The following is a 144,179-nucleotide window of genomic DNA, read 5'->3' as shown; positions in this document are numbered from 1 at the left end:
CTCTTGATGGAGGCCAATTTAACCAGCAGCAAAGTCTTCCCAAGAGAGCATGGAAGGAGGCCGAGGAGGATTAAACCTTCTGGCCCCCCTAAGGAACCTGATGACCAGGTCATGCTTCCCAACCGACCAGCCTCCTATGGGGTCGTGATATGCAGAAATTGCAGCAGCATACGCTTTTAGGGTAAAGGGAGACCAACCCTTGCTGCAGGAAGGAAAGCACGGCTCTGATCGAACACTTTCGGGGGTTTTCTCGGTGAGAAGAACACCACTCGACGAACAGGTTTGACTTCATAAGCGTGTCTCATAGACGGTGCTCTCGCCGAACTGATGGTGTCACCTAGAACCTCTACGTCCTGTCCAGGGACCAGACATGGAGTTTCCAGAGGTCTGGATGCGGGTGCCATAGGGTGCCATAGGGTGCCCTGACTCATGCCGAGTGTTCCCTTGGTCAGGGATTAAAACAACTGGCAGTGAGAGGTTTCTGGAGAGGCAAACAGGTCTACCTTTTTACTCTTTTGATTGCTGGCTTGCTTGGAGGAGGCCTGGACGGGCTGGGCGCCCTGCCAGCAACCGGCTTCTTTATGCTGCTTTAATGGAGGCTGCCCCGAGAAACCAATCATCCAACCTCGATGGCTCAGGACACAGTGGTGGATTCCACTCGAGCCCGACCCTCTCGGCAGCCTGGGCAAGCATAGCCATCATCTCTGTGTCTGACTCGGACAATGCTACCATTTCTAAAGGAGGCAACACAGCCGAATCATCATCCCCAGATAGAGTAAGTTCACCCTCCGATGCAGCGACTGACATCTGGTCGCCGGGGGGAGCGCCGAAGGATATGGCTCGTACACATCTTTGAGATGGTCCATCGAATTCCACAGGCAGCTCCACTGGCTGTGGAGTGCAAGAGGGGTCCTAGGGGGTTGGTTCCCCGAAGGAGAAGCCCTCACCGTGATCCTCAGGTCACCCATGCTACTGCCCGAAGTAATCCTCTGAAGGGGATTAGATCGAGGCAGAGGCATGGGGACAGCCTGCAGTGTGCACTCGCTCTTGTTGAAGGCGCCCTCTTACCAGCTGTGATAACAGCTTTTCAGCACTCTCAAACAGTGTACCATTACCAGCTGTGAGAACAGCCTTTTTTTCTTATGCTCACTGACGGCAAAAATAAACACAAATAAACACATACCAGAGGCTTGACCACCACTGCAGTGCCAAAACACCAACACCAAAACAAAAAAGAAAGCTTCTTCCTAAAGAACTTGACTCTATAGACAACACTAGCCGCATTTCCATTACAGATTTGTGCAAAACTTTTGCAATATTTTCTAAATGTCGATAAAAACTATTGGACACTTTTCAGGACTTTATATACACCGGTGGACACTTTCACATTGGTACTTGCAGCACGCTAGGATTCTTATGGACTGTTTTATGGTATGGTGCAAACGAACTCCACACTTTTAACAGCCTAAGTTTTTCTAGTTTTATTGTGTTGTTTTAGTTCCTTGTGAATATTGTAAATACACTTTATTTATTCACTTTACAACTGTTGTCATCTCATCTTTTTAAACACTCATAACCTCTCACACTGTATAATCTGACACCATTTTAACTGATGTAAACTTAACCAGTAGGGCTGAACGTTACAACCGACTGAAAGGGAACTGGCTATTTTAACATGCTACGGAAACACTGAAGCTCGAGTCGCCATTGGCTAGTACATTTTTTATTTTACTCTCCAGACTTTTTACATGGAATGCAAGAACAATGCGAATGAAAAAAATTCTACTTAACTAAAGTATAAATATAAAATTTGATTTTCAAACACTATTAAAGACAATTAACAGTCTTGTCTCACCAAGACGGACAATTTGACATAATTTTGTGAGAAATTGTCCGTTCAAGCGCAAGACGTGAAAGAGCTCAATTCCGTATTCGAAAGATAACTTGCGCACATCTGACAGAAAGCTGTGTCTGATAGGACGTGTGTCTTCTTGCTAAAAACGTGCAAATGATAAACTTTCATGAAAATGCGGCACTGGCCCGATTGGGACAGTGACAGTTCTGTCAACTCTTGTCCATCGGGAAGTCCTGTCTAGCGCGTTAATTCTCTTTACGTGTCATGTGTAAAAGCTGCTATCTTTCTCTCACTGTAAGTGCGTGTGAGAGAAAGCGACAGAGGGCGCTCTCAGCCAAGCAACGTTGTGTAAAGCTCAGTAGGCAATGAAATTATATCTGCGCTAAACTTATTTTTTGCCTCTAACTCAATCACAGGTGACTGAAATCGTACAATTTACTAGCCATTGGCTAATTAAAACCATTTTTTAGTTGCCTAGCATGAAATGTGCACGCATATGCGAGTGATTTGCTTTCATTGTAGAGGGTTGATGCATTTCACATAATAATACAAAAGAAACAATAGACTATAAAATAACATTTGCTGTTACACTTTATTTTTAAGGTGAGGTAGTTACATTTTACTTACTCAAATAAGTACTGACTAATATTAATTAACTGCACGTACTTGCTATAGGGTTAGGGTTTGGTTTAAGGTTGTTACTGGTAATTATGCATAATTAACTGTTATTACTATAGTAAGCACATGTAGTAATGTGTAACTATGTCATATTAAAATAAAGTGTTACCAAATTCGCTACCCGGGAGCTCTTGTTGCGAGTACTGTTTGCAAACCGATGGAATTTGTGGGTACCGATTTCAAAAACTGAAGGTATAGACCATTAAACAAATCTGAAATCAGGGATTATGAACTCATGGGTACGGTATATTAATCCATAATACAGTTTCTTAAACCGAGGGAACAATTTAAGGATTCGTGACTAACATTACATAAACTGAGGGAACGAATTGCAAATCCTTCCCCCTTCGTCGCTACCTGATTGGCTAATTCTAACCCCACCCCTAATACTAACCCTTCGGGGGTCAGAATTCAGCACAACACCGGGCTCCATATTAGGGAGACAAATTGAGAGTTCGTAAATAAACTTTTGTTGAAAGATGAAGCAGCACTTGTATTTGATCTGACAGCAGTTCCATAAGTAAACAATTTAATAATGCTTTACTGTAAATCATGGTTTTATATGGATAATATTTTCAAAACACTTAGTCATGCAGTGAGGGGTGTTGAGGGCCGGATTTAACTCATATTGTGACATAGGCAAAATAAACATTGGGCCCACCCTATACCCAACACAGACAAATGCTCCACTTCTCAAATACATAAAACATTAGCTTTTGTAGGATAGAATTTCTTGAGAAAAGAAAATGCTGTACTTATTCAACCAATTAGTTCTTTATTTACCCTCCAAACTGCGTGCGGCATTCACGATAGAGGCGTGGTTTCTGCTGCTTCCACTGGTTTCTGGCGCTTCCTGTTCCTCCCTGGTCTCTAATTCTTGCCTGCCCTCTTTCTTCCAACACTTCGCCTGTTCCTCCTCCTCCTTCTAAGCCACCTCCTTCCACATTACGGCACTAGACCACATCTTCTCGGCTCCTCTTTCATTGTAATGGACTTTTATTATGCTTCTCTTTGTTCCCGCAACAATTAGTTACTATAGCTATTCATTTGATCAATTACATCTGTTTTTCCTTTATTTTGTTATCTGTAGATGTTAGAGAATGTGCAACAAATGAATGAAATCACTCAGGAATGCAAAGGGTCATCCAAGCTCAAAAAATAGTACTTTTCCCATATCCTGTGGGTAAACATGTGAACACATCTTTTTTAAATTCAGCTAAATATCTCAAACAAAATGCTCGAATGTCTTTTAAAGTTTTTAAGCCATGAGCTTCACTTCACTTCACTTCACTTTTTTTTTTTTTCTTCTCTCGAATCCAGCGTTTAGTTGCTCGTTTGAAGTGCTGCAATATTCATCAGCACATCTGTAGCACTGCGCTCATTGCTGCAGTCCTGGGAACTTTAAGTAAACACGGCTTCTGTTTCCTGGCACATACCAGGCTCCTGGAAAATTTGTAGATGTCAGATAAACCTAAACCAGATTTACACTTTTGCCTTTGTGAAAGTGTTTCCACTTTAGTGTGCCATAGGCATCCAACATTGCGTGACGTCTGAGGCTGAGACTAAGTTTTGTATCCTTTTTTATTATTTTTAACGTAAGAGAGGATGCAGCCAATTGTAACTTTAATCAGGGCTGTAACCACCATAGACATTGAGGGGGACAAGTCCTCTCAATAATTAGATATTACAAATGAGGCAAAAGAAACAATTAACTGTCACTCTCTCTTTTGTATTATACATGCATGTGCATTAGAATTCATTAAGTCAGGGCTCCAGACTAACATTTGAGAGCAGTAGCACCAGTGCCACTAAGTTCTACAGGTGGCATTACCTGATTTGGTAGTGCTGGGGGGTGGGTGGATTTTTAATCATAAAGTTAATTTAATCATAAAATTATTATTGTTTTTCATTAATAAGTGCAGTTACTAACAATATTACTTGTTTATTTCTTGAAAATGCTCATTTGACAGTAAAGCACAGAGCTTGAGATGCAGATAAAATTAACTTTTATTAACTACAGTAAAATGTAAAAACCTTTTATAGGGAATTTTTTTTAATTTTATTTTATTTTTTTTTGTCATCACATTAAAAATAACATTTAAATTAATATTAATAATAAAAGTAATATTTAGAGGTTTCTCTAGAGATGTTTGTTTGGGTCTAAGTCCAGGCTCTAACTGGGTCACTTGAGGACATGCACAGATCTCGATCTGGCCACTCTTCTGCTGCATTCACGCCACCACATATTTACCAGAATCTTGAGATGACAACACGTGACATTATATTTGGAGCTGTTCACGTCCTTGGACTGGGAATTATGCGTTTCTATGGCACCACTATCAATGCCTAAACGAATATACAGCGATCAGGTGGTACAGCGGCCACATGGTACATGTGGGAGCTTTCAGAAATCTCCCAGTTTACAAGCTGTAATTACGAGCTCTACGAGGATGTGAGCGCTTTTTACAAGTTAGAATCTCGTAATTACAGGAATTGAACGGCGTGAACACGCCTTTCTATAAAGCTCAGCTTGATTGAGTGTTGCAGTGATGGTTGTCCTTGTAAGTTTCTCCCATCTCCGCTCATGATATTTGAAGCTCAACTAGAGTCACCATTAGGTTGTTGGTCAACTTTTACCAAAGCCTATCTTTCCAGATCCTTAGATCTGTGCCTCTGTCACATCTTGTTTTGGTTTTGTTCATGTTTCATGTCTCATTGCTATGTTTATGTTTTGCCATGTGTTTCCCTTGTTTGTTATGTGATCCTGCCATGTGCTCCCTAGTCCCATGTCCTATGTTGTCATTGGTTCATTGGGTTGATTGTGCACAGGTGTTCCTTGTTTGTGATTAGTCCTTGTGCATTTAAGCCCTCACGACCTTATATAGAAGTTTGTCTTTCCAAGTCATGTCCAATCAATTTGTCTTAATTTAATTTCAATCAAGGTGTAAAAACATCTCAAAGAGGATCCAGAGAAATTGCAGTGTCCCTTAGTTAAATTTCAAGTGTCATAGAAAAAGTTCTTACACTATTTAAGTATTTGATTTATTTATTTTTTTTTTTTTTAATGCATTGTCAGTGCTATCTCAAATTTGGGTCATCTCAATTTGAAGGATCCTTGGAAGGCAGCCTTTTGTTTCGTATCCTTCATTCGACTCATTTTGAAGGATGCTTCAAGTGTATCCTTTGCGTCCTTCAAGTACCCACAATCCTTTGAACGTATTTCAATTCATGAAAAAGACAGGAAACTAGTTTTTGTTTAACTTTATCAGAAACGTTTGATACTTGTAAAAATGCATTGTTACTGATAAGTAATAAATTATTAATTTAATATTTATATGCTATTATTTTTAATGTTGTCTCCATATGTTCCCTCCAAATTTATTGGCCGTTTGCATTCATTTATTCATTCCACCATTGTGAATGTGAAAAGCTCTTACTGCTCTTACTCTTACTGTACTCAAAAAGAAATACTGCAGAAATATTGCAGCCGGAAATATAAATCAGTGTAGGTAAAACCCTGCCTGGCACGGAGGACACATCTCGCCGAGCATCACCATTTAGTGCAAGTCTAGTGCTAGTTCTTTTATTTATAAAGCACTTTTATTTATTTCAAACACCTGAGGCAACAGGCCATCCAAAAATACGTTCACTGGGTCGGTGCAAGAGGTGCGCCTTAAAGTAACTGAGGACCGCACTATAGAGACACATTCCCATTGACTGCATGCTTTCCAGTCATTCACGAAAGTCAACATTCAGTAAAAAAAAAAAAAAAAAAAAAGATAATAATAAAATGATAGAATATTCTGCTACATTTATGTGTAGCTCACATATTGTAGCTTAAATGAGCCACAAATGAGTGAATAAAAGAATAAAATCCTTTCATTCAAAATATGTTACCAGTTTGAACAACACCCCAATTTACCCCATTTCCATCCCTGATAATTTGCAACTATCACAGTTGTTTTATAATACGTGAACATTATACTTGAGACTGGTGTGACAGAATCACTTAACTGACCCTGTGAACGTATTTTTGGATGGCCTATCCAGTTGCCTCAGGGGTTTGAATTATCTTTCGTAGTGCAACATGAACTGACTTGTTAGGGCCACTCCTGCATTGCCTGTGGGAACCATACAGTAATTCCATCATATCTACATGGATGTGTTTTACCTATAGTTTATGAAGGCTGGGAATTGAAAGAGAGATCAAAACCTTGGTGTTGGAATGCAAACCTTGTAAAAGTTGGAAAACTGGGCTGTTGGCTCCATAATGATTTCTATTCTTTGGTGGTTGTACTGTTTAAAATACTGTTAAAATACAATTCATATAATTGTATTTTAAATACTCTAAACTTGCCCCCCCCATGGGCACAATAAAAGCTGGTGCCAAAGTAAACTCTCTTGTGCTGTTTTTGGCCATTGTGGTGTCAAATAGAACTCACATAGTTTACCATTATTTTACAATATACCTGCCCCAAATTGTTGTTAATGTAGGCCTATATACTAACTTTACCTTAGGCTGGAAGATTGTGTATAGGCATTTTTCAGTAATATGTTTGTATAAGCCTATGCTTAATACAGAGAAATATAATATACATCGACATATTTTTTAAACCACTAAACTTCAAATTCATCAATGCCACTTTGTTCATTCTTGAATGTTTGCTTGTATGGTGTTTAGATTCACTGACTGCTGCTTTGAACTTACCTGTGAATTGTCCTAACACATTATTTTTATTTTTAAATATTTATGTTTTCTACTTTGTTGTTTATATGATTTAGACCTACAATTAAATAGTTTAATATGATATGTTTTAATAATAAACAGTGTTCTAGTCTGAAATATTTAGAATTTTTGTTGAAATTCTGCTTGGGGAACTCATCCAGCTAGCAGCAGCCCTGGGCCCTGGGCCCTAATAAGTATGTACGTGTTGACTAGTATCTACGGAGCCCCACACATGACATGCAAGAAAAAAAATTAAATCGTGCGCACGATTTACTATTTCGTTCCCTAGATTTATTAAATTGTGTGCATAATTTACTATTTCCTTCCCTCGATTTATAAATCATGCGCATGATTTATAAATTGAGGGAAGGAAATAGTAAATCGTGCGCACGTTTTAGTAAATTGAGGGAATGAATTAGTAAATTGTGCGCGCAATTTAGCCTATTATTTTTTTCCTGCATGTCATGTCCGGGGCTCCGTACATATCAGACTATCACATATCAAAGCCATTGTGTCAAGCTGAATATTTTCTTGATCAGCAGGTGTCCTGTCAGCCAAAGGTCAAAGGTCAGCATATGTTTTTTGTCACATGATGTACTGTCTGATAACCAGTATTGGGGAAAGTTACTTTTAAAAGTATTTGATTACAATATTGCATTACTCCCTAACAAAGTAACTAATTGCATTACTCGGTTACTTTTTATGTAAAGTAATGTATTATTTTTCCTTTGAGTTGCTTTTTCTCACCGGGGCAATAGCAAGCTAGCAATAGCAAGCTAGCTTTGAAAGCATATTCACTAGAGTGTCTCCAAAACCACGCCTCCTCCAAAACACATGACAGTACAGCAGGGAGCAAAAAAAAAAATGCCACAAGATACGACGTTAAACGACCTCATGTCTCAAAGCACATTACATTAAAATAATAATGAATATAAACAACTTAAAGAGTTGCTTGAAGTTACTTGAATGTTATTCTTCTTAATGAAAAACACGGTGCTGTGGTGGGAAAGGCTGAACACCGGTAACAACATCAACACGACTATCGCGGCAAGCCTAGCGAGAACCAATGAGGTTCATTCTCGCATGTTATGCAGCACCTTTGGGCTTCCACAAGAACCAATGTGGTTTGTTCTTGCGCGTCAAGCAGGTACGGTTGAGCTTCTGTTTATGTTTGCTGATCAATGTTTATAAGTGAATAAAAGCCTAAATTCAATCTGTTCATCATATAAAGCGACAGTCTCTTTAGAAAATTTGGTCTAAACCACTTGACACATATGGATTAGTTTTATGATCTCATTATGAACTCAATGGAGGGACAGAAATCTGTCAGATTTCATTTAAAATATCTTCATTTGTGTTTGGAACGACACGAGGGTGAGTAATTGATGACCATTATTCATTTTGCATTATCAGTATTGCAATATGAAAGACGATGAGCAAATTTTTTTATGCATATAATAATTTACAGTACATAGGTCATATGGAGTAAAATGCAGTCATATGATACAAAAACCTAGGTGATAATTCCCAATCATATCTTATCTCTGTCCACGCTTGTGTAATCGTAATGAGACATAAATGGCAATGAGACTGTGTAAGGAGCATCAGGAGGAGAAAACATGGCCTACAGAGCACACAATATGGAAAACAGCCACCACACTGTTGTGTTTGGCTTCCAGGACACAAATGCTAGTTTAACATTTAGACACAAACAGTGAATACCATTCCTTCTAGAGAAAGCAGAAGAGCTGATGGCTTTCCAGACAGTACTGCAGACTCCCTATTGAGGAAGAGGAATGAATGCACTCCATTATCTCACTGTGTCTTGGTGAATTTGTGTGATTTTGGAAATCACTAAATACATGTGTGCATGCCTGGACCTGGATTTTGAACACTCCTTAATTCATGAACGTTTTATGGTTATGCAGTTAAGACAACACAAAGTTAGTGTATTTCACTGCTGTGGATGGTTTGTTGAGGAAATATGTTGCAGTACGGAATGTTATTGGTGATAAAAATTTACAAAAGAATATGAGCAAACAACAACAATAATTGTTATTATTTTATTCATTTTATTAGATCTTTTTATACTCCTACTTGATTTTAGTTTTTCTGTTGCCTAACAGTAAGGTGTTTATCAAGAAGAATGTGTGAGAGATACTGCATGTTTATTTCACAGTTTATAGAGAGGGCTAAATTATTTAGTTGCTCAAAGTATTGTTTAGTCTTTTCTGTACAATAGCAAAAAGAGTCTAAGATCAGATAAAACTTTTCTGTGGAGGTTCAGTTTTTTAGGGCCCAGAATCAGTTTAAAAGATCCCAGAAGCCATTTCATTCACTTGCCTATATTAGGGCTGTGTTACAGTAGATGTGCTTATTTGCAGTGCACCATTACTTTCCGGGTTAAGTGTCTGGAATAGCAAAGGAGTTTGTGCCAACAGATGTTTTAAATTATTTTTATATCTTAGTTATTGTTCTCTCTGTAAATATCCATTCATTGGCTCAATGAGCATAAGTGAATTCTATAATTAATATAATGGGTGCAAAAATAAAATGTTTTTGGTTTTTGATACATTGTTGTATAGGAAATCAAGCAATGGACATTAAGGTAACTTTGCAAGGTAAATAGAAGTAATTTATATTACTTCTAAAATGTAAAAATGGTTGCACAACAAAAAAAGTATTTAACTATTACAGCTACTGGAATATCTACTACAGTATCACATTAATGGTAATAAGATCAATACATTTATGCCTTCTACATGCACTTTCACTCATTTTCTTAATGGCATAAGCAAAACAAATGGTATTTTATTTTTTTGTCATTTATATTTTATATTCCATGTTTTTACTATGTCCATGTGTGTGCTGTCTGTACTACAACAGAAGAAATTCACAGATCCATTGTGGAGAAACAGAAAGTGTTAACAACATCAAGAGCCCCACCATGCAAGTGTACATCTCTCTGGTCACTTAACTGAAGGTTCTGTGAGCGTGTTTTGACTAACATTGACACCAGGTCTAAAACCCTCTTCAGGATGAGAGAGCAACTCCCTATTCCCACACTGAAGAGACTGATATGGACCCTTCTCAAAATACCTGCCTCCCCATATCTGAACATGACAACAGAGTCAAGTGGACTACAGCTCTTCTACCACATGTTCTCACTAGAACCCAGAGAACTTGAAGCAGGAACTTTTTGATTCCTTGTAAACCGAAGAAGAAAAAAAAGGCTGAAGAAGAGGAGGAGACGGAAGAGGAGGAGGAGGGAGAGGTGTGGGACCTCGTGTATGTCAAGTGGAATTCAAGTCCAGGGTGCTGAGCAGGCAGAGTAGAGGGGCACTGGCTCCTTGACGGAACCAACCAGACTCAGCAGACACCAAGCAAGACAGGCACGTAAGACAAACCTTCTCCAAATATGTCCTTCGTGGTTGTCTTTGTCTATATCTGTCTGTTTTTCTTTTTCTTCACGTCTCCACTGATGGTCATTATTCTACTGTCATCTAATGTTATTTAATGAAAGAAATTTTAAATAAACTGTAATTTAATGCATTATTACTGTACCTTTCATAACTCTAATATGGTAAATATAATTATAACAATATAAAATATAAATTATATAATTTTTTTTTTTTTTTGAAATTTGATCATTTGGCTGGTTTGTAAGGTAAATGCTTGCATGAGCATGTCTTGACTGTTAGAGTGCATGTACAGAAATAACCAACCAATACTGGAATAGGGTTTTCACACTGGCCTTCCCTTGCTTTACTAGGAATGTATACTCTGATTATGCTGATATTCTATAAACTTACATAAATTTCCTCACAGACTGAAACACTCAAGGATTGTTAGGTTTTGCTGTTGGATGCAGATAGCTGTCTGATATGCAATTAGAAGCAACAAGTGCATAAAGTAATTTTTATATCGGTTTTGATTTTTCTCTTAAATTTCTCATCATTTGTCAATACTGTACATGGTTTAGGATGGATGAGGCAAGCCATATGCCAAACCAGCATTTGAGAGCTTCTTAAATAATAGTTCAATAGTGCAGTAGTCCTCAAGCCACTGGTTTGATAGGCACCAGCATGTGTCAGTAGAGATTTGTCATATGATCCCTTGGTGAGGAGCCCTGACTCCATTAAATGGTGGACCCCCCCATCCCCCCACCCCCCCTCTCTCACTTGTTCTTTTACTTGCTTACTCTTTCCCTTCATAGTACTGCCACCCCACCACAGTGTTAGCACTGACACAGTTTGCACAGATAACCACTTTAGCCAAGGGGTTTTATGACCTCTTGCAATGTTTGTTCACCTAAAAAAGCTCTCCGTAAGTCAGGGTGCTTCAGACTTAGCTGACTGTTAGAAAGCTCAATGTCAGCATTAGAAAATTGTTTTTTTACAAAGTCGTGAAGATAGATTGCCTGGATTTATAGTGTAAGTGTTTGCTTATTTTCTCTGGTACAACTTGAGGCATTCCCTCATACTTTTTTCTTATTTAAAGTTGTATTAATGCAGTCAGAATTGTTTTGATGAAAATGTGTCTGATTAATTTTAATTACTGAATTATTTATTTTTTAATAATAATAATAATAAAAATGGTTAGACCTAAAGTTTAAATGAGTTTCAACTAACCCAGCTAACAATGTTCTACTGAGGCTTGTGTGATATAGAGAGCTAATAGACAATAAAAGACCTCACTTTAAATGTTCTACCTAAAAGGGCATGATACAATATTGAAATTGCTTAATAATACATTAAATTATTAATACTTTTAAATAATAGTTGGTGCCTAAACACAGATATTAACCATGGTAATTACATATGAGATGACCTATGCAAATTTCAAGGTGCACTATGGCCATGTACACACTGTAAAATTTCAGGAGTGACAACTGCATTTAACCCTCATGTGCTGTTCGATTTCTGGGTACAACCTTGCTGGTGCGGGTCAAATTGACCCTAATTGGATTCAATACTATGGAAAAACACATACAATCAGGTTGAAATAATTAACTTTCAATGTCAATACTTATCACACATTACAAAGAATAAATTTCTGAATTTATGATTTATAAAAATGTTTTTAACCACTATTTTTAAGACTGCCCCTCCCCCCAGCTGTGGGACATTTGCGATTACACATTTATAACTATAATATCTTAGTCTAAACCTAAAGTAATCTTGACAAACCACATAACATTTTAAAGCTTTCAGACTCTAGTTTTCATATTTGGTGACTGATTTTCAAAAGAAGTGACAGAGCAATAGAGAAATAGCGATAGATTCTCCATTTGTGATGCGGTGCCAAACTATAACACTCCCTGGTTCATTCCTTGTTTTTTTTTTTTGTTTTTTTTGGGAGGTTTTTAGAGGTTGAATTCAAATCAGATATTAACATTACTGCCCAAACTACTTCTGAATAGGATGTTTACTTCATAAATATTATGAAAATTATGGAAATATATGGTTCAGCTCACTCAAACCATATATGGAATTCAAAGAGACCTTTTATGGTCACCAGTGGAGCCTGGATGTCATCTAATGGAAAAGTTTGGTGCTACGTATGGAAGCCCGTTTCCGCCACTAAATAAAAAAAATAAAAACAGTAATTGCGACTTTTTATCTCAGAATTCAGACTTTTTTTCTCACAATTGCGAGTTATAAAGTCAGAATTGCTTGATATAAACTCGCAATTGCGTAATATAAAGTCAGAATTCTGAGATATAAACTCGCAATTGTGATATAAAGTCACAATTCTGACTTTTTTTCAAGTTTATATCTCACAATTGCGTGAAACTTTTTTTTCTCAAAAAGTCAGAACTCTGAGATAAAAAGACGCAATTACTATTTTTTTTTTTTTTTTTTGATTTAGTGGCGAAAACGGGCTTCCATAGCTACGCCCAAAAAATCTTACTGAAAGTTTTTTTTTTTGAGATATCAACCTAAAATTTGGCACAGAACTTGTTCAGATATTTAGCTTTGATTTTCTTGAAATTTTAGAGTTCAACATGTTTTGTAAAATATATATTTTATATAAAATTTAAAAAATATATATTTCTGAGATAAAAAGTCACAATTACTGCTTTTATTTTTTTATTTAGTGGCGGAAACGTGCTTCCATAGCTACGCCCCAAAAAATCTTACTGAAAACTCTTTTTTTGAGATTTCAACTTCAGATATTTAGCTTTGATTTTCTTGAAATTTTAGAGTTCAACATGTTTTATAAAATATATATTTTATATAAAATTTAAAAAAATTATATTTTTATATTTTAAAGTTTCATAAACTTAAACTTCTATAACTTTTTTAAACTTTACTTTTGCAACTTTTTTTTTACTTCTACAATAATCTGTGAAGTGTTTCCTTAAAAAAACTTAAGTCTGTGCTCTGAAGTATTCAAGAGCAACTTTTTTTTAACAATTGAAGTCGGAAAAATCATTTTTATGTTTATGCTCAAAAAGTGGGACAGACAGTTAACAGGTAAAAACTTTTTATTTTCACAAACTTTGAAGTGACACACTTCCAACCTGCGCTCGGCACTTCAGGACTTGAGCTGAAGAACTCTGACATACAACAAAGAAATTGGGAGAAACCAGGCTCAGTCGCTGATTATGATTCAGGCAGCTTTCATAAGTCCGATTGGGATCGTGACAGTCAAAGTATTTATTCCAGTTCCATCTAGTTGAGGATCGTATTCATCACGCCGGTATGGGACGGTTTGTTGAGGATCTGTGCCAGTGACTGTCGTGTCGATGAGGCCTTCACAGGGGATGGTCTAGTTGACACAATCTCTGCTGATGTTGCACAAACAGGAGAGGCGGAGACTTCTGGTGGCACATATATTGTTTTATTGCTGAAACACTGTAAAAACACATAAACAGCAAGGAATTAGTTATCTTTCAGCTGTGTTTCAGTGACTGGCAGTGTGACTTCTTCATATATAAATGAAGCTCTCTTTCAATAAACTCACTTTGCACAATCTTCTGGCAATACATCAAAAGAAAATGAGAATATAATGCTGTATACTGTCTGTAACGCATTAACATTTTCATTACATCAATAAACATACACAAACGGTGTATAAGCACTTTGTTTCCTTTTCAGTAGGCTATATTTATCTCTGTGTGCTCTGTTGTAAACTCTCTGTATCAGCAATTTAGTTGTCCCTAACCCATGACAGAATTACAGAACACAACCGTAATAATAAACAAATATCAATCAACTCTCTTTTATAACAACATTGAGCGCACTGCAATTATATTCTCTGACAACATTAAGCACTCTATTATGTCGTAATGCCTCGCACGGCCTCTACCAGCGCAGCGGAGTCGGCCGCTTCCCAGCCGCGATTGCTCAATCTCTCGCGCGGGCGCCGCCAGCCGCACCTCAACCGCTGGTGCGGCGATGCGGCTACATTTATCGATTTAATATACAAGTTCATCAAACTAACACATAGAACTAACGTATAAACATTTTATAAACACAAACTGTGATGCCACATCACTCATCTTACCTGTAAAAACACATAAACAGCAAGGAATTAGCTATCTTTCAACTGTATTTCAGTGACTGGCAGTGTGACTTCTTCATATATAAATGAAGCTCCCTGTCCTGCGGCTCACGATCACCCTCTAGCGTCACCCGCCAGCGTCTACAGGTCTAAGTGATGTTCAAGTTGGCATCATTGCACAGTACTATATACAAATACATATACATATATTTAACACAAGAACCATCATATTTAACAAATGATAACTAATAATATTAATGATAAACAATACATACATGACTACTTGAGTATATATCACTACACTAACACTTTAGAGCTGCGTTGTCGTTGTGTCTAGGCGCACGTCCTCGATCTCACCTGGATCCGGCCCGGATCCGGCTGACTACGGTAAACCTCGGGATAAACAGAGAGACTAATATTAGCATAGATGCCATTCTTCTTCTGATGTAACGAGTACATCTGGTGTTATAGGAGGTGTTCCCGGTTTCGGCTGACCTAATTTATGCAGCGTAACAATCCTTTAACGGATTTGAAAACATCAATTGATAATGTGTTATGTGTATGCCAGGGTAAAGAGATGTCTTTTTAGTCTAGATTTAAACTGACAGAGTGTGTCTGCTTCCTGAACAATGCTAGGAAGATTGTTCCAGAGTTTAGGTGCCCAATAGGAGAAGGATCTACCACCTGCGGTTGATTTGGATATTCTAGGTATTATCAGCTGGCCTGAATTCTGAGATTGCAATAGACATGAAGGACTATAATGTGTTTAGAGCTCACTCAGGTACTGGGGAGCTAAACCATTTAGTGCTTTGTAAGTAATTAGCAAGATTTTAAAATCTATACGATGTTTAACAGGGAGCCAATGCAGTGTTGACAGAACCGGGCTAATATGGTCATACTTCCTGGTTCTAGTAAGAACTCTAGCTGCTGCATTTTGTACGAGCTGTAGTTTGTTTATCAAATGAGCAGGGCAACCACTCAGTAGAGCATTACAGTAATCTAGCTTTGAGGTCATGAACGCATGAACTAACTGTTCCACATTTGTCATTGAGAGCATATGTTGTAGTTTAGATATATTTTTAAGATGGAAGAATGCAGTTTTACAAATGCTAGAAATGTGGCTTTCAAATGAAAGATTGGTATCAAAGAGCACACCCAGGTTCCTAACTGACGACGAAGACTTAACAGAGCAGCCATCAAGTGTTAGACAGTATTCTAGGTTATTACGTGCAGAGGTTTTTGGTCCAATAATTAGAATCTCTGTTTTTTCTGAATTTAGTAGTAGGAAATTACTGGTCATCCAATTTTTTATATAAGCTATGCATTCCGTTAATTTTAATGAGTGTAAAATACAGTAGAGAATCCCCTAAATTATTGTTTTGTGTGTTAGAGTTGAACTCATTCTCGAAATTGCTATGATTGACACTGTGGTAACCATAGCAATGTTCTAGCATCTCGCATGTTTGGCATCCATTATTTTTGACCAAAGCAATATTAAAGTGACCAACTACTTGATATGCTCGATGGTTTTAACTAAACCACTGTCAACTGAGTCATCTTGTTTTGTTTGAAGGTTGCTTCACAGTGCATGTTCTTGAAGTGTTGCCATGTCCACTTTAAGTGGCGCTTATTAAGCTTCTTTGGGCTTTGTTGATTGGGCATGGCTCATATGGATATCCAGTTTATAGAGTTAATAAAGTAGGCAAGTGCAGGTCACAATATTTTGATATTTGTATCTAAGTTTAGGGCTTGATCTTATTTGTTGTTGTTTTTTTCTAGCAATATCTGGCAACATAATGAGTCAAGAAGTGCCTTGTTTTATCTGATTTCTTGCACCATCCATACAGAAAAGAGACACAACTCTGATACACATTTAAATACATCATTAACAACTAGTTGTTCAGTTTGGTTCTGTACACACTGCAAATAATTTTTGTAAATGCGGTTGTCACTACCTGAATTTTTCGGGAGTTAATTTGGTTGTAGAATGTGGTTGTCACTCCCGTAAATTACTGAACTCTGTGTGTACAGAACAGGAACTACTAAAAGGTTCCTGTGTTTGTGGCCACAAAAGGTGTGTGTTTGTGACCTACGAGACCATGCTGCATCATGTTGTCCCAAATGCATTAATGTACGAATTTCTAAATAATTCCTGTATTGTGCTGTGTATTTCCCTTTTTCATAATTTTCCTGCTATTTTTTTATTTCCTTGTCCTGAATTTTCTTTCACAGGACTAAGACGGAGTGAGGTACGGTCAGTGAAACAGCTGAAAAAACCCAGCTCTACAAATAAACATAACGCTTTGCTTTTCACTGCTGAAAACAAGGGTGTGTTGATGTTCAAGAAGTGTCCAGAAAGGGTCAGAAGGTTCACGCTGGTTAGCTACGCTGGTACAGCTTCTAGATGACAGATTTCAGGATGAGAATGAGATTGTACACTACAAAGTAAGTCAGGACTTCAGATTGCCACGCCCTTCAAAAATTGCTCAGAACTAAGGTTCTGTTTTGAGCTACATCTGAATTTTTAAGCACAGGCTGAGTATAACTTGGAAACAATGGAGCATCTTCCACAGACAAAAGGCAAGGGAGTCTTAATGTTTGCCAAGAGGCGTCAAAGGATGGATGAGCTTTCTGTGGAACAAGAGGAAATGAAAAGAAAAGGCATACCAGTGGATGCAATTGTGGAACCAGTAGGTGAAATTGTAAAGCATCCTCCACAAGAAGAAAGTACACAAGCCCCACAAGATGTCTATGAAAGACAACAACAGCAGTATCAAGAGCAGCCAGTTCAGCAACAGATGTTGCTACAGTCAGCAAATGGTATGAATGGTCTGGATCCATACCAAGGTTTGGCTGTTCCCAGACCCCTTGTTCCCAACAGAACTGCTAAGCCCTTCCTTGGTGGTCATAATCAAGGCAAAAAAACTTTTTCACCAGTCAGAGGTGTCTCAAGCCCAACACCTAAGAAACCTGAAAACATATTCAAAGTTACTGTTCCGGTAAACACCACCCCACAGGTTTGGTCCCCCACATCAGACATCATTGCTTCACGTGATGAACGTATTGCTATACCTGCAATTAAAACAGGGATTCTGCCAGAAACTAAAAGGAGAGGAGCAAGCAAGACAGACTTGAAAGAAATGCCCCTGCTTCAAAAGAAAGGAGATCAGAAGTCCTTAACAGAGTCATTTCCAGAAGAGGACTTTCTCAGTCTTGGTGCTGAAGCATGCAATTTCATGCAAGCTCCAACAATCAAGCAGAAAAACCCTCCACCTGTCCTACCCAAACCTGTTATCAACCCAGCTCGCCCTCCCTGGGCTGCAGAGGGCCATGCCATCTCTAGGAGTCCCCTTGCAGCATCAAGCTCAGTTCCAGTTATGGGGCATGCCCAGGTGCAGGCAATACCCCAACCAAACCCACCAAAGCTACAGCCTGCAGGAAGAGCCCGGCCCTTATTGTCAACTCAGCCAATATCACAGCAGGCATCACCTGCTTGGGTTCCATCCCACTCACCAGATCTGCATCAATCAGCCTGGACTCCACAACCACATCAGGCCCAACATAAATCAGATTCACTCCATGCTGGTCCTTCCCAGTCTAAAACATCATGGATTAGGTCACAAAAGGACGGTAACTCTGTTGCTTCCTGTCCACCCCAACACCTGGGCACATACGTTCATACATCTAAGGCTCCATCAGCTTCTCCTAAAGGGTATTCATCAGATGCAGGTGCTTCTGAGGGGCTGAACCTTAAAGGAAAAGGAGCTGAACTGTTTGCTCGGAGACAGTCCCGTATGGAAAAATTTGTGGTGGACGATGAGACTGTGCGAGCCAACAAGGCCAGATCCTCATCGCCAACACTTTCAATGCCAAGCACTTGGAAATACTCTTCTAATGTCCGTGCCCCACCTCCAGTGTCCTACAATCCTATTTTGTCCCCCTTTTATCCCCTTGCAGCAGTTAAACAACCCCCTCCTGCAACTAGTCCAAAGATAAAGCCTAAAACAAACAAAGAGAAGATGAATCCACCACCCAAACATCTCAATGTTCTGGACGTCATGAAACATCAGCCTTACCAACTGAATTCCTCGCTTTTTACCTACAATTCCACTCTAGAGGCTAAGGAAACAGTTTCCCCTAAAGAGTCTAAGCAAACTTCTAATCAAACCCCTACCAGTTTTCAGACCCAGTCCGTCACTCATGAGGCATCTACAACATTCTCTCCATCCCCAAATAGTTTTTCCAAAAGTACACAGCCAGTTCTAAAGCCATCTAAAGCCACTGGAGAGGTAAATGTTCCATACCCATTTGTCCGTCAGTCTACATCAAATGAGGCAACCATTGTTCCACAACAATTAGATGGGAAACAGCGATCCATGTATGATGGCTCCAGAAACACCTCCAATGCTCCTAGTAGGACTGGGGGCAATGTTTTTGTAGGGTCTTCTTTACCCATGAATAATGAATATGCTTCACGATGTTCATTACCAGTGGCTCCAAGACCAAAGTTTTCAGCCAAAAAGTCAAACACTGGCAAGCAATGGAAACCAGTAATTTTGCAACGTTAGGTCATGACATGCTTTTTATATTATATTTTAATGTTTCTTGAGATTCACTTTTAATGTTAGTAAAGTGTTTTGCACAAAAAAGTATAGTATGCAAAACATTTTTTTTTTTGTTGGCAGATTCAAAAAATTCTGTTTTTGCAGTTAGGAGAAATTTTTGTGGTCCTCATGTCATGACCCTTTTAATGATGCTTCCTAGATCAATACGCAAGATAGGAATTTCATACATTATAGAACAGTTCTACAATTTATAGCATAAATTGATTTGATTAGTTTCACAATTTTATTGTGATATGTTTCAATTACAATTTCAGTTACAATTTATTTTTATCTGTCTTTTGTAGATAAACATTTTCTATTTCTTGTGTAAAGCAACACATCACATTCACCACATTATGCCAAGTGGGCCTGGGTTATGAAAAAGGAATGTAAACTTCTCATATTTGTGGCCAGGCAAAGCACCAATGAAATAATCAGTGTTAAAAGCATTAGATTCTACATTTTGGCTACAGTATCCTAGATCTCCCCTTGGACTGAGTTTCCTTTGCAATTCTGTCAGAACCCTAATTCATTCTCATTATGTATTTTGTAAATTAATTATTTGTAATGTATTGTATTTAGACACTGTTCAAGTGCAGAAAACAAAGGATGGGTGTACAGAATACTTTTAGCATATTTATTTGTACTAATTCAACTATCATTCTGAACTATGTTACTTCTGTTCTTGTTTCTTCTTTCCCTTGCACGTCTTGATCCTTCCCTTTAATAAATATTTCCATCAGCTCTGTCTCAGCTTTCTGTGCTCTCTATTTCCCCCCCTATATTTCCATATTACTCATGTTCCTCTACCTGCTTTCTTTCTGGTCCTTCAAAGACCAGTCCTTAAATGGAACATCTTCAGTGTAATAAAAATGCACCTTGGGTCAATAAGTACTAAAATTAGTCAACAAATACTAAATTTTAAAAGCACAAAAAACTTTAAACAACATTAAACAACCTTAAATTATGTGATTTTGCATTGGCTTACCATTATTTGAACAGTGTCAACAGGTGTAGTCTTTATTCTGTCAGATTAATTCTGTTCTTCACAAACAGTTGAAATACTATGGGTAGCTTGCAGTGGCTTAGAGACTGTGGTTTTCTTGAAGGGATAGTTCACCCAAAAATGAAAATTTTGTCATCATTTACTCACCCTAATGTTGTTCCAAACCTGTATGAGTTTCTTTCTTCTGTTGAACACAAAAGAAGATATTTTAAAGAATGTTGGTAACCAGATGGTTGACGGTAACCATTGACTTCCATTGTATTTTTTTTTTTTTACTATGGAAGTCAATGACAACCGTTAAATGTTTGATTACCAACAATCTTTAAAATATCTTCTGTTGTGTTCAACAGAAGACATAATCTCGTACAGATTTGGAACAACTTGAGAGTGAGTAAGTGATGAAAACATTTTTGGGTGAACTATCCCTTTAACGCTGCACATAGCTCATTTTAAAAATAGCTGTCGCTCCACCATGTTTGCAACACACAAACCCTAGTAAGACCATTTCTGCTTAGCAATTTGATAGGTCTTAAACCTCTTAACTAGTCAAGTGCCTTTAACCAGAGGTAAGTGCTGAAATATCCCCACCCCCAACTCAATCATCATGTTCTAATGACGACACTAGAGTACAGCAGTTTTGTCTGACAGAGGCAATGTCAGAATTTCTGAGATAATTTGGAGAGTATGTTCAGAGCATACTGTATGACTTGCAGAATTTTCTTTCTCCCATCTTCCTAAACTGAGAGAGTATAAACTTGTAGTTACAGTAAATAGTTATGTAAAATCAAAAATATTTCAGGGTGACTGAATAATAGAAAAAGGAAGAAAAAAAAAATCACAATCACAATATTAGTAATATATACAGTGCTCAGCGTAAATGAGTACACCCCCTTTGAAATGTAACATTTTAAACAATATCTCAATGAATACAAAAACAATTTCCAAAATGTTAACAAGACTAAGTTTAATATAACATCTGTTTAACTTATAACATGAAAGTAAGGCTAATAATATAACTAATGTAATGCAAAAATGAGTACACCCCACAACAAAAACTACTACATCTAGTACTTTGTATTATTATAAAAAGTATTATATGTATTGTATTATATGATTAATGTGTTAAATGTGATTAATTTTAATTTTTAAAATATTTTTAATTATATATAATTAAATTATATACATATTTTAATTATTATATGTCTTTATTAACTAATATTCATATTTGATAATATTTAAAAAATCTTCCTCTTTTCAAAAGTGCAGCCACTCTGAAAAATGTTGTGACAGTATCTAATTATAAAGCATGATGACCACTTATAACCACAGAATTAATCCTGTGGCAACCAAGCCCTGTAGGCAAACAACCCTGACCTCCCCTAACCCAAAATGAGCCCAATGTCTCTAAAGAGCATTTACAGATGGAGTCCAGATGAGGGCAGTCTAAAAGCATGTAATAATTTATTTTTTTGTTTTGTTGTAAAATGTCTTGTGAGAAATCCATAAGTGACAATAGATTCTTCATGTTACAAACTAAATATGTGATGATTTGATAAGGTTCATGAGTCAACTACTGTGACAACTTAAGTATACTGAATTGTTTTACTAGTACTGATAAGTGAATGTCCATCTTTTTTTCACTGTAGGGATTCAGCAGGAGCCGTTCCTTGTCTTTTCCTCAGAGACTGTCCTCTGTGTCTCCCGCTTACCCTGTGTCCACCTCAGGTGTCCATCCAACACGCGAATCACTGAATAGGCAATATTCTTGGGTGGAGCATCCCAAAAAAACACTCTCTTCTATGGAGGCAGTTGCTCAAAGGCCTTTTGTTCTCGATGAGGTCAAAAAGTCTGCTGCTCATAGAAAATCACTACCAGAAACACCAGCAGAATGGAAGCAAAGAGTGTCCTACGAGTTAGTTGATGGCCCACATGAGATGGCGCCTGTAATAGCGGTTACATCCCCTACTAGCAGCTTTTCTTCGGTGCCAAAAGAACCAATTGTATATGGGCCTCCTTTCCGTACCTCACAACTGGTGACCAGCAACAGGTACAGCAGGGGTAGTTCGCTGCCAAGTAATCTCACACTTCACACAAACTATCCACAATCGTATAGAGTCAGTTGGAAACTGTAATCAAAATAGTTTTGTGATTGATCAAATTAAATCATAGAATGGTTATTACAAAAAGGGGCTTTATGAGTTGATATTTGAATTGATTCATTTTGTAATTACAGGAGTTTTAGGAAATTGTTATTCGGTAAAGACAGTTGTTAAGAGGAAAAATATGAAATTTGTTCTTTTGTTCACTACTACACTCTGTATAATATTGGTGTGCAATTACCTTTGAATTACAAATGAAATCGTTTTTGTTGCTGTTGGCAGTGGGCAGAGAAATAAGTGGACAAAACCAAATTTTGTTTTTGTTTTATAATAGTAAGAATCATCATCATCAATACAGGACACAGGTTTTAGTGACTTGCAAAACCTAAATTAAGCAGGATTGTGTGCAGTGAGAACAAATTCATTGTTAGCAGGCAATGTGTGGACCTTACTCAGAGTAAAATCTGATTTGGGTGGGTGTGGAATGAAACTCACAGTAGTGAGAAATATGTTGTCAGTTTAAAGTATGTTGTAGGCCTAGCATTCTAGCAAGTTTCATTTTTTTAATCTAATAGGGTAAGCAATTTCAGAGTGGCTAAATAGCAAGTTAGCTTTGAAAGCATGAGATCCCACCCTCCTTTCTGAACACTCTCCAAAGCCACACCTCCTCTAAAAGTCATGAATGCATAGAGCAGTTTCTGCAAAGAATCACGAGACAAGAGACGGCGTTAAATTAAAGCACATAACTTTACAATAATAATGAATGTAACAACATACAGAGCTCTAAAGTTGTACCACCTGACTGCTGCAGAATTATTTCGGCTTTGATAGTGTTGACATAGAAACGCATAAATTCTAGTCTGAGGACGTGAACATCTCCGGGCAGAACATCAAGGGTTGCCATCTCGTAATTACAGTTACGACATGGCGAGAAAGCAGCATAAGCTCATTGTTTTGGTTAAGAAGGAACTGTAAAATGTGGCTGCTGTTTGTTCACAGCGCCCGGTTACTGTCTGTGTAAAACTCTGCATAGCCTTACGGAATGCGCTCATGATGTGTGATCCTACGCGAAAAGGGTTAGCGGAGGTATGGAAATACACTGCTCAAAAAAAATGGAAGGGAACACTTTTTAATCAGAGAATAGCATCAAGTCAGTTAAACTCCTGGGATATTGATCTGGTCAGTTAAGTAGCAGAGGGGGTTGTTAATCAGTTTCAGCTGCTTTGGTGTTAATGAAATTAACAACAGGTGCACTAGATGGGCAACAATGAGACGACCCCCAAAACAGGAATGGTTTTACAGGTGGAGGCCACTGACATCTTTTTCCCTACTCATCTTTTCTGACTGTTTTTCACTAGCTATGGTCAGTGTCACTACTGGTAGCATGAAGCGAAACCTGGACCCTACAGAGGTTGTACAGGCAGGCCAACTCCTCCAGGATGGCACATCAATACGTGCCATTGCCAGAAGTTTTGCTGTGTCTCCCAGCACAGTCTCAAGAGCATGGAGGAGATTCCAGGAGACAGGCAGTTACTCTAGGAGAGCTGTACAGGGCCGTAGAAGGTCCTTATCACAGAGTATTGTGATGATATTTTTCCCCATTGAGATCTGATAAGTTTTTAAAGTGTTCCTTTAATTTTTTTGAGCAGTGTATATGTTGACAGGCAGGTAGGACATTGTATCATTTCATTCGAACCAAATGCAATGATAGGACGAACATTTCTTTGTCCTGAGACTTCCACAGAGGATATATGTGTTTTAATATTTAGACCACTTCTATTATTCATTGCTATCAGGATGTGAAGAGAGTTTGAACCAGTTTAACAAAAACTGTTTATAAAACAAATTGCCTAAACTACCTTTAATATTATTAAATAACCGAAGTAATTTTAAATTATCTTGTGGCGTATCTTAACTGCTGGACTGGATTATTTGTTAAAAAGCACTCATTACATCATGTACATTACATCTTTTACACTATGAATGAGCACAAAAGGAGTGAAAGTCACTTTTTTTCAGTGGAGTTAATATTATGTTAGATTACTTTAATTTGTACTTAAAGAGGAAATTCTTTTCCACAGTATGTGTGTATGTGTTTTCTGTGAAATATATATCAGATTTTGGCTCGACTTCTGTCTTGTACAATTAATCTATTTAGTTGTGACAAATGCCGTTAGTATGCAACAAAGATTAATCTGAATTACTGAATTATTTAGATCTCACATTGCAAACACAAGTTCATGACAAGCCTTCAAAACAACATTTTAAAATGTTTAAATAAAAGAGTATTCAGACTTTGTTGAAAATTGTGGAAGTGTGGTGATTTCACTGTTATTCTTAACAGTCTTTGATTACTGTATGTCTTTATCTCTGATAGTGAGGCCAGCAGGGGGTGCTCACCCTGTGATCTGTGTGGGTCCTAACACGCTATATAAATGTAACAAATTATAATTATTATTATATATAGTTGAACACGTGTTGAATATTTATAATTATATTTCTGGCTGATTTAGTAAAATAAAAATTTACATAGATGTGAAAGCATGCCAAGCTGCATTGCTGTTTATGGTGTTCACAGACAAAGCTATGAACATCTTAATATGTCAGTTGTAAAAATCAAAACATTTCAAGACATTTAAAGGGTTAGTTCAAAAATGAAAAAAATGTCATCAGTTACTCACTCTCATGTCATTCCAAACCCATAAGACTTTCATTCATCTTCGAAACACAAATGAACATGTTTTAAATGAAATCTCTATGCTGCGTCCCAATTCACCTGTACTATACCCTAAAACTATACTGTTTTTGTGAAGAAAAAGTACATACTTTTGAGTGTGTAGCAGAAGAGTAGGCAAGCTTTGGCACTTATACTTCATCATAATAATCTTTAACGCATGCTCTGTCGCTTAGTTACATGCATCCTGTCACCATTTAAATTGCCCTGTCATCATCTTGTCATCATCATCATCTTGTCACAGTTAAAATCCTCCAACTTCAATTTAATTTAATTTACTACCATTTAGGAGAGAAATATAGTAGCAGGTTGATCTGACAGTATATAATGCATAATAATGCATTTAAAAGTTAATGACCGAATGTATCTTTATAAAAGTTCACAATGCTGTTGCAGATTAAATATAATGTGGATAACACTAAATAAATACATTTTCGTCAGGTTAGATGTTGATTATTAATCACTCAAACCCCTTTATCTAAATTGCTCTACTGCTATGTAATGGGCCCAAGTCTCTGTCCTGGAACCCCGAAGCCACTTCAGCATTCAACCAACTGAAGACAGCCTTCTGTACAGCTCCTATCCTGACTCATCCAGATCCAGAACTCCCCTTCATCGTCGAGGTCGACACCTCCATCACCGGGTAGGAGCTGTACTCTCCCAGCGGCAGGGTGAGCCTCCCAAACTCCATCCATGATGGAGGATAACTATGATATTGGGAATCGAGAACTGCTGGCTATCAAAACTGGCCTTAGAAGAATGGCGTCACTGGCTGAAGGGATCCAAACACCCCTTTGAGGTCATCACTGATCACAGAAATCTTGAATACCTTTGTGAAGCCAAAAGACTTAACACCCGTAAAGCACGCTGGACTCTCTTCTTCACTCGATTCAATTTCACTGTTACATACCGACCTGGTGACAAGAACCAGAGAGCTGATGCCCTTTCACGTCTTCATCGTCTGAAATTGTCTCCACACCTACAGAACCCATACTCCCTCCAGCCATAATTGTCAGTCCTATACAGTGGTCCAGCGATGAACAAATAGCCGAAGCCACGCAGTCTGAGCCAGCTCCGCTGGGAGGTCCTGAGAGGCAGACCGATGTTCCCACTCGTCTTTGTCTGTCCCTCATGGACTGAGTTCACACATTTCTGGGATCTGGACACCCAGGCAGCCAGCAGACCCTCTCGCTAAACACCAACCGTTACTGGTGGCCCGATATTGCCCAGGAGCTCAGTCTGCGCTATTTCAAAAGTCCCACGTCATCTTCCTGAGGGTAAACTGTTGCCACTCCCAGTTCTCAGTCAACCATGGTTGACTTCCTTATTGATTTGCCACCTTCCAACTCACACACAGGCATCCTCGTCATCGATGGAGAGCGAGAGGGTCTCGGACTTAGCTCACATCCACCTATAGAGGGCAGTTCATAGACAAAAGAGTCAGGCCAACACTAGAAGAACAGCGACACCCCAATACCATCCTGGGCAGAAGGTCTGGCTTTCAACCAGGGACATCCATCTACCACCATCCAGAGGCAGATCAACAATGTCACCTACAGGCTAAACCTTCCTCCTTACTCCTCATTACACCTTCTTTCCATGTGTCACTCCTCAAGCCCTTCACTAACCCTCTGATTCCTTCTTCCTCAGGGTCTGGTGCTGATGACATACTTTCTCCTCCTCCAGTGGAACCTGCGGATGAAAACATCTATAAAGTCAACACCATCCTGGACTCCTGACGATGGGGCGGCCTATTCGAATACCTCGTTGACTGGGAGGGGTTCGGGCCGGAGGAAAGATCCTGGATCGCTCGTGACGATATCCTGGACCCAGCACTGCTAGAGGAATTCCATTCCAATCATCCCAATCGCCCCACACCCAGAGCCAGAGGCCCTCCCCGTCGTCATCCGTCACGGTCATTAAGAGCTGCTCCAAATCACCTGACTACTGATCAGCACCACCTGCACTCAATCACCATCACAGTCACTATTTAAACCCATGCGCCTCAGTTCTACCTTGTCTTGTCTCATCATTCTACACCAGGGGTTCCCAAACACGTTCCTGGAGCCTCCCCAACACTGCACATTTTGCATGTCTCCTTTGTCTGACACACCCATTTCAGGTCTTGGAGTCTCAACTAATGAGCTGATGATCTGAATCAGTGTTTGATTGTTGTGTTTGATTAAGGAGACATGGAAAACATGTTTGGGAACCCTGTTCTACACTGAACGCTTACCCGACTACCTACCTGTGGATACTTACCTGTTACAATCCAGTTTCGAACTGTCCAGTCTTCAGTCCTTCTTCCGTCTTCAGCATCAGAGCATCTCCCAGCCATCCAGTTCACCAGTCTTCTCTACACACCATCTGCAAAAGATAAGAACTGTCACTTCACTGCCAGTATCACTATATTGATCTACCACCCAGTTACTCACCTTGTTCTTCCCTGGTGTTTCAATAAACTCTGTTTCGTTATTACCTGTGTTTGCATTCTTCTTTTCTGTGACAGATAATTTTATCAATAAGTTGCTATAATCCACATTAAATGTATTAAAAAATATATATTAAAATATATAGAAATGCTGCTACAAAATGGCCCATTCCATGTTTTGGCGATGATCTATTGGATTTGACCTTTATTTGAATTTCAAACACATGACAATAAAATATATAAACTTTGATGCACTTCTGTTATTTGTGAAGCGGTTTTCTGAAACTTATGTATGGCATAATTAGCTTAATTTGGCTGTTGGAATAATGTAAGTACAATATTTTAAATGGGTCACATATAGGCCTACACATCTTTAATGGTTTTCTGAAAAATATAGGCCTAGGGCTAGGCCTGCACATTTTGGGATATTGCACAAGATGTGAACAAAATCTCTTCAAAATACACTCTCTTCAGGTGGATCATTGAATAATGGACAAAAAGAAATGCACATAAACTGTGATGAAAACATATTTACAGAAAAAACTCCTAGTGAATCTATTAGGAATGTAAGATGTGCATTAAAAAAAGTATGTGACTAATTCATTCATATCTGGATTAATCTGGATTAAAGCATCACATCTGAAACGTTGCTCTGATCATTCTGAAATTTCGTATTCTAAAATTCCAAAGCCAGATTGTACAATCGAATCAAAATTGCAAAGAACAAAACTGTTGAAGAGTCATCTTTTTGACACGCATTTTAACTAGCGCAAAACAGAAGATAATTTGCATCTAGTGCGTTAAATATCTACCGTTTATTTAGCATGTCAACCGTTTCCATTCAGGATTTCTCATGTGCATTTTCAAAAAGCGCATCAAAAGAATTGAATGGAAACCCAACTGAGATCATGTTCCATTACCTCTCCCTACCCTGGATCCATTGCCCCTTTTGGAGCAGAGAGCTATCTCAGGCCTGACTATGTGTTATGCAATAAGGCAAGAGCAGGATTGTCATACTGTCCATGCTTCTGTATGGAAAGAGAAATAGTGGGGTCTATTTACTGGAAGGCCCGCCTTAAATGACAATCAAGAAAATCCCAGCCTCTGCAGCTAAGAATTACACAGACTAAAGCCCCATCACCTTTTACACACATATATACAAAGTAATCACCCACAGACATTTGTACACTTTATTCTCGAGTATACAATTCTCCCTCCCCCTTCCGTACCATCTTACAGCATTGTGAGAGGTTTGAGTGCTGAACACAGCTAAAATTAGCCTATTGATGTAAGCTGGCGTTCCACTAACACCCGCACACACCCCCACCCCAGTGCAAGTCAAGAACAGTGCGAGACAAAGACAAATCAGGCCGGATCGATCTATCTAAAAGTAAACTCTACATTTGTACAGGTAGAACTCAAGACAAACACAGCTCTAACAGGTAAGAAGAAGTTGGCCTTCCTTGAGAGAGTGTGTGCTGTGTGGACATAATGATAACCGACATGTGTTATAACAATATTGGGGGTTGTATTGTGTTTTGTGGACAGTTCTGACCCTTAAACTATGATAGCAAAACATAGATACAAAGAGATGTATTTTAGAAATATCTTAAATGGGTTGATGATGTATAAATGTGCACATAATAATGGAATGATGGCTAAAACAGAATTAAATTTTTAAATTTATTGCCACAGAAATACAAAGCATGCAAACAGACTAATTTTATTGTATAACCTTGAAAAAAAGCAAACTGTTTAATTAGGAATAACTTTCACAGATCAATTTAAGCAATACTAGCAATGTTACAAAAAAAGAGAAATCAGAGAACAATCGTTTTAAAGTTTTTGATGAGAGCAGCAAGTAAAGGGTGAAATGGCAAGGCCGTGTGAACTGTGCCAAAAAAGTTTCTATTGGCTTTGCTCAGCCTCAGTAACCCAATCTACACCCTGGACACAATGTTCTGTCACCAGCTCATGCATAACCATTGATTTATATCACTTTATGACATATGCTATCTTGTTCTGTTTAAAGATTTGGCTTGTGGTCGGATAAGTTTCACCTTTATGCTTTCATGACCGTTATGGAAGGACATTTACAGTGGCTTTGAACGCCTAAATATGGAATTTAATGCAATTAAAGGATTTGCTTTGGTTACTATAATAGTCTTAATTATTAAAATTTTATTTTCTGTTTTCTATTAAAATTGTCAGGGTGAAAAACTCCATAGCAGTCCTCAACAGATTTACACAGATGTCCTACAGTAAATTTGAACTTTATATAAATGGATTTTTTAGTTAAATTACAATGAGAGTGCCAACATATTTTGAATATCCAGAGTGGCAACATATCATGAATTTTAGCAATAAAAATGTACAACATTGTAGTTTCAATAGTAGATTAATTCATCCTATTTATAAAGCTTATAGTCTTTATATCCTTATTTATAACCTTCTTTTTTTCAGAGAGGTTCTCTCAAGACTTTTATCGCATTATCCTATAAATGGATTTTAGATAGTTCTACTTCAAGTATCTGTGTCCTTTATGTATTGCAGCACTACTGGGATTCTCATTTAAACCAACATGTCACAGTTCAGCACTCTTTCAGTGCGTGAGAGGAAGATGCAGGCAGCTGCCCTTTGCCATGAGGTCCATGGTGGTGCCAATGGTATAACCTTCTGTCAAAACCTGCTCTCAGATCAGCACTGAATGATTGCAGAGCACAGCACAAAACGTAGCTGCCCATCACAGAGAGAAACGGCAACATTTAGAATGTGGTTCAGGGCCACAGCCTCATTCTAGCCATAAATAATCTTGTGTGGATGTTCTGCTGCCTGCCAGTGGATTCACTCTGTCATTGTCATGGGCTATTTCTGCAGAGGCTAAAGTTGGAAGGATGGGGCAGGACAGCTGTGTTGGAGCTGAAATGAGCACAGAATAAAGATCATGGAGAACAAGAGAGCTTCTCCTGTTTAAACAACTTTTTAGATTATGTGCCATTTTAAATGCTTTAAGTTACATTAGACATTCCCATGTTGAAAATCATTCAATAAAAATGAATGATGCACAAAATGAATGCTTTCTATTTTAAATGTCAAGTTATGTTTGGAATCATCTTTGTAATGTGTAACATCAACAGTTTAGGTGAAAAGCTCCTGCAGCAATAGCACATGGACTTGCAACTTTTATAATTTCCCTTTAATAAAACATTCATAACCATCACGTTTTACCTGTTTATCATGAATTTAACAGTTTCTATTAAATTTCAATGTTTTTCCCATGTGACCTGTCATAGAATGTGTCTCTAACACAGACATCTAAACTCACACTAAAACCTTTTTGTATTTTTGGTTTTGTTATATCATGATATATGATATGCTATTTGAATACATGATGTATACATGCAGTATTTATTCAAATAAGAATCAAATGAAGCATCTATAAAGGTTCACTTCATAATAACTTTAATTTCATTATTGAGTCATTAACAGACATTACATTACATCTTCAGATAATGTCCATATAAAATTGTAATCATGTCATGAGCCATGTATGTTCATATTTATACATACATACATACATACATACATACATAACTATATATATTATGGGTGTAACGGTACATAGACATGACGGTTCAGTACGTACTTCGGTTTTAAAGTCACGGTTTGGTACGGGTTCGGTTTTTTAAACAAATGTGCCTCTGTGTTTAAATTAATTCAATTATAATTACATTTTCTTAAGGATAAAAATCGTAGCTAATGCTGTAAACTATATAGGTAGCCCTTACTATAATATTAAAGGTTACAATTGACAACAGAGCCAAAATTATTAAATTCAGTTGCTATTTATTTTTAGATTTATTAATCAACACTCAAATAATAATAATAATAATAATAATAATAATAATAATAATAATAATAATAAAACATGTAAATTGCACATAAGGCAGGTTTTGCATTAACTTCTAAATCTAATTAAGTTAATTTTCTACTCCAATTCAATTTGAAATATAATCATTTACATAGTTACTGTCAACTGGTTTTCATGACAAATTTATTTAAACATACATTAAATAATCAAGAAATTACCAACAGGTTAAGTAGGCTAAATATAATGAATAGGCTAATATAGTGCATATTTGAAATGCTTCTCTCCAGAGGTTATTTCTCTATTATAAACTACCGTAACATGCTGTCGACATTAAATGCCTGAGGTAAATGTAATGCTACGTGTAATGCTATTATTCTCAATGTAATGCTATTATTCTCAAGCTGTTTTGTCTGATGTCTTTCCACAGTTGAAACACATGTAAACATACTGATCAATCGCCTCTTTGTCTTCTTCTGCATTTTTTACTGATAGCATACAATGTTGCATTACCACGCGCGCCCCCTTCTGTATCTGAATTGTATTCGTTGTGTGACTTCATGCACCAAACCGTGACATTCGTATTTGGTTTGAGACGAATACATGTACCGTTACACTCCTAATATATATATATATATATATATATATATATATATATATACACACACACACACACACACATAAGTTGTTATTATAAAGCGTTATCCAATTTGGATTATCCATTATTCATTTAGGCTCTGTTGAATTATTTTGTCATAACAAAATGGTGTGATATTAATGCAGGTTTTACTATGGACCTGGGGAAGAAACTTTCAACTCCAAAAGACATCATGCTGGAGGAACTTTCTCTCTTGTCAAACCGAGGATCACGCCTTTTTAAGATGCGACAGCGGAGATCAGATAAATACACATTTGAAAGCATTCAGAATGAAGCCAACACCATTTTAAGTGTAAGTAGCATCTACACAAATACACTGGCTTGAGCCTACATGCATAATGAAGTCTATTTGCTTTTATTGTGCATAAATCATTACAACAGTTCAAAGTTAAGGATACAAATCAGTGTTATACCTAACCTACTCCTGATGTGATAAAAATGGCTCAGATATCTAATTTGATGTTTAATTCATCACTTGATCACTGACACTGAGCCTAAGACTAGGCTGTTATATAATTGTTGAACTACTGTATGTGTGGTTACTTTGTTAGTTGGTAAAGCAAGCATGTGCTCTCAGCTGAATGAATGGCAGCCACACATGGAAGATAGCAAATGCCACGTGCCCCGTGTCCTTCCAAATGTTCCTTCTTAAGGGTCAGCACTGCCAGGCGTCCCTGACAACCTACTTCATTTATCACTGTTCAAGTGTGTGTGTGTGTGTGTGTGTGTGTGTGTGTGTGTTCATGTTCACCACTGTGTGCCAAAATGCATTTATACATAAATTAAATCTGTACACTATAAGTATACATAACTTATATATACATTTATATATAATGTAATGTATGCAAATGCAAAAGCCACAGTATCTCTTAATTGCTACCAAATGAAGTGAATTATTTTAAAGTGAATAGTTGTTATAAGTGAATTGTTTTAAAAAATCTATTTTTTAAAGTCCATGTGAACCGGAAGTTGCAAACAAATTTTCACCAGTGTTGTGACATATTTCCAAGTAAAACGGAATATTGAATAGAGGGCAGGGTTTTACTTTAGCGCTTCGCCTCTCCATCTCTCGCTCATAACAGACTAACGGTTGGAGGGGAGTGGTTTAAGCGTTTTCAACCCAAGCCGTCAAACTGACGTCATCAGAGAAGGGACTCCATTCCAGATCCGAAGTAACTTTTCAGATTTTGATTAAAGATTACCACGATTACCACATTTTTTTTTTCTGTGTATTACCTTTCTATGTATACACAAATTAATTGTTTACCACAAGACTAGTAATATGCACTAACAAAGTAAATAGGGTCAATTTTGATTTCATGATGACTTTAAGAAAAGAGTGTCAGTGCTGTGACACAATGGTAGTGATTGAGCTCTTGATGTAATGATTCTGTGGTAATCTAGGCTGTGACATGTTGTGATCCTAACTATTTTACTTGAAAATAGTGGTGTTGACATTTTTAAAATCCTCCATGGAATTCTTGGGTCTAAATGTGTCTTTTGTTTAATTTTTTTTTTTTTTTTAACATAGAATGTTAAATAGTGCACTTTTGGGAAATGTACACAGACATTTTAATCTGTGTCAAATGTGGTTTCACAGTGCAATTTTAACCGTGGAACAAAGTCACTTTCATGCCACTTTATCTACAATGTGAAATTATTAGAAAATAAAAAACATCCTGATATAAAATTGTTTAGTCTTTTTGTCTTGCTACATGCACAATGTCCAAATTGAAATTGGCATTTTGTTTCAGAATGAAAATCAAGCAAATGCAGAAAACTCAGAAAATAAAGAAGTTGCATCAAAAACACCACCAAACACACCAGATCCCAGAAACCCAGCAAACCCGGAGGACATTGCACCAGGTATGTAAAATTCACCAATGTTTATTATGCACAGTTAAATCATACAATAGATAACTTCGTAACAAAAATGAGAATTGTGTTTTAGAACAAATTTTATTTCAAAACTATTTCATTTGAACAATGAAAATGGTTTATGTGAATTATTAATGGGTGTCATAATGGCAGATGAGTCAGGAGGATTGCAGTACTCTTGCTTGTTATCCACCCTCACATGCTTGTAAGATGCTTACAAAGCCTTGTATCATCTAGAGTAGGTGCAATGGAATCAGAGAGAGTGAAATGAAAATATGATAGCGACAGCACACGACACCCCCAACTTACTTTCTATTTTTAGTTAGTGAATCACTCTGACATTAAAAGGGTGAAAAGGGGTGTGTGTGTGTGTGTGTCGATTTCACTGTCTGAATGTTCAATAAATGGATGCTGCATTTGCTTTAACATAAACTTGAAGGTTGTATTGTGCTACTAAATCCAAGACAAAACTGGATTTTTAAGTTTGTTAGGTTTATTGAAGTGCAGTATGGTTCAGTTAATTCTGTTTGAGTCCAGTTTTAATCTCACTGATTCAGTTTAGTTCCATTTCTTTCATCTCCATTTAGGTCAGTCATTTTCAATTTATATGGTGTTACATAAGATATTCTTTATAGAGTGCTACGCTATATCCAGAACTTCACCAGATCAAATGATAACATGCAATCAAAGTCTAAACAGCAGAAAATGTTTTGCAGGATATGGCGGTCCCTTGACAAACATTCCTCCAGAGAGGTTCAATGCCACAGCTATGCCAAAATCCTACCACTCCCCCTGGGAAGAAGCCATCATCAATGACCCCACGCTGGCCGAAACACTTAAAGTTCACATGCCAGTGCCTGAGCCTAAACCAGAGCTGCCTGACTACAAAAGCTTTAATAGGTATTGTATTTTTTTTCTTAATGCCATCATGCAAATACTGTTTCCAACAAAAATTCTTTTTAATTTTAGAAAATACAAATGCAGTTTTTTTCAGGATATGTTGGTTTATTTTAAAGTTATCATATTTATTATTAAATATAGTTTAATGACAGTTAACATTGTTATATTTAATGTATGACACACTGTTAAAAATGGTACAGTTATTCAAGTGTATATGTTCAGTTCTGTAATATAGTATCTGTAGTACACAGCACCATCCTGAGGAGAAGAACAGGAGGTGCAGTCTCAATATCCATATATCCAATAATTCATATCTGAAAAATTTATTCATGCCCTAAAATTTGATGAAAATTTGAAATCTGAATTTATGCTGGATTATTATTATTATTATTATTATTATTTTTTACAATCAATATACAGGATATATAGGGATATATGTACCTATCCCTGATCAGTTTGATTTCATATTTATCATCATAAAATAAAAATATTTCACAAAATAAAAATGAACAAAAATGTTATATTTAGTTTCATTTTAATGCATATATATATATATATATATATATATATATATATATATATATATATATATATGTGTGTGTGTGTGTATATATATATATATAACTCTGTTTTCTCAGAGTGGCTACACCATTTGGTGGTTTTGAAAAAGCTCCACGAGGGATCACCTTCAAGCTTCCAGAGTTGGACTTGAATGCTCCTCGATACCCTGAGCTCCAGGATCCCACAGCTAAGCGGCCCACTTTCAACAGGACTGCCCAAGGATGGATCTCCGACGGCATGCCTCTCATTTTACCCACTGTCTCTCTGGAGCCTTTCGAGATCCCTGAGTCTGACGATCTGTAACACTGATTGAATCCTTCTTGTGTCCCAACCCCAATGAGCTTCATTGTGGTATAAGGTGTTCGTAGATGTCATCCATAGCTTCTGATTGCAGGCCAGATTTGTGTTTTATTTCTTTTCTTTGTATGTTTAAGTGACTTTTGGACAACTGGTGCCTCAAAACTGAAGATTCAAAAGGGTATTTAACACAACAACTCTATGAGGCAGCATTAATAATAATCATCGGGATGAATCATTTCTGTTGGGTTAAAATCCACATAGCATTGCAACTGTTATTATACTATGTTTAGCTATATCACTGATCATTACAACTTTATGTTATATATAATTATCTGTAACCACAAACTCTGAATAATACAGTGTTGATTACCTTCAAAAAACAGAAATTAATTTTGATTTATGGATGAATGCACAATGATTTTTTTGTCCATGTAAAAATTGCAAAACAAGCATACAGTAAGTAAAAGTATATACATGTGGTGTTTGTGCAATGAGTTAATTTATTGATACATCCAGGATGTTATAGTGATTTTCACTAACATTATGCATGGTTATACTGTGAAACATCATCAGTTTTCTAAGGTTGCAACCATCTTTATCAGTAATATATTTAGTACAGCATCACAATTTTGAGGTTATAATTTTTTTATGTTGTGATTAAATATTTTGCACTCTAGGTTACAGAAAATCCCATAAAGCTTTTAAAAATCATTCATTTAAATTCTGAAATTAAATTGCAATGTGTGAAACAGCCATGTAAATATAATGTGTTGAATTCCTGAAATCTTGTACTATGAAATCTTGTACTATATATATATATATATATATATATATATATATATATATATACTATTAATATAAATTTCTGAAAAATTATTCACAGTGCTAGAACATTTGCTTGTATTGTAGCTCCAAACTGTACAAATAAATTGCATATTTATTTCACATTTCTGTCATCATTTTAATATAACATGGTCAAAAAGAATAATAATAATAATACTAATAATAATAATTTTCTGCATGGTGTTTTTACCCATACAGTCTATCAGCATACTAAATCATCATCATCCAAAACAGTCTCTGGAAGAATCTGTCTCACTTACCCTGAGACATAGCACACAGACATATCCTCTGACACTGGCTATATTTAAAGGAGTCATAAGTAGCCTTGAATTTGACACTCCCTGTGCTACAGTTACAGTAAACACAAAGACTTCCAGACAGTCAGCAAATGCTTCCTTCAAGCTCTTTAATAAAATGTGCATTGAAAAACATTAGCTATTTTACACTAGAATACTTAAAGACCATTAAATAATCTATAGCATTACTGAAATATACCCTAAGAACCCTAAATAACAACAGAAACTGATTTATTTTCCCAGGTGTTCAAAACCTGATTTCTGCATTATTTTGTTAGTTTTAAAACTAATTACCTTTTAAATGGTAGATCCATCTGTAGACTTGCAGTTAAGGCATTTTCTCTTAGTTGATATCATTAGTGCACAAGCTAATTGCAGTGACTGACACTTTTTTAAGGTGGATGGAATATTCCTGTGATCTGTTAAGGAAGTTCTTGCCTGCAGCCTGGTTCCACCTCATTATTCACACAACAATGACCAACAAATGCTAATTATAGTCAGCAAAATATGTACTCAGACTCATATAAGATGAAGCAATATATTAACTGTAAGTGTACTGTCTTTCAAAACACAGAAAGGACAAGACAAACATTACCTGTGTATATTACGATCATTGTTCAGTGGGAGATAAAAAAAATCAACATCAAAATCTTGTCTGACACACACACACACACACACACACACACACACGCGCACGCACGCACGCACACACAGGTTTATTTTGCTATCAAAATGTGAGGACATTCCATAGGCGTAATGGTTTTTCTACTGTACAAACTGTACAGTAGCCCCTACACTGCCCCTACTCCTAAACCTACCCATCACAGAAAGCATTCTGCATTTTTACATTTTTAAAACATTGTTTAGTATGTTTTTAAAGCTGTTTTAAATATGAGGACTCATATTTCATGTTTACATTGTAATAACAGTGTAATACCCATGTCATTATACAAATTTGTGTCCTCATAAATCACAATAACACACACACACACACACACACACACACACACACTCACATACACATATTATATGTATACTATATATATAGGCCAACATATTTCATCACCTTTGAGTCATATGATTTTGCACGTAGGCTATTATTTTGCCCCAGTTTCGGGTAGAATTGGTTTAGCCTATTGATGCATAAGTTTTTGTTAATATCTCTGAGGTCATCCATGTCATACTGTTTTAAATCCTGGGGTAGGCTATCGTATCTGTTTTAGTCACAAATTTCGTGCGACAGTAATATGATAACAATTATGATACATATTTTTTTTTTTTTCTTTAAAATGTTGTTTGTGATGCACCAAACACTGTATTGACCAGTACTGCAAAACAATCTAAATGTCACATCGGGTGTCTTGCTTGGTCTCGTGAGAATATGAATCCACGCCCTCCAAACACGCGGGTTATTCCTGCGGAATGACAGTAAATAGTGTAGCGGTATATGTGGGGCGGAGTCAGCGCGTCTAACTCCACATCCATCAGAATAATCTCCAGCTCAGGACCTGAACGGATAAACCCTCATGTTGATGAGTGTGGAGGAGCAGGAATGCATGAACATGGACACAGCGATGCGGTGTTATTGTATTTAGGCCTGGAAGAGGATCTTTGACCATATGGATTTACTGCGCTTTATGACATGCTGAGCAATGAAGGATTCCGACAGCAAGTAACTTGAGCTGGACGCGCACAATGAACTCAGCTCCTTATGCATATGTGGATAAACACGCTTCTAATAGCAGGATTTGAATACCAATATACTGGACACGTGTAAGTGAGCTGTGCTTCTTTATTAACGACTGTGTCTCAAAACCTAGTTAGCTGCCTACATGGACAGCATTTTGGGGCATCATAGGCGCGTTCTAATGCCCCAAAATGCTGCATAGAGCAGGTCACCTGATGCGCATGCGCAGTAACAGGTGTAACGGCATGCTGAGCGCATTTCTGCTTTTGTTTATCATCTCATGTTATGCAAATACTTTTACAAGACAACATACTAATGAATTCTGTTTCATAACTACCTAAAGGGAGAAAGCACTGTTTTAAATGGCCGTATAGGCTGACACAAAGTGAATGACATTCTGAAGTGTTTTAATGCGCTTTTAATGACAAATGAGCTCATATAGACACGATCTTTGTGTTAACATTTTTCTGACAGTTTTTTCACTGTGTCGTTTAAAATATAAACATAAAAATAACAGAGTAGTTATTGTTCTATGCACTATTGTTTCATGATGAAGAATAGCTGCAAATCAATTTAATAAAACTGAGCTTTGCTACAGTATTTACCGGTCAACTCCAGAGTATTATATACTCTAGAGTAAATATTCAAGTTCTTGTGATAACCACAAATTCTTCAGAAAACCCTTCATTGTTTGTTGCAATCGTAATACTGTAAGAAATTATGTGTTCTTAGTATGAACTATGTAGAGGCAGGAATTCAGCAACAGTGCTGCAGTTGCCTACAGCCCATCATCTTCATGCAGTAGCCATGGCAATGGTCCAGCATTTACAGTAATATACTGCGACACTGCGGCAACAAGTTCTACATTCATCCTGACCCTAGCCACAGAGGCTTTGGGTAGAGGATTGCCCCTTAGCACTGAAAAACAGTCATATTTCCTTACACAGTCATCATTCTCGGACATCATGACACAGTCAAACTTTTCCTTATAGCCACCTGAAAAGGCTGGATGCAAATGCTGCCATTGATTACTGCAGTTCAAAGTAATATAATAAACAGTAATCACTTTAATAATAACAAATATAATATGAATGTCTTTACATGTGTAAAGAAATGTGTAAAGAAATGTCTTTACTAACATTTTTGGGAAAAATGTATTGTGTCAAGACTTAAAGGGTTAGTTCACCCAAAAATGAAAATTCTTTCATTAATTACTCACCCTCATGTCGTTCCACACCCGTAAGACCTTCGTTCATCTTCGGAACACAAATTAAGATATTTTTGATGAAATCCAAGAGCTCTCTGACTCCTCAATAGACAACAATTTAACCACCACTTTCAAGTTCCGGAAAGGTACTAAAGACATCATTAAAATAGTCGACGTGACTGCAGTGGTTCAACCTTAATTTTACTGCAGTGGTTCAACCTTAATTTTATGAAGTGACGATATTTTTTTCATCAAAAATATCTTAACTTGTGTTCCGAAGATGAACGGAGGTCTTACGGGTGTGGAACGACATGAGGGTGAGTAATTAATGACAGAATTTTAATTTTTGGGTGAACTAAATGTCAAGCATCTGTCATTCATGTTTAGTGAGTTTGAGAGGTGTCGAAGTAGTGCCTCATAGCCTAATGTCTAAAAATGTAGTACTGCAAATGAGAGTTAATTACAAAAAACACAAGAACAAAGAAAAAGTAGCTTGATTTTTTTTTATAGAACATTTTAATTGCATATTAGAAAAAGTATCATATCTTAATGCAAAATCATATCATTGCCATGTGATTTTGTGTGGCAAATACAGCACAGAAGAATTAGTACATTTTGCTTTGAATGTGTTAAGCAGCATTTGTATATGAAAGGAAAGACTTGCTTTTACAACAGTTTGTATGTATTGCTCATTTAACACATTTTTTAGATTTGTTTTAATGGAACTATACATTAAAATGTAACACCATTATTTAAACTGAAACAGGTTAGTGGGAGTGGTTTGATTTTTCAGTCAGTATTTCTCAACACAGTGAAAGAAGAATGCTAAAGCAGGATGAAGAAGTCTACATTGTGCAGTTTTCAGAAAGATAGATATTTAAATTTTTTGAATCATGAATGCAGTAAAGATGAATGTGTTATGGTTTATTAAATAACCTATAGCAATTTCTTTCTTTTTTTTAATGGATAAAAGTCAACCATGCAAAATAACCAAGCCCTTTCAAGTCCAGTAATGGATCAGTTTAATTATAAACAGATGTCAAGTCTATATCATGTACTTTTTTAAAGTAGCTGCTTACAGCTACATTTTAGTTTTGTTCTTGGCAGCCTATCTTGTTTTCGGCAGTACTCTTTTATTGGTTGCTTACCAAAGACCATTAGAGTAGCTATTTTGATATTTTATCTTGCCATTGTCATTGTGCCTCTCAACACTGAAGTGAATACCAGAGATAATGTCTAATAAAATGTTTGGACTTGGCCTGGATATTCTTTCTAAGCTCAACCAGTAAAAAGTTAAGCAGTCAGGAACTATTTTAGGCCCTAAGATCATAGGGTATACCAAACAAATCTCATGCGAAAAATGTTACTGTTTTATGTTTTGGTGACTTTGTATGATTTGATACATAAAGATCACCATAACCCCATCCCTAAACCCGTCAGTGGGCCATAAGCAGGTTGTAGGAATTCCCCACAAATTCGCCCAAATATAAAATGACCATGAGAGCATGTTGTGTAAACTTTCAAGAATTTAGAAGACTTTGTTGTGGCATAGAGTTTTTTAAAAGAACAAACCATCCTGTCATGAAATGCAGTTGATAACTGCTGAGTATGATCTGAAACCAAATATGTGGCTTCTAATTGTAATAACACCAGAGTTCAGTAAAATGACTATACTGTAGTAATCTGAAGTAGCTTTCTATTTAACAACATTTTTTTTCCCCTATTACTTACCTCCTGTACCCCCAACCCTTCTTTGTGTCTCTTCCTCTCTGTAGGTCTTCCTTTGTTAGCCAGTGTTCTTCTTCAGTGCCTGTCCTGAGGAGCCTTTATGAATGACCCCCTTCAGTGACCTCCATTGACTTTGCTGGAAATGCTGAGGAGAGTAATGGATTTGTTCTTCTATCTGCATCCATCCTCTTATTGCCAGTGTGCCTGGATGCAGATGACTCCTCACATACAGAGGAGACAGAGTGTGATCATTGTCATAGTAACTGCTGGACTGATAAAGCAACGTGCTGCAACTTGTGGCTAAAAGTCACATTATCACATTAATTGAAGAGCTACTGTTTTGAATGATTCCTTATATCCCAATGGTGTGCTGTCAAATCCTGCACATCGGAAAAAAAAAATCCAGTGCAGTATATTTTGCTATTTTTGTAGGGCACTGTGAAGTTGGCCTTCTCTGTCAGGTACAGGGACTGCGGTACTAATGTTGCCTAAAACAAATGCATCAACCTCAAGTTGCTTCAATAATTGACTCTGGTTGCTTGCTGGAGAGGGCCAGGCTCCAACCTCATGGCATGGGTCAAACTTTTTAAAAAGCCTGGAGGCAACATGGCTGGTACAGGTACCTTGAGTGGAACAGGGCTGGGCAAGTCCTACCAGCCGGGCAGTATGATCTCTCTCGCTTTGACCAAAGGTCTTCTTAATGAGCCAGGCCAGAACAGCTGCTTCCTTAACAGTGCTGTGCAGGTGAGTGAAGTGGTTTTAAAAGCATGTGCAGGTGTGTGATTTAACGAATAGTTAAAGGGTTAGTTCACCCAAAAATGAAAATTCTTTAGTCATTAATTACTCACCCTCATGTTGTTCCACATCTGTAAGACCTTCGTTCATGTTCGGAACACTAAAATATTAAAATAGTCAACGTGACTGCAGTGGTTCAACCTTAATTTTATGAAGTGATGAGAATACTTTTTATGCACAAAAACAAAACAAAAATAACAAATTTATTCAGCAATATGTTCTTTTCTGTGTCATTCTCATACGTTGTTTACGTCCAGCACTTCCAGGTTCTACGTCAGAATGCCGGCTCAGACGCTGTTCACGTGAGCAGCACGACACATACCGGCCGATAATGACTTGCCGTTCTGACATAGAACCTGAAAGCGCTGGACGTAAACAGCGTATGAGAATACTTTTTATGCGCAAAAACAAAACAAAAATAATTACTTTATTCAACAATTTCTTCTCTTCCCTGTCATTCTCTGGCTTAGTATTGGCCGGCGCTGTTCATGTGAGCACCATGACGCATGCATGTGATGCTGATGCAGGAGCCAGCTAATACAAAGTCGGCGTTCTGAACACGGAGGCTCTGCAATGTGTCTTTAACATAAACTGCGTAGGAGAACGATGGTAGAGAGGAAATTGTTGAAAAAAGTCGTTATTTTTGTTTTGTTTTTGAGCACAAAAAGTTGCTTCATAACGTTAAGGTTAAACCACTAATAGTTAATAGTCACGCTGACTATTTTAACAATGTCTTTACTACTTTTCTGGACCTTGAATGTGGTAATTTTGTTGCTTTCTATGGGAGATAAAATAAACGTCTCAGATTTCATCAAAATATGGACGAAGGTCTTACAGGTTTGGAATGACATGAGGGTGAGTACTTAATGACAAATTTTTTTTGGGTGAACTAACCCTTTAATCAACCAGGTCCAGAAAAATCCACCACAATCCCCCTTTTCAAGGATACTATAAAGAAGATGGATGTATGGAAAACAATCAGTCATACACTTGGAATAAATGCTGAGAGGTATTAACAGAGATGAGATCATTATGCCAGGCTAGCAAACAAAACATAAAATTACCTCAGGTATCCAGCGCTAGTTTTGACAACATTGTCTGGCTTCATTTGAAGTTGCAGTGGAAAAAGACTAGGTGTTGTTTTAATTCCACTATATTGACTACGTCAGCTAAATTCACTGTTAGATTAGATCGATTACACTAGCTAGATTCACTTGAAACAGCATGCTGAGGACATCTGCTGGTTAAACCATGTACATGCAACAAGAACAGCTAAAACATGTTCAATGACATGTTGTACACACTTTGAAACCACCGCGTGCAAGCTTAGAATAAACAGACCGTTATTGTTAGTTGGTGTGGAAGCAAATATAGCTATCGTTATAGTTATCTTTATAGTTATCATTCTTGGTGTGAACGGACCTTAAGGGCGCAAAAAGATTGAACAGTACACTGACAGGCTGATTATAAAGAAACTAAAGACCAATTTTTCTTACAGGTTCTTTGGCAGCTTGACATCTTCAGGAGGAGTCTACGACACCTATCTGGCCATTTCTGCTTGGGCGATGCCTGTATTTTCTGCGCTTTAAAGGTGCGCATGTGAAGGCTCAAATGTCTTAAATTCTAGTGAGCTTCTAGACAACATTGAAAAACAATATGAAACATGAAAATTGTCTCAACTTGTGATTGGCAAATTTATGGTACCTTTTAAAGTCGGCATTGCAATGTAAAATTGCGATAGTCTTTTCTTCCCAATTGTGATATACACCGATGAGCCAAAACATTATGACCACCTGCCTAATATGCTGTTGGTCCTCCGCATGCTGGCAAAACAGTGCTGACCCGCCAAGGCATGGACTCTACAAGACTGCTGAAGGTGTCCTGTGGTATCTGTCATCAAGATGTTTGCAGCCGATCCTTCAAGTTCTGTAGGTTATGAGGTGGAGCCGGCGTGGATCAAACTTGTTAGTCCAGCACATCCCATAGATGCTCAATTTGATTGAGATCTGGGGAATTTGGAGGTCAGAGCAACCCCTTGAACTCTTCATCACGTTGCTCAAACCATTCATGATGTTTTTCTTAACAAAGTTTACCTATCCAATCAGCGTGAGAGGAGGCCTATATATATATATATATATATACATAAACGACTCACCTATGTTCCTCGACAGTTTTCTGCATCCCTCCACCACCTCGTCTCCTCACTCTCGCATGGTTACTATCCTAACAGGGAAACGGGGGGAGCACTCTGGGTTCTGGGCATCGGCTTGTCATTGTCCCACAATGCACTCTGGTGCCATCACTTCCTTAGGTCCATGTGATGTAAATGAAAAGGCCTTTTTCCACTGCTCCAAGGTCCAGTTCCGACACTAGTGTGCCCATTGTAGTTGGACAGGGGTCTTCATATGCACTCTGATTGGTAACAATAACCATCATTAAAATTTTGTGTGACTTGTGCCACAGTAGACCTTCTGTTGGCTCAGACCAAACGGGATAGCCTTTGTTGCCCTCGTGCATCACTGAGCCTTGGGCACCAACACCCTGTCTCCTTGTCCCTCCTCGAACCATTGTTGGTAAATACTTGCCACTTTTAACTGGGAGCAATCCACAAGCCTTGCCGTTTCAGATATACTTTGACTCAGTCATCAATTTGGCCCTTGTCAAAGTCACTCAGATCTTTACTCCTGCCCATTTCTCCTGCATTCAACACGTTGATTACGAGAACTGATTGTTTGTTAATCTACCCAGACCATAATATATGACCTTGTTAGGAGATGACCAACGATATTCACTTAATCTGTGACTGGTTATAATGATTTGGCGCATCAGTGTATATCAGAGTGACTTGTAGTGCGGGACTTGATCTTGTCCATCGGGAATTGATTGGATTGTTGAATCGTTGGATTGTTAGATTGTTGTTCTTTGCTAATTGCTGCAGTTGTTTCATGTCAGTGACAGGTTGCTGGATTATAGCCCAGTCCTTGTGCTGGTGCACACATCATCAGAGAAGAGATGTTGCTGTGAGGGGGAGGGGGAGTTAATGTTTTTAAAAAAAAAAAATAAAAAATAAGGATGTACACAGATAAATGATTTATGAGTATTCCATAAAAACAGTTTGTCAATTTTGATTCCATGGTGACTTAAAGATCTAATTTTGACCAAAATTTATGAATAAGGATATCTGAGACGACCAAAGTTAACATGACACACACATTCATAATCAGATTTGTATATCTTACAACAACCTTTCGATACTCTTTCTCAATGAAGAATATTGCATTTCTGAATTGTGTGTACTGCATTGCTGAGTTTGTATGTGAGGTTTATTGGGCTGTTTCTTTTTACAGAGCATCTTCTGTCAGTTCCAGCAGAGTCGAGAGCGGGCTCTGCCGTCAGACACCCTGCGTCACGCTCTGGCCGAGACCTTTAAAGATGAGCAGCGCTTCCAGCTGGGCCTCATGGATGATGCAGCAGAGTGTTTTGTATGTCTGACTTCAGAGAGAAAAATTAGTAGAATTTCAATTAAGTTGTGATAAAATCTGTTTATACCTCTGTTTCCACTTCGAAGTGGAACTCTACACTGCGTCATGGAGTTGATGCTATGGGATCATGAGCCAGTGTCTGAAGCATGTGTGCTACACGCCAATCTTGATTGGCTACCGCCATCAGGTGACATCACAGGTGCAACAGCAGGGTATATAAGGGAGCCTAGAGAGGACGTCATCAGCTTCTTTGTCTTCAGAAAGCCGTTTGTTTGCAAGCCGGGTGTGTGAAATTTCTGTTTTCTGTTTGTGGCTAGGAGTATAAAAAATGTCTAGAAAGTAATTCTGTGTGTGTTGCTGTGCCAAAGATACATAACACCCAGTGATCTTCCTGAGTTGTGTGTTATGTGTCTTGGAGTGGAGCATGCTTGATCAGCCCTCGAGCAGTCTGGTTGTCCTCACTGTGACCAGTGAGCAAGCTCCGCTTCTGCCTGGCACTTTTCAAGGGGGATGGGAGCCTGGCGTCTGCACCCTGTGGATCAAGTCCCATGGCTGCTGAGGTAGCCGGACGATTGTGAGGAATATGTGGTGGCGGGCCAGGCAGGCGGAGCCCCGCATAGCATGTCGGTGCTGCAGGAAGAAGGTTGTTTGAGTTTTACAGCTGATGTCTATTTTCTTAGGACACCCAATTCTGGGTAGAGTGCATCCCCAGGGGTTAGGCAGCGGAGTTCTTTGGCATGAAGAACATTGCTATGCTCTTAGGTAGAGAATACAGTTGAGAGAACACAGTTCTTTCCTGAGGCCTCTCCTGGTCCTGTGAACAGGACCTATTTCTTGGTTATGGGTGCGCTGTGTGGCAATGCTTTAGTTGCAGCTTAGCTTACTGGGCAGTTCATAAGCATGGTGAGCAGGCATTTGTTCAGTATGGTGTAGTGGGTATTTCATTCCCATAGCGTCAGCTCAATGACGCACTGTAGAGTTTCACTTTGAAAGGGAATGTCTCAGGTCTCATGGTTCCCTGAGAAGGGGAAAGAGACAGTGCTTCACGTTGCCATACTTCCAGCCTGTACGACTTCCTTCAGACAATTGAAGTTGATGACGTCCTCTTTAGGCGCCCTTATATACCCTGCTGGCGCACCTGTGACAGCACCTGAACGCCATAGCCAATCAAGATTAGTGTGTATTACACATGCTTCGGACACCGGCTCACAAGGAGCGTTCCCATACCTGTGGTGCAAGAGGGACTATTCAAATTTTGCAAATTTTTACAAAGATATTAGGCCTGGTTTCCAAGGTCAATAAGCATTTTATACAAATTAGAGTTGTATGGCAGTGCTTAAAGAAGTATGCATGTCTGGGAAGTTAAAGTGGAAAGATTAAAGAGGTTTTTATCTCTTAAGATATAAACATCTCATTTGATCTGGGTCACAAAATATGTTCACTTCTGAGTCGTGACCATCGCAAACTGTCATGTTTACAGTGGTCTAAGCCAGTTTTTATGAGCTCTGCGGTGTCTTGTCTTAATGTTTGGGTTACACTTTATTCTAAGGTGACATTGTTACAGTGTAATTACACAAAGTACTGAGTAATATTAATTAACCATTGTGCTGTGTTGAAAACCCTGTAACACCTTTTGTGTTCCTGGTCAGCATTACTGGCCTTTTAAAAATTGCTTGTAAATTGCTTGTTATGCTATATTATCACCAGATGTTGGATTCAATCTTTTTGTCAACTTGTTTTCTTTCAATTAGCATTATTGGTGGATAAATTTCTCAATATTCAACAAAATTGCACTGTTTTTCACACTAGTGTGTGCTTTAATATTTAACCCAGAAGTTTGTGTTTTGAAATGCTTTTATTTTGTACAAAATGGAACAAAGTCACACTTTTGGTGTTCCCGGTCAAAATGACTGTCCTACAAAAAATAGCTAATAAATCTCTTGTTTTGCTATATTATCCCCAAATATTGGATTTTATATTTTTGTCAACCTGTTTTCTTTCATTTAGGACAGGTTTTTAATTTATTTTTTAAACTAATTAAAACTAATTAATTTAAACTTTCAACCTCATTGATCTGAGGATAAAGTTCTTCTCTGTGAAAAAGAAAGCCTGTAATACTCAAAATAGCTTGTTTGTGTACATATACATACTGTAAGATTAAAGTTTGGCATTGGTTTAGGGTTAGCATAATTATGCATAATTTACAGTTATCCCTATAGTAAGTATAACATGTGTAACTACATCATCCCTTAATAAAATGTTACCAATGTTTGCATTGTATATTAAAAGTTGCACAACAACCCAATTAAAGGGATATTAAAGGGATAGATCACCCACTAGGCTTTTTTTTTCAGACTCATAATGGCACTCCTGTCCCCTTGTGTGCTGAAATATCTTGATAAACTAAATGGAAAATATGGCAAATGGTCTAATTAGTATGTATATATATGGTCCTTATATTTATTTTTATTTTTATTACCATTTTATTACCATTTTTATTAATGTTGTATGTGTATTAAATGCATTGTCCACTTGCTTACTGTATGAGCGATCAAATATAATGGTTCACTTTTTTTTTTTTTTGTGCTGTGAATAATTTTAATCCATTTGGTGCCATTAATGTGCTTTATTTTAAGTTGCTGTTTTGTGTTGTTTGACCTTCTTTGTGGTAGGTTGCTGTCACTAATAATAACGACGACTGTTAAAAATAACATGAAGAAGTATTAGCCTAGAACTAAGAATAACTGATTCGTCACTGATCTTTTTTTTTTTTTTCTTTTTTTTTTTTTTTTTTTTTGCATCTGTTTTATAAACTTTGGGAGACAGGAGAACATTCTAGAAAGGATACACCTGCACCTCGTTTCTGACTCATCCACAGAAATTTGTACTTCCAAATCATGCATCACCCACCAGAAGTTTGCCATGACTCTTTATGAGCAGGTACTATGATGTTGTTTTCCCTTTTTTCTTAATTACTCAGTTACAGCTTAAAAATAACAGTTGTCTCAGTGTTTTCTGTTAGTCTTTGAATCATAAAGTTTTTGTTAACATTTTTTACATTTTTGTTTAAAAACTGCACTCCACCCTCACGGAAGTTTCTTTCCCTCTGTAGTTTGTTTGTCGTAGTTGTGGAGCATCATCAGACCCACTCCCTTTCACTGAGCTTGTGCACTATGTGTCCTCCACAGCCCTCTGGTGAGTAAAATACTCTACTGCCATTGATTCCTCTCCTGGAGAGCAAATCTTCTGCAATCAAATCACAATATTTTATTTTTTATTTTTTATTAATAGTGTCAGTGTGAGGATCCAGTTGACCCATTATAACCATCATACATGCATTCTTTGAGAGGGACAAAAGGTTAAATTCTGACAGATAGAAATAGCTTCACAAAAAATTCTGACTGATAGCTAAGAGCTTCACATAAAAGAGCACTGTTTGCATCGAAGGATTACAGTTTAATTTAAACTAAGTGGAATAGAGCAAGGTCTGCACTGCAGTACACTATTTCATTGTCTACTAGCGAGAGTGGTTCTGTGTCAGAAATGATCCTCTTGGTACTTTTGCTCTTTTGTCAGTCAACAAGTGGAGCGAATCTTGGAGAAGACAGACAGACTGCGCTCAGACATGTTTGGTGAACTGCTGCAGGCAGCCAACACCATTGGAGATCACCGCAACTGCCCTGTATGCAAACTTTTGTTTCCTTTTTAACTAGTTGCATGCACACTAGATGCTACCACATTTGTGTCCAACTCTTATTTTTAAAAGTGTATTTTTGTTGCTCTCTGTTAAGTGTGTTAATGCATCATAGTACATTTAATTCCAGCATAGTAAAGTCGTAAAGCCTGTAAAGATGTCATTACATATCACATATAATATTATTTTAATCAAATTGGCTCATGCACAATTTTGCATGAAAACACTCTTTCTTTGATTTTTTTTTTATTAATAAATTACTTATTGGTGGCAGATCTAATAACATTGAACCTTGCTTTGGTAAGTTTGAATGTTGTTTTGAAGAGTGAAAGCAAACCAAAGAAAGTAGAATATGACATCTTTATGGACATTGTATTAATACATTGTCAATTCCATCAGTGTATTAGAAATTACCTGGAGCTTTAGTTGCATCACGTGTAGTGCTAATAAATAACATGCCAAGCTTAGTCACTGTTAACGTCTTGTCTCTACAGGCAATACATGTTAAATCTGCAAAATCCTTCTCAGAGTGCTTCAGAGGAGAAAAGAGAAAAATAAATTAAGAAGAGAAAAATAAATTAAAAATACATCTGGACATTAATCTATCCTAATTGCTCTTTAAAAAATATATATTATTTATTATGTTATAGCCTAATCTTTTTCATCTTACAGACTTTATCATCTGATTTTCAAAGAAATAGTTCCCAAATAATTAACATTTTGTCATCATTAACTCCCCCTCACCAAACCTGTATTACTTACTATCTTTCTTGAAACATAAAGGACACATTTTTAAAGAATCTGTATTTTCCATGCAGTTATAATGAATGGGGACTGGAATATTTTTAAGCTTTTAAAGGACACAAAAGGACCATAAACATATCATAATGCATTTTGTTTTCCACAGAAGAGAGAAAGTCATAGGGGTTGTAACAATATAAATATGGGTAAATAGTGACAGAATTTTTCTTTTTAGGTGAGCCAACTCGTTTAAAGGGGCTACAGGGTATATGTGAGAATTTTAATGTATTAGTCGCATTTTATTGCCAGTGTGTGAACGGCTTTAAAAAATGTGACCTTTCCCGACTTCCTAGGTTGTCTAAGCTTTTAATTATCTTTAAATTAGCTAAATGCAGAATGGCTTGCTTCCCACAAATGAAAAGTTGGGTAACACTTTAGAATACTGTTCCATCATTAATTAATGACACAGGAACAAATGAGAAACGCAATATTAACATTCTAGTAACTACAGTACTATTAACTAACAAGAAACTCTGATTAGCAAATTAGTAAGTATTTGCGCTCAGTAGAATGCGTCGCTCACTATTAGCAAATCAATAACTACTATTTTTTTCATACCTCTCAGAGGACTACTAATAACTACTATATACGGGCTTATGAATCTGTATATAGTAATTCTTAGTAGTCTTCCAGGAGGTAAAAAAAAAAAATTGTAGTTATTGATTAGCTAATAGTGAACTACAGCATTCAACTGAGTGCTATTACTTACTAATTTGTTAATCAGTTTCTTGTTAGTTAGTAGTTACTAGAATGTTAGTAGTGCGTTACTCATTTGTTCCCGTGTACTTATTAATTAATGACGGAACAGTATTCTAAAGTTTTACCAAAAGTTATTATCTAAAGAGGAATGATCAGATGTTATTTTTCAACAAGATAATGCTCTTGCCCAAATTGCAGACAGCCAAGAAGTATCTTAAGAACTAGTCCATCAGGCTCATGTTTTGGCCTGGTCAGAGTCCAGATTTAAACCTTAGTAAATATTTGGTCTCACATTAAACACATCAAACTGGTAGACATTTTTCAACTACTCATGAACTGTTTGAAGCCATTAACATTGAGTGGAACAACACTGACTCTTCTTCCTGTAAAAAGCTGTCTGCAAGTTTACCCACACAGCTTAAACATTTAAAGAAAACAAGGGGGAAGACTATTCCATGCTAAGTTACTTTATCCACAGTATTTGGGCAATTCTTGCTAATTTCCTGACCAGCCATTTGTGATTTAAATGGTTAAAACTATTAAATGACCACTAAATATTTTGCCATTTTTGGCTTGGCCCCTTTTTTTTGCCGAGGAGTGTATAGTCTCAAATATATTTTATAATCAAACTGTCATAACAGTGTAATTTTACCTTATCTATTGAGATGATTCCAGCGCACAGCACATATTTACATATTCATCTAAATGTTGCTCTCAGCAACGTGGATGCCTTTGGGGTGTTCATTAAAAATATATTGCTGCAAAGGCATTTTTAACTTCTTTTTATTTCTAACAAAAAACAAAAAAGAAATTTGCCATGAGTATACATGAGTATACATAGTATATATACAGTAGGGCCTTGAATCGTCTCCTGTACGTTATTGTGTGCATGAGCAATAAGTTTAAGTTTACTTAACAACCACTGGTGTCACCAATAACAAATGTTTCTGAATTCTACATATAGCCCCTTTAGGAAATGTTTATGTTACCATTTACAGCTTGCCATAAACAGAGATAATGTGTTGCCATGTTATTGATTCATAAATGTCCAAAACACTTTAGTTTTGTAAATTTTTTTCTTTTTAAAAATTCAGTAGCTGCATACTGTTTGTAACAATTAAATAGGACCATATACTTTTACAGGGATTGGCATTAACACTCACCAACCCGCCAAATGCGGGTGGATTTCAGCAGTGGCGTGTCGCAGTTGAATTTTATATATAATATAATAAATATAATACATTTTTCAATTGTAGTCTTTTAAAAAGGGATCTGAAACAATAAACTAAGTGCAATGTAGTGTTGTCAAAAATATTGATTGTTTGATACATATTGATACTGAAATATCTGAAACACTTCCAGTACTCATTTTCCACAGAATAGATACATGATACCAGCTGCTCTCTCAACTCTCTGAAAGCGAGTTGACACACAACCCCTTATGTACTTGTTTCATTTGCTCCGGATAAATATTGTTGATGTTACAGTGTTTGAATTTCGACATGGGATTGCGCGTATTGCGCGTAATTTTACTTATTCTTAACTACCTGGTCGACATTTGTGCTTGCCCCCAAGGTGCGTGCAAAGTTCTTTTTCACTGCTTATTGCGCTTAAACTGTCAAATACACAAAATAATATCAAAATGCCAGTCTTGGCAAGTATTCACATAAACACAGTCAGTTATGTTTTAAATGAACGTAAACAGTTAGGAAAGAAAATGCATGTGTAACAGTATAATGGATCTGTGCGTCAGGTCTTAGGGTGTACTCACACTAGGCACGGTTGCCTTAAACCGAGCCCAAGCGCGATTGTCCCACCTCCCCATTCCCCGCTGGTCTGCACTCACATTGCACTTAATGTTCCGGGCCGGAGCACGCTTACGTCATATACGATGCAACTTTTTATATGGAAGAAAACAGGAAGAAAAGCACTTTTGCTAAGATACTACCTAATAGATTTGTCATTTATGCCGCGCAGCGATTTTCACTTGCACGTATCAGAGGATTATTACAAAGGCAGCTGACATTAATGGAGAAATTTGAAGCTTTACTCACAAACTACAATTCCTGTTCATCAATAAGGTGAGAAACAGACCCGTTATAAACCCAAATACACTCAAATGAATTACATTAATTGAAAAATGTACTATCAAAGTAGTAATAAAGATGTTTGCCGTCGTATGTGATGACAGTAGTGCACACAAAAGTAGTAGCTGTTCCGTGCTCTGGCACGGTTAGCGCTCACACTGCATGCACACCGTGCTTGAGCCCAACTGAACTGTGCTCTGGCCCACCTCTTCCAAGCAGGCCAGGGACGGCTAAACGAACCGGCACAGTTCCACCTAGTGTGAGTACACCCTTAAAGTGACAGCAGCCTAATATACCTGCTGCCAAATTATGAGATAATATTAAAAATATCTATATGGCATTTTTTCCCCATGGTATCAAAATAGTTCATGTCAATCCCTGTATAGCTTTACTTGGATAGTATGTCTTTTAGATGAAACAGACTATACCTGTTTCTTACTACGTAAGAGTCTCATTCTAATTTACAACTTTTTTCATAATTCTGCCCCCATTACTTACAGTAGTCACTACAGTAGTTACTTTATCACTGTTATGAGGTAGTTCCGAAATGACAGAGAGGAGGACCCAAATGCAGTGACAATTTTATTAAAACAAAACAACAAAAGTAAATCCAGGCAACAAACAGGAGATTCCAACAGTGAGATAAACAGAACACATAACATCCATTAAGGACAACACCAGACAAAGAACATGAGAAACACTTGGGTATATATAAACAAGGGGTGATTGGCAAACAAGACACACCTGGGAACAATCAGAGAACTAATCAACAAGAAAAACTACAAAGGACTACAAAACATGGCATAAAACAGGAAATAACAAAGAACTCCACACAATCTCAGGAGAGCACAAGAGAGGAATCGTGACAATTAAGAGAAAGAAAATATATTCCATTCTTTGTTATCAACAACATGAAGTACATTAAACATACATCACATTATGTCAGGGTTTCTGCATGGGGTTTGTGAGTTTAATGGAAAGCTTAGAATTAAATAAATAAAAAAAAGTAAACTTAAAATACATAATATTAAAATAATAAAAAATGTGTTTGAAAGATAAAAGCAAGGCGTAGCAATACATGGTTAAATTACTTACTGAGTGATAATTAAAATAATAATGTGTTTATCAGGACTTTATTCGATATGCAATGTTGCAATGTTGAGAAAAAGTGAAATGATTTCTGTAAATCCAGTGGTCAAATGCTGTGTGGCCTCTCCATTATCTATGTAATTATAACCAATGGACTGGTGGCTGGTCTTTGTGTGCAATTCCACAAAACTGGAAGACTTTTTGAATGTTTATAAGTTGTAGGTTTTTTTTAGAAAGGAAATTTTAAAAGATTAAAAATAAGATTTAGGGAGAATAAATAAATTATGAATGATTTACTGCCATTGTGTGAATAATATGTAATCATGTAATCAATAAAAAAATTAACTGTTGTCTGATTACAATTATTTTAAAACATAATATAATCTAATTACATTTATTTTTTTAAATCTGATTACGTAATCCAGATTATATAGTATGCAATCTGTTACTGCAAATAAAACAGTATTATTATTACATACTGCATCAGCATCCCTTCGTTTGGCATTTCAACATTTTGTGTAATTTGATCTGTACTCTTGTGCATTGCAGAGTAACTGTGGGCAGAGTATCAAAATCCGACGTGTGCTGATGAACTGCCCAGAGATCGTCACCATTGGCTTTGTGTGGGACGCTGAACAGTCTGACCTCACTGAAGATGTCATCCGCTCTTTGGGCCCAAACCTCAATCTTTCGGGGGTGAGGGTCAAATCTCTCTGCATGACTATAGCTGAGTGATGAATTGTCTGTTTATTATTATTCAAAGTCAGTTTGTATTATTCTGCACCTATTCAATATGATCATGTTGTGTAATTATATTATACTGCAGTGCATGTGCATGAGTCTCAAAATTTTTAATACTTTGTTAAATAATATATATATATATATATATATATATATTCAAGTTAGATTTTTGGCCTCACTGCATGTATAAATTTAAATGACACATGGCTGCTATGTATGTGATACTATAGTCAGCCATCTTTTGCCATACTCCCCTCTGTTAGACCTCAGTTTCCTCTTCAGCAGTCATATGAGTACTGCAGGCCAATATCACGTAATTTCTAGGTCACTACACCAGAGGAGACATCATGAACCTTGGCACAATATGACAAAACCATCTAGTTTGAACCCCAAGAGCTAGAGGCAGTTTACCCTTTTATTTTGATTTTGAGACATCAAAGTCTATAGATGGAACTAATATTGCAGTTCTGCAGTAGACTGTATGTGTCACATTGTGAAGCACAATGCTTCAAAAATATCTCCAGTCTTTCATTTTCCTCACTCTGAGAGTTTTAAATGTCAGTTTGACTGTTCTCTCTGTTTACTCTTCAGCTGTTTTATAGAGTCACTGATGAAAATGCCAAGAAAAGAGATCTCCACCTGGTGGGAATGATCTGTTACTCTAGTCGACATTACCTAGCATTCGCTTTTCACAGCAAGTCTTCCAAATGGATCTTTTTTGATGATGCAACCGTGAAAGAGGTATTTAACAAAACACACATTTTTGAACATACAGTATGAGTGAAATAGTTACTGTATTTATTATTTGACACTTACCTCCTAAAAAGTGTTGGATGTGGGTTGTTAAATGAAACATTGTTGGTTTAAACACCACAAGGGTTGATCCATGAGATTCCACCACTGTTTTCTTGATCATTGCACTTAATCTCAGCTTGTTGCAGAGAGACCTTGCATCTTGCAGCTTTACTGTCAGTAACTTTGGTTGAAAGTCTTTGCTAAATGACTGCTTACCACTGCATAAGCTATATACTGTATATTGTAAAATCTAAAAATATCTCAAAGGCTACAAATTATCCAACAGATTATTCCAGACTAATATTTCCAACAAATATCTGATGCATGTTCAGATTTATATCACACTTTGTCTTCTGAAATCATACGGTTATTGGCACAGTTATTATTTTTAATTGTGTGAACAGACTTTTTTTGGAGTGGAACGACTCTTTTCTCCCTCATACTAAACATCTGAACCTCATACCGTTTTGCATATTTAGTGGAGTAATGGCACCTGAGACTGAATTCCTAAAGCACTGCAATTTACTCTTTGCAGATCAGGCACAATGCCATTAGATAACCACGTGAAACAGCACATTTTTATGTCAGTTATTTAAATATATAAGGACTAAAAAAAATACATAATTCATTCACATGTAGATGGACCCCTGCACATGGGGAAAACAAGATATTGTGGCAAATTAAAACACAAGTTATTAATTCATACTCTTGTTTTAGTTAATGGTGGCCATGATGTCCATTTCATCAAACATCTCTTTAGGATATAGTATAGGGTCGACCATACATGGTTTTGATATTGTATTAAGTTATGTAGCTTTTTCTTGGTATAAAAGTGGAGTCAGATGTGGACATTTGTTATAAATCTATTTTTAGTTGAAGTAATTGTAATTACTGGGATGATAATGAGGTGCAGACTAAATAAGCTAAGCTTAGTGTGCAGAGCTTAGTAAAGAGTTAGAACAAACACAGTCTTTACGTGATGTGATTTGTGTGCTGTGTCAAGGCAGCTAGCAGATGGTCGCTTAAGCCTGTCTGCTTCCTGGCCTGAGCCCCAGTGAGTCAGATACTCATACTATTATAAGGTTAGTTCACCCCAAAATGAAAATTCTGTCATTAATTACTCACTCTCATGTCGTTCCAAACCAGTAAGACTTTTGTTCATCTTCGGAACACAAATGAAGATCTTTTTAATGAAATCAGAGAGCTTTCTCTCTCTCCATTGACAGCCTATGCAACTACCATGAGAGCACCATGATACATGCATGTTGTGTCGACGTGAGAGTAGATGTTGTTGGGTGAAAGTGGTAAATTATGTTTTGTTTTGTTTTTTTTGTTTTTTTTGCACAAACACTTCATAAACTTTCATCACTTCATAAAATTGAGGTTAAAGGAACACTCCACTTTTTTTGAAAATAGGCACATTTTCCAACTCCCCTAGAATTAAACAGTTGAGTTTTACCGTTTTCGAATCCATTCAGCTGATCTCCGGGTCTGGCGGTACCACTTTTAGCATAGCTTAGCATAGTTCTTTGAATCTGATTAGACCGTTAGCATCTCGCTCAAAAATGCCATATCGGCTTAGAAAATCGCAACTTTTCATTTTCCGTTGGTATTAGTACACGATGTAACTACAGAAGAGTCAAGAGTCAAACTCTTTGGTCATTTTTGAGCGAGATGCTAACAGTCTAATCAGACTCAATGAACTATGCTAAGCTATGCTAAAAGTGGTACCGCCAGACCCGGAGATCGGCTAAATGGATTTGAAAACGGTAAAACTATTACGGTTAACTCTGGGGGTGTTGGAAAATCAGCCTATTTTCAAAAAAAGTGGAGTGTTCCTTTAAACGACTGGAGTCACTTGGATTAATGATGTCTTTACTACCTTTCTGGGGCTTGAAAGTGGTAGTTGCAAAGGCTGTCAATGGAGGGACAGAAAGCTCTCAGATTTCATTAAAAAGATCTTCATTTGTGTTCCAAAGATGAACGAAAGTCTTACGCGTTTGGAACGACATGAGGGTGAGTAATTATAGGTCTACATCAAAAACTAGTACAAGTACAGTATCTCTGAATACTGTTTTACTGTATTCTCTTGACACCTTGCACATATTCACCACCTTTTTGAATAGGACCAGAGCAGATTACAGTTATCTTTGCTAGCACACACACCTCTTTAAAATTACTTTTTGGATTCCCCAACTAATAAAGCCAGATGTTATTAGTGCCAGCATGAATAATAATAGCAAGCACTTTTAAATATGTCTTTGAATGAAGATTGTCTGGCTCCCAGTTTGCATTGCACTATGGTTGCAGATGCATCTTCTAAAACTAGTGAAAAGCAACATCATCACACTCTGTGCTCGAAGTGGGGGAAAAAATGTGCTGGTACTCCTGAGGGTTGAAATCACAGTCCGGGGAGGTCAAAGTACTGACGAGATGTGAGAAGTGCCGATACGCAAGAAAAAGTGAGGGTACGGTACAGATTAAAGTATAGAAATGCCAGTACTGCATACCGGTGTGTACAGCCCACTTCGAACACTGGGTACAACAGCTTGTCACTGGGGCAGTACTGTTAAAGGGGCATCTTACCTAAGTTCATAGTAGTACCTTAAGGGTATATATTACTACTCTAAGTACTAAAATGCAATTTTTAGGGGTTGATAAGGTACGAAGTTGTCCTTTTAGGGGTTCTGCCCCAGTGACAAGCTGTTGTACCCCTGAAGGTACAGTTTTTGCACATTTTTTTCTAAATGTGGTGAGCTCTCTGATAGTTGAACCTCTTGTTGTTTACTGATATATTCTTGTATCCAATATCTTGTATCTAGATTGGCTCCAAGTGGAAAGATGTGGCATCTAAATGTATCCGAGGTCACTTCCAGCCACTCCTCTTGTTCTATGCCAACCCGGATGGTACCGCAGTGTCTAATGAGGACGCCCCCAGACAGACCACCATGTGGTCCCGTTATAACTCCCCCCTCAATGGGAAAGGGACAGGTAAGGCTGCTCATCTTGTTCAAGAGTGTTTAAACTGAGGAGGTGATCCAAAAAAAAACAACAAAGGCCAATGATCTTAAAATCCCTTGAATAAATTGCTGTTTTTTTTAACACTAATCCTTGAAAATATACCTTATAATATTTATTATTATGTTTTTGGCTGTGTGGCTTGGGGTGTAATAATTTTAAAAATGTTATATTTTGACTATTAAAATTTTAATCTGTTGGACCCAACATCAAGTTGATTCCAAAGCTAATAAAATAAATCAATCAGTCAAGTCATTTTTCTTCAAATCACTACAAAAGTATTTTTTATTATTATGAATGATCTTTTGTATGGAAATTAGGTACAGACCACTTTTCGATGAGTGCTGAGAGTTATGTAAATTGTGTTTTTTTCCATTACAATATTCTATTTGTAACTCTGATTTTGAGCACAAATCCCAATTTTGCGGCAAGCATTTGCCGGGTGGATAAGTTGATTTCTGCTCTGGTTTCTGAACTCTACCAAGGACAGGGATTATCACCCACGCGCACTTTCTCTCTCTGCCTTTCACTTTATCGTTCTCTCTCTTTCTGTCTCTCCTAATCCTTTCCCTCTGGCCTCTGCATTGCACAGTTATTCTTGTGTCCCCTCTACCGAATTTTCCCTCCATTCTCTCTTCTATTCTTGCTTTCCTCTGACTGATGTGCTAAATGGAAATTCTCCCCAGACTGTCATACTCACAGAGCTCTATTGGAATGGGAAAGCATTCTTATTTTCCCATAAAAAACTGTAAGTAGTGTTTGTCTTTTTTTATTTTCCCTGTAAGTTTCATTGATTTTATTCTATTTGTGTCAATAGCTGACTACAGAAGGGTTTTGCAACCCTTTAGTTTAGTATGTGCAGTTTTATGCACAGTGGGATGCAGCACAGAGTGGTGTTGCGCATGGGTAACTATTGCAGTTGTGCAGCAAATTTGTCCACTCAATAACTTCCCTCCTCTGCTGGACCTTTGTGTGTATGTTTGGTAGTTGCTCAGTCTTTTGTAGACTGTGAAAGGTCTTAATGTGTTTCCTGGATTTGTTCCTCTGGTGCTTTTGGAAGGATGTTTAATGTGGGATCTGTGCCAGCTTGTTCCTGTAGTCTCTGCTGAGCTCTGTACTTTAGACTGAGTTGGCAACACTTCTGCTGAGCAGAACACAGATGCTCTCTCGGTAGTGATAGACTGCTGCAGTGCCGTGATTTCATCAAAGTTGCTAACTGTTCGTTTACTTCAAATAATGGGCTTAAAATCAACATTACCTAAGTTTGGCTTCGGTTGTTAGTGAATAGGAGAACATCAGTCAAATTAGTCATTAAATGTTTTGTATGTTGATATAGTTAACAAAGACTTAGGCAGTACTAATAATAAACTCTAACAGCACTCTATTTTTCATCTGATGTCAAATTCTGTTACTGGTTTAAAATAATTTGTAAAGAACTGCCAGAGACATGGTGTAGTGGTTAGTGCACATGTACCTAGTGCACATGTTGGTGCTCCTGATCCCATTCCACCTTTTCACTCTTTTCTATCATTTCCTATCCTCACTGTCCCTATTAATAAAACTGGCCAAGAAAAAAGCCAAACATTACAAGAACATTTAAAAAAAAAAAAAAAAAAAAAACGTTTATTATCATTGTATTATTATAGTAATCATTGATGTGTACTCACAGTCAGTTCATGTTCCGATCAGTTCATATTAGTCTTTGTGATTAAAGCTGGCATGAACCAGAAATTGCGATAGTCTTTTCTTCCCTGTTGTGATGTATATCCGAGTGAAACGGCTTCTTTGAACAAGAAAAAAACTGATTTTGTCCATCTAGAGTTTAATGAATGATTGGATCATTGTGGTTTTCTATTGCTGTGATCTCATGTGAGTGACAGGTTGTCCCGCTCTCGTGCCAGTAAACACGTCATAAGAGAAGAGAAGAGATGTTGCTGCAGAAGGGAGGGGAAGTTATTTTAACTAAAATTATGAGGGCATATGAGTTTTTTCAGTTTTAAGTCTCTCTCTTGAAGTTAGATTATATTATGATTAATGTAGATTAAAATCCAATACATTCTCTATTGTTTACTTACTTATGTGTACTTACAGTGTACTTACCTAAGAAAATACTGGGTAATGTAATGTAACTACAGATTAGGTTTAGGGGTAGGTTCAGGGTTGTTATCTAGTCATTGCCCATTGTTATTGTAATTACTGTAATAAGTATATCATATGTACATGGGGAACAGGACTGTAAAATAAAGACCTACCCCTATTTGTTTAATTTATTATACAGTATTTATGTGTGTACAGTTGCAGATCCACATTGCTCTTCATCTATGGGGAATGCAGTAATCCATGAGCTTGTTTTTTCCCTATTGAAACATCTAGGGCGTCTCACTGCGTGTCCTATATAAGCACATAATAAGCAAATTTGTCCTCCCTCTCTCCCAGCAGAAGTTTGCAGACACAGCAGAGATGTAATATAGTTTAGCAGGCCGTCTCTACCCAAAGCTGTTTGATGAGTTACAGATTGCATTGGCTTATTTGATTACTTAACTTTCTCTGGATGAGATACAGAATTAATTTGTAAAGGTCTTTCTCTGCAAATAAACCATGAAAATGGGTCAGTCTACAGCAAGATATTATTAAACTGTAGTGCATTATACTAATCACATTATAGTTTTGTTACTTGCAAATATTGTATTTATGAAAAAGATTACACCGGCCAACAGTCAAGTCCAGTCATCATTTACTCACCCTTGTGTTGTTCCAAACTCACATTTCTTTCTTATCTGACTTGTCTTTCGTCTGTGGAGCACGAAAGGATAAGTTTACCAGAATGTTCTCAATGCTCTTTTAAAAAATTATGTTTGGTTTCAAACATACACTATAGCTTTTTCTGTCTATATAAGTCCTTTTTACTCTTTTTGGCTTTCATTGTATGGAAAAGAGTAGTTTGAATTTTCTGCCAAATTTCTCCTTTTGTATCCCATAGAAGAGAAGGGTTAGATCTACATGAGCATAATGAGTAAATGATGACATTTTTAAACTATTTAAAACTGATGATGCTGCAAAATATCAGTGTTATTTTACTATTATTTATATAATATTATAGTATTTAATAACATTCTGAATTCTCTTTTGTTGTTATAGAAGTTTTAAATTTAATTTTAATTTTGTTATGTGCTTTTTCATCCAATATTTATATTTTATTGTATTTCATCTTTATTTCAGTTACAGGAAATGATTTAAAGTTTATTTTTACTTAATAAAAACAAAACGGCAAATTATTGCCATGTAAACACTAAATATTAATGCAATTTTAGAAGTTCTTATACAGTTTATATTATTGTATTAAAAATGTTGTGTTTTCAGTGTTTTGAAACACACTGAACTAAAATTTCAATGTAATTCCTCTACTTAAGAAACAAAATTTTTGCAGTGGCAGAGTTTTTTAATTATGTAATTATGCAGTTGAAAAATAGTCTAATTGAATGTAGGCTTACCCCTGTGATTTCGCTGTCTCTCTTTCTCTGTTACAGACACTCAGCTGTCAAGCTCTAAGAAACTAGACAGTGTGAGAGATGTGAGTGCTGGTTCGCAACGAACAAATCAGGGATCCCAAAAAACACCAATGCAGTCTTCAACCAATCGTTGTAAGTTGTACAGTATTTTATGCTTCCATGCAGTTGTTAAAGGGTTACTCCACCCAAAATTGAAAATCCCCTCATCATTTACTCACCATCATGCTGTCCCAGTTGTATATGACTTTCCTTCTTCAGATGAACACAAGCAAAGACTTGTAGAAAAATAATCCATCTCTGTCAGTCCATATACCACAAGTGGATGAGTCCCTCAAAGTTGATGCTTCAAAAACCACACAAAACGACCTCGACAGTAATCCAGCGGTAATTCTCACTTCTCGCGTGAGCTTCACAACACGGTTATATCAGGCTTTACAACATGCTGATGTAGTGCTTCACAACACTATCGTGAACTCACGTATGACAGCTGGAAGCAATTTCTTATATTTAAAAAAAGATTATAATATTAGTATTTTCCTTTCACACACCTGTTGTTTCACTTCAGAAGACATTGATTATTCAACTGGGGTAGTAAGGATTACCATTGCATTCACTTTGTTTTCATTTGTGTTCATTTAACGAAAATCATATAAAGTATATCTGTAATGACATGAGGGTGAGTAAATGATTAGAGAATTTTCGTTTGGGGTGGAATATCCCTTTAACAAAAGAAAGAAACATAGTTTGAAGGAATTGCATTATACATTTAATTTTCTGACAATTTTCTGCTCTTTAGAGTTTTGATACAATTTCTCCCTTTCCAATGTCCCAGTTAAAGTGCTTCCAGAAAGTCCCAGCAGGTTCCGAGAGTCTTCCAGAGATTTTTCTCACCGAGGAGGACAGAGGAGAGAGAGTGAAAGAAGCTACCGAAGATCAGACTCTCTCCAGCACAAAGGTATGTTAATGAAAGATACATATTTATGAATGAAATATTAGCATTATTGAAAACAAATTCTCATCCTGTGGACAGTAGCCTTTGTAGAGCCCATTATATTTTTCTCTATAATAAATCCAACAAAATAATGCAGTTCTAATAATAATTCACACAGAATAAGTGTCAAACAACAACTCTTTTTTTTTTTTCTACTAATGTGCTCATAAAATATTTACACTTTAATCATGTTATAGTGTTAGTGTAGACCATACTTCACTCATCCATTTTTACCTTGCAGTTTTTGAATTTTGTAGATCATGGAGATTTGTGTGTTGCGCATGTAATACGGTTTCCACTGGTAATATGCATCAATCACCCACAAGCCAAAAAAGAATTGCTAAACCTTTTCATGAGCACTAGAGCCCTTTTAGCATAAGCCGATTTTAGACTTTTATTCTGCTACTGTAGTCCTGTCTTTTTTGCTACTTCATGTATATATATATATATAATGGTGTTGATCAATCAGACATTTTGACACTATCAGCTTTTAATATTATCAATGGATTTTAAATAGTTTTAGTATTCACTATTGAGTCCACAGTACTATCAAATAAATAAATAAATGCATCAGTCATTTGAATTTACAATGAATTAACTAAAATGGTGAATCAATGTCATGATTTTTTTTCCCCCCTCTTAGTGAATCTTATTACTTATAAAATTTTTGTTGGCTCACGAGCCAGCATATACAGTCACTGTTTATTTAGTTGAGATAGCAGCTTACAGATATTTTTCTGGGAGTTTGAAAACGTGAAAGAAGCCATGTGCTCATTGTGATTCAACATTTCTATTTTCAGCTGGGGGCGCTTGCTCTGACAGACGGAGCTTCTAAGGGCAACTTTTACACAGGAAAAAGTTTAATACTGGCTAACCTCCAAAATAACCACAAACCATCTGTCCTATTAAACAAGATGCAGAAAGCATATATCTGTTAAAAGAGGCTTAATATTCATGTTAAAATCAGTGTAACCTTATGAATGACTGAGTCTTACTAGCCTGTACAGTTGTTTTTGGTAACACTTTACAATAAGATTCCATTTGATAACATTAGTTAACATGAATTAACAATTCAAAATACTTCAAATGTTAATTTCAACATTATTAAAATCAAAAGTTGTGTCTGTTAATATTATTTAGTGTACCTGAGCTAACATGAACTAACAATGAATGAACTAACACTTTATTAAGTGACATTAAAAAAGATAATACTATAGCAAATGTATTGCTTACTGTTAATTATAGTGAGTGCAATAACTAATGTTATCTAATGGGACCTTATTTGTAAAGTGTTACCTTTTTTCAGTTAAGTTAAAGCAAAATAATAATACATTTTTTTATCTCTCATACTTATACATATAGATAACACTTTAGAGCTTTCATTAACTAAACTACTAAATATATTACTACATTACATAGTACATAGTGAATTATCTAACATCATTCATGTGCATTTACATAATTAGAAACAGCATGAAACTATAATTTATATCTACTGTTCCCCCAAACACCATTTAGACATTTAAACATTTCAGAATGTATTTACTTTAGATAACAAAATATCAAACAAAGTGACATGCTTAAAAAAATTATGTTGATTTTTTTTTCCAGAAGTGACTGTTCTGAGCCATTTATATCTATTTAAAAATGAACTGGTGTCAAGGTGATTTGGTGGACCATGTCTTGATTTTGAAGAATCTATCAGTTGTTTTAAAATGTGACATGTAACACTTTTTTGTCAGATGCTTGGCTTGAAAATTGTATTTCCCTTTCAAGGGAACTCGCGCTGCGTAGTCGCTATGGGAACGCCTCTGCGTGATGTTGTCATGAAGCACGTATGAAATCTGTCCAATCAGGAGACGGAACGTCATAGGCGGGTGACGTCACTGACCAGGAACTATAAAGCCAGCCCGAAAACACTCTCATTCAGCTTCTGTGTCTTCAGCAAGCGCTACGTGTATCTTGTCTGTCTTATTTATTGTTGTCTGTCTACCATCATTCATTACAAAGAATTGGTATTATGGCGAGCGAACAGCAATTTAGAAAGTGTGTTCATCCCTGCCCTCGTTTTATTACGGGTGGGGATACACACGATCTTTGTGTTGTTTGTTTGGGAGCGCATCATGCCCAGGCAGCTCTCAAGGAGAGCGGCTCAGTTCGCGCGCCCCAGGGCTCGGGCCCCGCTTCTGCTGAGGCAGGACGGCGTCTCATGTCCTGGGGTTCGCAAATGGATGTAGCAGCGGGGTTAGAGACGGGCCCTGCCTTATCTCTGCCTTCACCTGCTGCATCCGGTGTGTCGATTCGGAGGCAGGAAGCACGCGTTGCGGTTTCTTCCGCTCCAGTCGACACAGTCACGTTAATGGCGTCTAGTTCTGAGGAGCTGGACGCTGTTAGCGTGACAACGGGAGAGACTGAAGACTCGCCACTTCACTCTCCCGCGAGCGAGGAGCTCATGGAGGTGCTTACTCGCGCTGTTGCCAGGCTTAATATCGATTGGCCAGCCGAGAAGCAAGAGCAGAGAACTGGAAGTAAACTTGATGAACGCTTCCTACCATCAAGGTCTGCTCTACCTCCACGTCGGGCGCTACCATTTTTTCCCGATCTCCACACTGAGGTGTCGAGATCGTGGAAGAGACCGGTGTCATCCCGTGTTTACTCTCCTCAAACCTCCACATACAGTAACGTGATGGGTATGAGAAAACACGGGTATGGGGCGATGCCGAGAGCGGAAGAGACGCTCGCGAGCCATCTCTCTCCACAGGCGGCATCGTCCCTCAAAGCCCCGACGTTGCCCACTAAGCCGCTAAAGACTACATCAGCATTAGTGGGCAAAGCGTACTCGGCAGCAGGTCAGGCTGCGGCATGCTTACACACTATGGCCATCATTCAAGCATACCAAGCTGACCTGCTGAAAGACTTGGGCGATAGTGAGGAAGTGGGGGCTGATTTCATCCATGAGTTGCGTCAGTCAGCAGATTTAGCGCTCCGTGCCACCAAGGAGACGGCCAAGTCAATCGGCCACTCTATGGCAGCCCTGGTGGCTACAGAGCGCCATCTCTGGCTAAATTTGTTTGACATTAAAGATCGCGACAAGACGTTTCTCTTGGATGCCCCACTGAATACGTCTGGCCTCTTTGGTGACGCTATCACATCTGTCACCGAGAGGTTTCAGGTGGCGAGGAAGCAGGCTGCTGCTATGCAGCAGTTTCTTCCTTGTCGTGCCCAAGTCCCTTCGGCTGCTGGGCGGGAGCAGCCGAAGCCGAGTACGAGCTCCTCGCAACATCACAGACAACAGCAGAAGCAGAGTGTTGCTACCCGTACTCCCCCTCCGAGGAGCTGGGAGTCGGGGCAACGCTCGCAGCCGAAGTCCTACAAGGGCAAGACAGATCTGAGGGCTGTCATTGTGGCTAAGAGGGCTTCGGCAAAGAAATCCTGACGCCAGCAGCGTCAGGATCCTGAGGGTGGTCCCCTCCGGAGTCAAACAGTGTTCACCTCTCTCAACGGTGCCTGTTTGTCTTCGGTGCCCTCAGGGGGGAGCTCTGCCAACCCCGCTATCATACCGGGGCGCAGTAGCTCCTCGCGGGTCACCCAAGGGTGGCGCGCTTTCTCTGCAGTCAGTTCAGTTGTTCCCTGCCGGGGTTCCGCTTCAGGGCACTGTGCTGGCTGCCCATATTCCACCAGAGGCCAGCCTCGAGAGGCTGGTTCCCTTAGTAGATTTTTTGTCAGAGTGGAAAAATCTGTCAAAAGTATCTCAGTGGGTCCTGCACACGATAGAGAAGGGGTATGTGATTCAGTTCAGAACACGCCCACCCCGATTCAACGGGGTCCTGCCTACTATGGTGGGCCCCGAGCAGGCTCTGGTAATGGCACAAGAAGTACAGACTCTCTTGCAAAAGGAGGCTATAGAAAGGGTTCCTCCTCCCAGCAGGGAGTCAGGGTTTTACAGCCGCTATTTCATTGTGCCAAAGAAAGACGGGGGATTGCGTCCAATTTTAGATCTACGGCAGTTGAATCGAACAGTAGCAAAGCTCAAGTTCAAAATGCTGACAGTCAAACACATCGTGTCACAAATCAGGTCCGAGGACTGGTTTGTCACGATAGATCTAAAAGACGCATACTTCCATGTATCAATCCTCCCGCAACACAGGAAGTTCCTAAGGTTTGCTTTCGGGGGCGAAGCATTCCAATATCGGGTTCTTCCCTTCGGCCTAGCATTGTCACCTCGCACCTTCACCAAGTGTGTAGACGCGGCTCTGACGCCCTTGCGTATGCAGGGCATCCGCATCTTAAACTACATAGACGATTGGTTGATTCTGGCTCAATCAGAGCAGATGGCGGTCCAACATCGAGATGTTGTTCTCGCTCACATGAGAAGGTTGGGGTTGAGATTAAACGCAAAGAAAAGTGTGCTTTCTCCTGCGCAGAGGACCACTTATCTAGGCGTGGTGTGGGATTCGGTGATTATGCGCGCCCGTCTATCTCCGGCTCGCATAACATCGATTCTCTCGACTGTCTCAGACATAAAGCTAGGCCAGTCACTCACTGTCAAACAGTTCCAGAGATTGTTAGGTCTTATGGCAGCAGCGTCCAACGTGATACCTTTTGGCCTGCTGAACATAAGACCATTGCAGTGGTGGCTCAAAATCAAGGGGTTCTCATCGAGGGGGAATCTTTTTCGTATGAATCATATGGAAGCAACCTTGGTTTCTGTCCCAGGGACCTGTGCTGGGGGCTCTCAGTCGTCGCGTCACGCTAACGACAGATGCGTCCCTCACGGGCTGGGGGGCGATCATGAGTGGTCGCTCGACTCAAGGTCTTTGGCAGGACCATCATCTTTCGTGGCACATAAATTGCCTGGAGATGCTGGTGGTATTTCTAGCTCTGAAATATTTCCTTCCAGACCTCAGGGACCATCATGTGTTAGTACGATCAGACAACACTTCGGTGGTCTCTTACTTGAATCATCAGGGGGGTCTGAGATCACGCCCTTTGTACAAGCTGGCGAATCAGATCCTCCTGTGGTCCCAAGGGAAACTGCTCTCCCTCAGAGCAGTATATATCCCGGGGTACCTGAATGTGGGAGCAGACATCCTGTCGAGGCAGGGGCCGAGGCCCGGGGAATGGAGACTTCACCCAGAGATAGTGAAGCTTTTATGGGAGAACTACGGCGAAGCCCAAGTGGATCTGTTTGCGTCTCGAGAGACGACTCACTGTCCACTGTGGTTCTCAATGTCAAACCCAGCACCTCTTGGGCTGGATGCTTTGGTACAGCCATGGCCGAGGCTGCCGCTGTACGCCTTTCCCCCGATTGCGCTGCTCCCGGGAGTTCTGGAGAGAGTGCGCCGGGACGGGGCCCGTCTGTTATTAGTAGCCCCGTTTTGGCCGGCTCGAGTATGGTTCTCGGACCTGGTATCCCTTCTCGACGGGTCTCCGATGGAGATTCCGATCAGGAGGGACCTTCTCTCTCAGGCGGGCGGTCTGATTTTGCACCCCCGTCCGGAGCTATGGAAGCTGTGGGCATGGCCTCTGAGGGGGCACAGCTCAGAGGTTCCGGTCTCTCAACCGAGGTTGTAGAGACCATTCTCCAATCCAGAGCTCCCTCCACGAGGAAACTCTACTCTTTGAAGTGGAGATTATTCACTTCTTGGTGTGAAAATCACCAGTGGGATCCTGTTAACTGCCCGGTTAGCGCAGTACTGGATTTCCTACAGGATAGATTTTCTTTAGGGTTATCCCCCTCCACACTGAAGGTGTACGTGGCGGCCTTAGCTGCTTACCACGCTCCTTTGAGTGGGGTATCTTTGGGGAGACACCCACTTATCACTCGTTTCCTCCGTGGCACTTTGAGGTTGAGACCCGCAGTTCGCACGAGAGTACCGGCTTGGGATTTGGCCATTGTGTTGCAAGGCCTTTCTATGGCCCCCTTCGAACCCATTGAGGAGGTGCCAGAAAAATTCCTTACGCTCAAAACAGTGTTTCTGCTTTCTATTACGTCTCTCAAGAGAATTGGAGACATTCAGGCCCTGTCGGTGTCTCCATCGTGCCTTGAATTTGCGCCTGGTAATGTTAAGGCTTTCCTTCATCCCAGACCGGGATACATACCTAAGGTTCTCACTAATCCTGTGAGACCTATTGTGCTGCAGGCCTTCTGTCCTCCTCCTTTTACGTCCTCGGACCAGGAAAAGCTAAATCTGCTGTGCCTGGTGAGGGCGCTGGATGCTTATGTCCACAGAGCTGCCATGTGGAGAAAAGCTGATCAGCTATTTGTATGTTTTGGAGCACCTAGGAAGGGTCTCCCTGCATCCAAGCAGAGAATGAGCAAGTGGGTGGTCGAGGCCATCTCACTTGCTTATGAGTCAGTTGGACAGCCTTCACCCTTGGCCGTCCGGGCTCATTCAACCAGGAGTATGGCTGCCTCTAAGGCTTTAATCTCAGGGGTTTCCCTAAATGATATTTGTGATGCGGCAGGCTGGTCCTCACCGCATACATTTGTGAGGTTTTATGAATTAGACCTTGGCTCCACTCCGGGGGCGCAGGTGTTACTGTGAGTTGAGCGCTGAGGCCTTACACGAACGGTCACTTGCTCGTATGGCGACTTTGGGATTTCGTTCCCATAGCGACTACGCAGCGCGAGTTCCCTTGAAAGGGAACGTCTCGGTTATGTATATAACCTTAGTTCCCTGAATAGGGAACGACGACATGCTGCGTTGCCCTGCCATACTCCCGTCATGCCCGTAAGCGACTTGCTTCAGTATTTTAGAAGCTGAATGAGAGTGTTTTCGGGCTGGCTTTATAGTTCCTGGTCAGTGACGTCACCTGCCTATGACGTTCCGTCTCCTGATTGGACAGATTTCATACGTGCTTCATGACGACATCACGCAGAGGCATTCCCATAGCGACTACGCAGCGTCTCGTTCCCTATTCAGGGAACTAAGGTTATATACATAACCGAGACGATTTGCAGTCATTCTTTAAATTATATTATATGTTATTTAAGACATTCATTCATTTTAAGTAGATAGGTATCCAAATATATTTTTGACCACTGTTTATTTATATTCATAATTTGATTTTTTTTAGATATGACATATCCTCGATCATCTTCTCCCCCTGAAAATGGCCCGAGGTTTCATTCTGATCAGAGACAGAGAACTCTCTCTTCACGAGTCTCTCGACCTGAGCATTCATCAGTACATCCTCGTGTATCACCCCAGGAGTCACGCTCAAACCAGGGAATGGCCACTGGCACCAGTCGTCACATTGAATCATCATCCCTCTGCCATCGTGGGTCCACAAATGTCCCAGAGCGTGGCAAGTCCAAGCCCTCATGGAGACCAGTGCGAGAGGTCCTGAATGTAGACAGTGTGCTGAGCGAACTAGAACAACGTCAGCAGCAGCAGCAGCAGCAGCGTGGGAGCCCTCGATGTGTCCGTCGATTTGACCATGAGAGAGGGCTGATGAAGGAGAAACAAAAAGGTCTGATGACTATTTACGAAGATGACTCACGATTGGAGACTGAAAGTCAAAGCTCCCAGGAGTCTCAGCGACAGATGATGGTGACCAGACCTAAAGGTGGAGCAAATATAGCACAGCGGAGTGATAATTGGATGATCCAGAGGACAGAGTCAGGATATGAGAGCAGTGATAGGTTGAGTAGTGGTTCCACCAATCCTGACTCACCAGGTGTTGAGAACTTCACAGGCAAAGAGCTCAGACTCAGTCAAGAAGCACAGCACCTCAGGTAGGAGAAATTATGTAAAGATAGGTGTAATGTTTTTCTTTTGTATTCCTTGGTCTTAATGCAGTGGTGTATTTTCCCAGGGATCAAGGCCATAATAATCAAGGTGACTCAAAAATGGAGGCAGTGCGTTCTCCGCTGTATCACAGTGAGTATTACTCATACATCATGGCGTCAAGTCACTTTTCACAAAAATGTTAAGCAGCAAAAACATTGATAATAATAATAATAATAATAATAAAAATAATAAATGTTTCTTGAGCAGCAAATCAGCATATTAAAATGAATAAATTGCATTTTTATATTTATTAAAATAGAAAACACAAGTTTCTTCTATTTTGTGCACATAATAGTGAATGTACTTTCATTTTGTCAATAACAGAATACACCTTTCGTGGACAAAATGCACTCAGCATGTCATGAAATCCATTCTGTTCACTAAATGTTTATGTACATTACATTTCATGAATCAGCATTCAGCACATCACAAAAAGCTCATTCTGTGGAGTACATATTGTTTTTTTTTAACCCCCTTTCATGGACTAAAGATATATTTCATTCACAGAATGAGCATTTCAGGTCACATTTGGCATCCCATAAAGTAGCATGTGCTCAAAAGGAAGTTTTAGTTTAAGCTACAAATGAAACCAAGCTCCATCAAACCCCAAAAGATACACAGGCATTTGGAGTCCAAAAGACTGACTCATCTACAGTTTTGTCATGTTTTTGTATACTTTGCGATTTTACGCAACTGTAATTCTCTCTAATTCCATGGTAGCACATGGTAGCATGCCAAAAACCGAGAAAATCCCTCTCTCTCCTTCTTCTACTGAGCAAAAAGAGACAGAAGCAGCTTAAAATTTCAAACACTTCATCCCACTAAAGAGTGTTGTATTACGTTGGAAAACAGGGATGAAGGAGGAAGAGAGAGAGATAAAAATGAATTCTTGTTGGGCTTGTGTGGCAGTCACAGAATCAGCCCTTTGATATCTCTGACTTTCAAATCTGCATGTACTATTTCTGAATCTTGGTTTCCCAGAAAGCCACTTCTTAGTAAAGAAAAAAACATCAGAAGCTAATGTGCCAGTAGGACAGCACACAATCAGTAAGATAGAGAAATACAGGAGTACAGTGAAAGTGAAAATAGAAAAGCATCATCAGTTGTAAAATGTATTCTATAAGCTTGCTAATGCCTAAATCTTAGACTTAGAGCACGTGTTGTATCCTGTGGCTTTTATCCTCACATGGAACTCAGCAGGTTGGCAGGAAAGAGATGAATAGTCTGTCTATTTATAAATAAGTGAGTAGGATGTGTCCTAGTGAGTGTGTCTGTGCCCACTGCGATACAGCTAGGGGGATTTTGGCAGTTCTGTTCCTTTGCTGCTACACACCCATGGCAGAGATGCAAAAATCCACCTTTTAGGCTTTAATGTCTGTTGTTTTATGTCTCAAAAAATAAATTATTTATTTGCATTTTGTTCCCTCAGGTAAACATTTGGTTAAAATTCAGGGAAAGAACTCAGAACATCTCATGAAAGGCAGCCCAAGTTCAAGGTATTTGCAGGTTTTGTCTTTACACTGCAAATATGTTACAATATATAGTTTACATTTATAACAGCATTTCATGGTGATATTTAGATCATAGTTTGATCACAAGAATATTAAGAAAAATATATAAACCTTCAAAGAAATGTTAAATACAAGTTAAAAATCCAGTCGATTATCAACTTGTTTTTATGCATACAAATAACTCATTGACAGTTCTGCACGTCAATAACATGCCTCTAATTTTTTGTCCTTCCAAAAACACATTAAAAATGCAATTCATATTATGACTTTAATATGCCTTATGTTTTTCATTTATGAATTAAAATGAATTTTTTAAAGGGAATAAAGTAAAAATGTGAGGGTGATGTAACTGTACTGATATACTAATAAAGAAAAGAGCCTCATTAAAAGAACATACTGTAGTTACTCACACAAGTTATACCACATGACATTTGTGATATTTGAATCATTAAATTTCAAACCATAAATCAACATCAACACAAGAGGACATTTCTAAAAACGTATTATTCTTACATATTTGTTTTAAAATACATTTTTACAAGACTTATCCTTTTCTTCATCATGGACACTTTGACTCCTTTACAATCAAAGTCTATAGAGCAAGTGCATAATGGTCCATTTCTGTAGTTTTTTTGTTGTTAGTTCGTTTTTGTTAGTTTAAATGAGACAATACAGTATGTTAAGAAAATATCTGAAATATGTAAATATGGTGAAATAAGGTGACATCTAAATAAGAGAGTTCATGTTTCACAGAAGGAAGCTTAGATACTCATCCTGTGGTGCCAGGAAAGGGGGCAACACAGAGAAAGACCCATCGGCCGGTGACCTTCAAGCAGAGCAACAGGAAGTTTCCATGCGTTGGCACCACAGCCCAGAAAGCCCCCTTCTGCGCCGCCTGGGCAAGATCAGCAGTTCAGAGTGTAACAGTTCTGATGAACTCACTAACCCTCTTTCAGAGCAGGAAGACAGTGCTTATCGTTCTAGCACCAGTGAAGTCGCTCCACACGAATCACCGGGTCCTAATCGCACCATTTACCCTTTGCAGCCGAGGGAAGAGTCAGTAATAGCTCCATCAATGCCAACTCACTCCAAACACGCACAGCGACCGATTGAGATAAAGACTCCATCCTTCCGTCCCAGAATTTTACAGGAGCCATCACAGACAGCATCCAGAGCATCCGGTCGTGGTATTTCATCATTGCACACCACCGCAGTACACAAAAGAATGGAAATCAACGGCACATGCCCAAGCTCATCAGATGTGAGCTCAAAATCATGTTCTGACCAGGAAAGAGGGGAGCAGGTGTCCAGCGAGCCTGAGGAAATATCTTGTGGGTGGGATAAGCCATCTGCTTCAGTGTCTCCAGGATCAGGAGTAGCGCTGACCACTTATTTCTCTGTGGATAATTGTATGACAGACACCTACAGACTAAAGTATCACCACCAGAGGCCGTTGGTCCTCTCCATGCCTGAGCCAAGAGGAGCTGTTAAGGATGGGAGAGACACGGGACACTCAAGCCGCATAGAGAACCAATCTGAGCGTGCCAAAACTAAGCCTGACTCTGGTATTTTAAAGCTCAGCTGAGCTATTCATTCATTCATTGATATATTGTCATATTGACACTACCGTTCCAAAGTTTGGGGTTGATGTTTTTGATCACCAAGGCTAATTTATTTCACCAAAAAACGGTAAACACAGTGAAACTGTGAAATAATATTTCAATTTTAAATAACTGTTTTCTATTTTTATTATTATTTTTTAATTGAATGTAATTTATTCCTGTGATGGAAAATTCAAAGCTGAATATTCAGCATCAATACTCCAGTCTTCAGTGTAACATGATCCTTCAGAAATTATTCTAATATGCTGATTTGGTGCTCAAGTATTATTATTAATTTTGTTCAATAATTGTGCTGCTTAATATTTTTGTGGAAACTGTGATGCAATCTTTCGTAACATTATACATGTCTTTACTGTTACTTTTGATCAATTTAAAGCATCCTTTCTGAAAAGAATATTTCTTAAAAAATTGTACTGATCCCAAACGTTTGAATGGTAGTTTATGTATTTAGTAACTTACTTACTGCTGTTAGTAGCTTAACTAAACTAAATTGTCCTTTTCAGGCAATAGCATCAATAAGCCCACTGCTAAATGGCACCCTGTGACTTCAAAAGGGCTTGATGAACATGGATATTTGTGAAAGTTATGGTAAGTTCTCACTAAACCTTGAGATATTGTTGTAAATTTAAAAGTTTAAAAAGTACAATTCTTTAAGTAATAATATTGCACATTGCACAGATATCTTTTCAACTTAGAAGTTTAAAAAGTACAAGACTCCGATGTTTAATGACAAAATAAACGTATAAAATTCACACACTACATGGATGAGTACATAGTGCATAAGTACATAGTGTATAAGTGCTTAGTGTATAGTGCTCCATTTGGGACACAGCTAATGCTTTGATAGCATTAACATAACATAGCAATTGCTAAATGAGTACAGCATTTCACACACCTAGTCTCAAACAAAGCTCATGATCCAGTTATTAAAAGAAACAAGTTCATAAAACTATAACACTTCAGATTACTTGAAATGTGTCAGTTTTGTAAACTCAAGAGAAAAGTTCTAAATATGCATAAAAGTTAATTTGATTTAACTAATTTGTTTAAGTTTACCCTACACAAACCAATGAATTATTTTGAGCATTAGGGTTTACAGTTTAAAATAAAAACTGTATCTACAGTACCAGTCAGACATTTTGACACACCTGGCTGAATGTAAGTTTCTCATGATCTAAAAGCTCTTTTTATCTAAAGTACCTGGAAATCTTGACAATCGGGCTCAAAAATGTTTACACACATAAGCTACTGCGATAAATGAGAGGGATAACTACAACATTCATAATTTTACTGTTTTAAACTTACAGCTCTGAAGTTACTGTAAGCAACACAACAAACAACAATGTAGATATCAGCCATTTATAATGTAAATAACACACAGCAGAGAATTGTGCTGACAAAGACCATAAAGGAGCATTATCTAATGAAACTGTCTTCAAGCTTCAGGCAAACCCAATGTTTAGCTGAACCAAGCAAACTAAGACTGTTACCTGGCAGATGGTGTATGCGATGCCCTATTATTTTGATAAAGAACCTGAAAGGAGATAGGCTAGTGGTGAGAATATAATAAAGATACTGGCAGATAAATTTGTTACCTTGATGAGCTTGATTAATGGTATAATTTGTTCTAAATGAACCTTTAATAAAGAAAATGCAACCTTTAACAATAAGCAAACACAATCAGCACTACTATTTTATAAAAATCTAATTTATAAAGCTAATTCAACGTATTAATAAATACTATAATACTGTATAAATAATATCAAAATAAAAAAATATATTCTGTTGCGTATTTGACTATTACTATTACTACTACTGTATAGCCTAGTTGCAATATTAAATAATAATAATAATAAAAATAATAAAACAATAATACATTTAGTACTTAGTACTTTATGTATTTAAAAACAATGCAATAATAATAAGTATTCTTTCTTATCAGGTCCTGGTGACCCAGTGAGATGTAATGCAAGAGAATTGCCAAAGAAGTTGAAAAATATGGATTGTTTTTGCACTTGTAATTACAATGTATTTGAAACTGAAGAAAGCATAAGAAAAGATTTTTCCTTTTGTACCCTCTTCCTGTAAATTTTGAAGTTCCAGTATCTTATAAGAGCCATCCACAGGAGGGCAGTATGCACTTTGGATTGAATCAGTATTTGCTTGTGAACAAAAATGACAATTTTATGCTGAATATCAAATTTATTGATTATCTTTTACTGAATTGTGACAAGTAATACAGAATATATATGCACACTACTGTTTAAAAGTTTTAGATCGGTAAGATTTTCAAAACAGTTGTGTACAATTTTTTTTTTTAGGATACTTTGATGAATAGTAAGCTTTTGTAACATTATACATTATCTTTGACAAGGTTGGGGTCAGTAAAAAAATTTTGGAAAGAAATTACAGAAATGAATACTTTTATTCAACAAGGATGCATTAGGTTGATCAAAAGTGACAGTAAAGATATTTATAATGTTACAAAAGATTTCTATTTCAGATAAATGCTGTTCTTCTGAACTTTCTATTCATCAAAGAATCCTGAAAAACAAATTGAAAAGAAAACTGTTTTCAACATTGATGATGATAATAAATTGTTTTATTATAATACATTTATAAATAGATTTATTTTAAATTGTAAAAATATTACTGTTTTGCTGTATTTTGGATCGAATAAATGCAGCTTTGGTGAGCAGAAGAGACTTCTTTTAAAAACATGAAAAAATCTTACCAATCTAAAACTTTTAAAATTGTAGCGTGTATATATAAAATAAGTCTTAAAGACTGAGTCTTAAAGACAAAGATAGCGATTGTGTCCTTGACTTTAATTTCATTGCAAATGGACCTTTGTACATACTCCCTAGAGGTTGTTTGTGGAGTGCCTTCCTGCGATTTTTTTCATGCAAAATATTGACATGATTGAAAATAAATGAATTATGTAAAATGATATCCACTATATATTTTTGGAGATGTCTATGCAGTTATTTTTATTCTTTGTTTAATAAACTTCAAATGTTCAATCACTGATACAATTTTATGCGTCTTTGTATGATTATTTTTACATCTGAAAATAATCTAAATGTTTTCCTTTTCAAACAATGTAACACATTGTAATGTATTGGTGTATTTCTATTTAAAATCATTTCATCCAACATGATTCACAACACATGCAGCATAAAGGATGTAAAAATGGCTTTATTACCATAAATATCAGAACTCATAGTGCAAATGACACATGATTTACATACACGCTTTGTAAACTTTAGGGCTGCCAATTGTTAAAACCCCTATTATCAGGTGGAATATCAATGCTTGCAACACTTAGTTTCATATCGTCCCACTAAATGTTGGAATGCTGATGACATTTTAACCTCTCTTGAAAATTCTCTTGGCCTCAACACCTTCATAGCAATAACTCTGTAAGCAAAAAATCAAAAGGTGAGACAACACAAATTATACACAAATTTTGATCTGAGGATATGTCATAATCCATAAGGAACAACAGCTCACCTGTACAAGTTCATCACCGATAATCTTCCTGGTTGTTACTAGTGTCTTTCCGTTGTCCTTGCGTGTGAAAGTCCCTTTGAGCATGTCACCCTCCATGACCCAGGATCCCTGCAATCAAAATGTCAAAGGTCAGACTCATTTTGAACCCGGCAGTGACATTCTCTCATCTACCTGTTACTGATTGTTTGTTCAGGAGGCTTGAATAAAGGGTGTTATGATAGTTACGCATTCTTCTCTGCTACTCTAGCATGAACTTTGTAGTTTCCACTCCCATAAGAAGCACACTGATTCAGCAAATAACCAGCTGGCAACATTCAGTAAATGTTGTACATGTGATGCAGATTTAGAACAAAAAAGTGAATGTATAACATCACAATTGCATGAGTCATCATTCTGCACTGCTCAACACACATCTGAATCTTTGCCCTTGATCACTATGGGTTAATGGTTCTTCATGGAACCATAAATGCCAATACAGAGCCTTTATTTTTAAGGATGTAAAGACTGAAAATGCCTATAAAATTTGAGATCAGTCTGCTTACTGTGAGCTCAGTGCCGTCTGCCATAGAATAGTTAAAGGTGACACCCAGAGTAAACTCAATGTCCAGTGTGCGGAAAGTGCTGACTTCTTTCACATGGAACTTATCTCCAGTCTGCTCCAGGGTGATCTTCAGGTTGTCATGAGAAGCTAGTTTCCTTTTCACCATGTTGATTCCTGTTGAAGATATGCAGTACATGTACAAACACCTTATAAGTAATGACTCATTGAATCACTCAACATCTTTTGAAAGAGAACGCTGTAAACGATTTCTGTTGTTTTCACAGTATTATACTATGTTCTCAACAGTTCCCTACTGTAGAATCTGAGTACAGCATATTACTGTAGATTTTGTCGTTTTCACAGCTTGTTACTGTATTCTTAACAGTTTCCAACTGTATAAGCTGTGTAGCCTACAGTATGTTACTGTAGATTTTCAATGCATTCTGGGAAAATATTAGCCTATATTAAATGACCACGAAAAACAACCACACACCTCCTCACACATGACAGATTCATCATGAAGATGAAAGCCCACAAGAGGTAGGTTAACTTTTCTTCTTTTTTTTTCACTTTATATGTTTTATTCTGATGTTATCTGCAACATATAAAGCTACGTTTTAGTTAATATGTTTCCATAAAAATACGTGAGCAAGCGTTCATTTTCTGGCCTTTTCCTCCTGTAGCGTGGTGAAGATGAAAGGACGGAGTACGTGAAATTGGTGGGTGGGTATACTTTAAAACACATGTAATTGCCTTATTTGTTTTATACAAATGTTATTTGCAAAGTATAAATACGTTTGAGTTTATAAATGTCCGTAAGAACATAGAAGCGGGTGCTCATTTCCCTGTTAAGCTGCACTAACTAGAATTTTCCTCCTGCAGCAGCGCCGGCGCTGACAGAGACCGGCTGAACCAACGTAAGACAGGCGGGAAGAGTCGTTGTGAAGACGAAAAGCATACGTGAAATTGATAGGTCAACTTTAAAACACATGTAATCGCCTTTTTTGTTTTGTACCAATGTTGTTTGCAACTTCAAGGTATAAATACGTTTGGTGCTGGCGCTCATTTCCCGGTTAAGCCGTGCTGACAGCATTTTCTTCCTGCAGCAGCGCTGGCAGACGGGCTGAACCATCGTGAGACAGGCGGGAAGAGTCGTCGCAATAAAGAAGACCCTTTTTCTTTATAGCATGTGGTTTTAAGATTTAAGATGATATGTATTCGCTGGTTATTGTTGTATACTGCTACTAATTAAGTACTTTAACTCTTCAAACTTTTATTTGTATATTTCCAACATTTATTTTCCACTGGCACAAATGTGTTAATGTGATTTTAGTGGTATGACTTTAACTGTATTTTGTTAATTGATGAAATTAATATGCTGGTAAATCTGTATTGAAGTTCAGCTATGAAATGTAAAAGATGAAACTAAATAAAGTTGATGTGAAGCAATAACTTGTGCTATTGAATAGGCTATATAACAGTAAAATTAAAATAAATAAATAATAATAATAAAAAATAACTGTAAAAATAACTACAGTAGTTTCAATCATACTGTAAAATAAAGTACAGCATTATACTTAATGCTGTACTTTATTTTACAGTATGATTAAAACTACTGTAGCTATTTTTTACAGTAATTTTACTGTGGTATGAAATACAGCAACTACTGGATAATTGTTGCCAGTAAGTTACTGTTAATTTGACAACAAACATTTTACAGTGAAGATTTCAGAGCTTGATCCTGAAACCAACAATAATCAGGCTATGCTTAATTTGTCTATGTCCACTCACCCATTTCTTCCATGAACTTCTCGTAGTTCTCATTGCGGTCAACTTTCCAGGTCCCGTTGAAGGCCATGATGACAGACTGCTGTGATCCTGACGGTGGCCTAACTTTACCCCGCGTCTGTCTTTTATACCAGTGTGAGTGAGAGCACGCTGCCTTATCTGAGTATTATCTTCATGCTGATGTGGCTGAGTAAAGCTCACAGAGAATAAATTTCACCCTCCCTCCAGGCTATATGTTACACATCCCAGCATACCTCACTTCTTCATTGATTGTGCAAAAGAGTGGAGGCTTCAAGTCATTCCATGAGAACAAGCACTCACTTGTATTGGATGGTCAAATATTCATATAACATTAGTGTCTCTGTTGTTTTCACACAAAGTCTTGCTTTTGTTTGAAATGTTTGCTGTTTAAACTGTAGGGTGTGTCTGTTCACTAGTTATGGGTTATGTGGCAAGAACTACTGTGGAACTCTGAATGGTGTATTTAAGAAATGAATTTTAGCTAGCATAATTTGACATCTGTTGTATCTTTTAAATTGAAAACTGTGAAAGGCGAAACTCTTCTGATGGGTTATTGATAAATTACTTTGCAATTCTGCTATGTATGACATGACTTAGTTCATTAAGAGTTATACGCTTGTATTGCTTACAATGGCTTAAATACTAACAAAAAAGCCATCACTGTGAGAAAAGCTGTGGCATATTCACTTATAATGAAAATATAAACCAATAAGTAACCATGGACTGTAAAATATAATATTAAAGCAACATGTAGTTTGGAAGTTTAATCTGGACAAGATAAAGAGATATCAAGACCTGAGACATGATAATCTCTGATAATGGTTTATTTTATCATTCCCTCAGTCCTAATCTCTCAACAGTGCAATAAAATAAGACCTTTGAAGACCTTTTGCATAGTTCCATTGCAAGACCTTTGGTATCGTCCCATTGAAAGCAAACACAAGAAAAGATCTAAACTCAAAAATAATTCATGATATTTATGGTGTTCAAAAAGTTCATAACGGCACCTTTACTGCAGCTCAAACCATAATGTTGAACCATAGAGGATTCAAGTGAACATACAGGATAAATAAAACCATATACAGTTGTGGTTACAAGTTTACATACACCTTGCAGAATCTGCAAAATAGTGATCTTATTTTGTTAAAATTATAAATATGACTTTAATAAGAAGCCTCTTATATGCTTTCCAAGGCAGGAAACAGCATTTATTTGAAATAGATATTTTTGTAACATTAGAATTGTAATATACATGTATTTACTGTCTGAGCTTTTAAATGGTAGTTTATATGCACAATTTATTTATTTTTCTGTATAATATGTGATTTTATAAATGCTGTATGCTCCATTGAAGCCTCTGTGGTTCATATGCTGTAGGTTGTTAATCTGCATTTCCCCTGCACAATTATTCTACTATAAAACATGAAAGGTTGTTTATCAATCAGGATTGTAAAGTCATGCTTGGTTGCTGTAATCAAATAATCTTGCAATTTGCATTTGCACTTTATCACAAGGTTATCAACAATCTTCCCACTAACTCTTAGTTCAGACACAATTCAAAACAATCTGTTTCTATGATGTTTTAATCTTTTTTTGACAATCAGTTGTCTTACTGCACTTGGCATGTTGATGCATTTTACTACAGAGTAGTAACTGCTAGCACAGTTTATGTGCAGAAGATAATGATTAACTACACAATCTATAATCTACAAATAAGAGTTGTTTTCTCTATGGAAGTGGAAGTATTGAAAATATTGGGGTCATAGAGCTTCAGAAAGATTTCAAGGTAAACTAGAAATTGCAAAAGTGGCATTTCGTATTAGTTTTCAGAGCTTAGCATTCTTTTTCAAAGTAGTTACATGTTTGTACCACAAGAAGGAGACATTTGCACTAATATTAACAGACTAAAGCGACAAGCCTATTGCTTTAGTATATGTTAATGACTCACTGTAAAAAGTTAATATTGGTATCAGGTGATGATGATAATACATTAATCTGCTCATATTGTAGTAGAGGTTTTGCAGTCAAAATTATGATCTATAGTAAGCTTTTTTTATTTATTTATTTATTTATTTTTTCATATTCTCATGAAATAAACTTTTTGTATAATTTAATCAATCTGTACACTCCTGACATTTATATTTTTGTTAATGGTTCTATTCGTACCACACCACTTATAAAGATACCGAGTCTGAGGGTCTGTGATTTTATAAAAAAAACAAACAAACAAACAAACAAACAAACAAAAAACAATAGTGTATGATTTTTGACTGTTTATTTTTTTTTTAGACAGACTTATTTTTAGGGGCATTAGAAGGTAGGACTTTTAACGACTACTGAATATTTTAGCAGTACAATGCTATTTTATTTTATCATGCAACACAAACAAACAAATAAGACTATGCAAATCTTTTAAATAATATTTTAATACAAGACTTAAATATATGCTGCAAGTAGAGGTGTACATAAAAGCATTGTGACATGGGCAGGTTTCCTTTAAAGAAATCTATCTGTGAGATTCAATGAATACAAACTCTCACACCAAGTCTATCCACTTTTTAAATAGTAAATATTCACTTTGAATTTGATTAGAATCTATTCATTCACACAATAACTACTCATAGTGAAACAATAACAGTAGTGTAAGTATATTCTAAATTGCAATCATAAAATGGCTTGTCTAAATGTACGTTTGTCAAATGCAGTGTGTAATTATGATTCTAATGTGCAGGAATTTTTATTATTTACAGCATGCACATTATGCTCAGAAAAATAAAAAATAAATTTAGACATGTGAATATGGTTAAACTGAGTATTTCCAATATAATACACTGATACAGTAACAAAACTTTGCTGTGATACTGAACATCTACAAGTTATTTCTTAATTAACGTGTGCAATTTAAAAAACAGTTTGTTTTAAGTATTTCTATGTTGTAGTGCTCTTAACTTTAAAAATCAACACACAGACATATAGCTAGGACTTAATTTACTCAGTGATGAAATAAAATATTCTAAATAATGTCACATCCTCTACTACAAATAAAAATTATGAAAACAAACACTTGATGAGCACGTTTGAATGTTGCATAGCGCATTTGTACTATTTTCCAGTTGTATTTGTTCAGATGTTCTGTTTCTGTATTAAATCAGTTCAATAGCACTCAAAGTAGTATCATTAATATCAAATGGACAGTAGTTTCCATGTAAAATGTGTTCACCCTCTGCTCTATAATACCCTTTTCCCCCTTTTTTTCATTATCTGTGAATCAGAGATAATTGGCACTTGAAATGCAGGGGTCACTGAAGAACATTCTTAATTTGGCCTCTGAGAGGGGAAGAATAAAATGATCTTGATGAAGAAAGCAAAGTACATTATGTTCTTTTTCATAGATTTCAGAATGAACACAACATTAGCTGAGAACATGATAAAAATTGCATCGTTGCGGCCCCACAGTGTGTCTGTTAGGTCTTGCGTGAGAGAAACCACACTTTCATTGGCTCTTTTTTTCCTTTCATGGTTACAGGTCCTCTGTACTCCAAATGAAACTGAGGATCAGCATTTTCCACTGACTGCAAACACCTGAGACAAAACAATACAATAACAACATTCACTTTATTTGTGTATATAATATAATATAATATAATATAATTAACCTCATTTCGGTTGTCAAAAAATAATAATAAAATGTTAAAATTAACAAAACAAACTACATTAAATTTAAATTAAACAAAATTATTTTTAATAAGTCAGAAACTACTCTTTAACATTACAGATTACCACTTTTTACAATGTGTTTAATAACCTTCTAAGTATATTTATTGTACAGTGCCTATTTCATAAAAAAACAGATTTTTATCATTCAGGTTTGACATGGTTTTCTCACCTGTATGTGTATTCAGACACATTTATTTTTCCTTTCTCTCCTGTGGTCTCTGTACGACTTGTCAGGTTGACCGTGTTTCCAAACAAGCAGTAACGGGGCATTCTTTGCCCTATCACCCCTGTGACCACCTCTCCTGTGTGGATTCCAATGGTGATCTGCTCCAAAACATAACAGTTAGATGGTAAATATGTAAAGCTTGAAAATATGTAAACACATTCACACATAACACATTAATAATCACATTGTCTTAAACAATTCTGACATATTTATACAGGAGAAATCATTCTTTTTTTCCAGCAAATGCATAGAACATTCCTTCTCTGAGCAAGACATGCTCTGCCATGTGTACGTGCCAGAGCAGAGATAACTGTTCAGAATAAAGTTAATGTGGGTGTATTTTTAAACACTGAAAAGAAGAATGATCTGACGGTGTCCCCCTTTGCCAGACTGTGCTTACTTTTGTGTGTGTGTGTGTGTGTGTCTTTGTGTGAAAGTGTCTGTCACATCGATCTAATATAGCTTTCTCTCTCATTTAGATGATCTTAGGGTTTCAGCGGCACATCTTCAATAGTCACGCATATAATAACAAATCTGTGTCTTCCGGTTAAGCAAAAGACCCCACCAAAACTTTTTTTTACTACTACACGTCTAAAACCAGTTGGTGTGGAGGCAGAATAGGCGGTTTTTGAATAGTGTGCTCTTTGCTGTGGCCCCACATTCCAGAAGCTAGTTACTGTCAGGCCCTAGCTAGACTCTCCCAAGCCCGCTGAACGGACGTTCAAGCGTAGGGTTGATTATGGGTGGCTTTTTCGATGAAAGGCCCCCATTCCCTTAGAGCTGAGCACAGATATCGTTTCTGTCGTGACTAAGTCTCTACGGTAGGCCTTCACCCTGTAGCATTCTCAGGGTCATGCGGATTGTACTCCCTTGTTAATACAAGGTGTTATCTGAGTGCTTCGCTTATAGCTCTGTTTTTTATCTGCCCTTCACCACTGTGGCTCAGGTCGAGTGGTATTCTGACCTTCAATTCGGGCTGGTCATTTAGTACGCTCCTTTTTAGCCCGAGCATTGCCACGAGCTGATGCCCGTGTTCGTCTGGAGTAGTAGTTGGCATATGTTTATACTCCCCATGCTTAAAAGGTAAAAGGTGCTTTTACTGAGTACACTGCTTGATGGCGATGTGATAGGTCTTAGGCTTAGGCGCTGTTTAAACAGTCTATGTCTGCTACTAGACTCGTTTTAAGGTAGTTGGCTTTAACAGGCCTCCCTTCAGTGTGAGTCCCCACCATGTTGGGCTCTTAGCAGCCAGCACATGCGTTGTCAGGTAGCTGGCCTTAGCAGGCATCCCTGTGAGCAGCCCCCAGTAAATGGGTTCCTGGTAGCTATTATATTTTTATCAGATAGTAGGCCTTAGCAGGCCTCTCTGTGGTGAGCCCCCATCAGTGTGGATGTTGTAGCAACAAGACACGCTCTGGGTAGCTGGCCTTAGCAGCCCTCCCTGTGAGCGAGTCCCTAGAACTCTGGGTTTGTGACAGCTAGCAGAGGTTTGCTGTCAGGTAGCAGGCCTTGGTGGGCTTCCCTGTGGGCAAACCCCCAATGTTTTGGGGGCTCTTAGCAGCTAGCAATGACTTGCTATTGGATAAGTAGGCCCTAGCAGGCCTCTTTGTGTGCAAGTTCCCAGTAGTGTGGTACTTTTTAGCCCCATCTTGCTTTAACTTGGTAGCCAGAAGATTTGCTCGGGTTGTTGGCCTTAGCAGGCCTCCCTGTGGGCAAATCCCCAGTATTTGGGTACTTGGCAGCTAGCAATAGCTTGCTATCAGTTGGATGGCCTTAGCAGGCCTCTCTGAAGGCGAGCCCCAGCAGTGTGGGTACTGTATTTAGCCATGTAGTACTGGCTGCCAGGCAGCTGGCCCCAGCGGGCTACCTTGGAGGCTAGTCCCCAGCAGTAATGGGTTTTCTGGTACGTGCGCATAGACTTGTTTCAGATAGTAGGCCTCTGCAGGCCTCTCTGAGGGCGAGCCCCAGTGTTGCAGCCTTGGACAGCTAGCTAGACTTGCTATCAGGTAGCTGGCCTCAGCAGGCCTCCCTAAATATTAGCAGGCCTCCCTGTGGGCGAGCCCCAGTGTTGTAGGCCCTAGAAAGCTAGCTACCAGGTAGTTGGGCTTAACATGCCTCCCTGAGAGCCAGCCCCTAATAAGTGGGTGCACAGCGGTTAGCAATGCTACTTCAACCAGCGAACATTTGATATTGAGGTGTTCGGTGTTCTGGTACTTCTCTACCAGTTAAGATTCGATACCAGGTAGTTGGCCACTGTAGGCCTCCCTGATGCAAGTCCCCAGCAATTGCGTATGACCAATACGTTCTTGTCCTGCAGCACCTGTCCAAACCGGTGCAGAGCCAGCAGTACTGAGGCAGTTGATATGCCACTGCAGTCAAGGAGCCAAAGGCTGCGTGCCCGTTGAATTCAGCGCCCCAGCCCATTCTGGAGACATCTGTTGTGACAGCAACATACCTGGACACTTGTTCTAAGGGCACTCCAGCCCATAGAAAGGCAAGGGCCAACCACGGGCTGAAAGTGCGGTGACAAATCCGTGTGCTGGTCACCTGATGTGTGCCCCAGCGCCATGCCCATCTCGGGACTCGACCGTGCAGCCAGTGCTGAAGTGGTCTCATATGCACCAATTTGAGTGGTGTGACCGCGGCTATAGATGCCATATGCCCCATGAGCCTCTGAAATTGTTTCAGTGGAACTGCTGTCCTGCTCCTGAATGAATTCAGGCAGTTCTGCACTGACTGGGCACGCTCGTTCGTGAGACGTGCCGTCATGTTGACAGAATCAAACGGCACTGTAAGAATTTGCGGCAAGCGCAGCCAAGAACTTATATGCCTTGGATGGGAGGTGCAGGCGATTCCATCCGGTGGCGGCACTTTGTGGGCATAAATGCACTACAATTGCATACTCCCCTAGAGGAATGTCCACGTAACCCTTGGCTGCTCCACTATCAAGGGTAGTGAAGGTTGAGGAAGCAGCAAAGTGGCTTCTGGCAGTAAAAGTTCCTTCCACGACATTGTGACCTCATGGACCTGCAGACTCATCAGGAAACTCCACAGCCTGCAATATATGTGAGGAGCGGGAGGTCCATGAGGACTGGCCCAGCGGGAGAGCTCCCACTATAGTCCTCAGATCACCCTGTGTTTTAACAGAAGTGGTCCTCTGTTGTGCAGAGAGACCAGAACAGGGAATAGCAGAGGGGACTCGATGGTCATGTTCCCGTAGTGAGAACGAGTCATCAACAAATGCTGCCTCAGCGTGCTTAGGGCCCAGACGTGAGGCAGTGATCGTGGCTGTCAGATGGGGCCAGGAAATGACCACATCCTGAAACACACGGGTGGAATGCCATCTTAAAAAAAGACACAGAGTCACCCGTGGTTGCTCTTTTATGGAAACTGCTCTTTTAACTGTGGCCAGGGGTGCGATTTCTGCACTTATCTGTGCACGTTTGCTCTTTGGCAAATGCACCCCTGAATGTGATGTATATCCAATGTAGAACACTCCCACTCTAAGCAAAGGCAGATCGAAAGAGCACTCTGAAACAACTGCTTGGCCCCGAAGCAAAAACCTTAAATGAGTGAGTTGCCGGCAAGCTTATATACCCGTATGTCCGGGGGAGTGATCATGTAAATCTCACTCGCCAACCTTCATTGGCCTGTTTTCTTACTACCTGAAGGAGACTGGGCTCCCAAATGAGACCCCATAATGTCAGTTCATTTGACATAACATTGAATGTGACTGACTGAAAGGAAACTCAGACAAAGCAGAACAGGAAACGAAACATAAAGATTAGAACATAAGATTAGAACATAATCCTGACATTAATAGTCTATATTATATTATATAGAATTTTTTATATTAAAGTGCCCTATTATGGCATTTGAAAGGTTCCTGTTTTTGTTTTGGAAGTCCCCAACAACAGGTTTAAAAGCATGCAAGGTCAAAAAACACTTTAATTGCCTTAAAATATGCATTTAATTTTACCTTATTTGCTCAACAACTCCCAAGCGATTCGCTCAACGATTCATTTTGCCAAACCCCTTGTTTGCGAGACGCTAATCTGCAGTGATTGGTCAGATGACTTCTGCTGGTTAACACGGAGTACAGTATATAGTGCTTGCATCACTTACATTATATTATAATAATGATGGTGCTCCGCTCTGTTCTAAAAATAAAGACTCAGAGAGGAATTAAGTTGTTTTGTGTTTATGTTAGCAAACCTAGCCCACAACTCGGTGGTAAACACCCAAACAGTCATGGTATATGCGTCAGCCCAATGCAGAAAATATTGATAAAGCACTGCAGTTATACACCAACATATTGCTCTATTCTTTATCATAACTCCAAGTAATAACAACGAAAAACATTTGACACATTTCTAGACAATTGCGAGCGAACACATATTGCTGTTAGCTGGTTAGCCGGAGACCTACAAGCTGTGCAAGATGCTCATCGCATATTTGTCTAGGAGATTTTTTTTTTTTTTTTTACTTAGAGGACATATAGACTTGTGCTGTTTCAGTTGGATTGCACATCAGAACAGGTGAGTCTTTTTGTTTGGGGGCAGTTTTATATCTTGGCTCCTTAAAAACTTAACTAATTTAAATTATTTTCTCTGTGAGAATTATAATTAAATTCTTTCCTACAAAACAGTCATTCTGTCAAATGTGGAAACAATTATTAATCGTATTTACAGGTTGTGATTCGGAGGAGGAAAAGAGCTGGTCCAAATAAACTGGGTACTGACCCATCTTTCAATAACAACCGGCCTGCGAATCCCTCGTTGAACGCATTTAGGTTGAAGAAGCAGTAGTCAGTAAAATGACGGGAACACACAGCACAAGGTTCGGGTTTCAAGTTTTCCCTGGCGTCTACGCGCGCAATATGCTAATGTTTATTTGTGACGTCACAACGAAACGGCTTAAGATTCGTTTTACAAACGACTCGTTTAATTGATTCTTACTCGTTTAATTGATTCTTAACTGACTCTTACTTTTGAGAGAAAATAACTTAATATACGGTACACTTTCAGATTTAAAACTTTGCAGGATGTTTTCATTCACTTAGAGCTATGTTACACACTACATGAAAGGTAATTTTCAAAAATCCATAATAGGGGCACTTTAAACAGTACACAGTATCTCATGTGAATTCTCAGCACCTTCAGCATGCCAACTTCTGCATTCTTGATAAAACATGCCTCCAGTATCTGAAAGTAGGCCTGTGGTGATATTCTTCATGTACGTTGTACATTGGAACTATTCTGTATATATCCATTCCTCTAACAAGCGTTCAAATAGTACTGATAAAAGTAAAGTAGCAATGAAACAAAACTGCACCACACACTCTAGTTTGTGTGATATTGCTGTATAATGTTCTTCATTACATCTCATTATACTTGAACTGGTATTCAGTCTTAGGCAAAGATAAGATTTGAGAAAACAATAATTTTGTGTCTGCATAGTTCAGCTATTCTGGCAGAGAATGCAGTGATATGTTACCGTGTTGATTAGATGTTCTGGAACAAAAGACCTTAAAAAAACCTCATGTGCAATGCAAAAATGTTATTTTTGTTTAAACTTGTAACTGGGTCAAAAAAGTATTCTGAGAGATAACCTGCACAGGATCCTCGTCCACTTTCACCTGTCCAGCGATCTCCATCATGTCCAGGGCCAGGTGACAGATGGATTTTGCATGGTGGGTGCAAGGTTCTGGAAGACCACTCACAGTCATGTACTTATCACCAACAGTCTCCACCTTTCAGAGAACAGAAATATTTTTAAGAAAGTGATGGATTCAAATCAGAAACCACTATAAATAGCTGATGTGCCTGTGGATTGATGAACCTCAAAGGACTTTCCATGAGGTACACTTGGATATTTCTTTAGCCTAATAGTTCTTTAGCCCAATTTTATATTTAAGTAATTTAACAGTTAACAGTTTATAGGCATTTGAGAAATTTGAGCAAGACAAAATACCCAAAAAATACAAAATCTAAAATTGGCACTTTTAATGAGACTTTATCTTGTAATAATTCATTTTCATTTAGCAACATCTTACCAATTGAAGTTCAGAATGCCATTAATTAATTAAATGTGACTAGTGGTGCTGGACTGGATGGAATTGAAAATAGGTTTCTTAAATCATCTTCTCATATTCTTATGTATCCTCTTGCTGATTTATTTAACTTTTCTTTGTCTACACATGAGTTGCCAGTTATCTGGAAATGTGCACGTATTACTCCACTTCCCACAAGGGAGGTGATGTACTTGATCTTAATAATTATATATCTATTATATGTTCTATATCTAATGTTTTTGAAAAATTAAGTTATAAACAACTTTTAAATTATTTATGTATTAATAATATTTGATCACTATCTCAGTCTGGCCTCAGGTCTAATCATTCTACAACTACTGCATTACTTACGTTTACTAATGATGTGTTTTCAGCTATAGATAATGGTAAACTCACAGATGCAATGTTTCTTGATTTAACTAAAGCTTTTGATTTAGTGTTCATTATCTGCTTTTAGATAAACTTCATGCTATTGGTATTACTGAAAATGCAGTTTTGTGGTTTAATTCATATCAGCATAATTGAAAACAATGTGTTGTCCTAAATGGGAATAAATCTGATTTTTGATTCAACAAAGAGGTGTGCCTCAAGGCTCAATACTGGGACTTCACTTCTTTTTTCCATTTATGTAAATAATCTACCATCAATTTTCAAAAACTGTCAGGTTCAAATTTATGCTAATGATACTGTCATATATGTATCTGATTCTGATTCTCTACATATTCAACTATCAGCTTTTATGTTTAAAACCCCAATAGACTGGAATGATTTAGATTATTAGGTCCATTACATAATTTCGAATGTTTAAACAATCTTTGTCATCTTATTTTAAGGTGGACCGTGCATGCTATCATTGAAGCTGATGCAGTTGTTTATATTTTTTACAATTGTTTATATATATTTTTGTTTATACTTGATGTTTATTTGTAATTGTATTCACTGATCAGTATATTTTGTTGAATATTTATTATTGACCATTCTGGTGATGTAATATTTTCATTATTGTTTGTGTTTTGTTGTTTGTTTGCTGATGTATTGATAACTGTATTTTTTTTTGTTTTATTTTTGTTATTACATTGTGATTGTTTGTTATTACGTTGACGTTGTTATGTTGTATGTTAGGACCCCCTTGAAAATGAGATGACACATCTCAAGGGGTTAATCTTAATAAATAAATTCATTCAACACTAACCAACTTGATGCAATAATATTTGTACAGCACACAGATATTTACTTAACATTCTTAATCAACATGTATTGACTAATGGATATCCAAAATAAAAAAATAATTTAACAAAGTCATTAAACCATTTAAAGATATCTCGTGGCCTTAAATGTATGATAAAAACTAGCCTTAGTTTGTGATATGAATACAGCCAAACAAAATAAAATGAAAATAGCAGGATAAACTATCATCCAAGTTAGCCAATTTTAGGACATTTTTGATTCATCCAAGCTTCCTTGGCAACTGCAAATGTTGCCAGTAAAACTTCTCATGTTTTTTTCCTCCAAACTCAAACCTATTGCAACAAACTATAAAACATCTTCAGAGAGAGAGAGAGTCCTTCATGAGACCTTTGGACCACATAGATACAGTTGGCTTTAAGTAAATATTACTTTTTTTGGTGAGCCAGCCTTGAAATTCTACCCACCCGTTTTGTTTAGTTAGCAAAGCTACATGAAGTGCATTCTTGTCTGTATGCCTAGGATGTAAATCAAGGACATGTTCTCATGCCCTTGTTTTTAAGAGAGCATTGTACATTATGTGTAGTTTGAAAAGTACAGGCTATGAGGCACAGAAAGTTACAACACAAAAAACTACAGAAAATACAAAACCATGGCTGTTAATGGCTGCTCTGGATGTTCAAAAGACAAGTGTGTCAAACATACAGCCTGTGGGCCAAATATGGTCCCTAAAGGGGTCTAATCCAGCCTGTGAATTGATTTGAAAGAGGAAAAGTTAAATTTTGCTAAAAAACAAACAAACAAACAAAAAAACACATTGACAACCAATTAATTTATGGGTATGATAAATTCATAATATTCTGTTTTAAGCTGAACTTGTTTGCATTATAGCTCACATTTTAAAGCAGCAGTAGCAATTATGCATCATATCTGGCATGCATATCTAGCACTTTCAGCTGAAACTGGATTTGTGGGTGATGCAACTGTTTAGCTGATTTTTCCACTTTGATGAATCACTCACTGTAAGCATGACAACATGGAAATGTAGAAGGAAAAATATTAATAGTAAAAAATGTTTCTACTGAATGATTGTAGTTGCTTCCTTCCATAGCCACTTCCTTGTGTGGGATAGAGTATTCAAAACTAAGTTGATTAGTGAAAACTGTTGCATTTACTGAAATATAACAATAACAGAAAAAAATAATAGTGTGTAGATTGTTGCTGATGGTCAAATAACTGTTCCCTTTCAAGAGAACTCACGTCAAGGACGCTTTGGGAACGCCTCTGTGTGACTGCGTCTGAAGCACGCGTGTCGACTAGTCCACGGGCGTGTGACGTCACAACTAGGAAAGCATAAAAGCACATCCGGAATGAACGGCGTTGGCATCTGTGCATCAGCAAGCGCTCTTTGATCATACCGTTTGTCCTGATATAGTGCAGTACACACACACACAATACATATAAATATATATACATTATATGTATCGTATATCCACTTCGTATGATCAAGGTCATGGGCAGGTCCTCTCCGCTCATATTCATGAGGTTCTACAACCTGGACCTGGGCACCGGCCCCGGTTCACAGGTGCTCATGTCCAACGTGATCTCATGAGAAAACGTATGTATTTTTACGTAAATTGTGGTTCTACCACACGTACATTTACTTACGTTTTCAAACACACAAACGTACAACATTGACGTATTTATAGCACTAAAACGTAAAAATACTTACGTATTAACAGCAAAAAAAACAAAAAAAAAAACGTAAATCATGTAACGTAAAGTGTTAATGTATATGAATTCCCATGTATTAATATTAAATATCGTGGTTTTAATGATTTAACGATGTTTTTAGTCGAATTTATTGAAAGCAGTTTACTCATCTACTTAATATGAAATAACATTTCTGTTCGTGACTTGTGCTACTCGTTTCGGAGGATTACATAATGTTAAACAAGACTACAATTTGAAACCTTATGAATAAAATTTCTGTAATTCTTTAACCATTTTGTAATATTTAGTTTGTTTGCTGTGAGACACAGAAGGCGTTTTCTCCTATGCAGCGACTGACAATACAACCATAAGATACACCAAAGCACAACATAAATTCACAAATCACATCCATTTTATTTGTTCGCTGTACTCCAAATCTTTAGAATCCATATGTTCGTAAGGAACAGATCCAAATTCAGCCCTTTATCCATCGATCTTCATCTTCATTCTCACCAGCAGCGACAGTTACAGTCAAAGCTCGCGCTCGTTATGATTCAAATTTGAAAGTAGCGCCACCCTCGAGAAGCGTTACGAAATGGTTTACGGCACTGATATCAAACGCTCATTGGTTCTCACCTGCTTCGTCACAGATTGCGACACGTCGTGTTTCAGTGGATTGACATTTGAAATGAGTGCGCGCCTTCACGGAGAGTAGCCGGATTTATCATATTTTCATGGATTAGTAAATTAAATTCTGCTCGGTACCCTACCGTCAGAGAGGACTGTGACTGGAACTCATCATCACACAACTACTTTTGGTACCACTTTTGACATTTTCGCAAAAAATAAATTATTGTGATTACGCTTGTTTGTCTGTCATTCTTTTATTTATAACAGTAGGTAGTTGAAAGAAATGGTTATGGGTAGGTTTAGGGGTAGGTGTAGGATTAGTGGCTCAAAATATCGTTTTAATGTTATATTTTCACTAGAATTGTCATTTTCCTACACATTTCTGTTCTTTATGTTTATTCTTTTAACATTATGTATAAAATGGGTAGGTTTAAGTTCGGGATGGGGATTAGGGATCTTACATTTATCTACAAAACGATAAAATGGAAATTATACATCTTTATGACATGAAAGATTCGTAAATATTTTACGTTTTTTCGCTGTAAAAACGTAAGTATTTTTACGTTTTAGTGCCATAATTACGTCAATATTGTACGTTTTAGCGCCTTTCTAAACGTACAAAAATGTACGTTTTGTGTCTTTGAAAGTTACGTATTAATACCTACGTATTAACAATGAGACCAGGCTGTCATGTCGTAGTTGTGCTCCAGTATTCACACAGACAGGCATTTTTAAGCATTGCGTTTGGGCATTATCGTTCCCAAAGCATCACTGAATTGAAGCTAACAGCGGTCATTCCGGATGTGCTTTTATGCTTTCCTGGCCATGACGTCACTCGCCCGTGACGTTCTATCTTGCCATTGGACTAGTTGACACACATGCTTCGATGCAGTCATGCAGAGGTGTTCACAAAGCGTCCTTGATGCTGTGTCCTGTTCCCTTCTCAGGGAACAATAGTTACAGTCGTAACCTGAGATGTTTATCTTCCCTCACAAATTCAATCCAGATTACTTCCTGTTTAAAAAGGTTTCCAATGTGTAAGGCAGATGCAATGCTTATAGACCATAGAAAGAGAACAGAAAACCAAGCAATGAGCATTTCGTAAATAAATCAATATCTAAACAGATCATTTTAGATTTATTTTAAAAATCATTCTAAAGCTCCTACAAACCTTCAAAAAGGCATCAAATCAAACAGATGAATGCATCAACACATGACTGTCTACTGTGTATTGAGTAATCAGAATTATAAATAAGGGGCTGAAGTTTAACTAGGTTTAGCAAGGTCTTTCACCTAAGTCTGATTGTCAAAGACATTTTTGTGTTGCTCAAAGAAATGGGAAAAAATATTAAATCTAAATGACCACTTTAGAATGATAGTTACACTTTATTTTAAGGTGCCCTTCCTACAGTGTAATTATACCAATAAGTACTGAGTAATATTAACAACATGTACTTACTATATAATTAGGATTAGGATTAATGTTTGGTTTAGGGTTAGTTGCTTATAATTATGCATAATTTTGTAAATAAGTAAGCATAACTGGAGACTGGAGTAAGTAATTTGAGATGTGTAATAGGGACACTGTAAAATAAAGTGTTACTGAACTGATTTGCTGCTGTTGGAATTTAAACGAGATGCAGGCCTGTAATTATAATTAGCCATACAGTTTCTGTAATATAAAACAAAGAACAATATATCGGTATTGTTGTTTGTTTAATATTCCCTAATTACCAATTGCATACCTATGTTATCTAAAGGTCTCTAGTGAATAAATTAGTAAATTCCATGTGCTTCTTTTTTATCCCAGTAATGATTACTCTGAAGAATGTGAATTGTTTATGCACTCTGGGTTGCCACAGCAAGGTTTAACTAAAAAAAAAAAAAATTGCCCACATAAGAGGATTCAGTCTGGCACTTGACCTACAATAAGCTCCACACCCTGCTCTAAATATAGTCATTAATTTATTGATCTAATTAGTTACATCATACAAGATTTATTATAAAACTACGTGTCATAAAAAGACATAAAAGATTTTATGTCTTTGAACTTTGTAGCTGAACTTTTGTATCTGTAGGTTTATTACGTTTGTTGAAAGTGACACCTTTATTACAGAAAGTTTGCTAAAAGAGACACTGAAATTAGATTTTCATATTTTTCACCTTGCAAGTTATAATGCTTTAACTTTACATTGTGGCTAACTTGCCTTCTCACAAGCACATGCACATTTACATGTACCTGGGACTATTTTTGTCAATATATTTCTAGACCAGTCACAATCATACAGAGTTGTGTCTTCTTTTTTTGTGCTGAACATCTCTGGATGGGTCCAAAAATATTTCTGTTTATGTCTGAGTATGGTTATTAAGTTATTTCTATGTGTCTATCAATTCTGAAGCATTTTCAGTAATCAGATAATAAATATTTTTTATTTTCTTCTCACCTCTTCCACTAAACCAAAAATACAGATATGAACAGATTCAAATTCCAGGTTAAAATTCACTGACCTTATACACATAAGGGTTCTTCCGAGAATCAGTGAGAATGTCAAATCTGGTGTAGATGTCATTCAGCAGGTTGACGATTTTAATGGCTCCCTCTGCTGATGCATGTTTGCTGCAGAATGCATTGAACCCAACAATGCCGCTAAAAAGAATGGTCACGTTGTCGTATCGTTTAGCAGGAACGGGCCGCTTATGCCGCAGTTCATTGGCTACAGACGGAGGCAGAACCGAATACAGCAACCTGAAACAAAGAGGTATCATTATTTTAATGTGCACTCTTCAAAAAACACATATGTTCATTGAATTCAATGTCACTGAACAAAAGATGTTCATTTTGAGTCATATAGTCACAATTTACTGTTGTGTAGTCATTCAAAGCAACACAGTTGTTTACTTCAGTTTGTTTAAAAAAAAAAAAAAAAAATGACCTAAATGTATTAATCTAATACAAAATGAATCCTTTTGTGAAATTCACTTCAACTGACCATGGAATAATGTGCATCACTTCATTCTTTTAGACACTGTACTTTCCCTGAAGGTTGAGTGCTAATTATCCACAGAGCTGTTTGAGTATTGGCTCTCTACATTTAGACATTCATCCATCTGTTCTGTTCTTATTTCATACTGCCAATGGGAAAACACAAATATTGCTCTCTGCAATCAAAAAGCATTTCAGAGCTCTGTTATACAACATTATAGAAAACAGGTATGAAATTAACATTACAGGCTCTTTATAGGCTAAATATGTATGTATGTATTTTTTTTTTTTTTATATTTTGTGCTCACCATGGTGGCATTTATTTGATCAAACATAGAGCAAAAGTAGTAATACTGTGAAATATTATTACCATTTAAAATAGTTTTTATTTCAATATTTTAATTAACATTTTAATTTAAATTACAATGTAATTTATATCTATGATGACAAAGCTGAATGCTGAATTTTTCATGTAGTCTCAAATGTACAACAAAAAATACACCAAAAAACAGCAAGGCGAGACCTACTTCATCTGCACATAAAAACTGTCCTAAAATCATATACATAAACCTTAAAGAAAATGGCACAACTCAGTGTCTTAAATTGACCAACTGTGCAGTGCAGGATGCCTGCTAGTGAAGATAAGGCTGCACTATTCAGCACATTCAGAATACGGCCCATTTGTTCACCTGTTATCAACAAGTCACAAACAGCCAGGTTTCCATGAAATGCATGTGCATCTAACACTACTGAAAGAAAGAAAAAAAACATGTACATTTGAAATTAACTGGAAAAAAGTATGCTTAGAAGTCATAGCCACACGCCAGTTCACAGTAATTCTTACACTTATAGCTTGTAATTTGCAGCACAAATGAAAAAATAACCTACTCTGTATTTAATGAATACTTTCTAAATCCTACCTAGGAACACATCAAATTCTGACTAGAACACAGGCATTTGTGTAGCTCCAGCTGGTATTTATTGTATGTGTGGATGAGAGAGAGGGTCTCTGGTGATGTTCAAGGTTCTCCACCATATTTAATAAACAAACACAGAGCTTGCAGACTGAGGCAGACAGGCTCCCCACGGAGAGCGCAAATACAGCCTCATTTTCCAAGCAGGAAAAGAGAGACAGCCATCTTAAAAAATCTGTACGCAGGGGAAACAAAGTAAAACCAATTTCATGCTTATTTTTTTGTCATTATATCCTTGTGACAGTTTGTGCGGCATTATACAACCAAACTATAGACGTGAAGCAGGGTCGAAAGGGCTTAGGGTGCCATCTGGGATAGTCATTACACCTAAAAGTGACCTTTGTTGCAGTACTCAGTGTATTGGTCTGGATCTGGGTCCTCACACATGGTCTCGGATAAGACTACAGCCTATTTCCAGCTTGCCTTGTGTAACGACCCATTTAGACAGGAAGAGATGGTCTGATTGACATGTAATGTAATTTACAGATTATTGTACAAAAGGTAATGATGATATGCAGAGGAGGAGATGAGCCTTATTTTATCCGGAAATTATCGAATACTGTAAACTCTGCACAGACTCTCAAAGGTCTTCCTTTAGTGAAGAAGGGAAGCAAAGAAATTATGATAGAAATGTAACACTATACTATGTATTACATTTAAGTATGATGTATGGTATACTGTAGCCTGAGACTAGATTAAAAATCAGTTAATCTCATAATCAGTGTTGGGGGTAAATCATATTACATAATCAGATTACTTTTTCAAGTATCTAGTAAAGTAACGTATCACTTTTAAATTTACAAAAAAAATTATCTAAGTTACTTTTTCCAACAAGTAACTTAAGTTATTTTGTTTTCCCATTTATTAACTGAGAGCTCTCCTGTCCCCATGTTGAGAGAAATCGGGAGTAAGTGCAAAGGTGTTGTGTTGTAGTTCTACTGTAGTTCTAGACTAAATGTGAGCATGCATTTACTAATCTCACTTGCACAAAAACAGATTCTGTATTCCTCAAAATGAATAAAGAGAGTAAAATTGCAATCTTAGAATATTATGCAAACCTGCAATAATTAAATATGTAACCTAATGCAAATATACTTTATGTATTTTTAATTCCACATTGCAATGTCTTTGCTGCTGACCTTCGATGATACAATTCAACCATACCAATAAGCAAAAATGACTTTAGATAAACATCTGTAACAAGGCAGTCCACTGAAGGCAAGCAAACTGAACCCAAGTGCAGTGTTAATGAATCCAAAAGTGAACAGCTTTGGGAGGAGCTGTAGCGGACGCTGCCGCCTTGGGAGGAGTGTTTGAGCGGCCCACATACACAGAATAGCGGTGGCCACTACTGGAATCCCCGTGGACAGCGGGATGATTTCTGGGACCACAGGACTTGGACATGGGTCTACTGAACTTGGGACAACAATAGCCATGGTAGGTAAATTCAGTGGTGGACCAAGCTCCGCATCCGCCAGGACTTGGCACTTATGCAGCGGTACAGGGAACAAAGCTAGACAAGAGACAATGGGAAAATGAGGGCTATTTATACACACGGACAAATGAGCAAACAAGACGCACCTGAAAGCAATGAGCACAATGAACCAATCAGAAAACAGGACACATAACCAGAACAACCAATGAGAACATGACACATAAGACTAGGGAAGCACAAGACATGGGGTGCTTCTCAATATCCCTCCTCGTTTCCTCGCTCCTCCGTCCTCCATCCTATGACCCGGAAACCGATCGAACTCAGCCATCTTGAAGGACATCTCAATTCTCTAATTGCACCACGAAGAGGCGAGGAACAAGGAGTGAGGAAGCTTCCTGAGGAGTCATGAGCAAGGATACACAGGTGTATCTTTTGCGAAAGTCTTTCTCGTCGAAAAACCTGACGCATGTATACATTCTCCTCCTCCTTCATATCTGTCACAATAATTTTAATGTATCCTTTACTTTTGCAGTTTAAATAAACTTTACATCTCACATATTTCAACGGGGTATCTTGCTTTATTAATATTTATTATCATTTTTTTAAATAACCAAACTTTAACAACGTATGGGTAGATCCCTCGAGTGTAGCTGATAACGCTTTGAAGTGATGCTAAAGGGAGCGAGGATATCATTTCACTTGATTCAATTTCTCTGTCCTCGCGTCTTTTTCTTGCGTCCTTCCCTATCATACTGAAGGGGTGGAGCTAGGATGCGAGGAAAGGAAGTGAGGAAAGGAAACGAGGATGCACAAATAATAATTGAGAAGCACCCCGATCACAAATTCCTCAAATTAATATAGGATATTAAAGATTTTGTAAGCATATTCCATAGTTTTGCTTGGAGACGATTGTGAACACATGCAAAAACAAGAGAGAACCAACAAAATATTAATAACTGTTATGTTGTAGTAAATGTATGCTTTTTTGTGTGTGAGCTTTTTGTTTTTTTTAGTAAAATAAAACCTGTAGCTGTAGTTTGCCTTTTTATGCAAAATAATTTTGCCAGATAAATACCTTAGCCAAGTTTAGTGTTTTGGTATTTCCTCTTATTTAAAATATTAAAAACATGTTCCTTATATTTTTATGTTTTTGTCAAATTATAGGGTTCTCTTTCGAGGGAACTCTATGCTGTGTCGGAACTCATTTTCTGTGGAACTCGGTGTCTGAAGCACATGTGAAATCACGCTAATCTTATTGGTCAACAGCAGTCCGATGATGACACATGGAGTGCCTGAGCATAAAAGGGTGCCTGTATTACACATCATCAGCTTTGTTTTGGCTTCAGGAAGCCACTTTGTTTGTATGCGTGTGTGAAGATAAGAGCTCTCAAGCGATAGAATCGAGAGTTTGAATGGAGCATGTTTGGCTCTCAAGTAGGGCTGAAAAAACTAACATTGCGATTTTTTGTTTTTCTGCGATATATTGCGATATGAAAAAAATTCACCAGATGACTTGAATAGCTCTATTTGGAAATAATTAATCATTCTAGGATGACTGGGGTGATTTTTTAGGTAAGTGAATATGCATAGAAAATAATGAACAAATTACAAGCATAGATAAATATAATAGAACACAGATACAAAATAAATAGTGTTTTATATATATATCAGGTAAGTCTAACAGTATTCAGGTACAGAAATTGAATAATCAATTGTAAAATAAAATTGCATAGTCTCACTATGTAAATTAAACATAATCTGTGTTAAAACTACAAAAAATGATTTTTCTCTTTGTCTTTTGTTGTTTGATTAACATTCATGACACAGAAAGCAGCAGGGGGCTACTGTCATTTTAAGACCGAATACACGGGGCGTATCCAAAATACTGTTACACATTCGCTTTTCTTTCTCAATTGTTCAGTTCACCTAAGCCATAATCAATTGTGTTTGCGAGGATAGGCGATCTTTTATGTGCATTTTAGCTTTTTTTTTTTTTTTTTTTTTGCATGTATGTGTCCATTCAGGCACAAATAGAGGCGGAAGAGAGCGGCATGCAGCGTTCACGTGAATCTGCACGGCTCTGTGCATATCTTTTTTGTGTGCGCACATAAAACCTTATTATGTCTATGCACAAAACAGCCGCACATTCAGAACTGAGTTCTGTTTCGCATCTCTGTGCGCTCAAATGGTTTAAAAATCGCTTGAATGTTTAAACTGACAGGACCTAAAACACATTCAAATGATAAACTTCCATTGTATGATGGTCAAACTTTGCAATTAATCAGAGAATCACCTGCTTTTTGAACCATGGTGTCTGGTCCGTACGGATTAACGATCCCTACTAGACATCGCACATCCTGCGATGTGACTATTGCAGATGTGCACATTGCGATTTCGATGCTAAAAAGATATATTGTGCAGCCCTACTCTCAAGGGAGTTGGAAGCACTCATAGTGTTGCATTTGCAGAAGGAAGCTCTGTTTGTGCTTGATTTTCTCTTGAGGGATGAGAATCAAGAGTTTGCACAGAGCGCGTTCAGCTCTCAAGGGAGCTGAATGCATTCATTGTGATGCATTTGCTGTGAGTAGCTCCGCCTCTGCTAGACTCTCTCTTGAGGGATGTGAGTCGAGCATCTGCACCTCAGGGTTCAGGTCCCGTGGCAGCAGAGGCAGCAAGACGGGATCGATAGTGTGGATTGTAGGCGTGGGGAAGAGTCTAACATAAGCAGACTTGACATTAACTTTTTTGCTCACCAGCTACTATGGCTAGTGGTTTTCCAAAGTTACTAGCCACTAAGCATTTTTACTGGCTTCAATTTTGACATTAATACCATGGGGAAAAACTGCCATATAGATATTTTTAATATTATCTCATAATTTGGCAACAGTGTATTAGGCTGCTGTCACTTTAAGACCTGACGCACGGATCCATTATACTGTTACACATGCGTTTTCTTTTGTTAACTGTTTACGTTCACTTAAAACATAACTGACTGTGTTTATGTGAATACTCATCAAGTCTGGCATTTTGTGTGTATTTGACTGTTTAAGTGCAATAAGCAGTGAAAAAGAACTCAATTTAGTAGTGAGAGGCAGCTTTATGTGAGTACACTTTGGGTGTGAGCACAAAATCTGGGGGAATGAGTAAGATTATGCCCAATACGTGCAATTCCACACAGAAATTCAAGCCCTGTAACACCACCAGGTAGTGGGTATCCTCCAAAGGGAACATCTTAAGGTTACCCTTTTGTATGCTCGGGTGCTCCATGTGATATCATCAGACTGCCGTCAGCCAATAAGATTGGTGTGAATTAACACATGCTTCAGACACCAGGTTATGCGGGATGCGTCCCCATAGTGTCAGCAACTGATGCAGGATCTTGTTCCCCTCTCAGGGAACTGGGGTTTGATACATAACCCTAAGATGTTAACCCCTTTGGACATCATTTTTAGCCACTACTGTATTTAAATATTAAAATCTGTCATAGACTGACCTGTCTGTCTTCTTCTTCTCATCCTCCAGGGCTCGGAGTGTGTGCTGCAGACGATCGGTCAGGATCTCCAGCTCTTGGGTCAACTTGTACTCCTCACGAAACTGCTCCCCCAGTAACACAAGGTCACGGGTGGCATCATGAAGAGGAATGTCACTCAGGTACAGACCTCTCCTCGTAAGGTCATCCAGATTCATAACACTGACATACACAAATGACAAAACACTGGATTAAGCCCATAAATTAAAAAGTCAAGAAACAAAATGTTACCCAACATAACTGTTCAAAAATAAAGTATAACAATATGACTCAAATACTGTATAACCCAATATAACAGTCCTACCAGAAAATATTTTCACCGCATGTCTCATAATAAGTTATCAAAGACTCTGTGTGCATGTGTTCTAAAAAACAGCAGACCATTCAATCTAAACCAGTGGGAAGGACAGATTATTCTAGTAGTCATGCTTGCCAGTAAATGAGTGTCTGAACCAAGTGACCTGTTTAACTGTAAGTGGACTCACCTCATCTCAGACAGGCACTGTGAAATAAGGTATTAGCACACACAGTGATTAGAATGAAAAAAAAAAACTCTTCTAGTAGGATTTGGCTTATAAGGGGCATACAGAATAACTGGAATGTGAACATATTTAGATACTGGCCCAACTTCTATTGTTCATGTTCATTCATCATGTTCATGTTCATTCTATTCATCAGGAGCAGTTTCCATATGTTTCATTAACAGTTCATTTTAGCATTGTGTATTTACCATGGTAACTGTAGTTTCCATAACCCCAAAATGCCACTTTATTTTCACTTGTGTTATTTTGTACATTTTTACATGACTGTGGTGGCTCATATCAACTTACTAACTTAACAAACAAAATCTACTTTGGGACTGCTGTTTAATAGCCTTATCATATAGGCTACTGTTTATTCATCAGTATTAGTCATATTCTTACAATTTCCATGTATGATAAGTAAAGTGGGATGGTACTTGTGTGTGTCTGTCAACCATTTTTGTGAAATGAATTTGCTTGATTTTTGAAAGCAAATTTATTGAACATTTTTATAATTTTTTTAGGAATTAGGTAAAATTCTTACAAAAAATTTGTTGCGGCTTAATGACCATGGGGAAAATGTGTGTCCATTGGCCAAACCAGTTGAGAACCTCTGATTTAAGCTAGCAAAACCATATGCTTTATTGGTAATAATTCACAGCCTTTTCCATCTACCTTGGTGAGCACAGGAAAAGGATGTTCTCAGTCTCGGGAAGTGAAATCATCTGGCCCTTCAGTCTGAGACAGCTGATCTCTGTTCCTGTGAGTTCATCTTCACTCTCAGCAGTCTCTACATTCAGCAGTCCCTCCTACATGAAATCATTAACAAACGTAAATTTGTATTTAACAATTTTAAATTTTCACATTTCTTATAAAAAATAAGTACTGTTATCCTTGTATTTGTATATGAGTCTGTGATGCTTACTATAAGTACTGATAAAAACACTTGGGTCAAAAAATGTTATGTTAATATTTTTTTTTAATAATTGTTGGTGTTTTTTATATCGGAGTGTATATAATGTGTTTTGAGGCAGACAGACCTTACTTCGCAGCACAAAGACAGTGTTGATGTGAGACAGGATGCCATGGAAACTAAAGTCTATGTGCGGCCGCACCAGAGAGAACACTGAGGACAGATTACAGATGCCAGGCTGCAGCTGGAAGATGACACACATAACTTGACAAGTTACTCCATCACACTTTATATATACTTTCTAGATCTCTCACTTTTATATTTGTAAAATAAACAATTTTTGAGCAGACAAACCTGTGGAAGAACTCTGAAGATGGCATTTCCACACTGTGTAAGCATGAGATCCTTGTCAAACATCAGGTGGAATGGGAAGGCTTTGCAGAAGGTGTATGGACTGATCCGTGTTTCTTGAGTCCCATTCTCCTCAAAACCATCCAAGTCTTCATAAAACGCCTCTTCCTCTGAGTCCTTCTCCTCAATCAAGAACTTAATGTGATCACATTCTTCACTCTTCTGCTGAATGACCTGGTACACCCCCACAAATAACAGATTTAGAGTCTCATTTGGAGATTGCATTTCCAAACATTAAACATGGTGTGAAGGTAAAAGAAAGGAAATAACTGTATGCACAGGTTTCCCTTTCGAGGGAACTCGCACTGCGTAGGAACGACACTTTGGGGAACGCCTTCAGCGTGATACCGTCTGAAGCACGTGTTAAACTAGTCCAATCTCGATTAGTGTTGCATCATGACGTCACACTTTGACGGTGTACCTGGAAGCTACAAAGGGACGCCGGTACAGTGTTAGCTTCTGCTCTTCAGCAAGCATTCTGTGTTGCTCTTGTCTATCTTATTTGGTGTTGTTTGTCTCGCAGTGCAAAGCATTCACATATCATATCATATTATATTCATTATGGCGAGTCAAAGGCAGTTTAAGCACTGTGCATTTCCTTGACCTCGTTATATCACAGAGGGAGACACACACGCGCAGAGTTTCTGTGCAAACTGTGAGCTGCTGCCGCTCAGAACGCTCCACTCCCGACTGGCCCTGTTCAATGAGGCAGGCCAGGCTCACGCTCCCCGTGGTTTGGGACCCGCTTTTGCCAAGGTGGCGCGACGTTTACAATCATGAGAATCGCAGATGGAGCTCTTGGAGGAGGTTAAGATGGCTTCAGCCTTTTCTCAGCTTTCAGAAACCAGCTCCAGTGTTCTCATTCAGGGATCAGAAACCCGCTCTGCAGCTTCCTGCTGCCTTGTGCGCCTCAGGATGCATTGGTTTCCAGCAAACACAAATCGCAGTGTCTGCCCGAAGTCGTTGCGGCCCTGTCAAGATCGCTCCCTCAAACGAGGCCTGTAGAAAAAATCGTTCGGTTGTCCGCTGCCGGCCAGCCGCTTCAGGGCACCAAAATTATTTCAGACACAACACCAAAGGTCAGTCTCGACAGACTGATTCCCCTAGTAGAATATATAGAACCTTGGAGGAATCTTCCAAATATATCACAGTGGGTTCTGCATACGGTAGAAAGAGGATACAGAATTCAATTAGAGTATCGTCTACCGAAATTCAACGGGGTGGTTTACACTGTTATCAAGCCCGAACAGGGTCAGGTGATGGAACAGGAAGTTCAATCCCTTTTAGCAAAGGAGACCACAGAATGTGTTTCTCCTTGCGAGAGGGAAGCCGGGTTCTACAGCCGGTACTTCATTGTTCCCAAGAAGGATGGGGGGTTGTGTCCCATCATAGGTCTCAGGGTATTGAATCGTTCTCTGAGGAGATTCAGGTTCAAGATGTTAACCATACCTATCATCGTGAGTCAAATCAGATCCGAGGATTGATTTGTCACGATAGATCTCAAGGACGCATACGTCCACATTTCCATCCTTCCTCAAAAAAGGAAGTTCCTGAGGTTTGCTTTCGGGGGGAAAGTGTACCAATATCGGGTTCTTCCGTTCAGCCTAGCGCTATCCCCTTACACCTTCACAAAATGTATGGATGCTGCTCTAGCTACACTAAGGCTTAAGGGCATTCGTATACTGAATTATATCGATGACTGGCTTATCCTAGCACAGTCTGAGGATATGGCAGTTCGACATCAAGATGTCGTTCTTCGCCATCAAAGGTGCCTGGGGTTGAGGCTCAATGTCAAGAAGAGTTCATTATCTCCCCAGCAGAGAAATCCAGCGTTACCATCAGCTGACTCCCAGCTGACTACATCTACCTATAGGAATACGACGCCTATCACTGCATTCATATATAAGCTCCTCAGTATTATCATCAGCTATTGCATTTCTCAGGAGATAATTAAATGGCGAATTTGACAGGCAAAACAGCATCATCTCACTAGGAACTGTGCAATCGAGAATTTAGCGAGGGATTTGTTACCCACATGGATTTCACCTCTTGAACACGCGAATTCGCCGCACTGATCATAAGCCGACTGATTTGGAAGTGCCTGAGTTAGCATTGCTTCTCGCATCACTGCTATTAGACATGGACTCGATGAAGTTATACTAATGACTGACTCAAGAACAAGTTCAGATGGATCTGCGCTCCCCGCATGAAGAAGGACATCAAGAGAAGATCAAGCATCCACGTCACAGCTGGCTATTTCACTCTCCTTCATCTCTGAATGTTTTCAGAAGCTAAGCTAAGTTCCTTTTAATGCTCATTGTTTTAAAGCTATCAGGTATTAACAACGTGCTGTTGCTAAGGCTATCAGTGTTGCTTAGGCTTCCAGTCATTCTCAGTAAAAATGTTTGTGCAAGCTTTTGCGATCGTATTGGCATGTGCGTTACTTATCTGTTGTTGTTGGCAACTGGCTCGATCGCTTGCTGCGCACGCTGGTCGGGGCGCTTTCGTTTGTAAATTGCTTGTTACCGAAGCTTCTAGTGTCATTGCCGCATACTACAAGCACATACTGTGGTAAGTTTATTCAGGTACATGCTATCTTAAGCTGTTGTTTCAGACTTTATGCTTTATGCTCTTTATGATATCCGATCATATTGCAACATTCTGTGTTAAGTTAGCAACTTTTCTGTGGCTTAAAACTTACCAGAGTATTGTAATATGCTTGTCCTTAAAAACACAGAGGTCTCTTATCCAACACAAACAACATCATAGCTTGATGATCCCGTAAGGAGTGTGAAATCATGGGAGTCGTCATCTTCACTTTCACAGCCGAAGGGATCAGCCCGACTGGAGCAGAAATCATGTTCATGATGAGGAAGCACTGTATTTCATTGCTTAGCTGCACGCTGCATCTAACTCAGAGCTATTGCTGCGGGTGTATGCTTCCCCGACCAGACTACCACTAGTTTAATACTAGTCTGTGATTTACAACATGCTTGTTGTATCAGATTTGCTACCGCTAGGGGTGTAAGCTTCCCCAATAAAGGAAAAATAAAAAATAAATAAAAATAATAGTTATGTATTAGGCAATGGGTGTATGCTTCCCCGACTAGATTGCCGCTAGGGGTGTAAGCCTCCCCCAATAGATACTTAAAAAAAAAAAAAAAAAAATAGCTAGTAAATTCTAGTTTCATACTAATCTGTGATTTACAACATGCTTGTTGTATCAGATTTGCTGCCGCTAGGGGTGTAAGCTTCCCCCATTTATATATATAAAAAAAAAAAAAATTCTGGGTTTTTACAGGCCTAGGCTCATTCAAGTAACTGCATTTTAAGGAAACATGGCATTCAGATTTTCGCACTCAATTTGTGTTGGGGGATATCAGCATATGGCTGCTCTCCCTGCTCTTATCCATGCTAGGCTGCATGGATGCGCAGGGAGTTCTTGCCCAGAACAGAACGATACTGCCAATACAAACTCCATGCAATTATCAATCATAATTGACGATAGTGGTCCTGACAGAACTACGTTTCTGGGGGTAGTATGGGACTTTGTGACATGGTGGCTCAGGACCAAGGAGTTTTCCCGGAGGGATGTCTATTAGGAGTGCTGTGTCAGTGAAAAATTGTGACTACGGACACATCCTTTACGGGCTGGGGAGCGGTCATGGAGGGTCATTTACTAGAGGTCTGCGGAGAGGGCATCATCTTTCGTGGCACATCAATTGCCTGGAGATGATGGCTGTGTTTCTGGCCCTGAGACACTTTCTACCGGACCTCAGGGGCCATCATGTTCTTATTCGAACAGACAAAACGTTGGTGGTCTCCTATATAAATCAGCAGGGGGGCCTGAGGTCGTGCCCTTTGTGCAGACTGGTGCATCAGGTCCTTCTGTGGAAGCTATGGGTCTGGCCCTTGAGGGGGACCAACTCGTAGGTGCTGGTCTCTCAGCCGAGGTTGCTGAGACCATCCTGAACTCTAGAGCTCCCTCCATGAGAAATGCCTTAAAGTTGAATTTTTCCGCTTTATGGTGCAGAGAACGCCAGCTGAACCCAGTTAACTGCCCAGTGGCTTCAGTGCTGGAATTCCTCCTAGGTCATTTCTCTGATGGGCTTTCCCCGTCCACACTTAAGGTCTATGTGGCAGCCATAGCTGCCTTCCACATGCGTTTAAGTCCCTCTGGGGAAGCACCAACTAATTGTTCGTTTCTTTCGTGGAGCTTGGAGGATGAGGCCTGTCGTCCAGTCCAGGGTTTCTTTCTGGGACCTGGCAGTGGTTATTGAGGGGTTATCACTGGCACTCTTCAAACCAGTTGATGAGGTGTCTGAGAAATTTTTATTATTTAAAGTGGCCTTCCTCCTAGCTATTACATCCCTTAAGAGAGTTGGGGACTTGCAGGCTCTTTCTGTTGCTCCCTCTTGCCACAAGTTTGCTCCTGGGAGGGTCAAGGCCATGCTACGTGCCCAAGGTGTCATCAAATGTGGCACTGTCTGCTTGAGAATCATGAGAAGCTACATTATGCCCTGTTAGAGCCTTGGAGGCCTATGTAGGTAGGTCCTCAGGTTGGAGGAAGTCGGACCAGCTACTTGTGTGCTTTGGGTCACTTAAGAAGGGTTTCCCTGCCTCTAAGCAGACAATTAGCAGGTGGATTGTGGAGGCTATTTCTTTAGTGTATGAGGCACGCAGTTTGCCCTCACCTCTCCTAATAAAAGCCCACTCGTCTAGAGGAGTGGCTTAATCCAAAGCCCTGTTATATCGGGGGTTTCCTTTCAAGAGGTCTGTGATGCTGCTGGCTGGGCCACCCCACACACCTTCATAAGATACTACAGCTTGGATGTGCCCTCTATGCCGGGTTCTCAAGTCCTCTCATCCTGAGCTGTGCCTGACAAGCTTCACACCAGGAAAGGCAATTGTCAGTGTGGCGCAGTGGGTATTTCGTTCCCCAATGTATCGTTCCGACGTAGTGCGTATTCCCTCGAAATGGAATGTCTCGGGTTACGACTGTAACCATTCTCTGAGAAGGGAACGAGATGCTGCATCCCTTTGCCACTCCTCCTGAGTGCCTGAGAAGGGCTTGCTTTGACCTATCAGAAGCTAACACTGTTGTGTGCAGGCATCCCTTTGTAGCTTCCGGGTGCACCATCACATGTGACGTCATGACGCAACACCAATCAAGATTGGACTAGTTCTACACGTGCTTCAGATGCTATCACGCTGGAGGTGTTCCCCAAGGTGTTGTTCCATAAATAGCAGTAAATAGACTTCTGCATTACTAATTATTCTGCTATTTATGCTTATATTTGTTTAGTATTTTTTTCTGAATATAGGCTAATATTTGTATTTTTATATATTAATTTATGCATTGTTATTTATTTACTCATGTACTCATGAGTCCCAACAGCTTTTGAAACTGTTTCACAGTGATGGTTTGTCTCAAGTGATGGTTTGTCTCGATACAAGCAGGAAACAGATGTGCCTGTATCGTAGTCGAATCCCACACTACTCTTAGAAAGGTTGTCATCTGTACAGAAGAAAGCACACTTTTCTTGGAGTTCAGTCTTAACCCCAAGCACTTCATGTGGGCGAGGACAACATCTCGATGTCGAACTGCCATTGAGTACACAATGCCCTGGAGTCACAATGGGGCCAGAGCTGCATCCATACACTTTGTGAAGGTGACAAGGCTAGGCCAAAAGGTAGAACCCAATACTGGTAATCTTCACCCCCAAAAGAAAACCTGAGGAAATTTTGGTGTTGGGAAAGGATGGATATATGGAAGTACGTGTCCTTTAGATCCAGTCCTCAGACCTGATTTGAGTCATGATGAGCTAAATCGTAAGCATCTTGAACCTCCAGAGTATGGTTCAATTGATGCAGATCTAAAGTGGGACACAACCCCATATCCTTCTTCAAAACTATAAAGTACCAAATGTAAAACACGAATTCCCTCTCTGGAGGAGGAATGTACTGCCTCCTTCACCAATAGAGACTAAACTTCCTGTTTCAGCACCTGAGCCTGCTCTGGGCCTACTACTGTTTAAAAGGGACACCTAGGTGTGATAGCTCCATTTGCAACCCCTATGATCTGTGCCATTTCACCGCCTCTACAGATGCGGGACTTCCATGAGGTGCGCGGACCAGGCTACTCTCCTTGAAGAGGTCCAGGCGGAAGCGAAGTGTTCTCAGTGGCAGACGATCACAATGAGCAATCACGCTGAGGCATTCCCCATAGCATCGTCAATCATGCACAGCGTGAAGTTCCCTCAAAAGGGAACCAAAGTCCCTTTCAAGGAATATCTGTTCACTTGGCGGCCATATTTGCAATGCCTGCTGGCAGGTCTACTTGAATGGGGGAATCCTGAAATCTAAAAAACTGCTGAACTCACATGTCACCATAACATATTTCAAATCAGCAACAAAAATTGACTTGAACTGTCCCATAAATGTTGTTTCTTATGCTCGAGTAGTGTTAAAAAAGCTTATTTTTCAGACTACACCAGCCAAAGCGCAAGTGCAGTCCTAAGCACGTCACCAAAACACTGAATGTCTATAGCAATCAGAGCTTCTAATGGCAGCTGTAGTGACATGATGACCTATACCAATCGGTGACTGGCTCTTTCAGTTAGTAGGTGGGACTTATTCCACCATTTTGCAAGTTGCACTTTCTCCCATTTATAAGTAATATTAGTGCACCACCTTTGTATATCTAAAGTCTTTGTCAAAACTCCAAACTCCTTTTCTTAAAAAAAAAAAAAAAAAAAAAAAAAAAAAAAAAGCAAAAATCTGGGTACACTGAGGCACCAGTTAACACAGCGAATCTGTAAACATTAAAATACTCACTGTTTCAAAAGTATTGCCAGAAGATGTAAACAATATGTGATAATATGTGAAAAATCACTTTCTAATCTTTTCTATGTAATGTTATATCCATGCCATGATAACGCAATGTTACAAATCTTAAAATGACAAAATGATGATTAAAACAGCTCTACAGCTTAAATAATACACAAGTTTTAACAGAAATAAATGATGTTAAATGCATTTAAAAATAAGCTTTATATTAAATTACATTAAATTATATTTGCTTTTAAATCCTTCAAAAATGTACACTATTATAATGCTTCAAAGGTAACCTTGATTTACCTTTTTAAAGGAACTTAAGGATAAGTCAAAATTATTTTTTGTAGTAATCAGCATTATACCACAAATGCTGCTGATTGAGATTCATTTGTATTGAACCCGGATTATTCCTTTTAAGAACAAAAAAGACAAAGTCTAATGGTCCCTTGTGATTCCAAACAATATCATCTTAAGTGCTAAGAGTCCAGGGTCAGTGATCTCATTCCTAAGTCTTCAGTTCTTGCGTAGCGTTTAGACTAAGAAAAGAGAAAGTTACAGCTTCAAGTGTGTCTGAGTGTTTAATAAAGGAGACTGTTTCATGTATTGGGTATGAGTCAAATACAGGAATAACTTTTGGAAATTTTTTATGTAATGAAGACACTCATTACAGTTTCTCTCTGTTTGCTGTTTAGAAATATCACTGAAAACGGCCCTAAAAGCTTTTTTTTTTTTTTATTGTAGACATCATATCAGCTTGGGCAGAATGCAGAGAAGCTGTTGTTTTTTCTCTCTCAGCTTGAAGTTGAGCCCATTTTACTGACGTCAAGTCGCTGTCTCTTTGCCCTGCCATCACCATGACGACGATGGCTAACATTTTTTTTTCAACAAGTCAGGTGTTGCATTTCGAGGGTCTGTCGATTGGACTCCCTCATTTCACACTAAGTCCAGATGGAGAGAGAGAGACGGAAAGAGCAGTCTGTCGTCTGGGGGATGATTAGCTCTTATTGGGTAAGGGGGATTTATTTGGAAAATAAGACAGTGACTGAAGCGCGGTGACAAAGGATAAACCGCAGGGAGTTCATCATAATGTTATGTATCGATGAGCCTCTACCTCTAGTCTACTTCCTGTTATGTTTTGATTAATGCACTTACCTTAATGTTTATTTAAAAATACCATTGTGTTTTTTTTTAAATAGTAAGTAAATTTTATCTATAGAGCACATTTAAATTCAGCTTACACTGACCAAAGTGTAAGCAATAGAATAAATAGCAATAGAAATTACTAATCCATAATTTAATAATCAGTAAAGGCTAAAGAGTAAAGATGTGTCTTAACTCTAGATTTAAAAATAGAAATAGAAGGAGCACTCTTAATGTCAGGTGGCAACTGATTCCACAACCGTGGAGCAGCAACTGCAAAGGCTTTGTCACCTTTTGAATTAAGTCGTGACTGTGGGACATGTAAGAGAGCTTTATTGGCAGATCTGAGGGACTTAGGAGCTTAGTTCGAATAAATAAGATCATAGATGTAAGATGGGGTTTGTCCATTAAGAGCTTTAAAAACAATCAGCAAAATTTTGAAGTGAATTCTAAAAAAGAAAGGAAGCCAGTGAACAGAAGCTAAAATTGGAGTGATATAATCAAGTATTTTGCACTAGTTAACATTCTGGCTGCTGCATTCTGAACCATCCGCAAATGTGCCAATGTAGACTGAGGAAGACCAAGATATAAAGAATTGCAATAGTCCAGCTGTGATGTGATAAATGCATGAATAACTTTTTCAAAGTATTGAAAGGAAAGTATCGATTTAAGTCTGGAAATGATTCTCAAATGCAAAAAAAAAGCAAACTTATGTTTGCTTTTTTAATTTCGTTGTGTTGTGCACTACTGGGCCACCATAGCTCAGAGCTCAGATAACAACTAAATTTTTTGCATGTGATTTAACATATGGAGTGAGATTGTCTAAGAAACTAGCTATAGAGTTTCTGGTTTTGGAGGGCCCAAAGATAATCACATCAGTTTTCTCATTGTTAAGATGGAGGAAATTATTTGCCATCCAGCATTTAATATCCTCAAGACAATCAATGAGAGGCTGCAGAGAATCTCTAGATTTCAATGGAAGGTACAGCTGAGAATCATCGACATAGAAATAAAAATAAATGTTATATTTCATTTATATTACCAAGCAGAAGCATGTACATATTAAAGAGTAATGGCCCCAAAATGGACCCTTGAGGAACCCCACAAGAGAGAGAAGCAGATGATGAGAAAAACTAGCCAATAGCCACCGAGAATGTCCAAGATATGACTCAAACTAGAGCAGTGCTGTATCCTTAAAGCCCACCCACTGTTCAAGGCATGGCAGAAGGATATTGTGATCTACCGTGTCAAAAGCAACACTCGGATCCAGTAAAATCAAAACTGCATTTTCACCAGAATCAACCGCAAGTAACAAACATTCATCACTTTTAACAAAGCTGTTTCAGTACTGTGATGAGTACCTGATTGAAATGGTTCAAGTACCTGAGTCAAATTTTAAAATGGAAGTAACTGTGATAAGACAACTTTTTCCATAACTTTTGAAAGAAATGGAAATTTTGAAATAGGGCAATAATTATTCAAACACTTTACGTCAGCATTGGGCTTTTTAAGCAACGGCTGGACAACTGCATGCTTTAAAGGGGTCATGAACTGTATTATTATTTTTTGTTTTCTGGGGCGCACTTATAATGTTAGTATGATTTTACATCAAAAATTGTCATAATTTAGAAATAAAAGGCATTTCCCTTTCGAAAGGAAACCCATGCTGCGTCAGAGCGCAACGGGAACCGCCTCCACGTGAACCGGTGTCTGAAACACTTATCCAATCTTGGCAATATCATATTGACCGGCGACAGCCCATGACATCATAACAATGCGACCCAAAAGTATATAAGGGGCGCCCAGATAACATGTCATCCTCTTTTTGTCTTCAAGGATTGTTATGTGTGATGCACTATTGTAGCAATAATGAAACGCATAGAGAAGCTTAGAAGGTTTACTAAGTGTGTGGATCCATGTCCTCATTAGCTGATACTAGATGACACACACAAGCTGTGCGTTCTCTGTCTGGGGGAAGAGCATGCACAGGAAGTTCTCGAGGGAGCTGCCTGTGCAAATTGTGAGCGTTTTCCTTTGGGAACGCTCTGTTCTCGTCTGGCTCTCTTCTCGAGGGAAGAGGGTTCAGTATCTGGACCTGGTGGCGCTGGTCCCGCTCGTGCTGAGGCAGAGCGGAGACTAAGATCATGGGGCTCTCAGATGGAGCGTGCCGAACAGTTTGAGAGGGGTGTGGCTCGCGAGAGTGAGCTGCTGGGAGAGGACGCGTTGTCATCTGCATCCTCAAGTTCAACGGCAAGTGCTCTTCCAGCCGAGCAGGAGATGGCTGAATGACTGAATCCTCTCAGCCACCCTGTCCCGTGTATGCTGAGCTGTTGGAAATAATGGAACGCGCTGCCGGCAGTTTACAGTTGCCATAGCAGCGCGTTAGGAGAGAGACCGTGCACGGTAAAACAGAATGATGATCGGTTTCTCTCTGGCCATAATCCTACAGCTCCAGTGAGCCTTCCACTCCTTCCTGACCTGCATACTGAGATTGTGGGGGCATGGAAGAACCCATATTCTGCAAAAAAAAAAAAAAAAAAAAGAAGGAAAAATGCCCTTCAGGCTTAAAATGGTGGTAGACTTCACGTTTTCCATGTTGTTTGGTTGCCACCTTGTGGCCGCAGGATGAACTGTTTCAGGTCTTGGTTACTATTTAAATACTGAAGTATTTTCTTTATAGACCACTGTTCCCTGTGTAGGGTTTGTGGAAGGAATATGGGTATGTGTCGATGCCACAGACTGATAATAATAATAATAACAACAACAATAATAATAATAAACTTTATTTATTTGGCACTTTATAAGATGCAGTTCAAAGTGCTTTACATAGAAGAGAGGGTTTGCTACCATCTCATGTTTTGGGCGGACATCGACACTGAAAGCTCAGACTCTGCCATATAAGCCCCTTAAAGTGACATCTCGCTTAAATGGCAGGGCATACGTGGCAGCGGGTCGGGCTGGTGCTGCTCTGCACACGATGGCTGTGTGGCAGGCGCACCAGGCTGACCTGCTGAGCGACTTAGACAAGCGGCATTCAAGACGTGCATGCCGCTGATGTCTGAGTCCTCAATCAGACAGGTTGGGCCTGGCCCGTCCCGACCCGAGGGCCGTGGACAGGGCCAGAATGCTAGTGTCGCCTCTCGTGTGCCCCTCCACGTAGCATCATTGATGGATCTCCTCACTCTGAGGGTGATCAGAACTACCCTTTCAATTCTTCTTTAACCCCAGTCGCTTCTTGCATCAAGCCTGTGGCTGGGCCGACGATGAGGAAGTTATGATTATGATTGTCTGCCTTTGGCTTTGATAGTGAGAATACCCTTTCAGGCTTGTAAGGGTGGGAGACCCCACGTTTTCCATGGTGGTAGGTCGCCACCCTGTGGCCGCAGGTTGAACAGTTAAAATTCAGGTCTTTTACCTTTGTAAATACTAATGTATTTTTTTTAGACTGCTGTTCCCTGTGTAGGATGTGCGTGGGCATTTATCTAAATTTAAAATGTTATTTTATTTATTGTGAGTTACTAGGGCCCTGTAGTCCCTGTAGGTTGGCTAGAACGATCTTTTAGAGAGAGAGAAGTACCATTGGGTCTTCTTAGGAAATGAGTGTGCTGGTCTTGCTTATTGTATGCTCTCTGGTAAGACCACCGCTCTTTTGTGTGTTCTCTTTTTAGGGAGTAAGTTGGCCTCCTCCTACTCGGGAGTGGTTTTGAGGCGTCTGCAGGCCGCCTTGGTAGCCACCTCAGAGTAGAGTAGTTTGTCTCCTCTCCTACAAGGTTTGGAGGGCTATTTTGTGCAAAGAGACGAGCGCTTTGACTTCAGATAGATTAAATGTGTAGCGTCGGCCCAGCGTCACTCCTCCTAAATTGATTTAGGATAACTAAGGCTTTAATGGGGAAAATCTGCCACCTTAGCGGTTTCAGTTTGAGTGATTGTGCCTCCTCTTGTCTTTGAGAGTTGTTCTGTTGGGGCTGCTGCTCTGAGGAGCGCCAGGGTGATCTATGCTTTTGGGCTGGCCCTTACCAGGGCTGCCCTGACAGCTGGCCTAGGCTAGGCGCTAGGGATGTTGGAGGCGGTCTGCTAATCATTCCTGCCCCTGACCCCTCATTAATGAGTGTAGGTTCCCTTTTTGCATCCCTAGTGCTGGGCTCCTCTCAATAGAGAGTCGTCCGGCCAAGGCCCGCCCCCTCCTGCATTGGGGCATAATGCAGGTTGGTGTAGATGCAGAATAGGCGGTTTAGGCCCCTTTCACTTTGCGAATAGTATGCTCTTTGCTGTGGCCCCGCATTTCAGAAGCTAGTTACTGTTAGGCCCTAGCTAGACTCTCCTAAGCCTGCTAGATGGATGTTCAAGCGTTGGGTTGATTATGGGTGGCTTTTTCAGCGAAAGGCCCCCATTCCCCTAGGGCTAAGCGCAGATATAATTTCATGACTGAATCTCTACAGTAGGCCTTCACCCTGTAGCATTCTCAGGGTCATGCGGATTGTACTCCCTTGTTAATACAAGGTGTTATCTGAATGTTTCGCTTATAGCTCTGTTTTTATCTGCTCTTCACCATTGTGGCTCAGGTTAAGCGGTATTTTGACCTTCACTTCGGGCTGGTCATTTAGTACACTCCCTTTTAGCCTGAAAAGCCATTGCCACAAGCTGATGCCCAGGTTTATCTGGAGTAGTAGGCCCAGATGGGCCTCCTCCAGGGCATGTTGGCGTATGTTTGTACTCCCCTTCCTTAAGGGGTAAAAGGTGATTTTACTGAGTACACTGCTTGTTGGCGATGTGATAGGTCTTAGGCTTAGGCGCTGTTTAAACAGTCTATCTCTGCTACTAGACTCGCTATTAGGTAGTTGGCCTTAACAGGCCTCCCTTCAGTGTAAGCCCCCACCATGTTGGGCTCTTAGCAGCCAGCACATGCGTTGTCAGGTAGCTGGCCTTAGCAGGCATCCCTGTGAGCAACCCCCAGTAAATGGGTTCCTGGTAGCTATTATATTTCTATCAGATAGTAGGCCTTAGCAGGCCTCTCTGTGGTGAGCCCCCATCAGCGTGGATGTTGTAGCAACAAGACACGCTCTGGGTAGCTGGCCTTAGCAGGCCTCCCTGTGCGAGTCCCTAGCACTTTGGGTGTGTGACAGCTAGCAGAGGTTTGCTGTCAGGTAGCAGGCCTTGGTGGGCCTCCCTGTGGGTGAACCCCCAATGTTTTTGGGGCTCTTAGCAGCTAGCAATGACTTGCTATTGGATAAGTAGGCCTTAGCAGGCCTCTTTGTGAGCAAGTCCCCAATAGTCTGGGTACTTTTTAGCCCCATCTTGCTTTAACTTGGTAGCCAGAAGATTTGCTTGGGTAGTTGGCCTTAGCAGGCCTCCCTCTGGGTGAATCCCCAGTATTTGGGTACTTGGCAGCTAGCAATGGCTTGCTATCAGTTGGATGGCCTTAGCAGGCCTCTCTGAAAGCGAGCCTCAGCAGTGTGGGTACTGTATTTAGCCATGTAGTACTGGCTGCCAGGCAGCTGGAGGCTAGTCCCCAGCAGTAATGGGTTTTTTGGTAGGTGCACATAGACTTGTTTCAGATAGTAGGCCTCAGCAGGCCTCTCTGAGGGCGAGTCCCCAGCAGTGTGGGTTTCTGGCAGCTAGCGAATGCTTGTTATCAATTGTTGGCCTTAGCAGGCCTCTCTGAGAATTAGCAGGCCTCCCTGTGGGCAAGCCCCAGTGTTGCAGGCTTTGACAGCTAGCTAGACTTGCTATCAAATCCAGGTATTTACGTAAAATATGAAGGCCGCCTTGAGGCTTATAGCTGAGGCTTTGACCGCTGGGAGTGCTGTCACTGACAGCTCATTTGTGACCCGTAGGGAGAGTGGGTCTGGCGTTTCAGTTGAAATTGCTTGATTCTGACAGTTGTCACTGCCATACATTGGTATGCACTCCCCTCAGCATGGCGGCGTGGATATATCGTTCCCCTAGCACTCTGACGCAGTGTGAGTTCCCTTTCGAAAGGGAACGTCTCAGGTTACGCATGTAACCATGGTTCCCTGAGAACAGGGAATAAGATGCTGCATCTCTTAGCCATGCCTCGGGGCCCGCCTGCTTACAGTCCCTTCAGATGATAAGCGGATGACATGTTATCTGAGCGCCCCTTATATACTTTCGGGTCACATTTTTATGATATCATGGGCTGTCGCCGGTCAATATGATATTGCCAAGATTGGATATGTGTTTCAGACACCGGTTCACATGGAGGTGGTTCCCCTAGCGCTCTGACACAGCATCTCATTCCCTGTTCTCAGGGAACTATGGTTACATGCATAACCTGAGACGTTTTCCTACCCTGATTTTAGCCCTCTGATTTGAACGCTTTGTTTTAAGGGGCATATCTCCTGTGAGACTTCAGTGTAAACACCCACTGCTGTGATTGGCTAACATCTTTGCATCCATTTTGTATTGTTTTGCGAATTTTTTCGCAACGGATTCATTAATTTGCATCGAACTCAGTGTGCAAGGTCTCTGCGTGTGACAAATTTTTAAGATCACGAATACGAAAAAATGCATTTGACATTTTCGGACTCAGTGTGCAAAGGCCTTAACAGTGCAAATATATTAATGTAAATAAGAGATTCATTGATTCTAATGGGAGTTTTGGCGAGAGTCAGTCACTGATAACCTTGCGCTGTTTGACTGACAGCTACAACGATTGTAAAGGGAGCCTTCTTTTTAATTGCTTTCTATATATAATTTAATCACAGTTTAAATAACAGATTATTTTCATCCTACTAAGAGAAACAATGTGAAGTTGACCGTTTAGTCACTGGTTTGATTTACTGACAACAAACGATTTTTTGAGACAAAGAACATCTGACTGTACATGAATCATTACATATCAGAAATCACTGGTCACTGGTGATTTTGGTTAGACATGTACACATAATCCGTACATATCAAACGATCTGTACAAAGCAATAGTGACACAGTAAAAAATTTTTTACTCACATAAGTCTGTTAGTCTGTTATAGAAGGCACAGCATCGTTTTTTAACTTCAGGCTCTCTGCAAATCCAATGCAGCTACTGTGTTTTTCCACAACTTGGCACTGCACAACATTTGGCACATTTGGCAAGTATATCGCTTAGTTGCTCGATCCAGTGTTAGCGCCACGTCTGTTATTTACCTACTACTGTCTTGCGCGAATAAGTAGGCGGGGCTACAGTAGTAATGATGTAGAAGTAGGCATTGATCTTCTTCTGCAGAGGCAGTCTTTCACCTATCTATGAGGTAATAAATAGGTACATTCCACAACCATCTGGGCTTGGTTTAAATAAAAGCTGTTTTTGGACTAACAAAGAAGCTTTCAGTTCTGAAACTTACAGTATATTCTTGCAAGTATGATGACCTGTTATATGTCAAAAGCTCAAGGAAAATTTGATTTCTCAATTCATGACCCCTTTAAAAATGCAGGGAAAGTGCCAGAGACTAAGCGGGAATTAATTATCAATTGAACGCTAGAACCAATAGTATCAAAACAATCTTTAATAACGTCAGAATGAACAACAATGTTGGGCTAAGTTGTAGATTTCATCTGCATCACTAAGTTCCTCAGATCTGAGAAAAACACAGCCTGAAAACTGTTCAAAGTAGCTGTATTAACGGAACAGTCAAGCAGAGTATTAGTGTAAGAAGGAATGAGGGAGGATCGAATGCCATCAATATTTTCAATAAAAAACCTCAAAAATCTCTCACAAAAATAAAGAGATGGTTCTACTTCATTAGAGATGTGAGGATTAATTATTGAATTTATAGTGCTGAACTAAATTTTAAGGGTATGAGAATATTTACTAATAATATCAATATTTAGCTCTTGCTTTTTTAGCTGCTTTCTGAAAATTCACCAGGCAGTTTCTAAAGACTTCAAATGAAACAGCAAGATGATCTTTTTTCCATATCCTCTCTGCTTTACGAATAATCTGTCTAAGTGAATGAGTGGAGTCATCCAACCATGGATGTGATTTAAATTTTGGGCATTTGTATTTAAGAGGTGCTATAGAGTCCAAGATATCTGAACAAGAAGAATTAAAGAGAGAATAAATATATGTATAGAATTAAATTATTTTTATAGAATTATAGAATTAAAGAATGTATAGAATTAAAGTGAATAAATACATGAGAATTTCATTATATATATATATATATATATATATATATATATATATATATATATATATATAATCTTATAAATTAAGATTTTTAAGAATATTTTTTTATATTTTTGAAAGTCTCTTATGCTCACCAAGTATGAATTTATCTGAAAAAAAAAAAAAATATATATATATATATATATATATTAAAAATAAAAATATATAAAAACAGTAATATTTTGAAATATCATTACTATTTAAATATAGTAATAATATTTTTATTTTTCTATTTTATTATGGTTAAAAATGTAATTTACTTCTGTGATGGCAAAGCTAAATTTCCAGAAGCCATTATCCCAGTTTTCAAAGTCAAATGTTTTCTTTTAGAAATCATTCTAATATGCTGTTTTGATGCTCGAGAAACATTTTTTTTAATTATCAATTTATTATCAATGATTCTTTAATGAATAGAAATTCTTTAATGTCAATTTTGACCAATTTATCAATCCGTACTGAATAAAAGTAATTCTTTCTTTAAAAAAATGTGTAACTGACCCTAAATTTTTGAACGGTAGTCTGTCTGTCTGTCTGTCTATCTATCTTTCTATCTATCTATATATCTATCTATCTATCTATCTATCTCTATTAATTAATATTAATGAATAATCAGACCTGTCTTTTGATTAGGGTAAGAACTGACCATAGGATCTCTTCTACCATTCATCTTTGCAACCAATCTGAATCTTCCAGGCTAAAGACAATTAAAGGAACAAAACAAAATCTACATGGGAGGATAATCAATCCACAGGCACAGAACAAGCAGACCTTCATCTCAATCTCAGTTCCATGAATCTGCTGTGCAACCGTCTTGATGATCCCTATGACGATGTCCTGAAGACCCTCTCTCTCAGAGTAATAGTGTAGAATAAGGTTGTTTCCTTTCTCTGCATCCGTGCAGCGGAAAGAGGGCGCACGCATGCCGGGGTAGATGGTGCCCAGATGGTCATGCAATGCGTCCAGATTCTGAAGGAGAGAACAAGATGATCTTAATGTGGTGATGCAAAGAGCAGATTTTTGCTTAGCTGGAATAAGTAAATGCAAGGAAAGGGTGTAAAAACAGGGTAGCTTGTTGTACTTTGTTTAGGCTGGCAGAATCACACTCAAACAAAAATTTACAACTAATGAGAAATTCACACTATATGATAAACTGCAGTAATGAGTTTCAATGAATGTTTATTTATTTATTTTTTTTTTTTTTTTTTAAAACTAAGCTGTTGATAAATTATTTTCTGTTTTTTAAGTAACTCACTAACATCATTAGCTGAGGAAATGCCAAACTTTTCTCTCATTTTTAATTTAGGTGTTTACTATGGACACAGCCTTTATTTTTTACAAAATAAACCAAATCAATTACATTCTTTGAAAAACACGATCTGTAATTTATATTATTACTTCACAAATTGGTCACCAAAAAGGTAGTGAAATGACATTAAGGATTATTTTAAATATATATCTGATGATATTATTGTCAATTCTTTTCGACTCAAAACGTTTCCATTGTTCCATTTCCATTGTTCAATCTAACAAAATTGACCCAGTCTGTTATTATTTTTAACTATTCTAAAAATCACCCTCGCAAAAAGTACAGTACATGCAATGCGTGAAATAGAGAACAGACAGTGTTGCTTGCGTCACTTTCTCGACATTGCTGCTGCTGATTTTAGGTGATAAAAACAGTAGCCTCTTACTTGTAAGAATTCACGGACATTAGAGCCCAACACTCGGAGAATGGTGTCATAGCCAGATTCCTGACAGAACTCAAAGAACATTTTCCCAAACATTTGCAAGATGCCTCCAGCATCAATTTCTATTGGAGAAGAAATCATATTTAAATCACCAAGGAAAAGAAAAATGGTCATCAAAAACATCAAAAAAGATTTAGCTACATTTTATTGTATAACACCAGTTAATCATGATGTTGTTCTGTCACATTAACCTGTGATCTAACAGAACCTTTATAATGAACCATTTCTGTTTTAATAACACTTAACAATTTTTTAAATAATAGTTAATTAAAGTTTTATCAAATTATTACCTCTATCCTTCCAAAACAACAACAATAAAAATAAATAAATAAATAAATAAATAAATAAATAAAACCCTTACTCAGTACTTTGCTTGCAGCAGCCACAAGGTCATATGTTTTGGCATCTTCATAGATAATTCTGACCAGAAACTGTCCTTCTACATCAACCTGAGCCTCTCTCCTGGAAAAAAATTATAATATAAAAGATTTAGAACATCAAGCAATTACTATTTCATTATCAAATTAACAAAAAAAAAACACTAAAAATGTTTATTTAGAATGCCTAGAATATCGAAATTTAGAATTTTTAAGGTCAAAAATGTGATTTGCTTGACTATATTACTAAACTGAGCTGAAAAAAAAAAAAAAAATCAGCATTGACCAAGAACGACCAAAGAGAAGTTCAGCCAAAATCAACAAGGGAAAGCACTTGTAAAACTCAACCTAAAAATAGAACTAGAAACATTATTAATCACGCCTGGTATAGTGCACTGAGAGATGCTGCTAACCTTGTGATAATACTGAACCTCGATGAAAAATGCTGCAATAACTGAGTCCAACTACTTGAATGTTGCCAGAACATTGAGTGAGACTCAAGCTTACGACTTGAGCCTAAACAGGCTGTAAAACATATGTTTACATTAAGCACAGCTGTGACTTGAAAAGACTGCTCTTAAAAGTCATGTCAAAGAGATGGAGGAAGTTAAAATAAAGCTGAACTGTTTGTGCAAGAGGAAAAAGTTGTACGCATGTGACCTCTCCCCACAACATGTTATGCGTGTTTTCTCATGCTCTGAATTAATGAAAAAGTGCATCTAGTAGTAAAGGCTGGGCTATCACAACATCCTGAGCTATTGATATCATGAATTTTATTTGGAATTTCAGGAGCTTTAGATTTTAAATCAGATTTTTCCAAGTGTTATTGTCAATCACACATTGATGCTCATACACACACCACTCACAACTATATCTGAGAAAATGTATTATAGTAAGTACACACAAATTTTATAATATTCAGTGACTAGACTATTCAGTGGACCAAAAGAAAAAAAAGAAAAGAAAGAAAGATTGTCCATGATGTAATATAGAAGTCCATTTGAACTCACTTGATGTCCTCCCACACATCTGGACCATAATTTCTCAGCACCAGAAGTTCCAGTGCATGGTTCACAAACCCGTACTGCCAAAAAAAGAGAGAAATATACAATTGTGAAATTCAATCATAAAATGTCTTTATATGTGACTATATATAAATTAATTGCAGAAAAATGCATTATTTGCTTTCTTATTGTTTACATATTCAGCCATCTATACAAATATGCTGTAGTGCTTTTTGTGCGTAAATTAAAACATGAGCTGTGCTTCCTTGCATAGGTTATATTTTACCACATAATGAGGCAATACAGTAATTATTCACCAATAGTACAGAATTACATATTTGAGTAATGCCTTATTTCCATCGCTTTTACACAGTCGATGATACCGTAAGCAACAGAGCAAATATTTACATGAATAGTGACTAGAAAATAAATATAAGACATGTACAACCGCATTCATATTATTGCTACATACCATGTTTCGATTAATTCGCCAATCCTTTTTCTGATAGATTAAACCACTAAACACCAGAACTGACAAACCGTACAGCTGTTACGATTGAAACCACCATTCCTGAAACGAGCTCATTGTTATTGACAGAGAATGTAGCCAACGGGAGCGCGGGGATGCGGGGACTACACACAGCTGGTTCTCGCTATTTGCATTTCGCTAGATCCCGGATTCAGGAATTATACTACGTTGTAGGATTGTCTTATGAATATTGATTACGCAACATGACGTTTGTCCAGAAGACCTACCTGATTGGCTGCGAGGTAGACGTTAGTAGGTGGGCGCTAATCAACTGGCGAATTAACGATTCCTACTATGGTTGATGTCCTGGCATATAAATATTAATTAGGTTACGTCTTGTACGCTCTGGGAAGGTTACCAAGCAACGCCAGCATGACCTTATTAATATTCATCGACCAAGTGCAAGTGCAATTCTCTCAGGAGATATTATCATTGGAGTTAATACAAGTTAAGATCGTAAGATTGCAATTAATCTAAATAATGAAAAATGTTATCGAATTAAGGAAAAGGTTTTTTTCTTTTTTTTCTGTGTGTGTTGTTTTGTTTTTTAGTATTTCATAAAGACGTTGGAATTTTCACAGTCTGGCTGATAGTCATCATATAAAATAGCAAGATATACTATTTCTCCAATTTATCAATCTCGTATTAAAATTTAAAATGCTAGCAAATGCAAATCATTTGAACCTGAATGTGTCATTTTTGGGTTTTATAGACCTGTTCTGAAACATTTAATGAAGCTAACCTTGGTGGATTCCTGTTTATAAAATGTTGCAATTATATTTCTTATAAATGTTGTTATATTTAAACAATTTTATTGGTTATAATATGTATAGTGATGAATGTAGAAGAGCAAAACGAGGCTTTTATGTGGTCTATCTTTCACTCGTTTCATGGAAAGTGCAGGTCGCATTGAAACAACAACAAACCAAACCTTGAGTAAAGCATGTTTATTACAGATCTATTACAATACAAAAAATGTCACTATGTTTAGTTTAAAGGCACAATATGTAAGATTTTTGGATTAAAATATCCAAAAAACACTAGAACAATGTAATGTATGTATGTATGTATATATATATATATATATATATATATATATATATATAATTATTATTATTTTTGACTTGTGTACTTTTGTTATCCCAAATGTTTCCAAGAATGTTTAAATCCAGAGAAATAAGCAATTTTAATCAGGACATGGGCCGTGTCCGTGCATCGCCTATCATTGATATCATACCAGCGTTACCCTCAGCTTCCAGTTTATTTTGTAGAAACCATGGAAACACCAAAGACGCTTTAATATATTATGTGTTTTATTAGACAGGTGAGCAACTGTTTGGATGGATACATTCATCGACAGAAAACTAATCATGTTATATAGCTCAACACAGTAAGTCTTATTTAAATCTCGTTTTCTTGTTTTACAGCGAGTACCATGTTTTACCATGCCTAATATCGATCTAGCTTACTGCATTGTGCATTAAGTGTCTCATAGCCGCAGAGCAAACACAGAGTAGCACTATAACAACTTTCAGTACACAAATGTATCTATGATAAAACAGTGCTGCTTTTTTTTTATGTCTTGTGTTACTCTCAAGACGTGTGTCACGCCAAAGTCCCTTTAAGACAAGTCATTTCACTCGGCGGCCATCTTTGAAACGCCTCTCGGGCATCCTGGGCATCATGCAGCTCCTATCTCTTTGAATGGGGAAACATCAAATTCTCCAAAGCTGTTTGCCAAGCTTTCGATTAAATTTCATATTTGAAATCACCAATGAAATCTGACAGCAACTGTCTCATAAATTTTTTTTCCAAATGCTCAAATCATGACAAAAAAACAGTATTTAGGCTGGATCAAGCTAATGCGCATGCGCAGACCTAAATGCGCGTCTCTTGTGCCTCATTTCGGAGGTGCGCGTCTGACTGTTTCTATAGAAACCGGTGCTTCTAACGGCCGCTGGAGTGACGCGATGACTTTACAGGTCGGCAATTGGCTCTTATTTTGAAGGCGGGACTTAATACCGCCATATTGAGCGTTACACTTTCTCCCATTCAAAACAATACGAGTGATATGTCTTGTGTTATTCTATAGTCTTTGGTCACGCTCATCTCTCAATAGCAATCGCTCTAGCAGCCTTGTTTCTGCTCGCACAGCACTCGGCCCTACTCTGCTTCATACTATAGTAATGTTAATAATATATTCTATGAACATGATTTCTGCCCGAGTCCTGTCCCGATTCTTTTTCACGGACTGTAGACGTGAAGACAACACCTGCCATTATTCTGCGAAATCAAGGCGTCATCAAGCTACGCCTTTGTTTTGAATAAACAACCTCTAGCGGTGAAAATTTACATATTGTGCCTTTAAGGATGATAGTGGTTGGGCTCTGCTGAGGTGATGCTTCACTGTGTGCTTTTTTTCCTCTTTACTGTGTACTACAATGACATGTGCTCTGTTCAGATTATTGAACTGATCCTTGTAGACAATAAATGATTCACTCTCTTGACTCTATAGCGCTTAAAGAAACAGTCAATCGTTAGATATATAAATGTGGATGACATTCTCTGCTTTTTAGATTTTTGGTATACAGTTAGGAAGTCAAAATAAACAAATTACTTTATTAAAACAAAAAATGTTCAGGCGATCAAAATCACAGGACTCATACTTAATGCCACTGTGAAGAAAAACAGTGCTCAGTGAAACCCTTCTAATGAGTGTTATTTGATAGCTTTTTGGCAACATTCAACAGTTGGATGATAAACTACCTCTGGCTCAACTAAAAAGATACAGAGACTGACAGGCAGTATTAACCCACTGTTTCCAGCATTCGTTGTCTGAGAGATTTTGTGTTTTCATCCACTGGGCTGAGTTTCCTCTGTAGCACAGCCTCTGGAAGCAGCACTTGTCTTTTGATCACGAGCCTGGAGGAAGTAACAAACTCCAGGGATGTCACTGGGGAAGTTGGGCGGAAGATCCTCTCTTCTCCGGGGGATGAGAGTGAACTCTGGACAATCTTTTAACAATCTGAAATAAGAGAGAAGTAACAAATTGTCCTAAAGCCCACTTGTAAACACAGTAAAAAGTGTTAAATGAGCTGTAACAGAGTGGAATATGACGAAAATACTTATACATGTTTTGGCTCAGCCAGAAATGATTTAATAAGGACGATCTTTTGTGTTATTCTTTCTTAAACATTAAAAAAACACAGATCCATCTTGTGGAATGTTCCTGTTCTTCGTTTATGTAAAAATAATATTGTTGCTGACACTTCATTGTACAAGTTGTTGAGCACATTTATGTGTAAAAATTATTTAACTCCCACTTAAAGGTTAAAAATGTATGTATATGCCAAAACTACAATAGAATTAGAAACATGCTGATTCAAATAATAAAAAAAAAATTAGTCAAACAGACTTGCCAATAAGTTATGTATACAGAATAAATAAGCAGAGCTGTTGTTTCTGTTTATACCTGTATGTGGTGGGACTGACGTTAATCTTTCTTGGCAGGCTGCAGGACTCAAACTTGTTGGCTAATGTGACGTTATTGCCAAAAAGGCAATAGCGGGGCATTTTAACCCCGACCACACCTGCCAAAACCGAGCCAGAGTGGATCCCGATACGCATCTGAGAATAAAACAAAGCAAACACTGTTAAAAAAAAAAAAAAAGGTTTTGCTTCACATCTTTCTTCTCAAATTTTCCTTTTTTTAAATTCTTTATTTCAAACAATGTGTAATATTACTATTTCTGAGCCAATTTTAATCTCCTGATGTCTACTGTTTGCCAATTCATTTCATGTTAAAACGATGATAATACAGAAGATCCAACCCAATCTTTAAACCAAACATATATTACTTTTCTCCAAGATCATTTGTTAAGATAAAATTATCATATTTTTGCATCTCAAGCAGCAGTATTCATATTCTAATTCCAATTCTGATAAGTTATTCTGGGTGACAATTGCACATTATATAAATAATTTGAACAATACCTATTTTTAAGCCTAAAATAGGATACATTAGATGTGACCTTTAAAAAATTATTTTCCCTTGTAGTGGGAGTGTATTTGCACAAAAACGTACAAGCATTCTGTGAGTCACATATTAAATTGAGAATTTCTAACTTAACAATGTTGAAACAGTTGCATTTTTTGTTTCATAACGGTGTAGTAAAGGTTTGTATGACAAGAGAAATTTAAATAAATGAATAAAAGACAAAAATAAGCATATGGTACATTTGACTCATTTCATATTCATGCTATAACTGCACTCATAATTTGGAAAAACCTGATGAAACACTAACCTTGATTATCTCCCCCATGGGAGTCGTGACCTCATCCGACAATTCCATCATCTTCAGAGCCATGAGAGCAATCTGGACAGCATGGGTCGGACTCTCTTTGTGTAATCCTCCAGCTACACAGTACGCATCGCCGATGGTTTCCACCTTGAATGCACAAATGAGGACATATGAAAGGTTATGAGAGCAGAGTGCTAAATATTTCATAACACACCTCTGGGTATATTCAAGGTTCATGGCTGCCGTAATATTCCGAATTGCCTCTCTTGTGACATCCATGTGTTAGCTAAAACCAATTAACAGAACCGTTATGCGTTTAGATAACAATTTAATTATGATTAATACATAATTATTATATTATATTATATTATTGTATTTTATGATATAATTAAAAAAATTTAAAAGCTCACCAGTGCATTCCCATCCATGCAGATTAGGTTAACTGACTATTTGATGTAATTCTGACTACAAAAACGAGAACGCAGAAGATCCAGTGTTGAAGGTAAGCTATTTTGAAACCAGTTATAACAAACTAACTTTACGTTAACAAAACGGTACAATTTTGACATCTTGAGAGACAGTAATTCCCTGTTATTGCACATTCAGTATGGAGATGTTTGAGACACACATCATGAACCAGCTGAGATATGTTGGGAGAAGACAAGAGTGGAATCTATTTTAGGATATAGCTGTCTGTAAGAATGTAAGCAAAGCCAGACACTAAGCTAAACTTTACCTCCACTGTCTTTTACAAGAAATTCATCTCTGCTGCACGTTTCTGCTACAATTCTGCTACAGATCACATTAGCCAACCTCCCAGCAGTTTATGAGCCTGCATGTCAGAAATTATTAAATTAATTATTGTTTGGTTAAAAGATTTCGAGTGAATGATTGTCTCAAAATCCCAAGGGCCCCTAGATAAAGTCAGTGGAACATATCTTGCAATATGCAAAAAAGAAAAAGAAAAAAAAGACCCCTTTTTTGTTAGTTTGAAGCTAAAAGACCAAAAAAGGTTTCAATACACTATGCCAAAAACAGCTGAACCAGAAGACTATTAATCCACGAAGAATTCAACACTAATCAATAGTAAGTGGCAGTGAAATGTTCTACATATTTTTATTTGTTTGGACCTGACAGGTATAATATCACTTACCTTATACACATCCAGCTCACCGCAGTGGTGATCAAACCTAGTGTAGAGCTCACTGAGCATGTTTACCACCTGCATGGGCGTACATCGTGAACAGGTTGCAGTGAAGCCCACAATATCTGAGAACAGCACGGTGACATTATCAAACTTTTTCGCCTGCACTGGAAGTCCCTGCCACAAGCGCTGGGCGACGTTCCCTGGGAATATTGTGAAGAGCAGCTCTACCGTTCGCCTCTTTTCTTCTTCCAGAGCCTGGTGTGCCTGTTCCAGGGCAGCTTTGGCTTTGCCCAGGCGTTTTTTTAGTCCATCTTGGGCCTTGGTCTGCTCCCCAACCAGAACAACATCTCGTAGTGCATTGTGGATGGGAATGTCAGAGAGGTAGAGGCCCCGGCCTGTCAACTCCTCCAGCTTATCCACACACGGGGAGCCGAGGAAGAGGAGAGCGCTCATTTCTGACATGAAGATCATCTGCCCCTTCAGGTCCATATGCTACAATGAGAGGGTTGGGAGGATGGGAATTAATTCAGAGTTTTGGACTAGTTTGCTATAAATGTGACCAATGTATGTATATTAATAATATATGTATTATGTTAATATATTTTATAATATATAATTTAATTGAACTATTTGTGAATTTGTATGAATTCTGTATAACGTCATTTCATACAATCTGCTTAAACCCTACAGAGGGTTAGGTTTATGTTAGTTTTGTTTAGGGAAATTATTTCTTTGCAGACTGATTTCCATGTATCTTATTTCAACAAAATCCTATAGTGTACACTGGGTATATTTAATTTTTATATTGTACACCCAAAAGATCTGACCTACAGCAGTGTCCAAAAATGATGTCCAGAGGAGATATTTGTTTTTTATGACCCATATCAAAATATGAGGAAAATATTTTTTTTTTTTTTTTTTTTTTTTTTTTTTTTATATTTTAGATATGAAGAAAAACAAAACACTAAACTAAGATATTTATCTGACAAAATTATTTGGCAAAAAGGGCAAACTACAGCTACAGGTTTTATTTTACTATGCCAAAAAAAATGCATAGAAATACAAAAAGCTCTCAGGAAAAAAGCATACACTGAGTATAACATAATGAGTTATAATATTTTGTTGGTTATCTCTTATTTTTGCATGTGTTCATAATTTCTTTGCATGACAGCCTGGCCAAAAATTATGTCCGCACAATTTGACATGTTTCATTGTGTTATCACAAATAAAACAACTGACTCATGAAGCTTACAAAATGTTTAATAATATTTAAATAAAGGGTGAAGATGTAAATTTTCCAAGGCCGGACATCACTTTTGGCCACTACTGTATATGAATTTTGAGTTTTTGAAAAGACCCAAAGCACATTAATAACTGATGTTTAGTCTGTGTAAATAAAATTAATGTGCCATTCAGTGGGTGATATATATATCTCTTCCTCTCTTTTTCCACAAGATTATCGAGGGGTAAAGCTGAAATGAATTCTACTTGATATAGATAAATGTAACTAATAAAGGAAAGCACATAATATGAATCATATGGATGCAAAAATTCCTTATAATGTCTCTGTACCATCAATCTATATTTTGTGTACTGTTTGTTTCTTAAATTAATCTAGATAAGAGGTTGCTGGGCAATTACTTTCATGTGATCAGGTAGATCTCATTAATTGTGGCTTTGAGGGGCCTTCCACGTCTTGACATTTGGCGCCATGTTCATTTCATCGTGGTACAGGACTTTATTGCATTGCCCTTATTATACTGATCATCTGCAACCCAAGAAACTGAGATTTACCTATAAAAATTTCCCCTCAACCACCTCATAAAAACTCATTTCAGATCAGCACAAAGATAAACCTATTAGTAAAAATCCTACTAATTACTTTGCGCTGATTAGTTGAACCATGTTGTGCTTTTTAATTGTCTAATCAACATGAAACCCAAGGCAATCTTTGATTCCTCTTGCTCTTTGATGTTGGTGTGATAAAATGACATATAGACCTTCAGAAGTTCACATTGTGAATGCAAACTAGCAAACATAGATGTTTTTTTCCACACTCTGTGCAGCTTAGATAAGCAATAAGCTTGATGTTTTAGAAATTCCCAGGTAAGCAATTTCACATGTAACTGGTGGCCCATTGTTAGCATCAGCATTTTGATATATAGAATGCAAGGCCACCATTATGGCAGAGGGAGAAATTGGAAAACAAAAAATACCTTTCCAGGGCTGTCAGCAGAGCTCGCTCCATGATGTTTCACCCGTAGCACGAACTGGGTGTTAAGCATGGTCAAAATATCCTGGAAGCTGGCTCGTATTTCGGGTGACACAATGACAAAGTGCTCATTGAAAACAGGTCTCCTTTGACCATCTCTGCATCGCCCGAGCCTCCTCCTCAAACCATCTCCAATCTGCATCAGGCCCATTTCCTGATCCAGGAGAATATGGAATGGAAACGTAGAGTAGAGCAGCGAGAGGGGAATGTCTCCAGACGAGTGTGTCCTCATGGGGCTTGGTGTGAGGCTCCTGCCATCTCTCACTACCACCGAATATAGCAGATGGGGCTGATGATTGGCTTGTAGAGCACCACTGTCTTTACCCCCAACATCCATTCTGACTTCTACCCGTGTGCAGTAGAGCAAACACGCCGCCGCCTGGATGATACCCGGGAAGAAGAGCTCGGTGGTGGGGAGGGGATTGAAGTAATAGACGGTCAGGAGTCCTGGATCTTTGTCCAAGCAGAGGATGGAGGCTTGGCGGATGTAACGCTGTACCTCAGGGGTGGGTGGTGTACTTTGCTTTAAGAGAACATTGAAGCTGTTGAGAAAATCATGGAGAGCTCCCCCCACCACTCTAAGAATATGACCATCCTCCTCATAACAGTCCCGAAACACCTCCAGACCCAGAGAAATCTTAAGCGCATCCATGGGGATACCTTGGATACAATGTGAAAATACAATTAATTAAAAATAGAATGAATACTTTAATGAATATATATAAAACATTTTTAATGCCTCTTCTTACCTGTTTTAAGGGAGTAGTTTCTCATGACATCGGATAATTGTTCAGCATTGTCCAGTGTCTGAGATACATCAGAACTGCATGCTACAGGGCTTTCGACACATATTAAAACATATAGTCAATAAATTAATATGTAGAATAGAACAAGAAGAACAACATTAGAACACTTTTGAACTTTAGGATAATCTAGGAAAATATAATATAATGCAGTATAATATAATGTAATAATTTGCATAATTCACAATTCACATTGACCATATAATTTGAAATATTGTATGTGATATAAATATAAAACAATGTGGAAAAACACAAATAAAATACAATTATTACATATTGTCATAAGAATGAAAACAATATTCAAACGATCTCTACAGCAGTAAATGGTCGACAAATATTCAAAATTAAAAATAGTATGATAAAAGGAAAATATAACAATTCATGGTCAACATTAACAGATGTAAGGCAACATATTATAATGAAGAAGAAAAAAAAACATCTTACCAGGTCATGTCTATCTGCTGTTTCATAACTCTGAACAATGCATTTCGTAATTTCTCGAACTAAAAGAAAAAAGAACATTTTATATAGCATAGCATATCGTGTCTGTATTTGATATTTTAATTAGCAATCGTTTGTCTGCCTTGCACATTTCCCTTAATTACAATATTTCATTTGCGCGCTTGCAAGCACAACGCAGAAATCAAAGAGATTTTCCAATGCAATGTATAAGAATCTGCTGCAAAATATCATCAGGTGAATTAAATATGAATTTACCTCTGGGCACACCAGCTTTCGGATGCTCTCGCCCAGTGAATGCAGATTAACTTTGCTCCGGCTTATTTTGCGTCTGGGCAGAATGTTTGCGATATTGCCCTGCACCTCTCTGGATACTGGCACAACATTCACCGCATTGCTTTCCTCAAAGTCCGCGGGTTCCTCATTTCCCACGACCATAGAGAAGGGACATTCGCCCGCAATCTTCAGATCTTTCAGTTTAGCGCAAAACATTCTTTGCGTAATAGTCCTCACCAAACATGCAGCAAAAATATCTACATTGTGAATATCCGACTGAGACCATTCATACCCATCCGAATCCAGGATAGAAGCATCCTAATAGGTGATGGAAAAATCTCAGCCCAGCAAGGAAATATAATTTGCCTGCACGCACACGTCTTATCCAGGACTAAGCTATTTCAAACTTATCAGCAGCTATTCCGCCTGCATACAATATTCATAGTAAATTAAAGGGGCAAATGATAAGACAAGGATCATTAAGTATGGCCAATCACAAGCACTAGTGGAACATCCAGCTAGCCAATGGATGCACCAGCAGGCAGAGCTCCTTAAAGATGTATTATGCTCGTCTGGAGACGCGTGATGTTCTCCTGGAGATGCTGTATACCATGCGCATCATCCAATAAACTGGCTGATGATTTTAGAGGAATGCCGTTCTGCACCGAGTGTTTGCTTAATCCTCAGTTTACTATATGCTTTCGGCGACGTCTAGCAATTATTTAAATGTCACATAGTCTAACCCTAACCGTTGGATTCTTATGCAACATCACGTTTTATTTATTTCGGAATCCAACTAAAACGTTTCCAAATAGAAACGCTCTCAACATCTTTCACTTGGACCTGTCATGTATCATCTCAACAACAAACAATTTGGACACATGCTGCGCTTTGGGCCACCCAGATGTCTGCTGCCCAGTTTCTCGCCAACATAAATTGCCATGTTACTCATTACAGTTGCAAATAGATGTTATATAAGTGTCTCAAGGCATCGCATTCTTTCATGGGTCCCTTTCCCTAACAGACAGCCAGGACTTGTCAGGCTAATGAGGAGCATCAAGTTCACCAGATCATGCTATGATTCCAGTTGAATGAGCCTAATTATTTGGAAAAAAGAACTAACAAATGTCTTTAACCACTAAACAACTCATTTATTTTTTATTCTATTTTATTCTAAAATAAAAGGAAATATTTCACACTATTGTGTACCTTTATTCTTATTTGGTGACAAAGATGAATACTTTTGATGTAGCCGTGGTCTTGAAGATTGCATTAGGGTCCTGCAGAGTCAGACACTGAGAGAGGTGAGTCCATAGTGCAAAACAGATCGATAGCATGTACACAGATCAATGAAAACTCAGTATTCAATTATTTTTTTCCTCTCTGGATTTTGATAAAACACAATGATCACTGACATGTTCTTGAAATAATGTATTTTTGGACTGCGAGAACACCCTAATATTATGGTTGCCTTGCATGGCTGATTAAGGTCAAGTTAAAATGTCTCAAATACTTTTATTTAATTTAAATTTAGTTGTTTGTGCAAAGGGAAAATGAATATATAAAAATGATATCTCTTTAATATCTCATTGCTTCTAGACAGCCATGCAATTACAGTTTTTTTTAACTACTCACAAAAAAATCCTTACTTGTCACACAATTTCTGAAACCTGACACTCAAACACCAGAACCACACACCAAATCTGCAAAACGATACACTAATTCTCAGTTTTCAATTTCATAAAGCACTTTTTGCAAAACACAAAACACAATTCTCTGGGTAACACACAAATATCTAACAGGAAGTATCTTGATTTCCTTTTTCAAACACAAACATTGTTTCTGTCCAACTACACATGGTTGATGTGTTTCTTTTCTTTCGTACTGTGTAATACTGTATTCATAACCACAAATGCTTACAGTAAAAAAATAAATGTTTGGTTTAAATCTTGCTTTCGTGTTTACCGTGAATTTTTCAACATCTCTCTGCCAATTACTTTCAATCTTGTACAGAAATGCTCATGAAAGAAGAGCTTTAGGTTTTGAATAACTGTGTGTGCATATGATATATCCAAAAATAGAATATTATGGCAAAGGAGTTTGCAACGTAAAACAAATGTTTGCTTTTGAGATGTGTTTGTGATACTTTGAATGCAGTGCTTCATTTTGCAAGAGATGTGAGGCATTTTGCATTTTGTGTTCTTGGATTTTTGTGTAAAGTTTTTTAAAAAAAGAGGCAAAGTTTTGAAAATGTGTGTAAGCCGTTGAGAAAAACTGTAAATGGGAAGACAATGCTACTTGTGCTAAATTTATGCATTTTTTTTCTCCTGAGACAAAAAAACATAATCTCAGATATGTTTTTATAATCTCATATCTCAAAGAAATCTACAAGTTCGAGATTTTTTAGTTAACATTTCTCATCAAATTATTCCAATATTCTTAGAAAATGCTGTTGTTTCTAATTTTATTTATTCAATGTAATTTTGAAAACATCTGAGCCAAAACTGATATTTAAATGTAAATATCAGCTCTTTTTTCCCCACAATTTTTTAAGCTAAGAATGTAGGCTTTCATTTGCATATGGATATAGAAATGGATAACAACGTATGTTATATACCATGAAAAATATTTAACAAATAATGATATCCATTTTCCCCTATTGTTCTTATGTGTAGCCACACTGAAGATAGTCCAAGATGGACTGAAACATTAGATTTTTTTTTTTTTTTTTTTTCTGTTTGTGCACTGTCACATTTTTGTTAGTGCACCTTGATATTCTGTTTCATTTACGTAAATCTTCAGTAAAAATTTTGCTCAAAGGACCTTGAACTTTGCATTTGTTTGGTGTGCGGATTCCCCTTTTCTACTTATCTGTAGCTGAACACATAATCAAATAAGCCAAACTACTTTTGTTTAATAAACAAACAGGCACTAGAATTTTGAATGAGGGGAGTTCCAGTTTCTGTGGAAATCTGTGGAGTTTTCAGTGAAGGTCTGTGGGCCACAGAATCTTTGTGGACATGTATGAACAATAACATTTTTCTCAAATTACCCAACTTTTTCTTTTACTCCAGCTAAATATTTGCTCTCAGTATTTAGGAATCAACTAAAAAAATATTGTATGGTGATATTATGCATTCTTTTCCCATTCAAACTGAATTTAGTATAGGGCATCTTCAAATTGAAATCTTCAAATTAAATCTTCAAATTCAAATTTTTTTCAACTGCTTACACACAACTTTGTTTCTTTTTTTCAAAACTTTACACTCAAATCCAAGAATTGTGCACACAAAATGCAAAATGCCTCACATCTCTTTCAAAATTAAGCACTGCACTCAAAATATCACAAACACATCTCAAAAGCAAACATTTGTCTTACGTTGCAAACACCTTTGCCATAATATTCGGTAACACTTTAGTTTATAGGGCCGTAGTTACACATTATTACATGTACTTACTATTAGTGGTTCAACGGATCACAAAACTCAAGGTTCGGATCATATCACGGTTATTAAGTCATGGATGGGATCATTTTTCGGATCAGCACAAAAAAAAAAAAAAAAATGGGGGGTGGGGGGTAACTTTGCATTTATTACTTAGCCCACTTTAACTACGCCGATAACACAGAAGAAACTACTAGCCTAACTAATACATTATTAAAGGCAAGTGAACAGACTGTAAAAAGAACAAATACTGTAGGCCTACACCAATTACAAGCATAGATAAATACAACATAAAGTTACAAATAAAGTATAAGGTCTAACTGTAGTATTAATTTTCGTGTACAGAAATGTAATAATAAAATGTAAAATGACACTGTTCACTGTATAAATTTAATATACATTAATCTTTGTTAAAACTGTGTTTTGTTATTTGATTTACATGACAGACAACAGCAGGTATTTATAGGTTGCTGTCACTTTAGAAGACCCCATGCAAGCACACATCCGATAGATAGGCTACACATCCGAATTCTCACCTCATTCAATTAAGACATAACCGAATGTGTTTACGAGAATACTTGCCAAGAGATGTATTTTGACTGACATAATGCATGTATGTGTCCACCCAAGTGCATTGAGGACGCGAAAGAGAAATCAGTTTGGAGTTTGTGAGCTATCTGAAACGCGCCTCTCTCTCTGTGTGCTCGCGAGCCTTGTATGTGCATCTGTGCGCACCGATAACAGCATGGCGTGCGATACCGAATTAAATCCTCTTTTGCCTCTTCTAGCGCTGGAATTTAATGTGTAAACTAGCAAGACAAAACACGTGCAAATGCCTTTCACTCTATTGCTGTCAAACTTGCAATTGATCCGCGAATCACCTGCGTGCCGAACCGTGGGGCTTGGTCTGTACGGATCACGGATCAACAACAATCCGTTTAACCACTACTTACTATAGTGATAACAATAAATTATGCATAATTACAAGTAACTAACCCTAAACCAAACCCTAACCCTAACTGTAACTCTATAGTAAGTACATGTAGTTAATTAATAGTAATCAGTACTTATTTGAGTAATTACAATGTAACTCTGGCACTGTAAAATAAAGTGTAACCTAATATTCTATTTTTGGATATATCATATACACACAGTTATTCAAAACCCAAATCTCTTCTTTCATGAGCTTCTATGTACATTTCTGTACAATATTGAAAGTAATTGGCAGAGAGATGTTGAAAAATTCACGATAAACACAAAAGCAAGATTGAAACCAAACTATTTATGTTTTTACTTTAAGCATTGGTGGTTGTGAATACAGTATTACAGTACGAAAGAAAAGAAATACATCAACCATATGTAGTTGGACAGAAACAATGTTTGTGTTTGAAAAAGGAAATCAAGATACTTCTGTTAAATTTTTGTGTGTTACACAGAGAATTGTGTGTTGTGTTTTGAAAAAAGTGTTTCATGAAATTGAAATTTTATGAAGTCAAAAGCTGAGAATTAGTGTATGGTTTTGCAGATTTGGTGTGTGGTTCTGGTGTTTGAATGTCAGGTTTCAGAAATTGTGTGATAAGTAAGGATTTTATGTGTAAACAGTTGAAAAAAAAAAAAAAAACTGTGAGATTAAGAAAAGACAGCATGTTTTGGAGGTTGCAGACTTTGAATTCATCATCAGTTTATGGGACTGAATTAGCTCCATAAGAGCTCACTGATTAACAAACAAGAGGAATCACATGGGAAGCTACTGTGGCAGTGCAGTGATCATTCCTCTGATTTACATTAATGGCCACCTAATGGCCACAGATGTGTCAACACGTGATGCCATTCCAGTACTTTTAAGATACTTCGAGTTATGCATATGTTTTTGTGAGTGCGCGTTTTTGTGATTTATGAGGACACAAATTTGTATAATGACATGGGTATTACACTAGTATTACAACGTAAACATGAAATATGAGGACATTTCATGAGTCATGAGTCAACAATGTTTTATTAAAAATGTAAAAATGCAGAATGTTTTCTGTGATGGGTAGGTTTAGGGGTAGGGGTAGTGTAGGGGGATAGAATGTACAGTTTGTACAGTATAAAAACCATTACGTCTATGGAATGTCCTCACTTTGGTAGCAAAACAAACCCGTGTGTGTGTGTGTTTTCTGTGCACATATTGTATGTGTATGTGATATTGGCCTTGATCATATCTATGTGATCATTATGTAAACACTGGCTACTCATCAGCATTAAAAAAAGAGTTTGCTTCTTATCAGCTACTTGAGCTGCCAACACAGAGCCCAAGCTTCACTTGAAGCACAGAGAAGGCATAGAAGAAAGAGAAGGAAAAGAGAGATGAGACATTTTCTTGTTAGTTTACTAGCTTCATCCTCATTTGTCTTGGTTGCGTGATTTCAAGCTCTGACTCTGTCTGTGCCCACATACTTTAAAATCCATATGGTGCCAGCTATAATCATCTCTGTCCTCTATTCCTCTCTTTCTCTCTCTCTCTCTCTCTCTCTCTCTCTCTCTCTCTGACCATGCATAAACCTGACAAATATTCAGTCTCATGCTAAAATAGCACTCCATTAAGAATTCAGTGTTTTAAAACCATTAAAGTTTGGAGCAAAACTGATTCTTGTTACCCTGGCAATCCAAACCTCTGTTTACAGATTTGACCCAATTTTACACTATACCAGCTTTGATTTTACTTCTCTTTCCCTCAGAATCGCAGTAGATTGATTATGTGTCTTTTCACTAAATGTTAATGTAGCTGCAGCTAAAATGACGCATTGCATTTAATTACAAAGGGCGCTGACACGTGAATACAAATATTTTACCACCAAATGTCACTAAATAAATTAACTCGCCAATCTCCACGTCTGTTACAAGCATGACTCATTTAATCGTGCCATCAGTTCATTAACGTACGTCATGTTTAGTACAAGTTTATTATTTTCCCAGTGGTGCTGGCATGAATAATTCAAATTCCACATGGGTGCTATGAGACATATGCCAAACTGGAATCACTGCTAGATCTGTGCCTAATGTAATAAAGAAATGGAATTGATTTCGAAGTTTGTTTTGGTCAGTGTCCTTAGGGAGGCTGCTGATTGGCTAGGTGGCTTCCATGGCGATATATCAGGTCCAAAAACCTGTGTAAGGCAGCGTGACTCATTCTTCAGAGGTGGCAAAGGGAATAAACCTCTCTGCAGCTGATGAAACAAATAGCACTGCAGCTGAGAAAGGGTCAACAGAACAAGAGCAGGTGTGTGTGTCTTTATGTTATTTGTCCATTCACAAGATATGTATATAAATTGGGGACATCTTGAGGACCTATATATATATATATGTATATGTGTGTGTGTGTGTATATATATATATATATATATATATATATGACGTCAAATGTTCCAGTCATGTGTTGCCTTGCCTGTTCCTGTTCCTGCCCTGCCTTGTCCTGTCCTGCCCAGTCAAGCTTCCAGTCATGTTTTCCCCCAAGGGGTAGTTTTTTTTTTGCTTTTGTTTTATTTTATTATTAAATAAAAAGCACACAACTCTGCATCGAGTCACGATAACAGGACTCCATATCTGCCGGAACCTTCCTGGTCTGTTCCACCGGTTGCCCCCTGGCCCTCAGTGAGTACTCCTGATTCCCTTAAGACTTTTTGGGCTGTCCCGTTGGCACTGGCTTGGCTCTCCTTCCTCCCTCCCCTCCTTGTCCCTGTAACTTGACCCCTCTCGCCATCTTGTGTTGTCATGTTGATGTGTGTACGCTTTGTGTTGGTGTGTGTCTGTCATATATAGTCATGTTCCTGTCTTGTGTTTGGTGCCTTTTTCCTCATTATGTGGCATAATTTTTTTTTTTTTTGAATTCACTCCTACTTTCTTGTCATTGTGAGTGTGCAGTTCTGAGTATTCACTGTTTGTCATGTTTGTTTCTATATGCCATGTGCTCTACTGTCTATGGACTAGTTGCACGTGGCTGCCATTTTGGATTTTCGATCAGCAAATGTACGCATATCCATTTCCGGTTTTGCTTTATGCCGGTGTGTGCCGGGGAAAGCCGAAAATGATCTCTTATAGTTGTTTATGGAATCTGTTATATCACTTAAAATACAACTAAGATATATAGTTCAATCACATGAGCCAATGACATTTAAATGCATGCATGCATGGGTTAGTTAGATTAACGAACTCATGGTGCATACACATACAATGACAATAATGCCTGTAAATATACAACTACGATTAGAGTTGTCTGCATAAAATGCCTTGTGAACATTCACACATTTGCCCTATAAATTTATTTCCATAAATACTATTTTCTCAATTCTGCGCATATATTTTTCACTTACCTACATCAATTGCTCCATCAATATGATCATTACATATTTTACGATTTCTTTGCATCAATTATCTTTTTAGATAAAAACAAGGGCTGTGAAAATATTGCGATTAATTTACATTTTTAACTGTAGCACAAACAGTTTAATATAGGTAAGTTTTTTTTTACCAGTAGTAAAACGGGTAAAAAGTTTTTGTGAAGTTTTTTGCTGCTTAATCAAGACAGATAATGATGTATGCAACAGATGCTCTTTACTCGTCTCACTTGAACTAAATAAATGCAGTAATTAATAGAAACGCACAGGGGAAATACAAACACTGAAAATTATCCATTTAAATTACATTGGCTACTAAATAATACAGTTAGCGATAATAATGTTACCAAATAAAGTTACTTAAGCATACACTGAGTCCATATCATATTCCCATGTTTATTTATATCTGATGAGGATTGATGCTTTGGTTGACAATAGCAAACATTAGATCTTCATGAAGGTCGAGTGTTGTTCCACGCAGAAAGAGAAGGCAGTTTTTGAGCCATTTAGTTCCCCAGCTGTCAGAACAAAATCAGGAGATATATATTACATACTTGAGTGTTTTGTATGGATAAAGAGATCCCTGTGGATCACTGCTGAGCCTGAACCGCATAATCAACAGAAAAAAGACTGAAAGTCAAAGATTGCGTATCGCGTTGAATTACCACACAGAGGTAACGTTACACAATAATATAACAAGGATGTTTTCATTCGTCTCTGATAGACCACCATCTTCTCTTTAATTAAAAAAAAAAAATCTATTATATCTAGCCAAGTTTCATGTTTAAGTTTCTTGCACCAAATGCAAGCGTCACTAAGACCAAAAGGGCATGAGCGTAAGTAACCATGCGCACAGTAGCATCGCCGCAGCTCACCGGCGCCATCTTGTGCAGCTAGTCCATTGTCTTAACCTCACCCTTCTTGTTAACTGATTATTGGTTTATCTGCCCCACCTGTCCTTCCTCGTTACCTGCTTTTTTTTTTGCTCTCCTATTTATTCTCCTTGTGTTTGCAGTCCTGTGCCAGTTGCCTTGCCTATTCCTGCCCTACCCTGCTCTGCCCTGCCCTGCCCTGCCTTGCCTTGCCTTGTCCTGTCCAGTCAAGTTGCCAGTCATGTTTTCCCCCACGGGGTTGTTTTTGTTTTAGATTTAAACTGACAGAGTGTGTCTGCTCTCCGAACAAGTAAGATTGTTCCAGAGTTTGGGTGCTAAATAGAAAAAGGATCTACAACCTGCAGTTGATTTTGATATTCTAGGTATTATAAACTGGCCAGAATTTTGAGATCACAATAGACATGAAGAACTATAATGCTTTAAGAGCTCACTCAAGTACTGAGGAGCTAAAGCCTTTAGTGCTTTGTAAGTAATTAGCAGGATTTTAAAATGTATGTGATGTTTAATAGGGAGCCAATGCAGTGTTGACAGAACCGGGCTACTATGACCATACTTCCTGGTTCTAGTAAGATGGTCTGGATCATCCAGCACTTGTCTCTGCATCAGGGGCTGACATCAGGGACTTCGCCTGTGATTTCCTAGCGACAATGAATAATCTGGACTATGAGGACATGCAATCCCAAAGAGGTTTCAACAGCTGCCTTGATGGGCCTCTCAACTCTTGGGAGATGGGGAGGCTGGGGTCTTTGACATTCTGGGAGTTTGTGTACCATCATGGAGAGCCCGATTTTCTGAACCAACAAGGTTCTGGTACACCACCCCAACCTCCCACCAACATGTAACCAAGACCCCAGTCCTCTGATGACCCTTCACGGAGATGGAAGAGGAAGAATGGCCCTGCCTCACTCCTTTCTGCAGCTTTCACAGAGGCGGCTGAAGATGCTGCGGTCCCCCAGAGGCGGACATGAGCACTGTTGCTTACTCTGTGGCGTCCGTCCCCACATCGCCTCACCCTTGTAAGCAGGAGGAGAAATCCCCCCTCTTTACAAAATCTGGTGATCCCAGAACTCCCAAGTCTGGTGGTCCCGGAGGACCCGAAGCTGCCTGGTCTGCCTATCCTAGCTGTGGAAGCTGTTCCTGTCAGTCGTGCAATGACCAAGAGGGCTATCTTCATCTTATGACTGTCCTTTGTGCCACTCTGGGCCACACATACCTCCCTGCTGGCTTCCTCTGACCGTGGACTTGTCTGCCACCCACAGCCCACTCCCGGCCTGGAGGCCATCCCAGAGCAGCCCGCTCCTGGCCCTGAGGATGCCTTGTGTTGTTGTGTGTCAGTCTTGTATTGTGCTGAAGAATAGAGCTTGTGGTTAGGCTGTGGGTGGCTACATAAAATACAAAGATGCTGTACTCAGTGAGCCATAACTGTACTAATGCCAGTGACAAGTAATTTTTTTTTTACTTGTTTATGACATAAAAAAAAACCCTCATAACTTCTATAAACTTTTTTAAATGTCTAATATAACATTAAACACTGACAACTCATTAAACACAGAAAACTCTGCATATTCAGCGACAGCACTGGTTGAAAACACCAAATATTGTGTATATTTTTAATGTTTTGAAAGAAGTCTCTTATGCTCACTAAGGTTGCAGTTATTTGATTAAAAACACCGGGGAAAAAATATAATTTCAATTTAAAATAAGTTCTAAAAATGGTTATGGTAAAGCAGAATTTTCAGCAACAGTTAATCTAGTCTTGAGTGTCACATGATCCTTCAGAAATACATACATCATTTGGTCACCACAACATATGGAATACCTGGACCACACAGACAAATTGCAGAATATTAACCTCAGAAACCCTCTGGCACTGTCTACTGCTCCTGAATTTATTTAAAGAACATCATAGGTGTTCCCGCAGAGCCTTGAACGTGTTTTTCTTACCTACTCATAAATGACACATGACACTCTCCCCTCAATTCCCCTTCTAATAGAAGAAGATTACACGACCCAGGGTCTTCGTAGCTGAAAAGGAT

General features: G+C 38.1%; 6 protein-coding genes and 1 long non-coding RNA gene across 9 annotated transcripts; 3 read left to right on the top strand and 4 right to left on the bottom strand.

Annotated features, from left to right (window-relative positions):
- Window positions 1-10,484: 10,484 nt before the first annotated feature.
- Window positions 10,485-27,686, top strand: synpo2b (synaptopodin 2b). Of its 2 annotated transcripts, none has more exons than XM_051893700.1 (3): window positions 10,485-10,655; window positions 17,001-19,057; window positions 22,025-27,686. In XM_051893700.1, the coding sequence occupies exons 2-3, from the start codon at window positions 17,324-17,326 to the stop codon at window positions 22,508-22,510; spliced, it is 2,220 nt and encodes a 739-aa protein (XP_051749660.1). In that variant the 5' UTR covers window positions 10,485-10,655; window positions 17,001-17,323; the 3' UTR covers window positions 22,511-27,686. The 2 variants fall into 2 exon arrangements, with proteins under 2 accessions (XP_051749660.1, XP_051749670.1); XM_051893710.1 differs by lacking the exon at window positions 10,485-10,655 and adding an exon at window positions 11,626-11,692.
- On the bottom strand, window positions 13,732-14,880 carry LOC127512671 (uncharacterized). Its single transcript, XR_007930240.1, has 2 exons — window positions 14,772-14,880; window positions 13,732-14,119 (listed from the first exon to the last, which is right to left on the bottom strand). It is a non-coding gene; the product is annotated as an uncharacterized LOC127512671 (long non-coding RNA).
- Window positions 27,687-28,918: 1,232 nt separating the features above from the next.
- On the top strand, window positions 28,919-36,752 carry myoz2b (myozenin 2b). 2 transcript variants are annotated; one of them, XM_051893734.1, is made up of 6 exons: window positions 28,919-29,084; window positions 30,196-30,308; window positions 32,294-32,460; window positions 33,923-34,034; window positions 34,763-34,946; window positions 35,585-36,752. In XM_051893734.1, exons 2-6 carry the CDS (start codon window positions 30,224-30,226, stop codon window positions 35,808-35,810), a joined length of 774 nt encoding a protein of 257 aa, XP_051749694.1. In that variant the 5' UTR covers window positions 28,919-29,084; window positions 30,196-30,223; the 3' UTR covers window positions 35,811-36,752. The 2 variants fall into 2 exon arrangements, with proteins under 2 accessions (XP_051749694.1, XP_051749704.1); XM_051893744.1 differs by lacking the exon at window positions 30,196-30,308 and having other exon boundaries at window positions 28,942-29,084.
- A 1,402-nt stretch (window positions 36,753-38,154) lies between these two features.
- usp53b (ubiquitin specific peptidase 53b) lies at window positions 38,155-70,488 on the top strand. The gene is made up of 14 exons (XM_051893653.1): window positions 38,155-38,719; window positions 41,616-42,312; window positions 43,862-43,954; window positions 45,711-45,845; window positions 48,672-48,785; window positions 48,958-49,040; window positions 49,422-49,527; window positions 54,765-54,911; window positions 55,548-55,697; window positions 58,574-58,742; window positions 62,297-62,410; window positions 63,111-63,233; window positions 64,070-64,932; window positions 70,350-70,488. The coding sequence occupies exons 2-13, from the start codon at window positions 42,136-42,138 to the stop codon at window positions 64,102-64,104; spliced, it is 1,446 nt and encodes a 481-aa protein (XP_051749613.1). The 5' UTR covers window positions 38,155-38,719; window positions 41,616-42,135; the 3' UTR covers window positions 64,105-64,932; window positions 70,350-70,488.
- Window positions 70,489-77,378: 6,890 nt separating this feature from the next.
- On the bottom strand, window positions 77,379-80,250 carry fabp2 (fatty acid binding protein 2, intestinal). Its single transcript, XM_051893784.1, has 4 exons — window positions 80,044-80,250; window positions 78,254-78,426; window positions 77,712-77,819; window positions 77,379-77,618 (listed from the first exon to the last, which is right to left on the bottom strand). The coding sequence occupies exons 1-4, from the start codon at window positions 80,108-80,110 to the stop codon at window positions 77,568-77,570; spliced, it is 399 nt and encodes a 132-aa protein (XP_051749744.1). The 5' UTR covers window positions 80,111-80,250; the 3' UTR covers window positions 77,379-77,567.
- A 2,069-nt stretch (window positions 80,251-82,319) lies between these two features.
- On the bottom strand, window positions 82,320-124,314 carry gucy1b1 (guanylate cyclase 1 soluble subunit beta 1). The gene is made up of 13 exons (XM_051893643.1): window positions 124,117-124,314; window positions 123,651-123,724; window positions 122,625-122,725; window positions 122,207-122,325; window positions 121,284-121,481; window positions 104,315-104,545; window positions 104,088-104,204; window positions 103,723-103,856; window positions 102,491-102,688; window positions 96,114-96,351; window positions 89,616-89,756; window positions 83,948-84,102; window positions 82,320-83,643 (listed from the first exon to the last, which is right to left on the bottom strand). Exons 1-13 carry the CDS (start codon window positions 124,117-124,119, stop codon window positions 83,526-83,528), a joined length of 1,827 nt encoding a protein of 608 aa, XP_051749603.1. The 5' UTR covers window positions 124,120-124,314; the 3' UTR covers window positions 82,320-83,525.
- Window positions 124,315-125,105: 791 nt separating this feature from the next.
- gucy1a1 (guanylate cyclase 1 soluble subunit alpha 1) lies at window positions 125,106-133,881 on the bottom strand. The gene is made up of 8 exons (XM_051893630.1): window positions 133,414-133,881; window positions 133,141-133,199; window positions 132,643-132,731; window positions 131,838-132,553; window positions 129,628-130,113; window positions 128,478-128,621; window positions 127,646-127,800; window positions 125,106-127,198 (listed from the first exon to the last, which is right to left on the bottom strand). The coding sequence occupies exons 1-8, from the start codon at window positions 133,645-133,647 to the stop codon at window positions 127,027-127,029; spliced, it is 2,055 nt and encodes a 684-aa protein (XP_051749590.1). The 5' UTR covers window positions 133,648-133,881; the 3' UTR covers window positions 125,106-127,026.
- Window positions 133,882-144,179: the final 10,298 nt, after the last annotated feature.

Source organism: Ctenopharyngodon idella, chromosome 1 (assembly GCF_019924925.1).
Source record: "Ctenopharyngodon idella isolate HZGC_01 chromosome 1, HZGC01, whole genome shotgun sequence".
Taxonomy (NCBI): Eukaryota; Metazoa; Chordata; class Actinopteri; order Cypriniformes; family Xenocyprididae; genus Ctenopharyngodon; species Ctenopharyngodon idella.
Note: the sequence above shows the minus strand (reverse complement) of the source record. Positions and strands in the feature narration are given on the sequence as shown.

Coding starts and splice junctions, on each gene's coding strand:
- usp53b (XM_051893653.1), top strand. CDS start 42,136: ATGGCATGGGTCAAACTTTTTAAAAAGCCTGGAGGCAACATGGCTGGT. Junction 43,955..45,710: donor GTATTTTCTGCGCTTTAAAG/GTGCGCATGTGA, acceptor TTCTTTTTACAG/AGCATCTTCTGTCAGTTCCA. Junction 63,234..64,069: donor AGACTCTCTCCAGCACAAAG/GTATGTTAATGA, acceptor TTCTATTTTCAG/CTGGGGGCGCTTGCTCTGAC.
- synpo2b (XM_051893700.1), top strand. CDS start 17,324: ATGGAGCATCTTCCACAGACAAAAGGCAAGGGAGTCTTAATGTTTGCC. Junction 19,058..22,024: donor CATCTAAAGCCACTGGAGAG/GTAAATGTTCCA, acceptor TTTTCACTGTAG/GGATTCAGCAGGAGCCGTTC.
- gucy1a1 (XM_051893630.1), bottom strand. CDS start 133,647: ATGTTTTGCGCTAAACTGAAAGATCTGAAGATTGCGGGCGAATGTCCC. Junction 133,200..133,413: donor GAAAGCTGGTGTGCCCAGAG/GTAAATTCATAT, acceptor TTTTTCTTTTAG/TTCGAGAAATTACGAAATGC. Junction 128,622..129,627: donor GTGAGCTGGATGTGTATAAG/GTAAGTGATATT, acceptor TGTGCATTCAAG/GTGGAAACCATCGGCGATGC.
- gucy1b1 (XM_051893643.1), bottom strand. Junction 122,726..123,650: donor GATGTGTGGGAGGACATCAA/GTGAGTTCAAAT, acceptor ATTTTTTTCCAG/GAGAGAGGCTCAGGTTGATG. Junction 84,103..89,615: donor TGGACGAGGATCCTGTGCAG/GTTATCTCTCAG, acceptor GTTTTGGAGCAG/ATCACCATTGGAATCCACAC.
- fabp2 (XM_051893784.1), bottom strand. CDS start 80,110: ATGGCCTTCAACGGGACCTGGAAAGTTGACCGCAATGAGAACTACGAG. Junction 78,427..80,043: donor GAAGTTCATGGAAGAAATGG/GTGAGTGGACAT, acceptor TATCTTCAACAG/GAATCAACATGGTGAAAAGG. Junction 77,619..77,711: donor TCGGTGATGAACTTGTACAG/GTGAGCTGTTGT, acceptor TTTTGCTTACAG/AGTTATTGCTATGAAGGTGT.
- myoz2b (XM_051893734.1), top strand. CDS start 30,224: ATGTCACAGTTCAGCACTCTTTCAGTGCGTGAGAGGAAGATGCAGGCA. Junction 30,309..32,293: donor GGTCCATGGTGGTGCCAATG/GTATAACCTTCT, acceptor ATATTAATGCAG/GTTTTACTATGGACCTGGGG. Junction 32,461..33,922: donor AAGCCAACACCATTTTAAGT/GTAAGTAGCATC, acceptor ATTTTGTTTCAG/AATGAAAATCAAGCAAATGC.